General features: G+C 41.3%; 1 protein-coding gene and 1 pseudogene across 1 annotated transcript; one reads left to right on the top strand and one right to left on the bottom strand.

Moving 5' to 3' along the window:
- Positions 1 to 4,797: 4,797 nt before the first annotated feature.
- LOC116914911 lies at positions 4,798 to 5,341 on the bottom strand (annotated as a pseudogene).
- Positions 5,342 to 57,753: 52,412 nt separating this feature from the next.
- Positions 57,754 to 86,938, top strand: Aadat (aminoadipate aminotransferase). Its single transcript, XM_032918754.1, has 13 exons — positions 57,754 to 58,020; positions 58,793 to 58,961; positions 62,119 to 62,251; positions 65,213 to 65,287; positions 69,689 to 69,898; positions 72,576 to 72,641; positions 74,476 to 74,558; positions 75,653 to 75,749; positions 77,746 to 77,807; positions 78,897 to 78,961; positions 81,923 to 82,029; positions 85,335 to 85,436; positions 86,428 to 86,938. The coding sequence occupies exons 1-13, from the start codon at positions 57,954 to 57,956 to the stop codon at positions 86,467 to 86,469; spliced, it is 1,278 nt and encodes a 425-aa protein (XP_032774645.1). The 5' UTR covers positions 57,754 to 57,953; the 3' UTR covers positions 86,470 to 86,938.
- The last annotated feature ends 57,241 nt before the right edge of the window (positions 86,939 to 144,179 follow it).

Here is a 144,179-nt window from a genome sequence, read left to right as displayed (position 1 = left end):
ATATCACTATTTGCAGATGATATGATAGTATATTTAAGTGACGCCAAAAGTTCCACCAGAGAACTACTAAAGCTGATAAACAACTTCAGCAAAGTGGCTGGGTATAAAATTAACTCAAATAAATCAGTAGCCTTCCTCTACACAAAAGAGAAACAAGCCGAGAAAGAAATTAGGGAAACGACACTCTTCATAATAGACCCAAATAATATAAAATACCTCGGTGTGACTTTAACCAAGCAAGTAAAAAGATCTGTACAATAAGAACTTCAAGACACTGAAGAAAGAAATTGAAGAAGACCTCAGAAGGTGGAAAGATTTCCATGCTCATGGATTGGCAGGATTAATATAGTAAAATGGCCATTTTTACCAAAAGCGATCTACAGATTCAATGCAATCCCCATCAAAATACCAATCCAATTCTTCAAAGAGTTAGACAGAACAATTTGCAAATTCATCTGAATAACAAAAACCCAGGATAGCTAAAACTATCCTCAACAATAAAAGGACTTCAGGGGGAATCACTATCCCTGAACTCAAGCAGTATTACAGAGCAATAGTGATAAAAACTGCATGGTATTGGTACAGAGACAGACAGATAGACCAATGGAACAGAATTGAAGACCCAGAAATGAACCCACACACCTATGGTCACTTGATTTTTGACAAAGGAGCCAAATCCATCCAATGGAAAAAGATAGCATTTTCAGCAAATGGTGCTGGTTCAACTGGAGGTCAACATGTAAAGAATGCAGATCCATCCATGCTTATCACCCTGTACAAAGCTTAAGTCCAAGTGGATCAAGGACCTCCACATCAAACCAGACACACTCAAACTAATAGAAGAAAAAAACTAGGGAAGCATCTGGAACACATGGGCACTGGAAAAATTTCCTGAACAAAACACCAATGGCGATGCTCTAAGATCAAGAATCGACAAATGGGATCTCATAAAACTGCAAAGCTTCTGTAAGGCAAAGGACACTGTGGTTAGGACAAAACGGCAACCAACAGATTGGGAAAAGATCTTTACCAATCCTACAACAGATAGAGGCCTTATATCCAAAATATACAAAGAACTCAAAAAGTTAGACCATGAGGGAGACAAATAACCCTATTAAAAATGGGGTTCAGAGCTAAACAAAGAATTCACAGCTGAGGAATGCCGAATGGCTGAGAAACACCTAAAGAAATGTTCAACATCTTTAGTCATCAGGGAAATGCAAATCAAAACAACCCTGAGATTTCACCTCACACCAGTGAGAATGGCTAAGATCAAAAACTCAGGTGACAGCAAATGCTGGCGAGGATGTGGAGAAAGAGGAACACTCCTCCATTGTTGGTGGGATTGCAGACTGGTACAACCATTCTGGAAATCAGTCTGGAGGTTCCTCAGAAAATTGGACATTAAACTGCCTGAGGATCCAGCTATACCTCTCTTGGGCATATACCCAAAAGATGCCCCAACATATAAAAAAGACACGTGCTCCACTATGTTCATCGCAGCCTTATTTATAATAGCCAGAAGCTGGAAAGAACCCAGATGCCCTTCAACAGAGGAATGGATACAGAAAATGTGGTATATCTACACAATGGAATATTACTCAGCTATCAAAAACAACAAGTTTATGAAATTTGTAGGCAAATGGTTGGAACTGGAAAATATCATCCTGAGTGAGCTAACCCAATCACAGAAAGACATACATGGTATGCACTCATTGATAAGTGGCTATTAGCCCAAATGCCTGAATTACCCTAGATGTCTAGAACAAATGAAACTCAAGACGGAGGATCAAAATGTGAATGCTTCACTCCTTCTTTAAAAGGGGAACAAGAATACCCTTGGCAGGGAAGAGAGAGGCAAAGATTAAAACAGAGACTGAAGGAACATCCATTCAGAGCCTGCCCCACATGTGGCCCATATATATACAGCCACCCAATTAGACAAGATGGATGAAGCAAAGAAGTGCAGAAGTGTAGATCGCTCCTGAGAGACACAGCCAGAATACAGCAAATACAGAGGCGAATGTCAGCAGCAAACCTCTGAACTGAGAATAGGACCCCCGTTGAAGGAATCAGAGAAAGAACTGGAAGAGCTTGAAGGGGCTCGAGACCATATATGTACAACAATGACAAGCCACCAGAGCTTCCAGGGACTAAGCCACTACCTAAAGACTATACATGGACTGACCCTGGACTCTGACCTCATAGGTAGCAATGAATATCCTAGTAAGAGCACCAGTGGAAGGGGAAGCCCTGGGTCCTGCTAATACTGAACCCCCAGTGAACTAGACTGTTGGGGGGGGGCGGCAATGGGGGGAGGGTCGGGAGGGGAACACCCATAAGGAAGGGGAGGGGGAGGGGATGTTTGCCCGAAACCGGAAAGGGAATAATACTCAAATGTATATAAGAAATATTCAAGTTAATAAAAAAAAAAAAAAAAAATGTAGTTCGTTCACACGCTGGGGAAATGGTTCGGTTTTAAAAAAGACTCACCAATGAGGCACCTTTCTTAAATAACCAGTAGGTGGTTTATTCTGAGATCATTTCTAATTTTACTTTGGCTGAAGATTGGTCTTAGCAATTTGTCAGGACATGAGAGGAAAACTGATTTTTAAAATTTATATTAGGTGTATACTTTTTGATTACATGCCATATCTTTTTTTTCCAATGCCTTTGCTATAGAAGACGTTGACTATATATGTTTCAATCTAATTTAAGTGCATATGCATTTTTCGAATTTTCTATCCTTCAACCACTGAGAAGGAAGCAAGAAGGTTCATAACTCTACATCAACTTTAATCAGTTACAAGTCTTATTAGTAATTTTAATTTTTCTTTTAAAAATTATATCTAATTACATCAATCAACCAAAATGTCCTATTTATTCTTGCAATAATTTCCCATTTCTCTCTAGATCTTCCAGGGATCCCCCTTAAATAAGCTCTTGGATGAAGTGCTATGAACTGCTGCTCTCCTGCGCATGATGCAAATTCAAAGAGAGATACAGTAAGACTGCGATTCTGCTTCAAACTACACGAGCACCTTCTCCCTACACTGTAATCTCTCCCTTCCCCAGGCTGTTCTGACTTAGATACCTCATGAGGCCACCCAGCAAGAGACATTCTTACACACACACAGTTACGCTCGTACTCCCCAATTACCCACACTTCCTTTTATTCTCAGCACCATTTGCCCCTCTCACCTTTTTTCCTGCAATTCTTACCTGCTATTATCCAAATTACCAAGTAACGCTTTCTCATGTGTATTCAGCAGTGCCAGTAGTTGTCACAGTCTATGTCATTTCAAAGTGGATCCTTAGGGTCTGGACAATGGCTCAGTTGGTCAAGTAATCCATGAGGATCTGCGATGCATACACAACACCCATAAGGAAAGCGGACCTTGGCCTATGCTTGTCATTCTAAATGTTGGAAGTACAGAGGCGTAACTTTCTCAGGGACTTGCTGGGAAGCCAGCCTGGGCTAATCTGTGTGATCCCTAATAAGACTAATCTAATTGGCTCCCAATAAGAGATGGTGTTTAAAATAGCAAGGCAGACCTTTCCGGACCTGACCTCTGGCCTTCATGCTCATATGTATTCGCAACCCCTGCTCTTTCCACATCCTAGCATTCTCAAACCTTACCCTTTTAACTCCATTTCAGTCACCTTGCTTTGGAAGAAAGATATAATTGCCATGAAAAATACCTGCTGATCTCACCTGCTCCAGAACCACCATCTTAAACGAATGTTGCAATCCTTTCTGTACAGACAAAATTCAGGGGCAAACATCTATCTTTTTTGTTCCCCATTAATGGCTCCTGAGGGAGCCGGGCAACAAAAACAATAGTCTACTTCCCTTTCCCAAACTTTGTTTTTCAAATTGCAGAAATAAAACAAATATTATGATCATTTGTAGCTATTTGGCGTTTTTCCCCTCGATATCAGAGCTGGTGATTTATTTCCATCGCCCGGAGCATGACACCTATATTAGCAGGGTGGAATTTCTTGTTTGCCTTTTTCATTTTTCAGAGAACTTCCTACCTAAGCCTGTAACGTTCCCCAGAGAACAACATTCATTGTTATTTAATTTCTTCTTCCAACTTCCTATTGCTCTTTTTCAAAAAATAAAATAAAAACTTTCTCAATGTGATACAGCTATATTTTCCAAATGGTCAGTGTTTGCGTTCCTTTATATCTCATTCTTTAAAAAAGATGGGAATTTCGTTCTTCTGGTGAAAGATAAATACTAGGACCTGGGTAGAGAATCAAAAACAGTCTGACCTTTAAAGTCAGCCTTGCTGCGACTGTGAGCATGGTTGGTAAACCACTGTGGTGCACATACATATACACCAGTAAAACATTCATACACATAACACAAGATAAATTTAAAAGAAAGAGGCAATTTGCATGATGGTCGTAGTACTACACAAGTGTATTCACAACATTCTGGAGGCAGAGGTAGAAAGGACAGTGCAAAAGTCCATTCGCGTCTACATAACAAGTTCTGGGCCAGCCTAATCTACATAGTGTGATCCTGTCTTAAAACAAACTGAACAAAAGTTAAAGTGTGCCTTGCATGCAAATCGTCAGCACACTCGACAGAGAGTCAAGAGCTCAAACCTGAGTGAGTTCATGACAAGATCCTATCTCAAAAACTATAAATGTGTATCTGTTAAGGGCGTGATAGAGAATTGGTTTTCCTCAAGACTAACAAACAAAAATTTATTTTAAATCTGAGCTTTAAACATTCATTTTTTTTAACATCCAAAGCTTTTTTTTTATTAACAGTAAAAGCCAGGATTAGTTTTTGTAGACTCAGCTGGCCCTTCAACCTCTGGCATGCTCAAATTTCCTTGGAATGAACATAGGGTTTGGTGTGGCTGTGTGGAGTTCCTGGGACCTGGCCAAAGTGTCAGAACATCTCTCTACCGTTCCGAGGACCAGACAGGAGCTCGGTGCCTCGTCCCTTGGGAGACTCAAGGGCCAGCTGGTCGAAGGTGAGGACCTTACCCCAGCCTTGAGGATCCGACTTCCGGCCCAGCTGCTCACCCTCAGTGCACACACCTCCAGCCTGGACACTTCCAGAATCCGCACATCATCTGTGACCACCCCCACAACCACAGCAGTTTTGTTCTCCCGGCCAGGAAGCTTCATCTTTCAGATCATTCGGGACAGGGACAGAGGTGGCCGGTTAGTGCGGCTCATAAATAACCTTTTCAGCACCTGACTGAAGATGGAGTTGGTCCATCTGGCCAGAAACCTGTCCAGCTTGTATGTCGATGTCCTGGCTCTTGGGTTCCTTGAACAGAACCTTTAGGTCCTTGTGGCGAATGTCAACACCCATGATGGTGTCTCCTGCTTGCCCAGGTCCAGAAAAAGCAAACATTCTTATCTTAAAGCACGATCGTTTTTTAGTTAAAGAGCAGGAATCCCAGATTGCGTGTAATCTGGCATTGCACTGGGGCTTTCTGAAACTGATACATTAGTGAGATTTTACTTTTAATCATATTTTAGGAGCATTCAGATGCTTTTCATAAAGAATCCTAGTACTTGCATGTTTTTCCTCATACAAAATCTGTGTTCACATGCTTCCAAATATCTATTCCTCTTCAAATATGAACTGGCCCAGGTTTCTAAGTCTGAGCTAAAAACACAACCTTGTGATAGCTGTCAACATCGGATGACATCATATTTTTGTCCTTGAATCTGATTTTTCTGTTACCTTCCCTAGGCCCTGCATGTCCTTTGCCTGCTTGTCCCAGTGGGCAGCCATATGACAAGCATCGTTTGCTCTAGTCCCTTCCATTGGATCGCAGCTCCGTCGCTTTCCTGAGTTCAATATTCCCATCATCATTATTTGAAGACAGTGACAAGCAAACAACCACCGTGGAAGCTGGAGCTTGCTCAGTGTGGCACCCAAGAACACATTGTGAATCTCTGTTGTTTGGCTGCCATCTACAGAAGACCAGGCACACCGAACATTGACAGAGCTGAACACCTTCACTGCTTTCCTTTCTGCTGTGTCTTCAAAACACCATAAAGAAATGCGTTTAAAACACATGCTACAGAAAATGCGTAAATGCTGTGTGGTGTTTGTATTGATCCGTTTCCTCACAAAACTCTGTTACGTTTCTAAGGAGAAATGACACTGTTGGTGATAGCAATCTGCTTACTGTTAAATGTACATTATGGAGTCCTCGAGAAAATATTCATCAAGGTAATGTAAGTGTTACACTGCGCACTCGTAAGGCTATAATTAAGACAGAAAATTGGACCTGCTTGGTTCTCCAGATTGTTTATTAACTCCTGGCTTCTTCTTAAGACAGATTCTGAAAATGTCTGCGCTGTTCTTCTTGGACTAATACTGACAGACAACAAATTTCTCCAGCTTTATAAGTTTTGTAAAAGGTCCTTCAGGCGGCTTTATGAAGAAGTGGCTTCAGTTGCCTCTGCATTTTTTAACATTACTTTTCTATTGGAGTTTCTGTTTGTGTTTTATGGGCTTTGTTTTGGGGGTTTATGTCTGTCTGTCTGTCTGAATACATGTCTATGTTTAGGGGCCTTTTGTCTTTTTTCAATTTGCCTATTTGTTTTCTAAAGAAAGAGAGGAAGAAGGCATAGAGTTGGGTAAGGGGAAGTGAGAGACAGTGCTTTTGGAGGAGCTACGAGAGGAGAAAGTGTGAATGGAAAATATTTTTCAATGAAAAATTCTTTTTAAAAAAGCAGCTTTTTAAAAAATACTTGGATAAGTAGAGTATTTAAAAGTCAGTTTCTTGGGGTTGGGGATTTAGCTCAGTGGTAGAGCGCTTGCCTAGGAAGCGTAAGGCCCTGGGTTCGGTCCCCAGCTCCGAAAAAAAGAACCAAAAAAAAAAGTCAGTTTCTTTCAGAAAAGCAGAAGTATCTTCTGCGTATATACATTCAACGTTCATTTTCTTTTGCTTTCTGCTATGAAGACATTGATGGACCAGCCTTACTCCATCTTAAAGATGCAAGCCATTTTGTTACAAGGTCAAAACAAGTTTATTTCTGTTTCCTTCAAAGTTCAAGTTGACAATGCTTTAACCTGTTTGACATGCTTCCCATCCTGATGAGATGTTCTGCCAAATAATTTTGAAATGTCCGTCAAGCTCCTACAAAAATCACAATCCTCCTGGAAATCTCTCGGCCCTTGGAAACTCCCTAACCTTGTAGTTTTTTCTCCTCTCTTCTCCTGTGTTATATCCGATACTCACAAACCCATTTTAGAGAGATAGCTCTGTCTGATAGAAAATAGAGCTTGGTTAGTCTGACCAAGGAATTTGGATAATGGTCTTCCCTCTTGTACAATGGGATTAACGGACATCTGAGAAGTTTACAGAACTGAGTATCTTCACACTAACCTGGGTAATCAAGTGCTAAGGAATCAAGACTTGGGTTTGTTCAATGGTGCCATCATTTTCACTACAGTGCTCTGTTGTCTGGGGGTTTCTGATGATGACAGTGAGAGTGCTATTTTAAGGAAACTAGCCAAAAAGACATGTAATGGGATGAACACAGAGAAAGTCTGCCATCTAAGTCTTAAACTGAGACACAGAGGTGGGAAATATGGAGCAGGCAAGCATGTTCATGTGAACCAGTGGACTAATTTACACAGTGCAGCATACAGAATGCATCCCCATAAAGATGCTGATAGAAAAGGGGAGCCAAATGAGAGGAGGAAGGAGGGTCTTCAAGAACATGGGAGGAGCTTCCTGGCCAAAGAAAATGAATAATATGAATGTCCTATTCTTAATCTCCTCACCCAGAAGAGCTTAACCTATTTTTAGATATGATCTAAAGGCAGAATTATCAAAGCAGCATTCACTCTGAAATATTCTACTGAGGGATTACCTGTTACAATGAGTATCAGTATTCTCAAATGTTGATGTGCTGCCAACAGGGGTCAGTAAGTTTGTTCTTCTAAATCCAGAGGGTTCCTATTTTTGACTTTCTGGAAAATGTGGTCACAAGTATTCAATTGTCACTGCAGTTTGAAAACTGTCGCAGCCAAACTTCCACGGCTGTGTACTGACAAAACTCTCTTTGTAGTAATGATGCGTGCCTACAAACCCAGGTCTCAGGAGGCCGAGGCAGGATGACTATGGGTTTCAGACTAGCCTGAATTACATAAAGAAAGAGAGAAAACATGTTTTTTTAATAAACATAATTTTGCTACTATTTAGACTATTAAAAAGCTAAACTGGGAAATAATATGCAGGCGATGAGTACCAGGGGTGCTGTGAGATCAGGGAAATGGAGAATGAGGGGGAAAAAAGTTTCATTTAGACAGAGGTATACACTTGTCATCTCTAGTCAATGTGGCCATTGTTAATAATAGTGTATTATATACATGAAAATTCAGAGAGAAGATTATAGATGCCCTTACCCAATACCAAGTATAATAATATAGGAAATAATAAACATGGTAATTATCTTAGTTTGTTTCACAAGCTATACATATATAAAAAGCAGATTACAAGTTTTATAAAAATCTATGTAATTATAATTTTTCACTTGTCAAGTATAGCTTCATGAAATGTGTGAAGCAGAAAGAAAGAAAGAAAGAAAGAAAGAGAGAAAGAAAGAAAAAAGAAAAGAAAAGAAAAGAAAAAAATGACTTTTATCATACATAGCCTAAATGGTTGTATGGTTGTCAAATGAATACTTAGACCAAGAAGTCTAAATATTATCAAAGGATGGCTCAGCAGTTAAGAGTACATACTGGAGAAGAGACTGCTCTCTACACACATTGCTGATTCCAGAGGAAAACACCGGAGGCCATCTGGAACCCTGGTGCACGGAGGCTCCCGGAAGAGGCGGCGCAGATCTTCCTGGTCGCTGCCACCGCGGAGAGCCCGTGGGCAGCACCCCGCGAGCAAACTCGAGCCTCGGGACCACAGGTAAGACTAACTTATCTGCTGCAAGTGACTTGCCGGGTGGAATCGGGACAACAGAGGCAGAATCCCTCTAGGACCAGGCACGTCCTGTGTTTACCGGAAGTCCCACACCCGCGGATCCCGGCCCGCAGCAGCTCTCTGCTCCCAGAACCCGTGGGAGAGATACCTTACCGCCTGGTCAGGTGGACACTCCTGAGGCTGCAGAGCAGAAGAGACCACCAACACTGCCCACCCCTGCCCACATCCCTGGCCCAAGAGGAAACTGTATAAGGCCTCTGGGCTCCCGTGGGAGAGGGCCCAGGTGAGGCAGGAGCCCTGCCTGAGACACCGCCGGAACCTGAAGGAAACAGACCGGATAAATAGTTCTCTGCACCCAAATCCCGTGGGAGGGAGAGCTAAACCTTCAGAGAGGCAGACACGCCTGCGAAACCAGAAGAGACTGCTCTCTACACACATTGCTGATACCAGAGGAAAACACCGGAGGCCATCTGGAACTCTGGTGCACGGAGGCTCCCGGAAGAGGCGGCGCAGATCTTCCCGGTTGCTGCCACCGCGGAGAGCCCGTGGGCAGCACCCCGCGAGCGAACTTGAGCCTCGGGACCACAGGTAAGACCAACTTTTCTGCTGCAAGTGACCTGCCTGGTGAACTCAAGACACAGGCCCACAGGAACAGCTGAAGACCTGTAGAGGGACAAAACTACACACACGAAAGCAGAACACTCTGTCCCCATAACTGGCTGAAAGAAAACAGTAAAACAGGTCTACAGCACTCCTGACACACAGGCTTATAGGACAGTCTAGCCACTGTCAGAATTAGCAGAACAAAGTAACACTAGAGATAATCTGATGGCGAGAGGCAAGCTCAGGAACACAAGCAACAGAAACCAAGACTACATGGCATCATCGGAGCCCAATTCTCCCACCAAAACAAACATGGAATATCCAAACACACCAGAAAAGCAAGATCTAGTTTCAAAATCAGATTTGATCATGATGCTGGAGGACTTCAAGAAAGACGGAAGAACTCCCTTAGAGAACAAGTAGAAGCCTACAGAGAGGAATCGAAAAATCCCTGAAAGAATTCCAGGAAAACACAATCAAACAGTTGAAGGAATTAAAAATGGAAATAGAAGCAATCAAGAAAGAACACATGGAAATAACCCTGGATATAGAAAACCAAAAAGAAGAGACAAGGAGCTGTAGATACAAGCTTCACCAACAGAATACAAGAGATGGAAGAGAAATCTCAGGAGCAGAAGATTCCATAGAAATCATTGACTCAACTGTCAAAGATAATGTAAAAGCGGAAAAAAGCTACTGGTCCAAAACATACAGGAAATCCAGGACTCAATGAGAAGATCAAACCTAAGGATAATAGGTATAGAAGAGAGTGAAGACTCCCAGCTCAAAGGACCAGTAAATATCTTCAACAAAATCAAAGAAGAAAACTTCCCTAACCTAAAAAAAGAGATACCCATAGGCATACAAGAAGCCTACAGAACTCCAAATAGATTGGACCAGAAAAGAAACACCTCCCGTCACATAATAGTCAAAACACTAAACGCACAAAATAAAGAAAGAATATTAAAAGCAGTAAGGGAAAAAGGTCAAGTAACATATAAAGGCAGACCTATCAGAATCACACCTGACTACTTTTGCCAGAAACTATGAAGGCCAGAAGATCCTGGACTGATGTCATACAGACCCTAAGAGAACACAAATGCCAGCCCAGGCTACTGTATCCTGCAAAACTCTCAATTAACATAGATGGAGAAACCAAGATATTCCATGACAAAACCAAATTTACACAATATCTTTCTACAAATCCAGCACTACAAAGGATAATAAATGGTAAAGCCCAACATAAGGAGGCAAGCTATACCCAAGAAGAGGCAAGAAACTAATCGCCTTGGCAACAAAACAAAGAGAAGAAAAGCACACAAACACAACCTCACATCCAAATATGAATATAACAGGAAGCAATAATCACTATTCCTTAATATCTCTCAACATCAATGGCATCAACTCCCCAATAAAAAGACATAGATTAACAAACTGGATACGCAACGAGGACCCTGCATTCTGCTGCCTACAGGAAACACACCTCAGAGACAAAGACAGACACTACCTCAGAGTGAAAGGCTGGGAAACAACTTTCCAAGCAAATGGTCAGAAGAAGCAAGCTGGAGTAGCCATTCTAATATCAAATAAAATCAATTTCCAACTAAAAGTCATCAAAAAAGATAAGGAAGGACACTTTATATTCATCAAAGGAAAAAAATCCACCAAGATGAACTCTCAATCCTAAATATCTATGCCCCAAATACAAGGGCACCTACATTTAAAAAAAAAACCTTACTAAAGCTCAAAACACACATTGCACCTCACACAATAATAGTAGGAGATTTCAACACCCCACTCTCATCAATGGACAGATCATGGAAACAGAAATTAAAAAACAGAGGCGTAGACAGACTAAGAGAAGTCATGAGCCAAATGGACTTAACGGATATTTATAGAACGTTCTACCCTAAAGCAAAAGGATATACCTTCTTCTCAGCTCCTCATGGTACTTTCTCCAAAATTGACCATATAATTGGTCAAAAAACAGGCCTCAACAGATACAGAAAGATAGAAATAATCCCATGCGTGCTATCGGACCACCACGGCCTAAAGCTGGTCTTCAATAACAATAAGGGAAGAATGCCCACATATACGTGGAAACTGAACAATGCTCTACTCAATGATAACCTGGTCAAGGAAGAAATAAAGAAAGAAATTAAAAACTTTTTAGAATTTAATGAAAATGAAGGTACAACATACCCAAACTTATGGGACACAATGAAAGCTGTGCTAAGAGGAAAACTCATAGCGCTGAGTGCCTGCAGAAAGAAACAGGAAAGAGCATATGTCAGCAGCTTGACAGCACACCTAAAAGCTCTAGAACAAAAAGAAGCAAATACACCCAGGAAGAGTAGAAGGCAGGAAATAATCAAACTCAGAGCTGAAATCAACCAAGTAGAAACAAAAAGGACCATAGAAAGAATCAACAGAACCAAAAGTTGGTTCTTTGAGAAAATCAACAAGATAGATAAACCCCTAGCCAGACTAACGAGAGGACACAGAGAGTGTGTCCAAATTAACAAAATCAGAAATGAAAAGGGAGACATAACTACAGATTCAGAGGAAATTCAAAAAATCATCAGATCTTACTATAAAAGCCTATATTCAATAAAACTTGAAAATCTACAGGAAATGGACAATTTCCTAGACAGATACCAGGTACCGAAGCTAAATCAGGAACAGATAAACCAGTTAAACAACCCCATAACTCCTAAGGAAATAGAAGCAGTCATTAAAGGTCTCCCAACCAAAAAGAGCCCAGGTCCAGACAGGTTTAGTGCAGAATTCTATCAGACCTTCATAGAAGACCTCACACCAATATTATCCAAACTATTCCACAAAATTGAAACAGATGGAGCACTACCGAATTCCTTCTATGAAGCCACAATTACTCTTATACCTAAACCACACAAAGACCCAACAAAGAAAGAGAACTTCAGACCAATTTCCCTTATGAACATTGGACGCAAAAATACTCAACAAAATTCTGGCAAACCGAATCCAAGAGCACATCAAAACAATCATCCACCATGATCAAGTAGGCTTCATCCCAGGCATGCAGGGGATGGTTTAATATACGGAAAACCATCAACGTGATCCATTATATAAAACAAACTGAAAGAACAAAACCACATGATCATTTCATTAGATGCTGAGAAAGCATTTGACAAAATTCAACACCCTTCATGATAAAAAGTCCTGGAAAGAATAGGAATACAAGGCCCATACCTAAACATAGTAAAAGCCATATACAGCAAACCAGTTGCTAACATTAAACTAAATGGAGAGAAACTTGAAGCAATCCCACTAAAATCAGGGACTAGACAAGGCTGCCCACTCTCTCCCTACTTATTCAATATAGTTCTTGAAGTTCTAGCCAGAGCAATCAGACAACAAAAGGAGATCAAGGGATACAGATCGAAAAGAAGAAGTCAAAATATCACTATTTGCAGATGATATGATAGTATATTTAAAGTGATGCCAAAAGTTCCACCAGAGAACTACTAAAGCTGATAAACAACTTCAGCAAAGTGGCTGGGTATAAAATTAACTCAAATAAATCAGTAGCCTTCCTCTACACAAAAGAGAAACAAGCCGAGAAAGAAATTAGGGAAACGACACTCTTCATAATAGACCCAAATAATATAAAATACCTCGGTGTGACTTTAACCAAGCAAGTAAAAGATCTGTACAATAAGAACTTCAAGACACTGAAGAAAGAAATTGAAGAAGACCTCAGAAGGTGGAAAGATTTCCCATGCTCATGGATTGGCAGGATTAATATAGTAAAAATGGCCATTTTACCAAAAAAGCGATCTACAGATTCAATGCAATCCCCATCAAAATACCAATCCAATTCTTCAAAGAGTTAGACAGAACAATTTGCAAATTCATCTGGAATAACAAAAACCCAGGATAGCTAAAACTATCCTCAACAATAAAAAGGACTTCAGGGGAATCAGTATCCCTGAACTCAAGCAGTATTACAGAGCAATAGTGATAAAAACTGCATGGTATTGGTACAGAGACAGACAGATAGACCAATGGAACAGAATTGAAGACCCAGAAATGAATCCACACCCTATGGTCACTTGATTTTTGACAAAGGAGCCAAATCCATCCAATGGAAAAAAAAAGATAGCATTTTCAGCAAATGGTGCTGGTTCAACTGGAGGTCAACATGTAGAAGAATGCAGATCGATCCATGCTTATCACCCTGTACAAAGCTTAAGTCCAAGTGGATCAAGGACCTCCACATCAAACCAGACACTCAAACTAATAGAAGAAAAACTAGGAAGCATCTGGAACACATGGGCACTGGAAAAAATTTCCTGAACAAAACACCAATGGCTTATGCTCTAAGATCAAGAATCGACAAATGGGATCTCATAAAACTGCAAAGCTTCTGTAAGGCAAAGGACACTGTGGTTAGGACAAAATGGCAACCAACAGATTGGGAAAAGATCTTTACCAATCCCCCAACAGATAGAGAGGCCTTATATCCAAAATATACAAAGAACTCAAAAAGTTAGACCAAGAGGGAGACAAATAACCCTATTAAAAAATGGGGTTCAGAGCTAAACAAAGAATTCACAGCTGAGGAATGCCGAATGGCTGAGAAACACCTAAAGAAATGTTCAACATCTTTAGTCATCAGGGAAATGCAAATCAAAACAACCCTGAGATTTCACCTCACACCAGTGAGAATGGCTAAGATCAAAAACTCAGGTGACAGCAAATGCTGGCGAGGATGTGGAGAAAGAGGAACACTCCTCCATTGTTGGTGGGATTGCAGACTGGTACAACCATTCTGGAAATCAGTCTGGAGGTTCCTCAGAAAATTGGACATTAAACTGCCTGAGGATCCAGCTATACCTCTCTTGGGCATATACCCAAAAGATGCCCCAACATATAAAAAAGACACGTGCTCCACTATGTTCATAGCAGCCTTATTTATAATAGCCAGAAGCTGGAAAGAACCCAGATGCCCTTCAACAGAGGAATGGATACAGAAAATGTGGTATATCTACACAATGGAATATTACTGAGCTATCAAAAACAACTAGTTTATGAAATTTGTAGGCAAATGGTTGAACTGGAAAATATCATCCTGAGTGAGCTAACCCAATCACAGAAAGACATACATGGTATGCACTCATTGATAAGTGGCTATTAGCCCAAATGCCTGAATTACCCTAGATGCCTAGAACAAATGAAACTCAAGACGGAGGATCAAAATGTGAATGCTTCACTCCTTCTTTAAAAGGGGAACAAGAATACCCTTGGCAGGGAAGAGAGAGGCAAAGATTAAAACAGAGACTGAAGGAACATCCATTCAGAGCCTGCCCCACATGTGGCCCATATATATACAGCCACCCAATTAGACAAGATGGATGAAGCAAAGAAGTGCAGAAGTGTAGATCGCTCCTGAGAGACACAGCCAGAATACAGCAAATACAGAGGCGAATGTCAGCAGCAAACCTCTGAACTGAGAATAGGACCCCCGTTGAAGGAATCAGAGAAAGAACTGGAAGAGCTTGAAGGGGCTCGAGACTCCATATGTACAACAATGCCAAGCAACCAGAGCTTCCAGGGACTAAGCCACTACCTAAAGACTATACATGGACTGACCCTGGACTCTGACCTCATAGGTAGCAATGAATATCCTAGTAAGAGCACCAGTGGAAGGGGAAGCCCTGGGTCCTGCTAATACTGAACCCCAGTGAACTAGACTGTTGCGGGAGGGCGGCAATGGGGGGGGGTCGGAGGAACACCCATAAGGAAGGGGGGAGGGGGGATGTTTGCCCGAAACCGGAAAGGAATAACACTCAAATGTATATAAGAAATATTCAAGTTAATAAAAAAAAAGGAAAAAAAAAAGAAATGTATATAAGAAGTGCTCAAGTTAATAAAAAAATAAATAAATAAAAAAAATTATGTGTTCTAAAAAAAATAAAATAAATAAAGAGTACATACTGTTCTTGCAGAAGACCCAGTTTTGTTCCCAGCACCCTACAGTGAGCGACTCAACCAACCCTTAACTCCAGACATGCAAAACAAAAAGTAACATCTTCTTCTGGTTTCTGCAGACATTGACACTCTTTAAACAGACATGCACAACTTAAAATAAATATATCTTAAACAGTATGTCCTATGTATATACTGTTGCCATTATCTCACCCCTGAGTTACATAAGCATCCAAGTGCACTGTCAATATGAAGTTGACCTTGTATTGCACAACTGATATTCTACACTAAACAATACCTATACAGAACTCTGCAGAAAGAGAGGTTTCCCACAAATCTAATCTAAATATAGATGTCTCCTGAGAGACGCAGCCAGAGCATGTCAAATACAGAGGTGAATGCTAACAGTAAACCACTGAACTGAGAACGGGACCCCTGTTGGAGGAATTAGAGTAAGGATTGAAAGAGCTGAAGGGGCTTTCAACTCCAAAGCAGTAAAAGAACTATACTCCACTGGGAATTTCCATACAACTATATTGTCCTCATATCCTCACAGCTGTTAGTTTATGGCACATAGGGCGACTCTCTGACCTCCACATACTGTGACATGTGCAGACCCACACTCATGCATATACCCATGTCTTCACAGCTGTATGTATTTCTTGTGCTTTATCTTTGTCTCTTATTTTTGTTTGCTTGTTTTATACTAATCTGGTTCATCTGTGGGTTTTTTTGTATTACTTTTTAGTTGCCTTCTTGTTTTCTATCTAGTAAGAGAAAGAAAGGGTGTTAGTTAGGATGGGTAGGGAGGCTGGGAGAATCAGTCAGCAGAGGAAAAAATCATGAACAGAATATATAATATGAAAAATCTATTTTCAACAACAACCCAAAAAATTACCTTAAGACAATACTGGATTCGTCTGGCCTTCAAATGCAGACCACTGTATCATTTGTGTCAGCGATGAGGCTGTTTTATTTCCCCTTCGCCCCTGTCTTGCTTCCTGGACCATTTTGTGTGTGTGTGAGCTCAAACAGTAGACATGATTCTTACAAGAACCTAGCTTTCAGCTTATCTCAGCTTTTAGTTTATCTTCTTCACTCCACCATTTATACTTTTGATTTAAAGTAACATGTGTGCCACTCTCCCCTTCATTTGAACACTTAGGAGGACTTATAAATTGTCCACTGGCTTGGGACTTGCCAAGTAAGATAGACCAGCAAGCCCTAGAGTTCCTCGCGTCTGCACTTGCCTAGTGCTGGTATTTCAAGTATATGCCACCGAACTCAGCTGTTTTCTCGTTTTGCTAATTTTGTTTGTCTGTCTGTCTGTCTGCTTTAGCCTGAGATCTGAGAAATCAAAATCAGGACCTTATACTTGCAAGGCAAGCATTTACCCACTAACTTGTCACCTCAGCCCTCCTCTTGTATGCTTGATAAGTAATATTTCACTAATGTCTTCTCCGAAAAGAAAGACTGTCTAATACGTTCCCTATTTCAAAGTGGGTTTTCTGATTGTATTATCTGTCATATAACCATCAAACACAACTGGAGAGAACAAGTGGAATTTGAAACTCTTAAGCTGTTTCTACCCTCCAAGTCACACAGCCTTTCTTATATTTTCCCAGCAGCGTTCAATATCAGGGCTTGCATGTTTTAACATACTGAGAATTCTCTCAGTCTGGCAAGCACATATGTATCTTTCAAGCTCTGTAACAAATGCCACTTCCTCTGTGAAAGCTTCCTTTTCTTCCTCCCATAGGTTGATACACTTTGTCTCTCATATATTCTTTACATATATCTCCTAGTGTGTCTGCCTTTACCACCAGTCTGGGTTTCTCTCACACTGTACCTTTAACCGCATGTATCTTGTGTTTCATAGCACCCCATTTTTAAGATAATCCAAACCTCTTCTTGAAGTACATTTTTTATGTTTATAGGCATACAGGAATTTATGGTGTCAGCAATAAGCAAAAGATTATCTTTGAAAATTCTTTCCTAAAACTAGGAAAGGAGAAAGAAAACTAGGGCACAGGGTACTATAAATTGACGGTGAATTATACACCCTACTGATTATTCTGAAATTATAAACTCTAGGATTCTCATGTTTGTTCCTGTAAGAATCCCAAGTATCACCTAGTCTTTAATTAGCTCTATATGACGTTGAAGGTGTCGTTTGCAATATCACACCAGGCATACCCAAGGCTCTGCTAGGTTAAACAGTTACTATCACATTTCTTAGAGCTGCTGCTATTGAAATGTGCTTTAAATGCCCAGGTTTTAAGATGGCTGAACATAAACACAGCCAAGTACAAGGCTGAAGCCTTTCGATAACTGTCAAGTTGCCATTGACACTGCTCAGAGATGGGAGGACACAGTCCATGTCCTCATTGTCAGCACAGGAGCAACTGCTTCCTCTTGACAGATCTGTATGGGTCCATAGATTCTCACTGTCCTCCGAACTCTTCGTCATGTTTTAAATCATGTTTTAAATCTGTTGAAGTGTGGGGGGAAAAAATCTAGTGCGCTTCACCAAACAGAACCATAAAAATGAAGTTGGCTGGAGCTGTTGATGTGAATGTTTGAATTATGCCTCAGACAAGTCAAATGAGAAACTACAAGTTAAGATGGGCATCAGAGCAGAAGCCCTAGATACAGTGGTACTTTAAGGGCAAGAAGATGTGGCTTAATTCACATGAGAGCAAAAAGTGTTGGGCCCGAAAATAAACAGGCTGGAAAACATAAGTGTGAGCCTTCAGAACCTTCTTCATGTCTTCACATTCAAGGTGCTGTCAGGTTAAAGTGTTGAATCCCTTCCAGTTCAACATCTTTTGTTGTGGTGACTAATACTAATGAAGAATGTAACCTTTCCTGTGTTCCCTCCAAATATGCAAAATCCTCTCCGCTGTGATTGCCATCTTACCTAATTTCCTCTCAAAGAAATGGAACTCCAGCTACTTGACTGGCTTTTCATTTCCAACCTTGAGAAATCAGAGCTGCTTCATGCACGTGCGGCACTCAAGGAAATGAAATTGCTCGCCCATGGCCGTGCTTGAAGTCTGGAGTCACAGTCTTTTCACTCTTAACAGAATTCATCACTGCATTCTATCTTATTTCCTCTAATCCTTGATGCAAAGTCCAGAATTTTTCTCCCTTTAACCTTAAAATCCTACAAACCATGAAAATACTTACTATATCAAAATCTAAAGACTAATAGCAACTTTATTTAAGGTGTATGTGTCTGTGTGTCTATGTGTCTGTGTCTCTGTGTGTGTGTATGCATGTGCATGTGCATGTGTGTGTGCATGCGTGTGTGCGTGCGTGTGTGTGTGTGTGTGTGTGTGTGTGTGTGTTCAAATGTATTCATGTGTTATCTTGGCTTTCAGTGTTGTTCAGTTTTAATGTTGACAGGTATTGTTTAGTTAGAAAGGAAGATTCTGAGGGGTGGATACAGATTGACATTATCTAGTAAACAATTCAATGAATATATTAGACAAAGATGTCTACCCTATAGAAGGGAAAGGTAAACTCCCTACAAGGACCTTATTCATCCACAGTTGTCTAGAAAGTTCAGAAAGACAGATACATCACATCAGTTTGTTGCTTCCTCATAAGAAGCATGAGGCTACCTTTAGTAGAACACTGAAAGAGAGAGGAGGCACACTGTCCTTACTGAAGAGAGCTGTCAGGAACAGTCCTGCCACAGCAAAGGATGCATCACTGGGACCTGTGCGGTGACAGTCTCCTGGTGAGTACAGACACATCTGCCCAAGCTCCAGTCCCAGCTCAGATCCATCTGTCACAGCATACTCATACCTCCAACACGGACAGAATTTAATCAGAATTTAATCTAGGGAAACAAGAGCAGCTTCAGAGATTCTGAAGTGCTAAACTGTGCAGAAACACGCCTCAGCATGGCTATCAGTTTTGTGAACTCTGTCACTTGAAAAGTGTGGCTTCAGAATTGAAGAAACATACCAGAAGGGAGAGTGATCACTGTGCATAATATTAAAGGAAGAGAGTTGGACTTTCTGTTTTACATCTTGAGATGCTTCATATGGGAAACTAAAAAAAAAAAAAAAAAAAAAAGCACGCTTCTCCATACACTCAGTGATCTTTCAAAATAACCTGTATAAGTAAGTTACTTAACTCACTGCTGTGACCAAATAACAGACAAGAAGTAACTTAATGGAGTAAGGATCTGTTTCATTCATGAAGTTTGAAAGGATGCAGTCCAGCATGATGGGGAAGTCATTGCAGCAGGAGGTGGGAAGCTTGAGGTCATTGTTGCCTCATATCTTGGCAGAACGGGAAACAGAAATCCTCCTGGATCCAAGGTTGAGATATAAACCTGAAAACCTGTGCCCCAGTGACTCACTTTCTCTAGCTGTGCTCCAGTTCACAAAGGTTCCCCAACTTCCCAAATCAATCACCAGCTCATGACCAAGTGTTCAAACACATGATCCTGAGGGGACATTTCACATTCTAAGGACATAACAGAACCTGACAAACACTCTGCTGATGAAGAAGAAATGAAGCATGGGCCAAAATCACATGACAGCAATATTGAGGTTATCAAACACACATTTCAAGAAAGAATCAAAAGGTGGGTCTTACTACTATAAACAAGAAAAATATAATTGGGTTCCTCCTAAAATCACAGTGGTTGCCAAACCCAGAAAGAGAAACTTAGGATTCAAATGTCTCAGGATAGATTTTTAAAAGGCAAGTCAATGACCATATCTTTGAAGGCTAACCCCTGCCAATGAAGTCATGGGAGTCGTAAATGAAAATTAGTAGGGGCCTGTTAAAAACAGAATGGTGATTTAGGGCAATTGAAATCTGCTTCAGTGAAAGAGAATCTGAATGTTCCCTTCACAAAAAATTATCATTATGATGAATCATCATTTAGAAACCCTAAAGGGTAGGGAATCCCAAATAGTACTATATCTTCTTCAGGGATCCTAGTACCACGTAAATACTATGATTTCAGAATAAAAGGAAGATTAGTCCTAAAATAAAATAATCTGTGGGAGATTACAAGTAATAACTATACTACATCTAGACAGCTCATCAAAATCATAGAAATGCAACCATCTCTTTGTTCTCACTTAACCAGATGTTTCACTGTACGTTGGTGACTTTCGTGGGTAAGCTGTTCACCTGTAATTCCAGCATGAAAGAGACAGAGGCCAAAGGTCACGACTTTGAGGGAAGCCTAGACTGTGCACCAACACCCTGTATCACAAACCAAAAAATATTCATAAAAATAATAACAGTAAAGGGAGGCTACATTTACATATAAAAAGTAAAATGAAAAGAAATTTAATCAACATGTGAAACTACAGTGACACTTTAATTCTAAGTAAATATGGAGGGAAAAACTCTTGAAAATGATAGCATCATTAAGAAGTCTGTAAGATGACAGTGAAATATGTCACTGTTTGCCTAAAAAGTGATCCAGCCTCAAAAAGATCCATAAAAGCTGGTGGGAAAGACTGTGGAACTCATTTCATCTCAAAGCCCCTACACTTGACATAAGGTTATTATCACCATTATTCAGGTGAGGAAAACAACTATCAGGGTGAGGAAGGCCTGTGTCTGAGAGGCCAAATCTTTTGGGTTCAGAATCCATCTTAGAGAACCTGATCTAAAGTTAACTTAACTATCAGGCTGGTACCTAGCACCGGTTTCCAGGCTATCCCCAACAAAACCTGTGTCTAGCACCAGTTTCCAGGTTATCCCCAACAAGACCTGTGTCTAGCACATTTCCAGGTTATTCTCCAACAAATCTGTACCCCTAGGTTACAAACCTGCCCCTGTCACTTCACTCCCTAACAACCACCAATTAGAAGGAAAGCAGAAGTTAAGTTTATGGTTTGGCTCCCAGCACCAACCAATTATGTCAAAAGCCATAGTAGTCCCCAATTAGATGTGTGCCAGGCTAGATACCCCTTTTTTGTCTCTATAAATGTTTGCCTGAAACTAAGCTTAGGGTTGCCCCCTCTCATTTTCCTGCATCAGAGACGGTGGTGTGACTCAAGCTCAAGTTTGAATAAAGAGACCCTAATATGATTGCATCGGATTCGGTCCCTTGGTGATATTTTGGGGATTCATGAATGTTTCCTGGCACGTGTCAATCACAGTTGTTTTCAAAACTGAATCAGTATAACAGCTAAGATTTAGGTAGAACTGAACACTATGATCTGTAGTCCTATTACACTGAGGGACAAGCACAATAACCAGTAACGCAAGATTTATGTTTTAATTTTTTTTAATTAAAGACAACACATCACTCTCCACCTTCCCATTCTGTCCTTGAACTCCTCCCATGTTTCCTCATCTTGCTCCCTCTGAAGTTTATGACTGCCATAAACACATAAACATCTTTTACATGTGTGTGTGTTTATAAACATATAAATACCACCTGCTTAATATATTTAATATTACTTGTGTGTATGAGATTTCATGGCTGACTACTTAGTATTGGATAATCAATAAGGAGATTTATACCTCAGAAAGACTATTTCTCCTAATTAATTACTTATGGTTCTTTGTCTAGAAGTGTAGCCCTGTGAGATTCCCTCTTTCTATATTAGCATGATGTGTTTGAGTCTTTTCACACAGTCCACATTGAGACAGCATGGATGAAGTGTTCTTGTACTTTCTAGGAGACACAGCAGATTTCCTGGTCCTCTGACTGTTAATCTTTCCACTCACTTTTCCACAAACCTCATGTTGGCACAACAATACTTTTAAGGGCCATTTTGGAAAACTCACAGTTAAAAACAAATAACAAAACCAAAACCAAACCAGGGTCCGTGCAGACTTCCTTCGACAGAGTGAGCATTCTGCCCTTGTGCTGACTGATTTGGGCTGTCTGCTTGGATCATGAGTCACCTAGGAGATTGTGAGTCATACTTCAGAATATGTCTGTGAAGGCAGACATAATCAGATCGTGATGGTCTTGAGTAGTGAATGGACTCATCTCTTGATGGATTCGTTCAAATGATGACATGATCCGTAAGTGTTGAAAAGGAAGAATTGGAGCCTAGTTGAAGGAAATAATTCACAGAGGTCATGTCTTGGGGACAATATTCTACCCTGGCTTCTTCCTACATGCTCTCCTCTAGGCTTCCTGTCTGCCATTAGCCAGCTTCTCCTTGCACATGCCTACCATCACGTTTTTCTGCTTCACAGTCTCCTCCTTACACATACCAATCACAGCATTGTTCTGCTTCACAATGGTCCCACAAAACAGAAGACTGGTGACTGGACTCTCAGATATCACAAATAAATAATTCCTCCCTGAATGTATCCCCTTAGATACTTTATCACATAAAAGAGAAAAGTAACTAGTGCAGCTCACACACCATGTCTGTTCTATCATGTAGTACTGGTATAGAGGCAAGAACATAAAGAATCAAGACTCCTGTTGTACCTCCGTATTTTGAGATCTGTGTTAAAACTATAAACACTGATTCCAAAGATATAGAAGGCTTTCAAACAATATTCCTCAAGAATTCCTGATCCTAACCCCAACATTTTGGGTATCCACCTTGCTCCACTGGAGACTACACAACAAGACAACATCTTTATCTGACCTGAATTTGAGAAGCAATTTCAGTAGAGAGTAGCCTATTGAAAGGCTAAGAGTAGAAATAGAAAATCTCAAGAATCTAATTTTATTCTTCCAAATCTGAGAATTTTTAATTTGGACAACATAGTTATACAAGTATATTTTATTAACTGTCTACTTAAATATATATATATATTCTCTTGATTATCCTTTATAAATTTCTTGTAGCATCTCTCCTCATAACTGCTTCCTACCTACATTGTGGTTTCCACTTGCTACCCAGACTTTAATATATTTCTTTTTTTCTTCCATTTTTTTAAGTTGGGTATTTCTTATTTGCATTTCAATGTTATTCCCTTTCCCGATTTCCAATCCATCAACCCCCTAACCCCTCTCCCTCCCCTTCTATATGGGTGTTCCCCTCCCCATCCACCCCCCATTACTGCCTCCCAACAATCCCATACACTGGAGGTCCAGCCTTGGCAAGACCAAGGGCTTCCCCTTCCACTGGTGCCCCTACAAGGCTATTCATTGCTACCTATGAATTTGAAGCCCAGGGTCAGTCCATGTATAGTCTTTGGGTAGTGGCTTAGTCCCTGGAAGCTCTGGTTGGTTGGCATTGTTGTTCTCAGACATTAATATATTTCAAGTTCTACATCTAAGAATCTACAGCTGACATGCTACTTTTAATTATGCACCTCACAGTATAGGTTTAAAATTAAATTTGGCAATCAAAATACTGAAAGAGTAGCACATCCTTAAATATACAGGTTAGTAGTGTTATATTATAATTATGCTAATTGTAAACCATAACTTTTCATTTTGTTATCAACCCTAGCTCCTTTAAACGAAGATGAATTTTATTTTCCCAAACTTCCCAATCCACTATTTTTCCCAGAATGTATTGTCCATAAACACCTAGTTGAAAATGGGACACTGACATCTTGATGAATCCTACTTTTTTTGCCCAGCAATTTGTGAATCCCATTCAGGTAGTAAAACATGCAGGACCTTTCTTATCAAAGATTTGTGGTGCAAAATAGTTGTTAAAATATCTGTCAAGGCAATAAACTGCCATTCCAAGAAATAACTAGGTGGTCTTGACCTTAGGATCTCGTGTGAGCTATAAATTCTAGGGAGAAGATGGTTTACAACCAACCATCAATCTGTAGATGTGTTTCCACATAAATTTTAGAAGTCTTGTGTTGGCTCACAAACTTCCTCATCAAATATGATTGACAAGGTTCTAAAATCCTAACTGGGCAGACATATCAGACAATATACACATTGGTGTTTTAGAAGTTAATGTGAAGTGGCTAGTACAATTAGTTAGCACTTACTAGCAGCTTACAGAGAAAAGACGGTGTGCAAAGATGATTACAGTGAAAGAGTTGCCCAGGAAAGATGTTGAGAACGCCATCTGAAGCAATGGAAATGGGTGACCATGGCAATGTAGGAAACCCCCAATCTTTGTGCCTTTCTGAAAGCTATTTCCTTTATGCTCAGTTCCCTGATATACACGACTACAGTCTCTCAAACCCTGCAAGTGGAGAGAGTTCTCCCATGGTGGGAATCACACTTCCTGTCATAGGGATGTATTATAGGATATTATAATTAATATCATAATATTTGTAATAAGTAATAATCTTTGCACTTCACTGATACTGAAATCCAGAACTTCCTTCTGATCTCGTTTCTCACTATATTTCCATTTGGAATTTTCTCTTCCTTCTTACTTATTCACTTTCAGAAGGACAGAGAAACTAAACATGAGATCATATTCAATTCTGCTAATAATCAACTTGACGCATAATAATTACAGGGAGACTTATAAAATATATATAATTATTTTTCAAATGGGAAACTACATTCTCACCAGCCACATGAAGCTGGTGAGCTGGGACATGCTAAACAAAGTGAAATTGACAAACATTTTAGCAAACATGTAAGATATGACTATGGAAAGATCCTACCTCCCCCTCAAAATACCCTGCCTTGTGACCTTTAATTCCGTTTGGGGAAAACTGAAAGCCAAAGGGAAAGACAAGCTCTGCTCATGGGTGTGTTCATTGCAATCTTGCTCATAGATAGGAAGACTGGAAGTGGCTTCAGAGATTACGTGTGTTGTCTCCTTCTGATATTACAGCAGCTGTGTCCTTTCTTCCTCAGCAGCAAATGCACCTCTAACTTAATACCCATTTAAGCCCTGGGAAGTAAAGAAAAAGTAAAAAGCTGAAGTGAAGTTGGTGCTTCCCTTTCAAAGTACATGTCAGCCTAAGGGTAATTGCTGTAGTTGAAGATGAGGCTGCATGATCAGAGAGATAATAATAGCAAGTTGTAGAGCCCACACCCCCACCTCCACACTGCTTCACCGACTGAGTGCTTAACCACCTCCCTCTCATGCCTCCCCGTTATTACCCCTTCAAATTGTTCCCTATTTAAAAACCATGACAGTTCAATGAGAAACAAGATGCCATTAGGAAATCCTGTGTGCTGCTCCAGAAGGGCCATGCAAATTTAAACTCTTCTATGGAAATTTTAATCTGGATCCATGTTATGTAAGACATGAATGTCATTTTTTAAAGTCATATTTGTGCTTTATCTTTGTTTTTAGTTTTTATTCTGACTTTGATTGGTTTTTCTTTTCTGTTGTTTGCTCCTTTGTTTGCTAGCGAGAGAAAGGAGGCATGAGTTGCCAATATCGGTCAGGAGGTGAAAAGGATCCAGGAGGAGATGGAGGAAACCATGATCAAAATATGTAGCATAAAATATTCTTTAATAAAAAATAAGTTATAGTTATACTATTTCCCTTTGCCTTCCCTAAAATTAAATAAATAAATTTTAAAATCCATGGTAAAATAACAGCTAATATGTGTGCCACTCTGGGCATAGCTTGAGCATAGTAGACCTCAAAACCTGCCTCCACAGTGACACATTTCCTCCAACAAGGCCACACCCACTCCAGTGAGACCACACCTCCTAATAGTGCCACTCGCTACGGACCAAATATTCAGACATATGAATCTATGGGGCCTTACCTATTCAAACCACCACACTTAGCATATGCAAAAATATGGACAGATTAGTGTTATTTTTTTCAAAGACCTACGAAATGAAATAAATGGAGCAAAGTCATGAGATTACAGTCAACCTACACATGCTGAACATACACTGCTTCTAGGTACCTGGAGACAAAAACGGTTTGATACGTACCAATAAAAAAAATTCATTAGGGTTGATGATCATTGACCTGACAAAATGTGGTAGAACTATTCTCAGCCCAAACTCTTTGTCCTGAGTGCTCATTCATATTCAGAGTTATGTCTGATGAAACATTGCCAAGAACTGGTAGATGGACACATCCGACCGCCATGTTACCAGAGAGATAGCCACAGAAGAATGGCTCCACGCGCATACTGGCTTCAGCACTACTGCTCAGACACCTGAATACTGGCTGAATGTCTGGATTTATCCTTGAATTTAAAACCAATGAAAAGGTCTTCCTCCCCAGTGATTCCCCGACCTTTGAACATGTGAACTCAGCTGAAACTTTTTTAAAGATTTCATCTCAAAAGAACAACCCGGGAAGAATATGGACATTAAAACCTTTCATTTGCTGAGTTCTCAACCATTTGTATTTTCCCCAAACAATTCAAACCTATTCTCCTTATGCTATGGTGCTTCCAAGTACTGCGATATGTTTAGTTAACATCCAAAAACCATGTGACATCATTGGAGATGTATACGAACATCCTTTTTAATTTTGTTGATCCATAATCTTATCATTTTGATACTTTTCTCAGGCAAATTGACCAAAAATATCCATGAGATGCCAGTGAGGAAGTGCAATAAGTAAAAACAAGTCTGAGGACCTGAGTTCGACCTCTGGAACCCACATAATCGTGGGATGAGAAAACTGACTCCACAGAGCTCTTCTCTGACCTTCACTCTCAAGTATTCAGACTCAATAATACCAATTTTAAATGTAAAAATACATTTATGATATTCATTGTTGATCATGCATACCTGATGTGTATGAGCCACAGTCTTTGGGGACTATCCCACTCCCCAAACTACAGATCTGTTCTTTCTCTCTTGCCCGTACTCCAGCCTCGTGTCCTGGTCGCCCTGCCTGCTCATTCTTCCGCTGGTGGAAGTACCGTCTTTGCGCCTAGGGACCATAGAGCCTGAAGCTAGACATTCTGAGAAAGCCCACAGGCACTCCACATGCGGGCACCAGTGGCTGCTGTCAATCCTCACAGCTTGAGGCTCTAACTCCCTGGCATGTTCCTTACTGTTGTACATCAGACATTAATACCACCACCACCACCATAGAAAAAGCATTCACAATCCAGTCTGTGAGTACCAAGGATTTTCTCAGACTCCCTTCTCAGGTAAGAGGGAAAAAAAGACCAAGAAGATCCCAGCAGAATTCACCACTGAGAATCCCTAGACTCCCCCATTGCTCTTCTGACACCCACAGCTCAGTGGCTGAGGATTTCTGAACACTCAGGGATGCTGACTTCAGCTAACTGAGCTATAAAGAGAGCGCGCCATGGCACCTGATTGCAGCCAGAACCATTGCACTCCATCACCAATGCCACCAAGATGAGAGTCTTTGCCACCAACAACAGCCAACAAAATCTCGAAAAGACCATTAATCGCAGGAAATGCACACACTTCAACACAAGACAAGAGCCACGCAAACTTAGCGTGGGACGCCAGCAGGGAAGTCTGTGTAGTAAAAAAAAAAGCTTAAAGACATAGACACCTACAAATTGATGCAAAAAGAAGTCAAAACATGTTTTTTTGTAGAAAATTTGGCAAGGCAGACTGTGGTGGTGCACACTTTTAATCTCAGCCCTCAGGAAGCAGAGACAGGCAGGGGGCCATCCTCATCTACATAGCAAGTTCCAGGCCAGCCAGGGCTACACACTGACACACTGTCTCTTTAATTAATTAAAACTGAGCAAAAATTTTAGAGCTGAGGAAAGAGATTGAATTAAAATTTTAAGCTTCAAGACAATCAAGAGTTGACTTGTTAAAGTAGAAGGAGGAGTCTGTGAAAATATTTACTGAAAGGAGAAAAAGGAGGAAAGGAATGAAAAGGAATTTTTAAGAAGCCTATGTAATCTACGCTTCCATAAAGTAAACTAACTTTCAGAGGAGAGGAGGGAAGCGAGAGGGATTGCGGCGTGTATAAACTGGTAATGGCCTCCTCACCCTGAGGGGAGATATATGTGTGCAGGGGCTGAGGGGCAGTGATGTCCTAGACTTGACTACATCGACATCACACTGTGCTGTTCATTTTTTAAAACGGCGTTTTTTTACTTATTCTTTGAACGTTTCATATAACATATCTTGATAATTTCCATTCCCCACTCTCTCCCACTTTCCCTAAACCCCAACATATCTCCATCATGTCCTTTCTTTTCTATATAACCCACCGAGTACATTTAGACAGTGTGAAGCTTTTATTAGTCAATTATTCTTCAATAAAACTTTTTAAAGTATACTATCTATAGGCATTTTAGTCGCTGTTTTATAAAAATCCTTGTTAATATCTGACTTCAAGAAAGTGTCCATTTGTCTCTATTCTCGGGAGCTACTGTCTACTAGAGCGTATTACAACTCTGTGAACTTGGAAAGAGTAGAACCTTAGCTCACCTAATTGCTGCTGTCCTTTAAATTACTTCATGCATTTATAACACAGAGAGCAAAAATACAGAGCCTCACCAACTTTGGATGATTTGATGTCAGATTTTTCAGAGTTAAGATGTTGCAAACAGGAGATGCTTTCAGTAGAAATCACACCTCAGATTTTACATTGTCGTCTTTTTATGCTGGTGATAAGCAATATAATACTTCTCTACAATGCTATACGGTGAAAAGCTAGAGTCCCAGCCAACCGCATGATGACAAAGGTAAACAATTATACTGGATTATGCAGCTACTGCAGGCGAACTGCATTCCTAATGCTAATACTCAGCATACATTGGCTTATATTGATTTCAATTTATGGTGCATTATTAAACTATACAACTCCATCATAAGCCCATCAATATTTGAATAGGATTTTTTTTACCATGAATCCTTCGTCTTATTCTCATTCTGCAAGGGATGTTTTCAAATTCTATCCTGAGTTTTCAAACTATAAAATTTTTGTATAAGAAAAGCAGAGAGAACAAAACTAAGTCTCTAACTCCGGTTAGTCACTGAAATAAAAATGAGACTTCTGGAATAAATATCTTCCTTAGTCACTTCATGTGAGTTACAATAAGAAAAATTCTGAACTAGTAACTGAGTGAGAAATGCAGAGTAAAGTCTATTTCCCAATGCCCAGCATCTTTAGAAATAAAATTAATGAACACCTGCCACATGGAGGAGCTGGATATTGAAGTTCATGCAGCAAGAAACTACTGTACAATATCAATTTCAAATGGCAGCCTGGAGTCTTGTGCAGCTGCATTCATCTCTGTATTTGTCAGAAGTCATTTCATTTCCTATGATTCATTTCATTTGTACTATAATGTATTAGTTGGATACTTTATTGATCCTCGTTCCATCCAATTTGGGCTTTCAGAGACAGACAAAAATTCAGTTTGAAAGATAACTATTGTAATCTGCACGCCAGTAGCAGTAAGGGCATTAACAGAAAGAAAACATGGCTGGGTAAACTGCTACACTGAGATGCCATTGAAGATAATGCTGGCTTCAGAATGAACAGTAGTCAGCTAGGTTTTAGATACTCGTTTCCCTTGAGTCATGGGCAAATAGATAATTAGGGCATTGTGCAAATTGTTCCACAAATCTGGATAAAAGTATAGTCAGATCTTTATTTTCCTGATCAATTAATAGCTTGAACATCATTTGTAGCATGAGAAGAAAGTTAATCAATAAATATTGAGTGATTGAATGAGTCACTTTTCTGAATCACAGTTTAAACTTCAGTTGGCTTGAGAGCTACTGGTCCTATCTTTAGAGGGAACTCAATCCCCCCATTAACTTAGAATCTAAATATCTGTCTAGAAGGCCAAACTCTAATTCTGAGAAAGAGGAAATCTGTTTATCCAACAATTTCACTCTGGTCTTTGCTTGCTTGGGATACACAGTTAAAACACCTGCTAATAATATGGCGGCTGATGCTGAGTGCTAATGTTTGTTAGCTGAGCTAATGATCATTCAGTCCCCACCTAAAAACTAAACAAATCTTAAATTAAGGCTAACCTAATTTGACCTGAACAAATCTCCCAACTGAGCTTCCTATGACCCATTATTAGTTTGCCCTACCAGGGAAGCCACAGTGATCAGGCAGGAGTTCGCTTTCTGTCTGTGAAACCCGGTGACTCTGACTGCACATGGTCTTAGAGGGATACTGTGCAATGCCCAAAAGGCATTATGTCATCATCATACGTTCATTCATTCCTCCTTTCTGTCACACTTGGATCAGCCACTGTTCTTAGCTCCTACTGCCTGCAAAAAGAACCTTTGTTGAGGAAAGTACTTCATATCTATGAAGTATTCACATCTATAAAGGAAAGCAAGTTACTTTCTGACACTTCTCTCCCTAGAATACAAGGGAAAGGCCATTATAGGACCTTCCATTGAACATCCCTTATAAGAATGAGTTAAGTGTAAAACAAAGAAAAGGAGGAAACAGTTTAACAGTTTAATGACAATGGAAACTAATATGAATTCCTTTCCCAAAGGTAATTTTTATGAATAAAGATGAGCTTTAAAAATTATGTTAGTGTTTGTAACTAGTCATGTAACCAGAAATTGTATGTTAACAACTTAAAAGTTAAAAACTGAAAAACACAAATCAACAAGTGGTAAAGGATTAAATCACAAAAAATTTACAGTTCACTGAAAGTCTATGGGAAATGCTCCGCATTCTTAGCCGTAAAGAAAATGCAAACAAAACTTCTCTTAGGTTTCATCCACCCTAGTTAGATGGGCTATCATTAGGAAAACAAATGAGGCCAGGCATGGTGCCAGGGCCTCTAATTCCAACACTCAAGAGGCAAAGTTAGATCGATTTCTGGGAGTATCAGGACAGCCTGGTCTACATAACGATTTTCAGGTCAGCTAGGGTTACATATTGAGGCTCTATCTCAGAACAGAACAAAGGAAGGAAGAAAGGAAGGAAAGAAGAAAGGAAGGAAGAAAGGAAGGAAGAAAGGAAGGAAGGAAGGAAGGAAGGAAGGAAGGAGGGAAAGAGGGAGGGAGAAAAAAGGGAAGGAAAAGGGAATGAGAAAAGGAAGGAGGGAGGGAAGAAGAGAGGGAAGGAGGAAGGAAGGAAGGAAGTCAGGCAGGCAAGCCAACCAACGATAGCAAAGATGGGTGTGTTGGGGAGGAACCCTTATACATTATTGGTGGAAAAGTCACCTAGCACAGGCACTACAGAAGTCAGTGTTCCTCAAACATTTAAACATAGAACCACCATGTGGTTTTACTACACCACTCTTAAGTCTACACCCAAAGAATCAAACACAACAGGGATGCGGCACACAGGTATTCATGGGGAAGCTTTGACATCGCCCTAGCTGTGGAACCAGTGAAAGAGAGTATACCACACACAGACTTGCAGGAATAAATAAATGGTGGCCCTGGGATCCCACACGGTAAATAAATCAGACAAGTGTATTGTAGTTGTTTTTTTTTTCTTATGCGGAATGTAAATTTTAGAAAACTAAAATGGGACAGGGGAAGTGAGGTTATCTGGAGAAATGAGAAGCAGCCAAGGTTGGAAAGGTCTGCCCTGAGCTATGGTTAATATACCCAGTGACACTTCATTGAAGAAAACTGAGGCAAAACTCCTGTTTCAAACATTTTCGAAAGAAAATACTTTTCCCAATGTATTTCATTTCTGACTTTAACATCAACCCACAACATTCATTCTTCCCTGTAAGTAGAAATCAGACTACCAGTATGGGGATACCGGCCATAGTCTCAGCCCAATGAGGGTGTTAGCAGGAGGATCTTGAGTTCGAGACCAGACTGAGTTATCTTGCTCTAAAAAGAAAGGCATGTAAGAAGGGAGCGGGAGGAAGAGAACAAAGTGTCAGCCATGTTTCTTCGTGATGCCTCTACCACAGCTTCATCTGAAATACAGTGGCACTTCTTGCCTTTCCAAGGTCACAGTGCTCTGGCCAAAACACCTCCTGCCAATGCCCCTCCTACTACATGTCCAGGGGTCTCTCGAGCACGCTATTTCCCAATAGTATTGCCAAGCAAACGAAGTCAACTTGTGTCAGCTCCAAGTGTAAGCAGAGTGACTTTGCTAATAGTATTCAGTCAACATATTAGTTGATGTTAACAGCTGAGAGTTTTAAATGATGAGCACCTATGTCTCCATTTGATGACGGTAATGACTGCTCATCTAGGATATCTGGCTTGGCTGGGGCGTCCCTGGGCCACAGGGAGACCAATCTCTATCCATCAGAGGTATGGATGAGGGGTAGTTCAGCCAAGCTTGCCCACCTACTTCTCATTTGCCCTTCTCAACCTTTCATTAGCTCTCACCCTCTCTGCTTCTCCTTACAGTGAACACCACGGTGTCCCTCCCCAGAGTATCAGCAACCTTGGACACAATTATGAGTTTTGTTAGATAGAGAACACATGCTTTTTAGAAAAACTCTTTATACTACACACTATTGGGAAAAGAAGGACTAGAGAAATTTCAATTTAATCCGAAGAGTTCTTCTACATGAAATGGAGGCCAAACCTTGAGTTTTCACATCAAAATGCGAGCCCTTTTGGCACACAAAACAGAAATGTAACTAGCAACCTTTTGTTCGGCAAATAAATCAGCGATTCGCCACAATGGCTGTAAGGTACTCTGAGTAGAACTGTAAATGAGATACAGTACGCTGTGAGAGGATTCGCAGAAAAGCAGAGCGAACACCCTTGGGGTTCACAAAGCAGTGAAGAGGAGAGATCCAAGGAGTCTGTTCTTAATAAAGCAGAGATCCCAGGAAAGAGAATGAGGCTTAGGAAAAGAGTGAGGATTACCAGAAGCCAGCGAGAGGAGAATGAGTGAGCGCCTGGGAAACAGTCAATCAAGTGCCGGCCTAAGCCAGAAACGCCATCCCTGACTCCCGAGACTGAAAACCAGTCCGAGAGAGACACCTAGTGTTCAAGAGTATAAACGCATCTTCCCTCCTATCAAAGAAGTTACAGCCGGCACAGATGGCTAGAATCCACTCAATCTCGTGACACACCCAGTGGTTTTAGATATAAGGAAACCGATTTTAAAAGGGAAAGGTTGATAGGCAAACGGCAGTACAAGAATAGATGCAGGAGTAGAACCCCGAAGGTCAGCTTTCTTTCTCTATAAACTTTTCCCTCTTGGACAGCTCACTTCAAATCCATGTGGTCTTTTCAAACTGTTCGCTCGCATTCAGGAGATAGGTAACAATGCCCTATGCTATTGTCATTGAAGTTAAGACGAAGTGTCAGCCCAGGATGGGGATACAGGCCCTTAATCCTAGCTTTGATCATAGCTCTGGGTGTTCAAGGCTAGCCTGGTCTACAAAGTAAATTCCATGACAGGACTGCAAAGTGAGTCTCCATTTCAGACAACAACCACAGCAATACGGGATTCTTAAAGCAAGAAGCATGGTCCAGGCTGACTTAGTCCTTCAAAACTAAGAAAAATGCTACTAATTCCTGAATCTCTGTGTATATGGTATTGTGTACACATTCATGTGTGCACAAGTGCATGTGCGTTTGAATACACATGTGTGCCTGTTTATGAGGACCAGGAGTCATGTTTCCTCAGTGACTCTCCACTTTATGCTTTAAGCAGGGTCCCTCACTGAACCTCACTGAGCTCATTAATCCGGTTAGACTTGTTAATGAGATCCAGAAGCAACTTGTCTCCAACCTTTCAATGCCGGGATAACAGATGCACTGCTCAAAGAGATTACATTTTATGTGAGGTCTACAGCTCCAGACTCGGGACTCCACAACCGCACAGCAAGCACTTCACCAGTGATGCCATCTCCCTGCCCCCCATTAATGAATTTCTTGCACGTACTGGACTGATGATGTTAGAAGTATTATCTCTAATCCTTGCAGAAGGCCAGCCAAACAGGAACAAAAGAATTCTACATAGAACTTGAAATTCAGAGAATGAGGGTGGAAGTTTCAATAAGAATATCCACCACATGCTGGGTTATTTGAATGCTTGGTCATCAAAATGGCGCTATTTGAAAAGGAATGGGAGGTGTGTGTCCTTGTTGGAGTGAGTGTGGTCTTGTTGGAATAGGTGTGGCCTTGGAGTAGGTGTGGCCTTGTTGGAGTAGGTGTGGCCTTGTTGGAGTAGATGTGGCCTTGTTGGAGTGGGTGTGGCCTTGTTGGAGTGGGTGTGGCCTTGTTGGAGTAGGTGTAGCCTTGTTGGAGTAGGTGTAGCCTTGTTGGAGTAGGTGTAGCCTTGTTGGAGGAAATGTGTCACTTTCAGAGAGCAGTGCTTCAAGGTTTCAAAAGCCCAAGCCAGATCCAGTGTCTCTCTTTCTGCTGCTGTAAATCAGGATGTGGAACTCTCAACAACTTCTCCAGCAATATGTCTGCCTGCCTGACACCATGCTCCCCTCCATGATAACCAGCTAAACCTCTGAAAGTAGAAGCAAGTCCCAGTTAAATGCTCTCCTTTATAAGAGATCCCATGGCCACGGTGTCTCTTCACAGCAACAGCACAATAACTAAATCAATGAGCAACTTATCACATGCCTGGCCCGAAAGAGATCCTGAATGTCGCACGTAATCAAATCATGGTAATAAAATTCTTTAGCCCAGGAAAACTGTGAAGCACCAGAGCACAGTCACACCTGGTCATTCCGATCTAGTGCTTAGGTTTCTGCAGATTCTCAAGCCCAGGAAGCAAAGAAATAACCTCAGAGGAAAACACCTGGGGTGTTTGGTTTGGGTTTTTGTTTGTTTGTTTGTTTGTTTGCTTGTTTGTTTTCTTGTGACAATTCCTTCTTTTGAATTGAAAGAAAATTAGTTAAAATAGAATTGTATCACTTCCTCTTTTCCTGTCCTCCCTCCAACTCCTCCCATATCTCCCTCTCACTCTCTCAAGTAGATGGCCTCTTTTGAGTAATAGATACATTATATTATATTATATTATATTATATTATATTATATTATATTATATTATATTATATCATATTATGTTTTCTATACATAAATATAAAAATACAGGCTTCTGAGCCCATTTAGTGTAGACTGTTTGTATATGATTTCAGGGATGACCACTTCGTATCAGATAATCAGTTGGCTAATTCTCTCTCTCAGCAGTCAATAGTTCCCTGTAGTTCTTTCTCGAGGGGTGGGACTCTGTGAGAGTTCTCCTCCTCTGTTGGCATGTCTACTAACGTAAACATCGTGCTGGTCTTATTTAGGCAGCCACATTATTGATGTTTCGAGGTTGAGGCTTCCTTGTCATTCCTAGAAATCACGATCATACTCCTGTTCCTCTGGTTCTTATCTTTCTGCCCTGTCTCTTCTTCAGTATTCTTGAACATTAGGTGAAGGAATTGTGTTGTAAATTTATCCATCAGGGCTGGGATCCCCATGATTCTAATCTCTGAATTATGTGCTACCGTGGTTTCCTGTAATAGTCACTATAAAGAGAAGCTTTTACTATGAGGGGTTGAAAGTTACACTTATCTGTTTGTAAAAGGCTAAGTTTTAGAATGTGGTCTGATAAAGTGTCAGTGTTTTATCTTCTAAACTCCATGATCTCACTATCGCTGGGTAGTTGGTTAGGTTTCCAATAGCAGTCATAATGTCCCTCGTGCTGAGTGGGCCTTATCATATAGCTGTTGGTTACCACCAAGACATGAGTCAATATTTCACCTTTATAGGTATCTCGCCATGCTGGTCATTGTCATAGTCCAAAGGTGTCACAGCTGAATCACACTGTTGATTTCTTTCCTGCTTGGCAGCATACATGGTACTTTCTGGTCCAATGAAAGCAAGACCACAGGAAGGAGGTTGTAGGTCAGATCCAGTTCTAATTTTCTGAGTCCTGTTTTGAAGTTGTGACATTTTCCAATAAGGACTTACCTTCAATCTCTGATGAGTCAGTAACAATAGGCAGCAGCAATAGCCTACAGTATTTAAGGAGTCACTTGGACTACCTTAATCAACAACTCAACTAGCAATGTCAGGCAGAAATTTAAGATTAGATAGATAGATAGATAGATACATACATACATACATACATACATACATACATACATACATAGGTACATAGATACATACATACATACATAGATAATATAGATGATTGATTGATATATAGATATATATATAGATAATAGGAAGATAGATATAGTTAGATGATAGATGATAGATAGATGATAGATATAATCAAAAGATAGAAGATATAGATGATTGATAGATAAGTAGATAGAGATACAAATATAAGTTAAGTAAATATAAAATGTAATTCCTTGAAGCTTTATCAAGCATCTTTCATGATATTTGTCCCCTCTCTCCTTGTGCATGGATCTCCCTCCTCCAGCCCCTATGAGAGCCTAGGACATACCCTGAGAAAATGCTATTGATCCTAGAGGCAGAAGAATAAAACTTCATGCTCTTATTATTTATTCAAAATCCTCTGCCATGAAGCAAATTTCCCAGCCAGCCTAGAGTTCATGAGATCATATCTCAAAAGGACAAGGAAAAAGATGTGCACCAGATAAAAATTGGAAATGGTAAATTCCCATGAAAAGCCTTTCATAAAAAGGCTAACTGAGGTAAGTGAACTTTGAGATCAGTTACTATGAAAGAACCCTTTGTTACAATGAGTCACTTTTCTGGATTGCTTTCAGACACATGCCTCTTTTCCATCTCATGTAATCATCTATGCCTCCCTCTAATTCACCCTAGCCTACCTAGTCATGGGCAACCAACTGCCTCCATTATACTGCAGGGTTTAATGGCGTTCCCCACAGGTCCTGTCTCAGTCATGCACTCTGTGCTGTTGAAAGTTGTGTGGCTTCTATAAGGGCTCTAACACTGTATAGCCTTCCCAGTACCACAGCACAGAATCCAACTGAGCTAAAACTGAAAGCCTCATCCATCTCAAGATAAGCCCCACACAGAGTCACCCCTCAAGGTGAACTTTGCCATTTGTGAGAGGAACAGCAGGAGATCCAGTCTCCCCTGCAAGTACTTTGCATTCTTTTCTGAATAGAATGTGCACAGACCAGAGTACAGTATGAGAAAAAGAGTAACTTGGAAAGGAATGGAACACTCCACACCCTTCCAGTCAAACCTGGAAACCAAACCAATGAGTTGGGGAAGCCATTTCTCACATTGCCCACACAGCCAACAGCTGTCCCATCGGACCCAAAATAGCTTATTCAAGGAAGATAACTTCTGATGGTTATTTGCACTGCAATTTGAATTCAATCTACTCACATAGATGAATGCTTCATTCTCGATTACGATTTCTACATTTGACTCCACACAAAGTGACTGAGGAGATGTGAAAAAAACAGGAAGTGCCTGTTTTATTAATTTTCAGTAATAAAATGTACAATGCATATTCTGTCTACAACGTTAAAAGCATCTTTTTTTAAAACAACAGCATATTCCACTGTTTTATATCTTGTCCTATTTTAACTAAGCAAACTTCTCCAAAACAGAATAAAAATACCTCTGTTAAATACTGCCAGTCAACAAGACTAGGTCAGATGATAACACCATAAATTATTCTTCCCAGTGCATTGCAAAGCTCTCCTCATCAGCACATTATGTTATCTTTGGTTAAAGCAAGGTAAACTGAATGACATAAATACCTTCTGAGCAGTTGTTGTGGACACAGGACTCCTCTTGCTTATTCCAGTTGACTATAATCATTGTTTTCCATAATCTCCTTCCTCATGAGAGCATCTACAAAGAAATCCGTTTTCTAGGCTGAAATCCATGCTATTCCAACACTACTCCAGAGTTGTTTAAACCAGCCCTTGTTCCCTTATACCAGGGCCATGTGACAGACATGACTCTCCTCTGGTTCAACGTCACCCAGCCCTACTCCACCCCCATGAAAGTGCTGTGGGCTAATGATCAGACTCAAGGCTACACCAATAAATTATGGTTGTTAGTAGAAAGACATAGGTGGCAGATGGTTTTCTTAGACTTTTCCTAAAATATAAGACTTTGAAAATTGTGAGTTCAATATAATCTTAGTAGAGCCTTTCTTACTCCACTTCAAGATAAAAATGAAAGACAAAAAAAAATTTAAAAATTAAATAAACAAATCAACAAAAAGCCCAACCTTCTGGTTCACTTTTCCCTTTCTGTCATAACACTAGATTGGCATATGCATGGCTCTGTGGTCTGTTTCCTTTTTAACCTGCTGTTCAACATTAACCCTATTATCTGTAATGTTTTAGTAGATCACTTATATTTGTAGACTTTTTAATCCTCTACTACCAGCAGTGTTTTTTCTGTTTGGTACAGTTAGGTTAGTTTTGCATTGAGTTATTTTTATTCAAATAGTCCTCCTAGGTAGATTTATGAGGAGACAGAGCCAAACTAGTGTTGCTTACAACAGTAAGCAGAAAAAAATCTTTTTGCTAGTAATTACAGTGACTCTCTGCTCCTCAAGGTACTAAAGAAAAGTAACTGCTGAGTGCTCAGCTCTAAGTAGGGCATTTATATCACACAAACACACACACACACACACACACACACACACACTTACACTCCCATATATACACACATACACACTCACACATATACAAACACAATGTCTCTCTCATACACATACAAACATACACTCACACACATACACACACTCACACACACGTACACACACACATTTACACTCACACATACACACACATTCTCTACACATACACACACACACACACACACACACACACAGTCTACACTTGGAAAAATATGGAGAGTGAAAGAAAATAAGGCAAAAGCTAGAGATACAAGCATCACCAACAGAATACGAGAGATAGAAGAGAGAATCTCAGGAGCAGAAGATTCTATAGAAATCATCAACACAACAGTCAAAGATAATGTAAAACGGAAAAATCTACTGGTCCAAAACATACAGACATCCAGGACTCAATGAGAAGATCAAACCTAAGGATAATAGGTACAGAAGAGAGTGAAGACTCCCAGCTCAAAGGACCAGTAAATATCTTCAAGAAAATCATAGAAGAAAACTTCCCTAACCTAAAGAAAGAGATGCCCGTAAACATACAAGAAGCCTACAGAACTCCAAATAGATTGAACCAGAAAAGAAACTCCTCCCATCACATAATAGTCAAAACACCAAATGCACAAAACAAAGAAAGAATGCTAAAAGCAGTAAGGGAAGAAGATCAAGTAACATGTGAAGGCAGACCTATCAGAATCACACCAGAATTCTGACCAGAGACTATGAAAGTCAGAAGATCCTGGACAGATGTCATACAGACCCTAAGAAAACACAAATGCCAGCCCAGGTTACTGTATCCAGCAAAACTCTCAATTAACATAGATAGAGAAACCAAGATATTCTATGAAAAAAACCAAATTTACACAATATCTTTCCACAAATCCAGCCCTACAAAGGATAATAAATGGTAAAGCCCATTATAAGGAGGCAAGCTACACCCTAGAAAAAGCAAGAAACTAATCGTCTTGGCAACAAAACAAAGAGAAGAAAAGCACACAAACATAACCTCATATCCAAATATGAATATAACAGGAAGCAATAATCACTATTCCTTAATATCTCTCAACATCAATGGCCTCAACTCCCCAATAAAAAGACATAGATTAACAAACTGGATACGCAACAAGGACCCTGCATTCTGCTGCCTACAGGAAACATACCTCAGAGACAAAGACAGACACTACCTCAGAGTGAAAGGCTGGAAAACAACTTTCCAAGCAAATGGTCCGAAGAAGCAAGCTGGAATAGCCATTCTAATATCAAATAAAATAGATTTTCAACCAAAAGTCATCAAAAAAAATAAGGAAAGACACTTCATATTCATCAAAGGAAAAATCCACCAAGATGAACTCTCAATCCTAAATATCTATGCTCCAAATACAAGGGCACCTACATACATAAAAGAAACCTTACTAAAGCTCAAGGCACACACTGCACCTCACATAATAATAGTAGGAGATTTCAACACCCCACTCTCATCAATGGACAGATCATGGAAACAGAAATTAAACAGAGACATAGACAGACTAAGAGAAGTCATGAACCAAATGGACTTAACAGATATTTATAGAACATTCTATCCTAAAACAAAAGGATATACCTTCTTCTCACCACCTCATGGTACTTTCTCCAAAATTGACCATATAATTTATCATAAAACAGGCCTCAATAGATACAGAAAGGTAGGAATAATACCATGTATCCTATCAGACCACCACGGCTAAAGCTGGTCTTCAATAACAACAAGGGAAGAATGCCCACATAAACATGGAAACTGAACAATGCTCTACTCAATGATAACCTGGTCAAGGAAGAAATAAAGAAAGAAATTAAAGACTTCTTAGAATTTAATAATGAAGGTACAACACACTCAAACTTATGGGACACAATGAAAGCTGTGCTAAGAGGAAAACTCATAGCTCTGAGTGCCTGCAGAAAGAAACAGGAGATAGCATATGTCAGCAGCTTCACAGCACACCTAAAAGCTCTAGAACAAAAAGAAGAAAATACACCTAGGAGGAGTAGAAGGCAGGAAATAATCAAACTCAGAGCTGAAATCAACCAAGTAGAAACAAAAAGGACCATAGAAAGAATCAACAGAACCAAAAGTTGGTTCTTTGAGAAAATCAACAAGATAGATAAACCCTTAGCCAGACTAAGGGGAGGACACAGAAAGTGTGTACAAATTAACAAAATCAGAAATGAAAAGGGAGACATAACTACAGAATCAGAGAAAATTCAAAAAATCATCAGATTCTACTACAAATGCCTATATTCAACAAAACTTGAAAATCTGCAGGAAATGGACAATTGCCTAGACAGATACCAGGTACTGAAGTTAAATCAGGAACAGATAAACCATTTTAAACAACCCCATAACTCCTAAAGAAATAGAAGCAGTCATTAAAGGTCTCCCAATCAAAAGGAGCCCAGGTACAGATGCGCTCAGTGTAGAATTCTATCAGACCTTCGTAGAAGACCTCATACTAATACTATCCAAACTATTCCACAAATTGAAACAGATGGAGCACTACCGAACTCCTTCTATGAAGCCACAATTACTCTTATACCTAAACCACACAAAGACCCAACAAAGAAAGAGAACTTCAGACCAATTTCCCTTATGAATATCGACACAAAAATACTCAATAAAATTCTGGCAAACCGAATCCAAGAGCACATCAAACCAATCATCCATCATGATCAAGAAGGCTTCATCTCAGGCATGCAGGGATGGTTTAATATACGGAAAACCATCAACGTGATCCATTATATAAACAAACTGAAAGAACAAAACCACATGATCATTTCATTAGATGCTGAGAAAGCACTTGACAAAATTCAACACCCCTTCATGATAAAAGTCCTGGAAAAAATAGGAATTCAAGGCCCATACCTAAACATAGTAAAAGCCATATACAGCAAACCAGTTGCTAACATTAAACTAAATGGAGAGAAACTTGAAGCAATCCCACTAAAATCAGACAAGGCTGCCCATTCTCTCCCTACTTATTCAATATAGTTCTTGAAGTTCTAGCCAGGTCAATCAGACAAAAAAAAAAAGGAGATCAAAGGGATACAGATTGGAAAAGTAGAAGTCAAAATATCACTATTTCCAGATGATATGATAGTATATTTAAGTGATCCCAAAAGTTCCACCAGAGAACTACTAAAGCTAATAAACACCTTCAGCAAAGTGGCTGGGTATAAAATTAACTCAAATAAATCAGTAGCCTTCCTATACACAAAAAAGAAACAAGCCGAGAAAGAAATTAGGGAAACGTCACCCTTCATAATAGTCCCAAATAGTATAAAAAATCTCGGTGTGACTTTAACCAAGCAAGTAAAAGATCTGTATGATAAGAACTTCAAGCCTCTGAAGAAAGAAATTGAAAAAGACCTCAGAAGATGGAAAGATCTCCCATGCTCATGGACTGGCAGGATTAATATAGTAAAAATGGCCATTTTACCAAAAGCGATCTACAGATTCAATGAAATCCCCATCAAAATAGCAATCCAATTCTTCAGAGAGTTAGACAGAACAATTTGCAAATTCATCTGGAATAACAAAAGCCCAGGATAGTTAAAACTATCCTCAACAATAAAAGGACTTCAGGGGAAATCCCCTGAACTCAAGCAGTATTACAGAGCAATAAGTGATAAAAACTGCATGGTATTGGTACAGAGACAGACAGATAGACCAATGGAACAGAATTGAAGACCCAGAAATGAACCCACACACCTATGGGCACTTGATTTTTAACAAGGGCTCCAAAACCATCCAATGGAAAAAAGATATCATTTTCAGCAAATGGTGCTGGTTCAACTGGAGGTCAGCATGTAGAAGAATGCAGATCTATCCATGCTCATCACCCTGTACAAAGCTTAAGTCCAAGTGGATCAAGGACCTCCACATCAAACCAGATACACTCAAACTAATAGAAGAAAAACTAGGGCAGCATCTCGAACACATGGGCACTGGAGAACTTCCTGAACAAAACACCAACGGCTTATGCTCTAAGATCAAGAATAGACAAATGGGACCTCATAAAACTGCAAAGCTTCTGTAAGGCAAAGGACACTGTGGTTAGGACAAAATGGCAACCAACAGATTGGGAAAATATCTTTACCAATCCTACAACAGATAGAGGCTTATATCCAAAATATACAAAGAACTCAAGAAGTTAGACCACAGGGAGACAAATAACCCTATTAAAAAGTGGGGTTCAGAGCTAAACAAAGAATTCACAGCTGAGGAATGCTGAATGGCTGAGAAACACCTAAAGAAATGGTCAACATCTTTAGTCATAAGGGAAATGTAAATCAAAACAACCCTGAGATTTCACCTCACACCAGTGAGAATGGCTAAGATCAAAAACTCAGGTGACAGCAAATGCTGTCAAAGGTGTGGAGGAAGAGGAACACTCCTCCATTGTTGGTGGGATTGCAGACTGGTACAACCATTCTGGAAATCAGTCTGGAGGTTCCTCAGAAAATTGGACATTGAACTACCTGAGGACCCAGCTATACCTCTCTTGGGCATATACCCAAAAGATGCCCCAACATATAACAAAGACACATGCTCCACTATGTTCATAGCAGCCTTATTTATAATAGCCAGAATCTGGAAAGAATCCAGATGCCCTTCCACAGAGGAATGGATACAGAAAATGTGGTACATTTAAACAATGGAGTACTACTCAGTTATCAAAATCAATGGCTTTGTGAAATTTGCAGGCAAATGGAACTAGAAAATATCATCCTGAGTGGGGTAACCCAATCTCACACACACACACACACATGAACATGGCAAAAAAAAAAAAAAACTATAGGCAACCAAAAAAAAGCTAAGAACAGAAAATGTGGTCTTTTACAGGGACGAAGACTCCAAATGGTAATCTAATACTGTCTTAGTCAGTGTTATGCTGCTCTGAAGAGACACAATTAATTAGGAAAACAATCGGGGCTGGCTTACAGTTTCAAAAGTTTAGTCCAGTGTCATCATAGTGGGAATTATGGCTGTACACAAGCAGACGTGGTGCTGAAGAAGTAGTTTGGCCGTTCTGCACAGGATCTTTGGACACCAGGAACAGAGAGACATTGGGCCTGGCTTGAGCATCTGAAACCCCAAAGCCCCCCCATAGTGACACACTTCCTCCCACAAGGACACACCTACTCCAACAAGGCTACACCTGGTAATCTCTGTTAATAGCACTCTCCATTGATCAAGCATTTAAATATATGGGCCTATGTGAACTTTCCTACAAACCACCACATATACCACAGCATCAGCTCTGAAAACATCCATACAAATAACAGTATACTACTGAATGAGCAGGATATATAAGCATGTATATATGTATGTACATGTATATGTATGTGATGTGCGTATATATTTATATGCAATGGCAGTTGATGATAAAAGGGGTCATGAATTTTAAAAAGCATGGAGAGAGGTATATGGGAGGGAAGGAGAGGAAGAAATGCTGTAATTATATTATAATCTCAAAAATAAAATGAAACGAATTAAGCTGACTGCATTGCTGGGCAGTGCCCAGGCCAGGCACAGAGAATAGGAAGCGCACTGTCAGTGTGAGGTTCAGTGAGAAAGTCTACAGAGCCTCTTCCTGGGAAGCCAGAAAGGAAGAGTGACGGGAGTGGAAACCCCCAGGTTCCTCATCTAAGATGTCAAAGACACAGGGAAAGCAACTGCCATGGAGTAAGAGGTAAAGAAATTCAGCTGCAGTGCACTCTAAGGAAAACTTAAATGAGATTTATTTTATCTTACACACATGAGTATTTCACCCGCATGTACATGTGTGCACCAAATGCATGCCTGGTGCCCACCGAGGTCAGAGGAGGGTGTTGGATCTCCTGAAATAGGAGTTATGAAGAGTGGGACGCTGCCGTGTAGATATTAGGAGCTGAACCCGGGTCTTCTGCAAGACCAACAAATGCTCTTCTCCTCTGAGCCATCTCTCCAGCCCCAAATATCTACCTCTAAAGTCAAATAATACGGCAACCATATGAATGAATCATGAATATGGAAAAGACCCATCACTTCTCCAGAAATAGAAATAAACGCTGTCTCCAGAATTTTTAGCACAGGAAAAATGAAGTGAACAATTAGAAATGATTGAATAGGAAATTAATAATTTAAAAATAGAACTGTAGGCTCTACCAGATGCAATGTGGTAAGATAAATAAAAGAAATACGAGATGTGTTAAAAGACGCGAGTAATAAATTGAGAAGCTTCAGAATACATAAAACATAAAAAGTCATGCTGTGTGCAATATGTTTAATTCAAATGCAGGATGAGCCGCAAAAGCACTCCATCATCGACTCCCTGTCTGCCATGTGTCTGTAATATGAGTCAGTGGACCCTATAGTGTCAACCGGCTCAGGCTTGCCTTGCTACTGAAGTCTACTCAAGAGCTAACTTCACTAGTTGAGGCTTTGCTAACAAGGCTAGCACCATTGTAGCTATGGACCTCCTACCTCCATTACCTGTGTGGACCATGCATTAGGAGCCAAAGCCAACCTCTTTGTTTTACCCAGCTGTCAATAGTTTGTCAGGGTAGCGAGAAACTACTAATAGAGATGAGGAGTGGTCCCACTTTGACCTTTGTCCATTTTTAAATCCATTGTTAATATCATGGCGCCACTTCAACCAATTGTTCTCATGAATTTAGGGATAGTGCTGCAGACTGAACCCAGGGCTTCATGTATGCTACGTAAGTACCCTATCACTAAGCTATACCCTAGTACTACCTATGCTAAGTAAGTACCCTATCACTAAATTATACCCGCCAGTATACCTGTGCTAAGTGAGTGCTCCAACACTGAGTTATACCTCTATGTAGGTCAATCACTTAGCTCTCACCCCTCATGTTGGTGCTATTGAGAGGAAGCAGAGCCTTGAGGTGGTAGAGCTTCATCCGATGTCTTTACATCTTTGGAGTCAGGACTAGAAGTGACTAGTTGATCCCTATGCTCTTCTCTCTGCTCTCCTCCCTGAATATAAAGTGAGTGGTTTCCCTCAGCTCCACACTCCTGCCATGGTATCTGCATTATCTAAAACAAAGAAGTGAATCTATCATGAACTAAAACCTAAACTGAGCCAAACTAAACCTTTTCCATAAGATGATTATCTCAAGTATTTGTTAGGTAGGATAGCAAAAAGCAGATTAGCATATGTGCCAATCATAATTTATAAACAGAGCTGTTTCAGTTGGTGTCCATCTTTATTGGGATGGTCCAAGAACAAAGGCAGAGTTGAATGGTTGAGAGTCAATGAGTGCTTAAGATCATTGAATAGCTTTCTTCTGGAAGTTACCTGGTTCTTTTCTTTTACCAGACTAGGTCTCCATATACTTCCTATAGGTCCCTTTTGCTCCTGTCAAGGATGTATCTGAATGAGAGAGAGAGAGAGAGAGAGAGAGAGAGAGAGAGAGAGAACGAGGAAAGAAAGAAAAAGGAAGGAAACAAAGAAAGACTCTAATAATGTTGCACTCAAATGGGATTTCCTACTTATCATTTTACATTGCATAACTAAGAAACCCACACATGGGCTGCAGGGGGGTGGGGGGTTCCCATTTGATGTGAAGATCTGTTCTTTGCTTGTTTTCCCAACTCTGCCCAAGACCACAGGGCTTATCACTTGTCCTCAACAACCTCCCTTGCACTGGTGAATACATTCAGTGGTGAGTCCCTGGAAAAGGGTTAGTTGTCTAGTCCTTACATTTCCTCTGCTGGCAGTTCAACTCTAGGTGACAACCCCTGCCAAGCAGTTCTTTCTACACACCCCCTTCTCATTTCAGTAGGTCTACTGGGGTGCAATGGAGTACTGAGTATCTCTGTGATTCCTCCATGCTCAAGCCATGCTTCTGTGAATACGGATGCTATTTGATTGTTTCATCTGCTTCCTCCCAGAATCCTATCTGATAGAACAAAGATCTTCTATCTGCAAAAATGAGTGTCTGTTGCAGTTATTACACAGATGTAATAACCTGTAACTGGGTCCAAGAAGGGCACAAAGAGAAAAAGACTATCCAGAGAATGGTAAGCCCCAGTCAGCCGTGGCTATTTCCTTATTTGAACCAGGTTTATAGTCTCTGCAGGATAAAGGCTCGCCGTAAGCCCTGGTAACTGCTTGGCATTAGTGCCAGGTTTATGATGGATTCTTCTCTTATTAGAAAGGAATAAAGGAGGGTTGATGAAATCAGCACTTGACCAGACTTCAGCAGCTGAGAAAGCACAGTGAGGGCTGCTGTCACCAGCATCACCAACTCATATTGCAGGCAGGTATGATGGGTGGGGATTGTTGCTATGTACCGAAAAATGCTTTGTAGCGTAATTCATTCTCTTTTGTTTTGTTTTTTCTTCTTATACCACATGATTTAATACTACAAGTAGATGGTACAGGCAGCAATTGACATCATAAGCAACAAAAACAGTTTATGGCCTACTCCAGAATCTATTGCTTTTCTTTCTTTCTTTCTTTCTTTCTTTCTTTCTTTCTTTCTTTCTTTCTTTCTTTCTTTCTTCTTGCTTTAATCTGATGCTCATATCTTTCCTGACACCTTGGCCCATGCACCTGAACCATTTCCCCTGTTACATAGTCAGAAAGGATGTGCCAACATGTCATTAAAGGTAGCTGCCAAGTCCTCAGGTGGGTATAGGTGTGTGGTCTGGTCGAGTTCTAAGCATTTTGACAGAGCCATAATACAAAGTAATTTGCATTTAATTAATTGTATTCCCTTATATGTACGTGTCACCATCTACTCAGAGGTATTTTCAAAACCAAAAGACATGAATTCTGTTGGGGTCCAGGAACAGCCTCACAAACCACTCAGACACTGTTCTCAGTCAGCTATCCATGATTTATTGAATGCACACTCCAAGACTGATTGATCAGGGACACAGCCAAGAGTTGAGATCCAAAACTTTTGACAGGAAGTCCTCAGGACTGGTTTTTATATGGGGTAAACAACAAATAGGTGCAGTTGCAACATTTATGACATCTGAAGGAAGCAGTGTGCCCGACCTTTAAGCAGATGGGGCTCAGTCTAAAGGTGAGAAGACTAGGGAATGTCCAAAGTCCAGGAGGCTCCATGACAAAATACAAGTTGTTTTTTGTCAGAGCAAGGAACAATAGGTCACGATTATGTGCTACAAAGTGAAGTTTGGGGGACTATGTCAGAACTATTGTCAAATTTTAATTTTTAACAAATTTCTATCCTACTGTAGGACTTTTCTGGAGATGTGAATGAACATTTGAATATTTATCTCAGATAGTACACCTATAACAGATCAAAGAAATTATCCTACCCAAGTCTAGCTTAAAGAGCCAATGGCTTTATTGAGATTACATGCAGGGACATAGGTGAACGTTACTCTCAGAGGCATGGAAGGCTCAAACGCAGCTGCTTAACAAGACTGAAGCATCTGAGCATACATAATGAATCACAAAAGCTGCATCCCTGGAACTCCTGTCTTCCAGCACCCTTTATTTCCTGAATAACCTTTATGAGCCTTACTACTTTCTGAGCTTCGTGGTCCTTTTGTGTATCCTTATCTTCCTGAGTCTCCTGAGCTTCCTTCCTCCCTTCTAGAAAGAAGGTTTCAATGCCCAGGAAATATAGGGTACATACCAAATGTTAAAGAAACTAAGAAACAGTGTTCTTAGAGACTAAATCATATCTATGAGGAACAACATGAAGGATTTCCATAGCATAAAAGGAAATATCCGTGGCATGGAGGAGTGTGTTTGTGCATAAAAAGTATAGGATGAGCCCTTCCTTCAAGTATGAGATCATCCTACACCAGCATTGTATGGTGGGTGTCTTCTATGCTGACCACTGAATCCTCAGAGTTCCTCACAGTAGGTTATCTGCCATGAATATTTATATAACACTTGATGTTACTGATAGAGACCATTTCCACTTTGACTTTGTTTTCTGTGCTAGGTCTGTGCTAGGTCGAAATGAATGCAGCCATGCACCAAGGAGCTCACCGACCAGTTTTTAAATTGGAGTAGACTTTTGCCTGGATCTAACTCTAGAGTGGACTGAGCATGAAACTGTTCACGTTTTCATGTTCATCCAGTAGACTGAGATTTTCAGACTCTATAATTTATATTATATATTCTATATTAGATATGTTATATATAGTACATCATATAATATATATAATATTATATATGTATATATATGATCTATGGCCTGCGTCAAAATATTTTATTTCTCTAAACCTAAGCTTCTTCATCTATAATAGTGTATACATCATGAAATCAAACATAAAGCACTGAACACACTGCCTGTTACATATTAAAAACTCCATAAATATCAGCCTTCACTGGCATCACACTAAAATGTGTATCAAGAACCATACACATAGGGATACAATGGTCACGCCTATGGCTTTTGCATTTTAAATGCTCTATAAAACAAGAAGGACCTTGGAAGATTTCCCCTACCCTTTAAACTTCTCCCAGAATAAGTGGGGATTGTAATATGAACTTTATAGATTCTTCTACAAAATTCTCTAGAAAGGCAGCACAGTTCATCTGCTGCAGTAGAGTTGAATATGATTGTATTGTTGAGTATGACTGTACTTTACAGTTGTATTGATTATGTTGCATGGGGCAATAATGGATATAATAAAAATAACAGGAAAAGCCAGAACCCAGAGAAATAGTTCTTAGCAAGAATTTTCCCTTAGGTGGGAACAGTAAAAAGTACACATTGCAAAAGCCATCTACAAAAGTCTTACTTTCTAGGACAAAGGGGATGATACTCTCAATAGTGGGCTTTCCTTACTGTCAGATAGATGATTCAGGGTGTCACACTTTGGTGGCATGCTTGTTTTAAAGCTGTATAGCAGGTAATCCCTTCCACAGAGTGACTTTCCAATGGTTCACATCCTGTATGCCCTTCTGTGGTGTAACCTCACATTACCCCACCAAAAGAGCTTTATTTTTCTACCTTACTGAATCTCAGCTTTTTCCCTGAGATTCCTTCAATTAGCTGAATGCCAGAAATGTAATCTAAGCCAACATCAGATGTAACCATTAAGTGGCCTGACGGCATTAAAATGCCAAAGCCCAAAAGAAAAGCCAACTGTTAGCCCTCCGTCCCACAGCTACAGTGGGGTTCTCAGTGCACAGCTGCCAGTCAGGCACGGTGACTCTGGGTAGCCACCAAGTCAAGCGTTCAGTTCACTCAACGCCTCACCTCCACCTGGTAACAGGCCAGACATTCCTCAGAGACAGGCACACCTTGAGAGCAGTCAACCCATAAAACTAGGGGATAACAAACTGGTTAAAACTCTGTGAGCTGCTTTCTTAAAAATTAATATGTAGCCAGAAGGTCACTCAATTCAACACAATTTACTCCCCTCTATCTAACTGCTAAGAAAGCTAGATGCTTTTTTAAAACTGCTTTCTTCTATACGTGGTTGAAAACAACTTACTTAAGATAAACTACATGAATGTATTTAGCCAATGATGTTTAACGTTAACATCATTAAGAAACATAGCAGAAACCCAACTTTAAAACTTTAATTTGAAGACCAGTGAGACAGGAAACTGGAAAAGGAAATACCATTTGAAATGTAAATAAATAATTGTATCTAATAAAAAAAAGATGGTATGAGGGCCAGTGAGTCAGCACAGCAGTAGAAGTGCTTGCCCATAAGCCTGATGACTTGAGTTTGGTCATTGGTCTCAGGAGGTCATAGGAAAGAACTGATTCCACCAAGTTGCCCTCCAATTGCCACATTTACTCCACGGCATGATTATGCTAGCTCACACTGGAAAACACACACATTTATTTTATAGTTGAGACTTTGATGTGATTGAAATTTCCCAACACTGATAGATTGGATTAACAATAATAGCTCAATAAGCAAATAATTCTTATCCATATCCATTGAAGTAAAGAGCCAACCTAACAAAATACTCAAAACTCTTTTAGCTATTGCTGGACTTAATAACATGCAAAAACTCAATTAAAGAAAAAGAGGCCATAAATTTAAGAGAGAACTTGGGGAGGGGTACATAGGGAGGGAAGATAATGGGAAACCCAACAAATGTTTGCAAACTATTTGTAATAGTAACATAGAGGCACACAAAAAAAAAATAATTACAAGGAAGAAAAAGGACTTTGTCATGGTTGATCTTCCTTATGAACTTGATTGATTTAGCATCCCCCAAGAAGATGTATCTCAGTGTCTATGATGGGGCTTCCAGAAATATTTAACTGAGCATTGAAGAGCCGCCCTGGGTATAGGTGGCACCATTCTTTGTCCTGGGGTAGCAGACAAACCAAAAAGAAGAAAGCAAGCTGACTTTGTATGCCATGTGATCAGTCATCCCACACTCTTGCAGCCATGATTCCTCACCAAGGTGGACCCAAGTCTGGTCAACCTTGTGACACTGCATCATGATATTTTCACCTATAAAATGTGTATGCAAAAATCACAGTAGAATATATAATCCATATAATGAGATTAATGCCAACATCTCATTTTGGGTGCAAATTAAAAAAAAAAAAGCCTATCAATGATTGGGTTTTCCCCATATGAATGTAATGTGAGATCTATTGACCAAGAAAAGTGTGAATATTGGAAATACGAGTTGATACTGCACCCGCGAATCATAGAGAACCGATGTGAGGCAGCAGCTGGTAGAGAAAGTATGGGGTCCCATAGCCTAGATGTGCCTGGAAGTTGGGGGACACACACACACACACACACACACACACACACACACACACACACACACACACACACACACACACACCAGTGAGGCTCAGAGCTGCAAGTAAGGAAGCTAGAGAGATGGAAACTGTGAGCAGATACTATATGCTTGGGCTGGAATGTTAAAGAGATGGGGGACTCCCGAGTGATACTAAATTTCAAGATAAAGTGGAGCATGGGAAAATTCAGGACAGAGCCAAACAAGACAAAGGCGACTGTAATGGGCATTGAACGGAAGGGTACTAGAGAAGCTATAGATGTTACGTGGTGAGGGATCCCAGCTTCACATCCCAATAGTAGTGTGAGGTGGGATGGGCTTTGGAAGATGAGAAGTCTTCATTTATGATGGTTAAGATGCAATAAAATCACAAGCCTCCATATCTATGAAGGCAGTAATGCAGTTCCCGAGAGAGTGAGCTAGTTGCATGGTTCTCCCCTCCACTCCTTTCCACATTCCCCCACCTCTCCTACACACATTCTGACGTTCTACACCATCTGTCATGTCTTCCACCGTGAGGCCCTCAACTAAACCAAGAAGTGAGGAGTGCCTTGCTCTTAGCTGCCATGCCTCTCCCAGAGCTGTGCTCAAGAATAAACATCTCTCACCCTGTAAAGTGGTCTCAGATATTCTGTTATAACAACAGAAAACAGACTAAGACAACATGACTTTACGTTCTTTCTCTTTTTTTGTATGTCATATCTCATTACATTAATTTTTTCCACCTTACTACCAGTGCCTCTGCTTCATTCACTAGCCTTTTCTACTCTATATGAGCCTTATAATTTTGGAGTTCTCAAGTGTGTGTGTGTGTGTGTGTGTGTGTGTGTGTGTGCATTTCAGCTAATTCTATCACTACTATTAAATTCAGGCATTCTGTAAAATTTAATGAATACTCTGTGTGGGTCAACTCTACTTGTTTCCAAACAGGGGTATACAACTTTATGATTTTAAAGGACATCTTTTTCTTATCATGTCCAAAGTAGCATTCAAATATTAACAAGACAATGTGGTGCCTAGCCACATGGATTTTGCTATATTTTGCACAAGTACGAATAAACAATTTCTAAAATAAATTTAAAAAGAAAAGCTAGAGGGTTCAATAAAGTTCACTCTGAGGAAATGACATTAAAACTGAGTCATGGGGGCTGGAGAGATGGCTCAGCGGTTAAGAGCACCGACTGTTCTTCCAGAGGTCTTGAGTTCAAATCCCAGCAACCACATGGTGGCTCACAACCATCTATAATGAGATCTGATGACTTCCTCTGGTGTGTCTGAAGATAATTAGACAGATAATTAATAAATAAATAAATCTTTAAAAAAAAAAATAAAAAAAAAATAAAACTGAGTCATGAAACCTTGACTGGGATGAATATCAGCGATGGAGAAGAATGCATTTTCCAGGGAGAAAGGGTCGTGAGCATTGGAAAGAGAAAAGGAGGAGTGTGAGATATTCCAAGATCTGGGGGAAAAAGGGGGGAAAATGGGGGAGAGGTGTGAGAGTAGGCCAGAGAGGGGTTCATGTAGGCACATGGGGAATCTAGGGGCCTCTAAGCACTTTATTTTTGACCTTATGATTTTACTCAGGATTCCCAGAGGAAAAAAACCGAAAGGACCTGTCCGTGAGAAAGTACTAGTAGGCCTCCTCCTTTAGGTCCTGACTCAGAAGAAAGCAGGTTATCTATGTCCCATGAACATTGGTGCAGCCCCTCAGAGAGAAACATGGGAAAGCATAAAGCCTCCCTACCAATGACTGACAAGAGGCTCTAGGCTGATAACCATGTGTTACTGATAAAATTGACATACCAAAAAATAAAAAATAGATATGCTATAATCCTAACTTGTGTTACCTCTGAATACAATCTTACCTGAAGATAGGGTTTTCTATACAGGCCACAAGTCAAACAACATTGAAGTAAGCCAGAACCCAGCACAGCTAGTGTCTGAGTAAGGAGAGGAGTCTCTAGCACAGAGTTACAGTCAAACACGTGTCAACAAAAGCAAAAGTGTGAAAGGAAAACACAAGGACATAGAAGAACAGATATTCTCCATGTTTGTTTGTTTTTTTCAGAGACCCAACCTGTTGACCTTTATCTTCTACTTTTAAATGTCCAAAATGATGAAACAATAAGAATGTGCTACCCTCTCTGGGCTACTTTGTTACAACCCCTGTAGACTCTGGTATCACTTGAAGGAGCCACTCTTCCAACAGCAACTCTTCCAAGCCCACTCAGACATTCTAGTGAGGCAACCCCATATCAGTATCTTAACAACCACTTCATGAGATGAACTACAACAGAGCCACCATCTAAAAAGTTTCTCTCCCAAGATAATTATGAGATTAAGCATTTGATGTGTGGGCCAAAGCTGAAGAGTTATTCATATTCATAGTCCAGATTGGACACTATTATGAGCCCCATTTGTACCAAATGAAGGAAGCATGAGGGGAGGTTTTATTCATACGGGAAGGGGACCATTCTTATAAACTGCTTAGATACAAATTAGATCTTGGAGACTTAGATACAAATTAGATGGTCTTGGAGACTTGGAATAAGTAAGCTGGTACCAGTTCATTAGTTACCATCCCTCATTTCATATGCCCCGACTATTTTCTTCTATATTGATTCAGTCTTAAGACAACTAAAAAAAATGTGCACAGGCCACACAGACGGGGAAGCATTTTCTCATGCATTTTGTAGAAAGCCTTGGAGACAGAACTTATAACACACAAGCATATATGGGTTCCCCTTTATAACTTCCGGACCCTGACACAGTTTCATCTTGGTATTAACAATAACTCTAAAGCCCTGGCCCTCACTCTGCGTTTGTGATAGGGATTTTAAAGAGGTATACTAATGTTAAATGAGATCCTAAGAGTAGGTCTGGTTTGATATAACTAGTATCCCTAAGAAAGGAGAAAAAGACACCAGGCACACAGCTATCGCCCAAAGAAATTACTATATGAGTACACAGAGAGAAGAAAGAAATCCACACAGTGAAGAGAACGCTCTATGAAGAAACCAAGTCAGTCAACACCTTGACCTTGGCCTGACAGCCTCACTCCTGTGAGAAAATTGATTTCCACTGGGTAAGCGTCTTGGGAATATTTTACTATTAAACCCCTAGTAGACTCATTCCATTGGGTTTGGAGGCTATCCTCCCTATAAATAGGCCAATTTTTCATTTCACCAGCCAAATCTATCTCCACAACTTAGCCTCAATGTATGCAAATTCATACACAATTAAAAAATTCATACATGATAAAAACTCATCTGAACACGACTGTGTTTGCTTCTTTTTATTCTGTTTTTTTCTCTGCTCTGTGGTGCTGAGAGCTGATCCTAGGGTTCTGTACACTGTGGGTGAGTGCTCTGTCACTAAGCTCGCTCTCTGGTCCTGAAGGTGGTGTTTAAAAGCATGGTTATCTCTGCTTGTGGAACAAGACTCTGGTAAGTAAAAAACAAGTCTTTCTTTGTCCTCTGAGTTCTAAGAGAAGGGCTTGGGGATTTAACTCGGTGGTAGAGCGCTTGCCTAGCAAGTGCAAGGCCCAGGGTTAAGTCCTCAGTTCCATTACTGGCGGGGTGTAGTGTTGGGGGGGAGGGGTTGGGGGGAGGGGACAAGACACAAAATAACAAAAGCTTTTTGAAAAATGATGACTAGGCTGTGTGTGGATTAGGCTGTGTGTGATCTCATTTGGTTAAACTGCAACCATGACAAAGATCACAAAAGAATAAAAGTTTCCAATCTAGCTGTGAATGTCTCTCTATTAAAACTAAACACCCCTCACCTAGCTCCCTGCCTCCCTTCTTGAGCTTGTATCCACCTTGCAGGCAAGACACTGCCTTGTATGAAATCACTCGCCATTTCTGCTCTTTGAGAGCAGTGAATGGTCTCCACCACCCTTTAAAATTCATGACGATCCTTTGCAGAGAATAAGGATTCAATAAATGTTTGAATAAAGGATCTCTCAGCCCTTGGGTTTTATCCTCTGGCAATCCTAAGCCAAGACTCACCAGTAAGACCTGAGCTTTGCCTTTCACCTTGCTCCCTGGAGACAACTGCTCCTGCACTCTGCAAAGCCAGAGTCCTCCGTCTTGGACAATCTGTTTTAACTTGTGACTCCAGATTGACTGCTGAGCTCTTCTCCACTTAACTCTTGACAGTCTGTGGTGGTTTGAGTGTGAAGTCTCTCCTATAAGATCACCTGTTTGAAAACTCAGTGAGGCTATTTAGGAAAGCCCTAAAACCTTTAGACAAGGAACCTCACTGGAGGAAGTGGTTTACTAGGGGCAGGCCTTGGGGTTTCACAGTCTGGTCCCAACTCTCTCTTAACCTGCTGCATTCCAACGGTAGATGTCAGGTAGACACTTCATTCTCTTGTCTCTGAGCTTCTCCGCCAATATGACATTATCTCCCTGAACTGTAATCCAGGGTTGCCCTCTGGTCGTTTAAGCTGCTTCTTCACAAGTATTTGGTTACAGCAACAAGAAAAAACAACTAATGTACAGCCCCTTCCCATGGATTGTGGCTATATTCTGTGGCGCGTTTCTAGAACCACGACCCCCAGCACCCCCACATCCTTTCACCTTCTCTGATGAGCCATTTTGCTTCCCGACCTGGCCTGAATCATCATCAGCGTCTCAGGTATTTTGCCTGTCTAATTCCAAAATGTGGTAGTTTGAGTGGGAAAGTTCTTCATAAACTAATACATTTGAACACTTTATCCCCAGTTGGTAAGACTGTTTGGGACTTTGGAGAGGCAGGGCCTTGTTGGAGGAGGTGTATGCCTTGGAGCAAGCTACCCAAACCCGTATCTTTCCCAGGGAGCTCTCCCTGCCTCTTGCCTGAGAATCAAATTGCAAACTCTCAGCTACAGCTTCAGGGCCCTGCCTCCATGTCTGCCTGCTGCCGCTGATGGGCTAACCCTATAGAACGGTGAACCCTGAATCAAATGCTTTCTAAGTTGCCTTGGTCATGGCGTTTTATCCAGACAATATTTAAACTTAACTAAAACACAGAAAAGTTTGCATAGAAAATGCAGCAAGCTTTTTTTTAAAACTCTATATTTCATGATTTGATGGTCTAAGAGTCTATGCTTTGTGTCGTGTCTTCAGAGTGTACGAGTGCAGTAAGAGGGTGACCTTCAATGCTGAGAAGTCAGGCGAATTGTGGCGTATTTCTTTTAGCCTCATAATGGTTATAACTCCCGAAGCACCTCTCGCCAGTCTGAGGACCGTCCTCTTGAGCGGAAAGTCCCCTACCACCATGACTGTTTTAAGCCACCATGGTCAAATAAAGCTGACACCTCAAGAGTCATGAGATCTCCCGTTTCCCGGGACAAGCTTTAACCCTGTGTTTTCAGCTGTTCTTTAATAATTTTGGAACTCAATCACTATATGGCGCGGGCACCTCGACTGCAGAAAGGACTCCCTGAGCCCTTCACTGTGCACTCCTTTAAATAACTAAACTTAAGACAGTTTCTCTTTGTATGGTCATCGACCAGGTAATTTCGAATTTGATAATCGCTTTATCTGCACCATATCCAGCACACTTTCAACCGAGCTCTTACACAGTGAAAGTTCTGCAATTCAGTGAGAGAAGAGGCTGAAAATTGAGGAGACTGAAGACTAAGTTTTCAAATTTGGGAGGGTGGGTTAACTCTCCCCACTCACTGTACCAGGCTTCTGTTTTGAAGAGTTACCTGAATTCATCTGGGTCCCCTTGAAGATTTAGGGGTAGGGATGAGAGAGGGAACGAGAGAGAGAGAGAGAGAGAGAGAGAGAGAGAGAGAGAGAGAGAGAGAGAGAGAGAGAGAGAGAGAGGAGAGAGAGAGAAACCTCGATACTGAGAACACCTCTTGGTACCCGTTGCAATGGAACAAAACTACCACCAGAGGGTACTGAAGGACAAGGATCTTGAGACCTGAGATCTGTCCAGTTCCGGGGACTCATTTCAACGATCTGTCGGGGAGGGCCGGAGTGGGGGCGTGGCCAATAGCAACGCTGTACTGCAAGACTGAGCAGCAAGGTCCAGAATCCATCCTGCTTTTAAGTGAATTCGGGCACCGATCCGATTGCTATTGTGCATCACAGCAGGGCCTCTCGCCAGGCCCATCCCTGACGGATGACTTAGGTTGCCTGCGGTCAGCTGCCATAGGCCAGGACGCGGGGTGGGAGGGGGCGTGGCCGACTGCGGTCCACTCGGGTCAGATACTGCCACTCGGTGGATGAACTTTGTCCCTTCTGCCGCCTGACCCGGGCCTATTTAGATCTCAGACACTGACAGCGGCTGTTAGCCAGGCAGATTGGGTGGCACTCCGCAGCACTACCCGGAGACAGCTAACAGTGCAGCCCGAGTGATCTGGGAAGCCGTTCTCAGTGACCGACTTTTCTAGTCCTGTTCCACGCGACCAGCACAGGATGAATTACTCAAGGTTCCTCACTGCAACGAGCCTGGCCAGAAAGACATCCCCTATCAGAGCTACAGGTGAAAAACAAAGCCGGAGCCCGCTCCGCTCTGCAAGAGTTGGGTTTTCTTAGCTGAAGCTCTGTGCGGTGCCCTGTTTTGGTGATCACCGCTAGGTCGCGCCCATTCATTCAAGTGTGAAGACAGTCTGTGAGCGTTAGTGAAGGAGGAGTTATTTAACTTTTGTTCACTAAGAGCTTGGGCCAGAGGCAAAGCAAAGCAGTAACTACTTTTGCAGGAGTATTTAGAGATGAGCCTGGGAACCAAACATGGGGTACACCTTGCAAGAAAGGCTCTACAGGGAAGACAGGACTGGGGAATGGGAACCAGAGGTGGAGCAGGTAGGTATTGGGCAACAGGGAGAAAGGCCTTCTGCTACTGCGGAGAGCCCTTTGTCTTGGCCATCCGCATTCTTGGATTCCTCACGCAGTGAGGAAGCCTAGAAGTTATTTTGTACTTATTTTAGACTAGCATGGAGTCTTAGCCCAGTATGCTGCTATGTCAGACTAGAGGAGCAGTAATTCAATAAACAGCAAGAATATTCTCTCGGTTGCGGAGGCCACCATGGCCCACATCAGGTACCCGGTGAGGGCAAATCCAAATAGACGATGCTTCTCGCTGCAGCTCGGCCTCTTTAGAAAGAAATTTCGTTTCTGAAGGCAGAGTTATCGTGATCTAATCCCATCTTTAATATATCATATCGAGTACTAGATTCTAGTATAAGACTTGGTCAGAGACATAACGTTCAGACCACGGGACAGTGGACGAATTTTTTTTTCCGTGTTTATCATAGTGGAGATAATAAGTAAAGCACCCAAAGACATCATCTCCCTGGCTCCTGGATCTCCGAACCCGAAAGTGTTCCCCTTTAAGTCAGCTGTCTTCACTGTGGAGAACGGAAGCACCATCCGGTTTGAAGGAGAGATGTTTCAAAGGGCCCTCCAATACTCTTCAAGCTATGGGTAAGTGTTCAATAGATGGTAGGCTCATATTGGTTCATTTTCAAATGCCATTGATAAAGTGACTGAATTCTTTTGTTGATGGGGTGTACAATGATTGGGGAAGTTGGGAGAAGAAATTTTAAAATACAAAAACCAAAATCAGTACTAAATGCTTCACACACCCCAGGGACTAGCTTTCAACTTTAAATGACTGGGAAAGCCAGAGAAACATCTAGAAGAAAGTCCCATTTGAGCTGAGTATGATACTGAAAAGAACGCTAGGTGAAGCATCATAGTGGGAAGAGAGAGGAAATGTATGGAACAGTCCTTGAACAATAATGATCTTTCCTATTTTAAAAGAACTAAGTGTGGATGTATTGTTTTTATAGAAAATAGACTCTCTTCTCATATATTTTATCATGAAATATGCTTTCCTCTCCAGTCCTCCGTTCCTCCCTACCTCCTCTCCCCTCTAGATTCATTCCCTTTCTGTCTCTCATTAGAAAAGAACAGGCTTCTAACTCGACATGACAAAATTTAAAATATAAGATGGGGCAAAAACTGTCACATTGAAGTGGGACACGGCAACCCAACAGGAAGAAAAGAATCCCAAGATCAGGCAAAAGAGCCAGGGACACACTCACTCTCACAGTCAAGAGTCCCATAAAAACACTAAGCCAATAGCGGTAATGTATGCCGAGGACCTGTTGTAGACCCTGGTAGGGCCTGTGCTTGCTGTTTCGGTCTCCGTGAGCTAGTATGCACCTTTCTTAGTTCATTCAGAGAACCATGTTCTCCTGGTATCCTCTATTTCCTCTGACTCTGACCTCTGCCTCAACATTCCGTGAGCCCTGAGGGAAGGGATTTGATGGAAAACTCCAATTTACACTCTCTCTACATAATGCCTGCCTATGGGTCTCTGCATCTGTTCCCATCCACTGCCTCTCTGGTGATGCTGGATGCGGCGTTCCTCTCTGACTATGCCAGAGTATCATTAGAAACCATTTTGTTTTGGTTTGGTTTTTGTTTTTACCGGTTGCGTTTGATTTTACTGTAGGTCTTTGAGCTATCTCGTCTTGGGTTTCTAGTTTACCAAGCATTGTTGGGGATGGGCTCCTGCCTATGGCGTGGGCCAGAAGTCAAATCAGACATTGGTTGGCCACTCCCACGAGTTCTGTGCGACCATTGCGTCACAGATTGTAGGTCAAAGATTTAGTGGCTGGGTTGGTGTCCACGTTCCTTTTTTGGTACTCTAAAGAGTACCTTCCCATACCAGAGAAACTGAAGGCACTGCGTAGACACCAGCTGGACTGCCATTTCACTGAGTTGTGTGGGTGTTGTCCTCAGCAATGGGACCCCCTTGGCCAACAACTCAATTGAATGCAACCCAGTCTTGCCTCTGGAAGCCTCACCTGGCAACAATAGATAACCTGTTGAAACTCCTTTTCTGCCATTCCTAGAAGTCATCATCCCTCCCTGTCTTTCCCTGTGGACTGTTTCGCTTTCCATAACCTTTCCAAGTCTATGGGTTGTATCTTGTTTATTGATTGCTTAGCTAACATCCACTTATAAGTGAATATATCCTACATGCCATATTTGTCTTTCTGAATCTGGGTTACCTCACTTGATTTTTTTTCTAATTCTATCCATTTGTCTGCAGCTTTCATGATGTCAATAATTTTAACAGTTGAGTAATTCTCTAGTGTATAAATGTGCCACATTCCCTTTAGCCAGTCCTCTGCATCAGGCCATCTAGGTTGTTTCCAGTTTCTGGCTATTAAGAATAAAGCCACAGTAAACATTGTTGAGCTAGTGTCTGGGATAGGATGGAGCATCTTTTGGGTATATGCCCAAGAGTGGTATAGCTGGGTCTTGAGTTAGATCAATTTTCTGAGGAACTGTAATATTGATTTCCATAGTGGCTGTGATTCCTCTATTGAGACTTCTCTGTTTAGATCTGTATTTCCATTTTGAATTGCTTCGTTTGTTTTTCTGAGATCTATTATTGAGTTCCTTATATACTTTGGATATTAGTCCTCTACCAAATATGGAGTTAGTAAAAACTTTTCCCACTCTGTAGACTGCCATTTCATCCGATTATTAGTATTCTTTGCTTTTCAGTTTCATGAGGTCTCATTTATTAAATATTGATCTTAGTGCCTGTACAATCTGTGTTCTGTTCAGGAAGTCTTCTCCTGTGTCAATGTGTTCATTGAATTCTAGAGCACGATAGCTGTGTGTGGCCTGTTTTACTGGCCTACTCGCCTGTATGTCCTCACAGAATGCCTGCTGGTGCTGATGGCTGGGAGGCAGTGATGAGTGAGGGAAATGACAGAAGGATATGGTCTGTAGAATCCACAGGACACTCAGGCAGCGGAGGGGAGCTGCAGTAGTGATCTGTTGCAGCGCTAAGGAGAAGACTGAGGGATTGAGTGTGGGGGGAAGCAGAGAGAGCTGAGAGAGTCTGGCAGCTGCCTACTAGGTTCTCTGACAGGTGTCACGATGCTCCCTTTTAAACAAATACATGGCTTCTATAAATTCTAATTGCTGAACAACAAACTCAACTATACACCAAGACTTCCTTTAGCTAGTCTTCTTCCAAAAATAAAGGCTAATTTATTCATTCTTTATATAATATTTTATTAAATGTATTTGTGGCCAGGTACAGTGGGATAGACTAGGCTGTGTGTGTGTGTGTGTGTGTGTGTGTGTGTGTGTGTGTGTGTGCATGTGTGTGTGTATTATAGTCAAAATAAAAAAACGAAACATATTCTGTTTATTGAAAGCATACTGTTAAATCAGTGCACATGAATTGGGTAAACATCTAGTTTATAGTAATCTTCCTAAGGTAACAAAAACTCTACTATGTAAAGAATGTCCTAGGGGGAATTTGAAGCCTTCAGGCTTCAAATTAAATAGGATGTAGAGTCAGGCTTGGCTCGTGGATTAAATGGCTGGCTTTATGTGACTTTCTGGGTGATTGAATTTATGTGAATCTCTTAACATATAACTCCATTGCCTCATTTTTTAAGTGAGAATACTGATGCTGCTGAAAGGCATTTGAGGGATTTTTAGATCAAATGTATAATGAGTTTGATATTAAGCCACTATTTCTTCCCTGCCTACTGTTTCTATGATTATTATGACCATAAATTTTAAAGTGCATTGTATGCCTTAGAATTCCAGAACTTCTGTCCTGGCTAAAACAGTTGCAAATAAAATTGCATAATCCTCCGACTGTCAACTACCCACCCAACCAAGGACAGATGGACCTCTGCATCACATCTGGCTGTCAAGACGGTCTCTGTAAGGTAAGAAGGGAGGGAAAATAAAAGCTGTGTGTAGAGTCAAGCACACTCCACAATGTGATCCTCTCCCACAAGCTACAAGGGAGATAGTTTTGTGTGCTACTAGTGGCTTTTTGTTTGTTTTGTTCTGTTTTTGTCTTCGCCTAGGATAATAAACAGGAAACTCTAAGTCAAAGGATAGGACAGGAGGGGTGAAGGCGAGGGTTGACTGCACCCACAAGCCAGGTACACATGCTTTGGGTTAATAATTGATATTAGAACTCAAAATAACCTCTCCTTTTGTATTTAGAATAGAGGAATGAATTAGCTACTATGTAGGTTATTGCTAGAAGAGAAACATTTGTGATTCTATGGATCCATACTTAGAAATCCTCTCGAAGATATGACTTTCTTTGAAAAGGCAGACAGTGACCTTTCCTTGTGGAAAGAGACAGAAAACAGTTTCTCCATTACCTGTTATAATTTCAGTCAGATCAAAGAATGAAGTCAGTTTATGTGACTTTATTACAGAGCCCATGGCAATAATCTGATTTAATATTTGATAATCTTATTTAATATTATTTGTTCCATGTGTTCCGTGGAAGCTAATTATATTTCCTATCAATTTTTATTTAGGTAAATTAACCTCATTTATACCTGGCTGTGTCAACAATAGATTTATTTTCATTTCTCTTTCATCTATTTTACTTTTTAATTTATTCCTGGAGAAATTTCATGAATACAAGGATATGTGATCATATCCCACCAATTCTCTTGAACCTACACATACATCTTCCTCCCAAATTCACATTCTCCTCTTTTTTTCTTTTAATAACTGGCTAAGTCCCACTAATATTCACCTATGTGTGCATGGGAGCAGAGCCATCTACTGGAGCATTGGAAACTACCCATGAACAAATACACTAGGAAAATGATTCTCTCTCCCCCAGCAGCTGTCAGCTGCCACTAGCTCCTCCACTATGAGTGACCTCTCTTGAGAGCTCACCCCCCTTCTAATCTCTACCCTCTATTTAGTGGCACAGGTGAGGTACATCTTCCCCTTTCAATTGGGACACTTGGTTTTGTATTGGGACACCCCCCACCAATAACTGTGGAAAATGTATATGAAGAACTGCTCCTGTTACTTGCTGTTAGGACATGTGTCAGTCCCTCAGCTGATTCCTTTGGTGACAGGATGTCTTGTAAAGGTGGGGTCCACTAGGAACTTTTGCGAGGAGTATGTATTCTATAAGAGGTCAAAAGTTCGGAAAGAAAAATAAATAAAGCATCAGGCCGAGTTAGAGAATAGCAGTCAATTCTTCTAGCTCAATTAAAATAGCCCTAATTTTTAGTTACTATTCAATAGCTTATGACATATAGGCTATTAAACTGGAAGAGAGACCCAAAGCAGGGACTGTGATCTAGCAGGCAGTAAGATGGATTATTCTGTGACTTGTATACTTTTGAGTCATAGTAGACCCTACATTTGGAATGCAGAAATGTCTACCTGTGATGAACATCAGGGTTCTTCACAATCGACACCCCCAAGCCTTGCTAAATAAACACTGTTTAGTAGTTCTGACTACTTCATGCTTTCTTACACTCCAACTCTCTCAGTGTATGGCTCTCCTGTCTCAGACTTGTGTGGTCTCTTTTAAATATCATCCTCGGCTTAGCTCAGATGTCTTGAGTGGATCTGCAGGCTACATCTGGGTGCCTTCGCTCAAGCACATCCCCACCCCTTCCATGCTCTTTCCAAATGCATCTGACCACTCTTCCGTGTAGCAGGATGTTTAAAGGAAGAAAAAAAAAAAAGAAAGCACCTAAATGACTCATCCACTCGCTCAAATATGGGCAACATTTTGGCCCTCTGTTTAAGTGATTGATACTAAAGTCTTCAGCTCCTCTTCCTCACGCCTTTGTAGCCCATGAGCATGCCCATGGTTTTCCTTTCCTAAACACCTCACAGGCCTTCCCTACAGTTCCACCTCTGCACCTGTGTCTATCCCTAGGACCGTATCAGTCACCTCCCAAATCCTCCAAACTGTACATATAGTTCCCCCTCTCATTAGTTTATGCTGCAGTCAGAATAATCTTCCTAACAGTGTGGTCCCTTTCTCTCCTTTCTTAAAGTCCTTATGTCCTTAAAGTCCTCCCATGGCCTGAATACTTACATGATGTAGTCTCTGTCCAAACTGCCCCCTCTTCCTCCCTCCCTCCTTCCTTCTGTCCCTCCCTCCCTCTCCCTCTTCTTCCTCCCTCTTCTTCCTCCCCCTCCTCCTCTTCACAGTCCACCTCAAGACCCAGAAGTCTTCCAGTTTACTAAAAAGTGCCATTTGTCACTTGTTCCTATGCCCACCTGAACATCACTTTCTCACAGAAGCTTTGCCTGGGTTCTCTGAATGCCCAAGTCCTACAGTGAGATGCTCACATTGGGCACCTGACCCAACAGCACTTGCTACTGGTCTTACCTTCTCTATTTAGATAATTATCTGATTAGCATCTAGCTCTCAGAGGATCAGCAACATCAGGAGAGTAAGAACCCTGTCACTTTGCCAAGGATTTTTATTTTCAATACTCTTCCCTGGTCTGACTCATAGTCGATAACCAACACATTTTTCAAGAAGCAGTAAAAGGAACCGATGAATTTTAGAAGCCAAACCAGTTATGTTCTTCTTTGTTTTTCCATTTTACCCTAATGGAGATTAACCAACTGGTCCACAGCAAAATCCAGACTGTTAGCTAAGTTGGTAAATAAAGTTTTATTGGCACTCACATTTATTTACACATTGCTTGTGACTGCTCTCTCACAATAGAGGCAGAGATGAGCAGCTGCAACAGAAATACTATGGCTCACAAAGAAGGTGTTGCCTGGCCCTTGTAGAAAAATGTCCAATGCCTCCCTAGGTCCTGGAAGTACAAAAGAAAAGATATTCTAAGAGGGAGAGCCATTCTGTGTGAGCTAACCTGTGCTTCTTTTGTTAGGTGTTTGAAATGCTCATCAATCCTGGAGACACTGTTCTGGTCAATGAACCACTGTATTCAGGAGCCCTTTTTGCAGTAAGTACACATTTTTACAAAACAGCAAGTTCTTGGCAACTCTTTAGACAATCACCTCAAAGACCTGTTTTAAAAAAGATTCCTTCCTTTGCAATAAAGCTCGATAGTGTCTTGTGTTTAAAACTTGAGTAGTTTATTACCATATCAACAAGCTATTTTGTCTTTGATCTATCATAGTAAAGTCACTTTCATTAGAATTTATCATCGTGCTTGACTTTGTGTGACAGCTGAGTTCTGAGTGTGTGCTGTATCATTAATCACATTAACATCGAAACACTAAGGTCAAAGGTGCTGGGGTTTTTTTCTTTAAAAAAGTGCTCTTTTAGGGGACTGGGAAGATGACCTGGTGATTTAAATGTTGATTCATGCAAAGAGAGGAGCAGAGCTCAGATGGCCAGGATCCAAGGAAATTCTGGTGGGGGTGAAGCATACCTACAGTTCCAGACCAGGAGGTGGGGCCAGGGAATCCCCAGAGCTGGCTATCAAGACTACGTGTGAGAACTCTGGGTTTGATTAAGACACCCTGCCTTCATGAATAAGGGGGAGGATCATTCCCTAACATCAACCTTGGACATACACATGCACACATGTATGTGCATTCACATACAGATGTGCACCCCACACATGCCACACACACACACAGACATAGATGGCAGAGAGGTAGAACAAGGAAAATGTATAATCTATATGAAGTTGCTTTTAGAGAGTCTTTGGTTTCCTGCAGTTCAGTGAAGTTATCCGGAAGCCTGTTCATATTTTTGACAACTTATTCTCAGCAGCAATGAATTGCTACTACCACACAGTCATAAGTTTAAGGAGTGGACGGAGACTGTGTTCCCATTCCTTAGCACCAAGCAGAAATGATCAATTTGCGTTGCAGGAAATACACTTACATCTATAGCTCCACGATATGCTCTGAAACATTCAGGACAGAAGTTGTGGAGAAGGCAAAAAGAGGTTGAAGGATAGGTAAAAAGTTTAAATTAGAAAGCTTAGGTAAATGGGATTATATTGATTAAATATGTTTAATGTGATCCAGGTAATTTTGGATCACATATTGTTGAGTTACGTTGTGGTCGAGTTTCAGGTAAAAGTGTTGATGATTATGTCTGAGCGCTCTGCGAATCACTTGCCGTGTGTGCTTTGTGGAACTTGGTGACTTCGAATCCTACATGTTCATAAGAGAGATGTTATCCTCCTATCTATGTTTATGGTATAATTCGATATTTGAAATGCTATATACTATACGGTGCACTTACATTTCCAAAGAGGATTGGAGTTTATGCCGTTTTGCTTCAAATTCACAGCAAAATGAAGATATAAACAAAACAAAACATGGTATCTGCCCAAAACAAACTAAAATATAATATTTTCATCTGTAAGCCAGAGGCTCTTAAAAGGTGAGACACACCAAACATGCCCTAGTTCATACATAGGATAAAATTTAAGAGTGGCATCTTTTTTTTCGAACTCAGCTTACTCCCAAACAATTGAGTTAGAGACTATAAATTTATTCAAAAGGCTTTTCTCACAATAATTGAGCAGATATCCCTAACCCTCTATGCTATCTTAGCTATTTCTCAGCAACACATCCTAGGTTTCTTGCATTTAGTCTATCCTTGGCTTGCTCTTCTTGTTCTCATGCCTGACCTCAGGGTGACTTCCTCCTCCTCCTCCTCCTCCCACTCCTCCCTCCCTCCTCCTCCCACTCCTCCCTCCTCCCCCCCTTCTCCCCTACCCCTCTTCCCCCTTTTCCACACCTACCTTGTGGTGAACTCCTTCCCCTTGGTGGATCAGAAGTCCAGCCTTCCTATTTCTTCTGCACATGCATTGGCTGTTCAGCTTTTTGTTAACCAATCAGAGATAATTGCTGAGCATTCCTTACGCTGCATAAATACAGGAGATTCTTCAAAATTCATGAGTATGCCTCTGTCCAGACTGTAACTAGATCTCAGGGCACAGAAATCAGGACCTGAATACATAGTGTGCAATACCCACCTACAACCTCCTATTTCTTCTTTAAAAAGGAAAGGACATGTTTAAAAGGGAATATTTCTCCTATTTCTACACTCCTCCCCCATTTTTTCTTTAAAAAGGAAAGAAATTTTTGCTAAAATTACACTATATAAAATCCACATCTAGTTTCTTCATATTTCACATCAAATGTGACTTAATTTACAAAAAAAAAAGAAAAAAAACAAACTTGTTTTTTCATTGCCAAATAGGAAAGTACAACCATGTTATATGTCAAGTTATTATAGCTCTAAATCAATATGCTGTGCTGGGCATTTCTACTCCAATGTTAAGGTGGTGGAACTGCACCGTACAGGAGATGGGGGGTTACTTGCCTCACCACTGACTATCAGGGTGGGCATTCCATTTTAGGAGGGCTATGTCCGCAGACGTGAGCGCCAGCAGGGAAGCACAGCTGGGATTAATAGATAATCCAAAACTGTCCAGTGATACAATGAATGGTTGTGGGAACTGTTGCAGTTTTCCCCCTCAAAGAAGCATAGGAATTGTCCTCATCATATAGAATAATTACATCGACTTGTCCATGTTGTTAGGGTGGTAAAGCTGGACGAAACTGTTGCTTCTTATTGAAAATAGATTTTAAAAATAGCTTTCATTATATACTCTACCCTGATTATAGCTTCCCTTTTCTCTGCTCCTCCCAGTTCCTCCCCACCTCCCCTCCTCTCCAGATCCACTCCTTTTCTGTCGCTATAAAAAAAATAACCAAAAAAAAAAAAAAAAACCCAACAGGCTTCTGAAAGATAACAACCAAATAATGCAAGATAAAACATAATAAAATGAAACAAAAATTTAATATGGACGTTGAACACAGTTCAATAGGAGGAAAAAAGTCCCAAGAGCAGGCGAAAGAGTCTGAGATTTACTCTTTCTCACAAGAGTTCCAAAACGAAACAAAACCAGTAAGCCGATAAGCGATACAATAGCTGTACAATAGGTACACAATAGCTATACAATAGCGATACAATAGCTATACAATAGCTATACAATAGCTATACCGTAGCTATACAATAGGTACACAATAGCTATACAATAGGTACACAATAACTATACAGTAGCTATACAGTAGCTATAATGTGTATGCAGACCACCTGGTGTACACCAGGCCAGCCCTGTGCCGGCTGCTTCAGTCCCTGAGCTCATATGTGCCTTGCTTAGTTGATTCAGAGAACCATGATCTCCTGGGGTTCTCTCTCCCCTCTGACAATCTTTCTGCCTCCTTTTCCAAAGGATTCTCTGACCTTTTAGGGGAGGAATCTGATGGAGACCTCAAATTTAATATTAAAAATAATATTTAACTGTAGGTCTTTGCATCTGTGAAGAAAACCATTTCAACTCATATTAAGAGCTACCTAACCATTAATCTTACCAATCTGCCTGGAGGAACATGTCTGATGTTGATTTTCAGCCTGATTAGCTTAACAATTACTTCTCTTCTCTTTCTCTTTCTCTTCCTCTTCTCTTCTCTTCTTTTCTCTTTCTCTTTCTCCCCCCCTCTCTCTCTCTCTCTCTCTCTCTCTCTCTCTCCTTCCCTCCCTCCTACCTTCCCTCCTCTTTCCTTCCTCCCTTTTCCTCTCTCCCTCTATCTCTTCTTCCTTCTTCCCATTCCTTACACCTCCCTTCCTCCCTCTCCCTCTTCCTCTCTCTCCCCCTATTCCTTACCTCTACCTCCCCCCCTTTCTCTTTTCCTGACCACCATGAATAGAAATATCTTTACCATGAATGACCATATATAAATCTTCCCTTCCTTAACTAGTTTTGTTCAGGTGCTTTGTCACAGCACTGCAAACCACATATGATGTTGCTCCAAATTGCCCATAAATGCTGGTGAAACAGCTTGATTTCTTGTAAAATAATTCAGGCAGTAGGGGCAAGTCTCAAGCACTAGCAGCTACCAAGCCTTATTTCTCTCATACCACACACCCAGCACAAGGCTACTGCAGCTCGCTCTGTGGCATCATTCTTCCAAGCCCCAGGCTCACAGAAGCACCGTGTGTTTGGAACATTGCCAGACAACCAAGAGCTGGTATTTTAAGGATTCTGCTTTGGCTGAAAAGAGCACATCATTGCTGCTCACCTTTTGTGAACCAAAATAAGACATGCATGACCAAGTTTAACATAAATGAGACAGGGAAATACAAGCCTCCTCGTGGGAAGAGACGGGGAGCTATTGCTGATCTCAGAGGAATAAGAGCATTATAATATACAGCTCAACCTCCTGAAACACATGTTTACAAGGCCATGAATAGTACAGTTCTTCATTATATATATTTTCATTATATATATATATATATTTTTTTTTTAAAGAAACTGGGCTTGCATTTTATAATCATGTTACATTCTTGGGCTTTCTTTTATTCTCCACAGATGAAACCACTGGGCTGCAATTTTATTAGTGTCCCCAGTGATGACTGTGGGATTATTCCAGAGGGTCTCAAAAAAGTACTTTCCCAGTGGAAACCAGAAGATTCCAAGGATCCCACAAAAAGAACTCCAAAATTTCTGTATACTATCCCGAATGGCAACAACCCTACAGGCAACTCATTGACTGGTGACCGCAAGAAGGAAATCTATGAGGTAATTACAAGACGGTGACTAGAATGCATTCTGGTTTCTTGATTACCTTTTGAAAAGTCTTAAATTCAAGTTGCTTTTCTTACTACCCACTTTAATTTCAGGGAAGATACCTTTTAATAAAAAGGACTCATTCATCTATGTCAGGGTTCCTACTAAAGTGATACACAAGAAATTGCCACATCTTTTGTCTCTGACACCTATTTTTCCTTAATCTGTACTTCAGTACATGAAAAATGGCATTCTTGGGCACCTGGTATGCGTACACAGTTGGTTTTCATTATTGAATGTTTGTGTTTGCACTGAACTTTAGACCTGCTTGGTCTGTCTGCTACTCATTGTCAGTTCAGGCACCAAAGAATCTTTTAGAAAACAATTTCCAAGATCTCTGTAGGTACCTACACTGTCTCATATTTTTGCCAATTTTAATATAAAGCATATGTGGAGCTATACATAAATCTGGAGAAAAAGAGTATAAGAAATATGCCTTCTGTAAAATCTTGCTGCTGGACCTAAGTGAGTGCCTAACCTTTCCCTGCAAACTGTTTTTAAAGTAAGTGTTAAGCCCCCATTTAACTACCTGGAAACCTAATTGTGTGCATTGAAATCACAGCCAGATTTCAAGCAGTTTCCTCTGCTTGGAAAATATGAGTGTTCCAGATATTGCTTTGATATTTATATACTCTTTTATAGTCCCTGGTGTACAGTGGCGTGTGAAGCAGCAGGAGGGATGCCTAGTACAAAAGGGAGTTTATTTGGGGGAAGGGGAGGAGACATGAAGAAGGGCTAAAGGCAGAGAAAGGGGGACAGAGAAAGAGGAAGAGAGGAAGAGGCCAGCCAGAGAAAAGTGGGGAGAGAGAGAGAGAGAGAGAGAGAGAGAGAGAGAGAGAAGAAGGAGGAGGGAGGGTGAGGGAGAGAGAAGTGATGAAGAGAGAGGGAAGGAGAGAAAGAGGGGGAGAGCCAGTGGGAGAAGGAGAGGGAGAGAGGAGGGAGGGGAGAGGGGGGAGGGGAGAAGAGAGAGGGAGGGAGGGAGGAAAGAAGGAAGGAAGGAAGAGAGAGAGAAAGAAAAATGATTCCTTCTTATAAGCTAGGTTGGTTAGCACCTTGTTCTTTGTTTGGTGGATAGGTGGAGCCTACAGGAATTGCTCACACCCAGAGTTCAGTCTTGATTTCTATGTACTATCTACATATTCCCCTAAGATAGCATTATCCAATGCCATCATTATAAATTTCATTTTCCATAAGATGATTTCTGCCTTGGTCAGCTCCATCTCTTCCCTGAACTCCAACTTGTGAAACATTGTGCTAGCTCCATAGATGTCCAATAGCATTTCAAACTTAACCTGGCCCAAATAAAACTCCTGGCTTTTCCCTAGCCTCAGCCCTAAAACTCTCATGTACAAGCAAAACCTCCATGCTCTCCAGCCTCATAAATGAGGTTCATGAACAATTACTTTCTTTTTTCTTGTTCTATTCTCTCTTCTCCCTGTTACATCCAGTCCATCCTGTGGACTCCACAGTTAAGATTTTCTAGTCAGTCCTTCTGTTCCACCATTTCCCCCAGCCCCACTTCCTGTTCCACTGTCTGTCCACACTGTGTGATAGCATGACATCATCACTTGCATCATCACTCACCCTGTTGCATTTGGCTCAGAGTGTCTAACTGGCCACTGAGTTTGCACTCTCAGTTGTAGCCCCTGCTGTTTGGAAAATGAAAAGGCAGCCTTGTGGCTTTCCAAATTCTGTATGATGCCATCACTTGCTCTGTCTCTCTTTCTTTCTATCTCCCCCTCCCCCTCCCCCTCCCCTTCCTTCCTCCTCCCACACCTGCATCCCATATGCCAAAGTCATATTGTACTCTTCTGTCTCTTAGCCATCCCAAGTTTTTGTTCACCCCCCCCAATCTCTGCTTTCATTCATCCCTTGGTCTATAGTTCTCCTCCTTAGTATTTGTGCAGCTAGTTTATTCTGATCATTTTGAGTTCTAATCTTATCTTGTTGGGAAGAGCTCCACAGAGGTTTGGTTTGAGTAACTATCTGCCTTAGCTAGGGTTTCTATTGCTGATGGATCGCCAGGACCAAAGCAACTTGGGGAGGAAAGGGTTTATTTGGCTTAAGCCTGGTCACAGTCCATCATCAAAGGAAGTCAAGACAGGAAATCAAGCAGGGCAGGAACCCAGAGGCCATGAGAAGTGCTGCTTACGGCTTGCTCCCTGTGGCTTTCTCAGCCTACTCTCTTATACAACCCAAGACCACCAGCCCAGGGATATAACCACTCACCATAGACTGGGCTCTTCCATGTCATCCACTAACTTAAGAAGGGCCTTACAGCTGGATCTTATGGGAGCATTTCTCAATTGAGGTTCTCTCCTTTCAGATAACTCTAGCTTGTGTCAAGGAGACATAAGACTAGCCAACAAGTGATCTTGTCACTGCCTTCAGATGTGACCATTACTTAAATGGACAGTTTTTAATTACCCAACTGACTTGTTCACATCTGTCTTCCATGAGAAAAAGAGCTTTAGTAACTCGTTCATCTCCATCCTCCATGTTTGGGATAACAGGAACTCACCAGCTTATGAATGAATAAATGAATGAATGAGAATACAGAACTGTGATTCCAGATAATCTTTATTTTAGACAGCTCTGAGGAAATATATATATTGCTTTAACCTTTCAGCTTGCAAGAAAATATGACTTCCTCATAATAGAAGACGATCCTTACTATTTTCTCCAGTTCACCAAGGTATGTGATGCTATGGGCTTACATCACTGTCAATTGTTGTAAGTTATTAACTGCATTGGACGTTAACCTGACTTTAGTCAAAGCTATCAGCTCTCACAGTGAGCTTGCGTAGTCAGTGAGTTCTCTATAGCTTTTCAGTCTTCCCAGTCTTCCCGTTTTCCCAAAAATTTTATTGTATTAATACTTATTCTAGAAATTACTTTTAGGCTAGTACCTAGTTCCCTGAAACATGCATTTAGACAAGCAGAACCAATCAGGCTGGTAGCACTGAACTCTAAACCCTATGTCATGTTACCTCAGACATCAAATGGGGACATGGCATGGGTTTCGGCTTGTATTTCAGTTTCAGTCTAGTAATGGTAATTGGCTGGAATGATGGCCAGTGGTGACCAGCACGCAGGCTCAAGGAGAAGTAGGACTATGCTCACTCAGTGCTCTGCAGAGAGAAGGCACTGCAGCCACAGAATTACATCCTTGGCACATGCTCTGAACGTTCTCTGGAGGAGTGTGGGTTTCTAAGTTGTCCTTGCTATATGTGGAGGCTACATTTCATGATAACAGTTTTCTAACAGGCAATAGTACTAGTACATGCCCTTGGGACTACAGACATCCATCCTTAATTGGATTTAGTTCCTCCCTTTACATCTACTGAGAAGACACAAAACGTGCTGCTTTGCTGCATAGTTTTGCAGAGCATGATTGGACCTGCCCTCCCACCCTAAGTGTGACTATGAACCCCTTTTCCACTTGACCTTACTTTTGGCAGAAATTCTTTTTTTTAATGTTTTTTTTTCTGTTTTGTTTTGTTTTTGTTTGTTTGGTTTGGTGTTTGTTTGTTTGTTTGTTTTGTTTTGTTTTGTTTTGTTTTTTTGGAGCTGAGGACCGAACCCAGGGCCTCGCGCTTCTGCCACTGAGCTAAATCCCCAACCTTAGCAGAAATTCTTAGTGTCCATGTACAACATTAACTAAGCTTCTCAGCTGCATTCACATCAGTTTTTATCTTTCTAGTCAGTTCCAAGGATCAACCCCAAATGGTGCTGGTCATCTTGAAAGAACTTTTCATCTTATCTGAAGTCATTTCTGCTGTGTAGGGGGTTGGCCTAGTGCTGCTTGTATTTAAATGCTAAATACTATCTCCCAAGATCTGGTTCCCATTCCATCCCACCAGCAGATCCTCACATACACTAAGTGATGTCATGTAAACCTTGCTTCTCAATTTAACTCACCAATAAAAGTCTAGAGCCTGTGACTGGGCAGAAGAGGGAGAAAGGTGAGACGTGAAGATCAACAGAGCGGTCTCAGGAAAGACCAAAGGGAGAACAACAGACACAGAGAGTGGAGGAGGCCACCATGAGAGGAGATGGGCCATGAACAGGTGACCAGAAAAACTAGAAAGTAACAAGAGACATTATGTCTGGGAAATAAGTTAGAATAGCTTCAAACCTGCATAATCCAGGCTTTGGGCTTATAAATAAAACACTTGGATTGTGTCTTTATGTGGGCTATCTAGAATTTATAATTTCTTTATACTCCTGAGTCCTTCATTTGAATCTAATAATGTTAAATTTCAATTCCAGGGAGGCAAAGAGGGTCTGTTTGAAGTTTCTCCAAATTCATAGTAATGTCATTTTGAACAAATAAGGAAACCTTTGTGAGCATATTTAGCAAAGAAACTCTGAGCTCAGGCAAACACTAGGTCTTAGAGCCTAGAGAATGGTAGGATGTAGCTGCTATGTGTGCCAGTCTGTGCCTGTTTTCTCTCATCCACGCTATGCAAAGTAATCTTACAGTGATCGGAGTTTGCAAACCAACAGTGGCTTTCTTCCTCTTTCAGCCTTGGGAACCAACCTTTCTCTCCATGGATGTTGATGGGAGAGTTATCAGAGCTGACTCCCTTTCAAAAGTTATCTCCTCAGGGTAAGGCTCATATCTCTAACTCAAAGCCTTTAGTTCAAGAAACTCTCCTCATGTAAAAGGCTTGTACTCCACTTGCCTGGAAACCCACTTGATCGTTAATAGGCATGTGGGAATTTTACTGTCTTCATTATTTTCCAGTGTTCAAAGATGCTTGGCTATTAGCCTAAGCTGTCGGAGGAGATCAACGTTCTGGAAATGTATATTAGAATACCATGTTTAGAAATTCTTAATAATATTTGCATTGCTTCTGATCATATACACTTACGTTTAAATGTTTTCTAAGTAAAAGTACTTTGGTTAGAATATATAAACATCAAGACATCTTTGTCTCCAAGTCATTTCTCTTTTAGTGAAGTCAGCAAAGCAATTCACATCAGGTGTTTATGTAGGATCAGAATAACATTTTTTTCTCTGTCTGCATAGGCTGAGAGTGGGGTTTCTTTAACTGGCCCCAAGTCCTTGATACAGAGATTATTCTCCACACAAAATCTCATCACTGCATCCCTGTGCTTTATCACAGGTAAGCACAATTTAATATATATATATATACTATATGTGTGTGTGTGTGTGTGTGTGTGTGTGTGTGTGTGTGTGTGTGTAATCAGAATCACTAGACAAATAAGATTAGCTTAAGCTGACAGGCAGGGAAGAAAATCATATGCTCAATCTCCATTTTTTCCAGATCTCTAACTCAAAGCCTTTAGTTCAAGAAACTCTCCTCATGTAAAAGGCTTGTACTCCACTTGCCTGGAAACCCACTTGATCGTTAATAGGCATGTGGGAATTTTACTGTCTTCATTATTTTCCAGTGTTCAAAGATGCTTGGCTATTAGCCTAAGCTGTCGGAGGAGATCAACGTTCTGGAAATGTATATTAGAATACCATGTTTAGAAATTCTTAATAATATTTGCATTGCTTCTGATCATATACACTTACGTTTAAATGTTTTCTAAGTAAGAAGTACTTTGGTTAGAATATATAAGCATCAAGACATCTTTGTCTCCAAGTCATTTCTCTTTTAGTGAAGTCAGCAAAGCAATTCACATCAGGTGTTTATGTAGGATCAGAATAACATTTTTTCTCTGTCTGCATAGGCTGAGAGTGGGGTTTATAACTGGCCCCAAGTCCTTGATACAGAGGATTGTTCTCCACACACAAATCTCATCACTGCATCCCTGTACTTTATCACAGGTAAGCACAATTTAATATATATATATATACTATATGTGTGTGTGTGTGTGTGTGTGTGTGTGTGTGTGTGTGTGTGTGTGTAATCAGAATCACTAGACAAATAAGATTAGCTTAAGCTGACAGGCAGGGAAGAAAAATCATATGCTCAATCTCCATTTCCTAGATAGAATTAGTAGATCAGCATGTGCAGAGGCTTAATCTAAGCAACAAATGAGAAATCATTTAAGCTGGTGTCTTGATATTGCCTGTCCAGAGTCCTTATGAAGCAGGGTATATCCTCTGTGTCTTGGTGAGAATGCTAAAGGTCAGTCAATTAATAAACTTTTTTTTTTAATTGTAGATTAAACAAAATAGAACTGAATTTGATGAAGTAGCTCAAACTTTATTGGGTTGGAATTTGTAATGATAGGAAGAAATCAGACTCTTTAGTGCCTTCCTACCCCACCCCCCACCCACCCCGTTCCTCAGTTCCTCAGCTGCTCCCAACGCCATTCATCAGTAAGCATTTTAATCAAAATAGAGTTAAGTATGGAGGCTGAATAAATTTCCTCAGAAGCTTTAGAAAGTACTGGACTTGGAAATGATTGTGATCTTAGGATTCGGATACTGTGTGCATGCTTGCATGTGCTCATGCATATGTGTGCATGAGTGGATATGTGCACATGTGTGTACAGATCAGGTTGGCATCACATATCTTCCTTATTGCTCTCCATGCTATTTTGGGGGACTACGTCTCTCCCTGAACCTGGAGCTCTGGGGACTACGTCTCTCCCTGGAGCTTGCCTATTTGGCTACTCTGGCTGGCCAGTGAACCCCGAGGGTCCTCCAATGTCCATCTCCCCAGTGCTGGCATTGAAGGTTCCTGCTGCCATGCCTGGCTTCGAAACTGAATAACCTGAATTGGATTCTTCCATTGGCAAAGCAAGCTCTACCCTTGAACCACATCATATCTGAGCCATCGGAATGAAAAGTTTATACTCAAGGATGCTCGTTTTGCATACACATTCTGTAAAGTGTGAATGTCTGCTATGGAACCAAATAAGAAAATGTTCCCATAGTTTTTTTAGATCTCACCAGCAAAATTTTGTTACATCATTTAGAGCTCCAGCATGTTAAATAGAAAACCTCTCCATATTTAATATGGGATCTACCTGCCGTAAACATCAGGAGAACTAGGGCTGTAACTCAGAGTTTCAGGTCATGCTTAGCAGTCATTTGGTCTTTGGTTTGACCCCTCACACCAACAAAAAGGAAAGAAAAACAGAATATTATATATGTTTTAAAGTTCACAGAGGCATTATACTCCAGTAATCAATACAAGATCTGGAGCTGAAAAATCTGTCTTGGAATCCAAACTCTATGGTCAGTTCTTTGACAGAAAGAAAATTAACCTTTGAGCTTCCATTTCCTTATTAGCAGAGCAGAACTAACATTCCCTAAGTATTATGAAGGTTGAAATACTCAGAGCTGTTAATATATTATAGTAGAACCTAGCATATAAGAAAGCTTTGTATTTAAGGGGGCTGTGTGTGTGTGTGTGTGTGTGTGTGTGTGTGTGTGTGTGTGTGTGTGTGTGTGTGTGTGTGTGTACACATTTTTGTATGCATGAGGCCAAAGGTCAGCATCAGGTGTTTTGTTTGTTGTAAGACAAGATCTTTCACTAAACCTGCAGCCTGCTTGCTAACAAGCTCAGGAATTCCTATGCCCTGATCTCCGTCACTGAAGTTCTAAGTGCACAGTGTTGCAAAGATGCCTGGGTGTGAACTCAGGCCCTCATGCTTTCCCAGTAAGCACTCGAGCACCCGAGCCTGCCTCTGTTATCATCCTGGTTTTTAATTAAAGCTTATTGAAGTCACTGATAGGACCCACCCAGACTCCTTGTTGTATCTTTCTGTGTGTTTACGCATGAGCAGAAGCAAATGGCTTTTGTGTTTACAAAGTACAAACTCCGTTTTGAGCATGAACCATGACATTACTATTATTCCCTCTCTTTCAGCTCATGATATCGGAGCTTCTATACCAGTGGGGAGAAGAGGGTTTCCTGGCCCATGTTGACAGGTATTGAGTCAGTTGTTAACACTTTTGTGGGCAAAAAATCAAAACGGTCCAGAATACTGATGTATTATTCTTCCTTCTTTTTTAAAGATTTATTTTAAGCTTGCGCGTATGGGCAATTGCCTGTACATAGATCTGTGTACCACATGCCTGGTGCTGGTAGAGGCCAGAACGGGACATGGGTTCCCTGGAACTAGAGTTAACAGACTGTGGTGAACTAGCTAGGATGTGATTCTAAGCTGTTATGTTTGTGCTAAAAAAAAAAAAAAAAAAAAAAAAACCAACCCTGGTCCTCTGCAAGAGTAACAACTGGTCTTAGCCCCCGAGCCATCTCCGCATCTTTCCTCAGTGTCTGAAAATCACATGAGTGAAACAGGCATTTTGTTTTAGTTGCTTTTCTTATATAGAGCCTTCTCAGCATCAGTCAAGCTACGACCTGAACGCTTCCCCCCACCCCCTTCCCCACACACACCACAGTGAACCAAGTCCCCTGGGTTAGATTTCATTGTTTTAGCTGGAAAACTATGCACACACTTAAACATGTTATTTGATAAGCAGCTAAGGACACCGGGGTGGGGGTGGGGTGAACTGGTTCAAGTGTGAATGATGGAAAGCTCCCTTTGTCAGTATAATGAGACCAGTCAAGAATTATTTTTGTTATGTAAATGTGGTGTTTCCTGGGGCAGGATAGGGTCACCTCTTTCCCAGACCAGTGACTCAGCACTTCGATACAGTTCCCTTTCATCTCAAGTGTTCTCCTACCCTAGAAAGGACAATTCCTTAAGTCAACTAAACACAGGGGTCTGTCAGGCAATTTCTGCTACAACGACATTCCATATTTTATGCAGAAATGAATTCTGCTCTGTTCATTATTATACTTTAATTTCTGCATACTAAAGGGGGAAAGACTTTTGGGGTTTGTTTTTGTTTTCTAAGTCTTTCTGCGCCCACCTCAAAGCAAGGCAGTGTTCTCTTAGGAAGCAGTTAAAGCAGAAAACAAATTCTTACAGGCTGGAGTCCAGAGCTTGTCTTGTGTCTGTGGTCAGTGTTCTGGACGCAGGGATCCTGATCCTTGTTGTTGTCTTCTTCTAGAACTATTGATTTCTACAAGAACCAGAGGGACTTTATATTGGCAGCTGCAGACAAGTGGTTACGAGGTGAGTGGGGAGCATCTGGTGTTACTATAAACAATGGCATCTCTAGAGCTGGTGACAGACAGCATGTGGCAGTCCTGGTGTGGAGAGACTGTAGTGTAAGCACTTTCTTGCCAAGGAAAGGTTGCCCTATCGATAATCGATAATCGTTGTTGTCAACTCTTGAGTTCGCTCATCTCCACCATCTGCAACAATTCTCTTTTTAAGACAGGGTCTCCCGTAGCCCAGGCTGGCCTTGAACTTCTGATCATCCTGCCCCCATTTGCTAAGCACTGAAATTGCAGATGTAAGCTACCACATCCAGTTTAGAGTAACCTGGGTCCCAGGAATTCAAAGCAAATAGTCTACCGACTGAACTACAGTGTCAACCCTGGATTTTGTGTTCCTAAGAAAAAAACAAAAACAACCAACCAACAAACAATCTCAGTTGAAAAATTAACCAGCGATATTACCTGAATAAAACCCATCTGGAGAGATGGCTCAGTGATTAAGAGCACTGACTGCTCCTCCAGAGGTCCTGAGTTCAATTCCCAGCAACCACATGGTGGCTCATAACTTCCTATAATATGATCTGATGCCCTCTTCTGGTGTGACTGAAGGCAGGTACAGTGTACTCATACATAAAATAAACAAATTTTTTTAAAATTCTTCAAAAACTTTCACCAATTATTAGTGTTATAAAATCTAATACAGACACCATGCCAAGGCACCCCCTGAGTAATCATGCCATCGGGTAACAAATCTGGTATAAAGGAGGTTTATTTAGGGAAAGGGAGGGAGAATGACGGCCTGAATAAGGGGTAGAAGCAGAGCAAAAAAAGGGGAGACAGAGAAGGACAGAAATGGGGAGAGAAACACCGGCCGGGAGCACAGAAGAAAAGGGAAAGAGAAAAAGAGTGAGAACTGGAGTATCCAGCAATCCTTTTATATGTCACATTTGGCAGCGGCAGGTAATGGCTGCAGATGATGATGTCCACCATTACTAGGTCCCTGGGAATGGTCCAGCCAAATTGCCTATAAGCGAACAGCAGTTGTTCCAAAATTTTGCCCCCAAAATAGTCTGTTTATTACTAAAAATAAATTTAAACAAGTAGTATAGTATTGTAATCATTGAAGAAAGACCACAGACTCAGATAGTATGCAAAAACAAAGAGAGATTTTCTTCAGAAACATCCTGCATGCAGGGGTCAACCATTCTCCAAAGTGGTGACCCCAGACAAAGGCACACAGGCCTTCTTATAAGGAACTGGAGGAACTCTCTAGAAGGATTAAGTAATCTAAAATTTCATTGATGGATACTAGGGGGTCACAGGTGATCAATGGTCTACATTCCTATGTCATGAACTTCAATCATGTGTGATCAGTGGTCTGCATTCCTGTGTCATGAATGTTCAACCATGTGATGAAATGGGGCTGCCCAGTGCAGATGGCCCATTCTGAGATAAGATATTTCCCCATTTTTGTGGTTATTCCAAGGCTGTTCTTTTGGAGAGGGTTTTGTTATCATGTTCTGGATTTTATGGTCTATTCCCGAAGCTGGTGCCTTATGGCCTTTTTTTGAAATCAGACCTTTTTTTTTCTTTTAAATTAGAGGCAAGTGGGATCCTTACATGGAGACAAATGGGGATTATATTGTCTTTTCAGTATAATTTAAGATTCTTAAATTCATTAAAATCTTTCGCCTTCTATTCATTAGCCACAAGTATTTGTTTGATATATTTCTATTGTTATTTTTAATTTAGGATGCTTTCTATTATAAAATGAAGTTGGATGAACTGCCCAGCTTTAAGTATATTGTTAAAAGTGCATTTACTGCGAAGACTAATTAGTCAAAAATATCAATGTCCTGTGTCTGTCATATATCATTCTCTGTAAAGTCTTTATTAAAAATAGAATTGTTATCAGTCTGATAAGAGTGATTTTCTACCACTCTGTATAGGAGTGATGACAAAAAATATTAATGGCATATTTTTTAAGCAATTTAATCAAAACACTTGTCCTTTTTCCTTAGTTTTGTTTTGTTGTTTGTTTTTGTTTGTTTGTTTATCAAAATATACACAAAACTTGAAGATGAATCAGCACTTTTGGGATTAAAGTACTTTTATCCTAAATAAATTTCTGTAGAAATTCATCTGGGCATGCAAACTATTGCATAAACAATAGGATTTATGAAACCCAAGGAGACACCATAAAGAATGGAAGAAGTAAGGTTAAAATTTTAACAGCCCTTTGTCTTACTTGTGAGTCTAACTGTGAAAGAGGCACTGAATTTCTTGCTCTCTAAAGGCTGACAGCTCTCTGATTGCACACAAGAGCAAACAGTCTCCCTTACCTTCAGCCTCTTATCACAACTATTGCCAGACTTTCTTGGCTCCTGCTTGAGGTTTAGTAATCAAGACATGAATAATATCTACAGGCTGCTTGTTGACCTCTTGCTAGGGCAGCCTCTCAGCTAGCCTCTCACTTAACCCACTTCTCCACCATTAAAGGGACCTTCTCCACGCAGTTTTCAGTGCCTCCTTCCCATCTCCAACCATCCTGCTTCTATCTTCCTTCCACCTCTGCTTCTCTCTGTCAGTCTCTCTGCCTGTGGGGACATTTTATTTTTTTATTTCTTTATTATGCAAAAAGCCACATTCCTTACTAACCAGTTAGCTTTAGGGGCTACTTGTCAATGGGACCTTGCATTTCTTTCAAGGCCGGGGAGGAAGTGGCACTTACATATCTTGCTAGACTGGCACTGGCTCAAATGAACAATTCAAAACACTGAAAACAATATTTGTGGGTTGTCCCAAAACCCAACGCTGAGATCATCAGTTTGGGGGGGGGTCTTGTCAAATCATATTTTCGAGATGTTTCCACTGAAACAAACTGTTGGGGTGATTGTTCATAACCACTGTGTCTGGGTTGTGGAACTGTAAATCATCAGAGACATGCCTAGAGTGTGCTGTCTTCTCTTTCTAGATTTGGCCGAGTGGCATGCTCCCAAAGCTGGCATGTTTCTATGGATTAAAGTTAACGGAATCTCTGATGCAAAAAAACTAATTGAAGAAAAGGCTATTGAAAGAGAGGTAAAAGTGGGAAGTGGGTGGGAGAGATGGCCAAAAGAAGATTCACACTATTTCTTTGAATAAAGTGAAGAGATATTTTTGCGGCCTAGCCACTTGTGTTGTTGAAATATGTTGGGTATATTGTCTCCGCATTAAAATTATAATAAATTTTGAAGTTACAATTCAGATGGGCTAAATTGATGGAAATACAGTCATTCACATCAGTGACTGTCGGTCCCCCCAGTTCAGACATCCACCTTGGGTTTGACTTCATAGTCACTCTTTACCACATATGTAGCTCTGGGTCTCTTACCCACTCCTGTGATTTATTGATCAATAAAGACAGCAAAAACCCTTTCCTGGGCCAGTAAGAGAGCCTAGCAGGAAAGTATGTGCTGTGCTGAGCCTGGTGTAAATTCTGTCTTGAAATTCATAAGAAGGTACAGGAGCGGAACGATTCCACAGACTTGTCTGGGCACCACAATATGCACAGTGTAATGTGAGCACACACATTCATTCACTTATGCACAAACTGTAAGAATCCCACCCCATCCAATTGCCATGATGACCTAATGACATGTGCAAACTCCTGGTCCTTCGATGTGTGTACAGTAAGTGCTTAGGGGGCACTCACCCTTTGTACTTGATATAGAAATACTATATGTTGTTATTTACAAAAATAACAAAATGAAGTCCCCCATCATTTTATTACCCAGAGTTTATGAACTAACGTTTGTGCTATGTTTTCTAGAAGAGCTTACACGTATTCTAGCTTTTTGACTAATTATTTTACTTATTGGCTAAAATTACAAAGAATGTTCAGGTCTTTTTTTTTTTAGTAAAATTAAGTTTTATAGGTTCTCTCTCCCTCTCTCTCTCTCACACACACACACACACACACACACACACACACACACACACACACTGAAATCATAAGTTTTCTTAGTGTTGTGTTTTATTAAAAGGAGCCAAGGATATATTTGATGGAGCCAGGTACGGTTAGGTGGGTAGGTGGGGAGGGTCCCTTGGTGGGTCCATGCTGAGGCATCCCTCACCCCAAGCTACCGTCCATACAAGTGGTATAGTATAGAATAGATTTTATTTAGGGCATGAGAAGGGTAACTAAGAAGGGATGAGAGCGAGAAGAGAGAGAGAGAGAGAGAGAGAGAGAGAGAGAGAGAGAGAGAATAGGAGAGGCTGGCCAGAAGCATGTAGAGAGAGAAGAAGGGGAGGACGGAGAAGTAAAGAGAGGGAGAAAGGGGTCAGGGAGAGAAGAGAGTCAGAGAGAAAAGGGACAGAGAGAGCGAGGAGGCCCCAAACAGTCCCTTTTATAGCAAGCCAGGACTACCTGGCTATTGCCAAGTAACTGTTGGGTAGAGCCTAGAAGGAATGCTACCACTTAGCCTTCCACTTGCAGGCACAGAGTAAAGTCAAAACTCTAAATGAAATTTCCTGTGTAGCTTTTCAGTTGACAGACTGAACCGTTCCTTCTCCCCATTAATTCCCTTATTATGTTCATGAGGTCTTTCTTTAAAACCTGAGATCTGTTTCCAGAATCACTGTTGTCTAGATAGTAACTCTGAAAGAACAAATTGGGTTGAACGTGGCAAGATACAATGCAGGTACACTAGAAACACTTCCTTCCATGGTTAGATCTAGAGAAAGACTGCCCAGGCAAGGATTGTCTATCCTCTGACCATCTCACAAGAGGGCAGGACTCATGTCCTGCTCATTCTATTTATCCTAATGTCTGCACAAAATAGGTACTTAATCCATATGTGCATATAGCTTATTACAAATGAATTCATTTTAATATAATCTTCAGTTTGATTTTTTTCCGTCAATGACATTATTATTGATAACTTTTGGTAACTGTTTGAATGCATCTATGAACCATATGATAAGAATGGAAACAGACATAGTGTCCACTTTTTTCCCCAAATTCTTCATCTACTATGTGTTAGTATGTATATATGTATATATATATGTATATATATACATATATATATATATGCATGCATTTGGATCCTAGCGTAAGTTTCTTAACCTATTCTAAATAGTCCCCAGTTACATCAACAATGCCTTAGCCCAGATTTTGACAACATCCTCCCTCTCTTACAAGTCCTTGCTTCTAGTCCAACTCAAAACATTTACTCTACATTGGGAGAAATGATGGCTTTCACATTTCAGGATAATGAAACCTATCCTCTGCTTGAAATCTTCTATGTAGAATACCCCATATCATTCCAGTCTAAACTCATCTTCTTTTAGCGAGGAGTACCCAGATTTATAAACTGTAACAACAGCCAATTACTTAATATTTCTGGAGATCCATGGCAATTGCAATATGAAATATAAACTCTAAACTTAAAATTTAAAACAGTATAATTTATTTCTGACTGGCCTAAAAATTAAAACTTTGGGTTTTTAATCATCTTTGGCCTCCAGTCTTAATGAGTACTTTAAAATTGCTACAAAATGGAAGGAGCTTATTATACCCATTGGTTAAAATTTACTAATGTGGCCCATATAACTATAAGAAGGCTAGTGGTGCCAGGAGGGCAGAGCGCATGCTTAGAAAGTGTGATGTCCTGAGTCAACCCCAGTGTGTACATAAGGGCGGGAAGAGGGGACGGAGAGAGGGAAAGGAGGAAGAGAGAGGAAACAGGATGGAGATCAAGTGGCAGAGAAGGGAGTAAAGTATATGTCTCTGTGAAGTGAGTGTCTGGTCACTCAGCTGATACTACCATCATGGTCATAAAACGAGCCGTTTGCTGTTCTCAACACCGCCTCTTAACACAATTAATAACTTCTGCTTTATGTATTAAACATTTGTATCCTTTCAGTTTCTTCCTATCCCAGGGCCTATACATTTTAAGGTTTCTCCTTAAAATACTGGTCCCTAGCCTTTGTTAGGCTAGGATCTAATTGTTGTTAGAAATATCAATGTTTGTATTCATAGTACTTTTGTAACTAAGTTAGCCACTTATTCGTATTTTACTATTTGTCTCTAACCTATATTTTTTACATTTAAGCTTAAAGTTTGGTCTTTTCTTCTCATTTTTTTGCATTCTTTATATGTGGAGAAGAAATAGCATTGATCATATTGATGGTAAATATTGTTCCTAATTCTGTGTACTGGGTTTGTCTATTGCATGCCATGTGTATTTTTATATGATTTTTTTTTGTTTTCTGTGGTGACTTCTTAATTGATTAATAGCTTTTAAGCCTGAAATATTCCTCCCCCAGGAATACTAGATATTCCTAAATTTCCTTTTAGCTTTTCTTCAGTACTATAATGACTTATTTTCGACAACCTTTCACAGATCTTGTTCGTTCCTGGAAATAGTTTCTTCGTCGATAATTCAGCCCCCTCCTCCTTCTTCAGAGCATCCTTCTCTCAGGTTACTCCAGCGCAGATGGACTTAGTGAGTATCCTCCTCCAAGCCACACAGCCCGTCAGTTCTGACGTCGGATGTGTGGGTTCACCCTCTAAGTTAGAGATGACTTGGTTTCTTCTTACGCTTCTAAAAGCCAGCCTTTGGTGTGCCAGTTCCGAACTTAATAAACTTCCTTTTGCTTTCTTGCTTGGCAATTATGGGCAAATGAGACTAAACTGCTGTTAAAGTTTGTCATCTTGGTGAGTGACTGGTCAGAACTTACTGAACTCTGGAGGGCTCCCAGCAGGTTCTGGGGCAATACTTTCTCTTTCCTTCATGGACTCACATAAACGAATAGTAAGATCATCAGCCATTGGTCCATTTCCCTGAAGAAAAATGCAGTAACAAGGCTTAAAAATATTCTAAGAATTGTGCACAGAGAAATCCAAAAGAAAGCTACTGACCAATCACTGCCTTCGACCTTCAGACATGTGTGGATATGTGCTAGGCACAGGCTCACTAAATATCCTTTCTTTACTTCATGAGTGAGTGTGTGTGTGTGTGTGTGTGTGTGTGTGTGTGTGTGTGTGTGTGTGCGCGCGCGTGCGTGTGCACGTGCTGGAGACAGACTCCTTGTGTGTCTTTTCTTCATTTGTTTCTCATTGCTACTAATAAGCTGTCCACACGTACACTCTGCTTTTATGTGAACAGATTTAAGCAGTCCAAACTGAATAAGTTATGTTTGCAGATGAGAGAATATATAAAATCACAAATATTTGTACTGTGGACAAAATAGAAAATTGTGCATGAAAGTGCTGGCTGATAACAGCAGACTCTGGAGATGTATAAGCTTGGTGTGCACTATCTCTATCTCGATGACTCCTGAGGGCGTTCTGCCGAGTGAAAGCTGTTGTCAAACTTACTATTTACTGAGTCATCCCAGTTTCAGGTAGACATTCTATTTAAATCTCCAGACTTACAATAGAGATTTTGAAAATAGCATCCTAATACATCAATTCTTATCTCTTTTCTGTTTTAGGCCTTCCAGAGATTGGCCCAACTCATAAAAGACGTTTCATAAAGAAATCAAACTCAGCATTGAACTTATAATTTTAAAATAAATTATCCTATACTTTGCTGAAGAAATGGCTGACAGGATGGATCCAGCTTGTGAAATATCTGTGGCAATTTCACTGAACAACTTTGAAGTCCCTTTAAATCCACCGCATTGCCAAAATAACTTTCTGATCTACTTTTGCCCTTTGATTAATTATGAACTAACAAAACATCAAATTTCATTGTTATAGCCCTCTGTATCTGCTTTATAATGTCCAATAAATTTTTTTGAACCTAACATAGACTAACATAGTAAATTGCAAGGAAATTAGTTAAAATGGCCTATAATGTGCAGGGTTTTTCTACTTTAAGAAATTTCATGAGCATTTACTGCAAAAATTGTTGTAATTTGACAATTATAAATTACTTTGTAACCTTACATGTTGTCACAGAGTCTCTTTGAAATTAAAACTCTGAAGCTATGCATTCCAAAAGAATTGTACATATTAATTCCAAGTAAGGAGAAAGAAATTGTGATCTTAGAAATCATTACTTAGTGCTACATGACTCACAATATCACAGTCTACAGACACTTCGTAGCTCACTCTTCTTGCAGCCTTTCAGGTTTTATACTCTTTACCACTCTGGTTGTGGGGCCTGGGATAATGGAGCCAAAAATAACGCAGACCAAAGTCTGCGTGCTGCCAACTTTATTCAGAGCCTCAGACAACCTGTTCTCTGAGGGTTAGGAAGACTCACATGAGTCAAGGCCAAGCTGCACATGACAGGCAAGCCATACAGGGCAAAAACATGTTTTCCCGTAAATACATATAAACAAATAACAATAGCCAGTTGTAATGAATAATCTGGAGTAAACTCACTCTGTCTGCTATATCTGGGAGGGGTGCAAAAATACACTCCAAGAACTATTCTGTGTTTTATTGTTGTTGTTGTTGTTGTTGTTGTTGTTGTTGTTGTTTAGAAACTGAGGTCAAAGACTCTTGTCTTGTTATCTTGGCTTTTTCTCATAATTACTCTGAATTCTCCTCATATGATCCCATCCTCGGACCTTGTTCTGAACTCTCCTTCCTTTTTCATTTGTAGTAGCAGGATATTCGGAGATTTGATTTGAGGTAGTGCAGATAAATCTAATTGTCATTTGATGCATGTCTATCCTATAAACAAGTAAATTGTAAGTGTAAATGAATAATATCAGAACAGTGAAGCCATTGTGAAAGCATTCTGCCATCAAGAACAAGGACCCAAACCATGTCTAGTACTATTTGGTTACATTACCGGAATGATCAAGGCTGCAAGAAGAGAATAGCTTGAAGAAAGAACCATATGACTAAGTAGTTCATAAACCCGTATGAACACAAATGTAATGCCCCCCTATGCAAATGGGAAATGATTCAAATTCCAAAGAAAAATCAAACTCAGACCCTTCTTCAGATGAATGGATGAGTCTACTGTGGCCCCAAGGTCCATCATAAACACAGAGTCATTTGTAATGATAACAGGTTCTGGATTCGTCTAATCTACAAGCTGAAGTAAAGAAGGATGGGGAACATAAGAGCAACACACATGTTCAGAGGCACTCACCACAGATGCACAGATCACAGCAGCTAGCTTCGCCAGAGAAAACATTCTCGGGTTACCTAGGGCTCTCTGTGCTCCACAGAATAACTTGCCCCTCAGTGCATAGGACTGTAACTTGGCCCCAGGTGGGCAGAAAACTTCTGATGATACGGTTGATATCTTCTTTTGCCCTTTAGCTGAAGATTGCTATCTTTCTGATGAAGTCCACTGTCTTCTCATGCTCTGCCCTTGTCCTTGATGATCCAGGGCTGAAGAGGCCAAAGAGGAATCCATAATGTTTTGATGGATCCATCTGAAACTCCAGATGCATATTCCCTCTCAATTTTCTTCTGGGAAAGTAAAAATGGAGCAGGTTAATGCATTGGCTTGCATTAACCAGGGAGGTCAGAGTGTGCATCCATATGAGCAATAAATAAGGGATGTGTGTGGGTTTAGCCAAGTGTTATATTTAAGTGTTTATGAATTAGCCATAATAAATAAATCAAAACAGCCCATTCCACCCATTGGGCTAAAGGGAAAAGAAGTATTAGTAGATTGGAGAATATCTGGACCATGAATCCCTTCGGTACCCTTAGAAGAGCCTTCCTCTTGCAATATAATACCTGTAGGAGACACTTTTGTGGGTAAAGTCAATAAGTTTAAAGGCAGCAAAGGATCCACAAGATCCACAAATGCTTCTTTTAGTCATCTCGATTCAAACAGTGGAAGCTCTTTCCTTGCCTCTCAAGATAATATGTGAGGACTGTCTAATGCTGTCTTTCTTTCTAAGGTTGTAAATAGATTAGTGCATTGCAAACACCACCGTGTGTAGCCCACGAGGCCAGGGAAGAACTGGGAAATAAATTCCTCTTTTGTACCTTGCTTAGGTTGCAAAGTTAGGTTTTTATTTTTTTTTTTATAGGCTCTCAAAAGTTCACACCAAAGAATAGAGAGAATTCAAGATTAGATTGATTATCAAATCCCTCTACTCATGCTTCAAGGTCATTTCCAGACAATGGAGGATGCATACCTAAAGGAGGCTCCAACAATAGATCTGAGACAGCAGCATAGTTATCGGTGGTGCTGATTTCACTTTCAATTTTGCTTGAAAGGGGAAAAAATCACTTCTTTGCCTGTTTCACCAATTTTAAGGTTTGATCATCAGATCAGCTAATATTCATTCAAGGAATTAGCTCTCTCTTCCTCATGATTATTAGTCTCCTTTCTCCTCAATTATTTTGGTAACAGCTCAAATAAGTGCCCATTTGACCCAAAATTAAACAGAGATCTTTCCCCCTTGTTTATATGTCTTTCCAATATTCTTTCAGTATTCTGTCTCATACATCTTCATCTGAAGTTCCCTTTTCTGGAAACCAGCAATTACAATCATATACAACTTGGAAGCAATCTAGTTGTAGTGGTTTTAATATTTGTGCTTCCCCTTTCATTAAAAGTGATGTACCAGCTCAACATAAGCAAAGACTTTCCTGGTCCCATTACTCTCACTGCCACCATCTTTAAGGGCCCCCACCCTCTTATTTCATAGCTGACTTCAGGTCCCAGTAGGGCACCATTTGTTCGCTGCTTTAGTTGTTGGTAGGACCTGGGAGAAAGAAGTTGATAAGAAGATGGGCTAACGTCCTGGCCAACTTTATTCGGAGCATCAGACACTACGTTCTCTGGGGGTTACACAAAGTCATAAGTGAAGTGTAGTCACAAGGATGAGTCGCACACTCCCTAGAGGCATATAAACAGAAACAGTAGCTAGTTGTAATGAGTGATTTGAAGTAAACTCATTCCTATCCACTATGCTGGGGGGGGGGGCAGAAGTATAATCCAAGAACAACTCTGTGGCTTTGAAGATCCCGAAGTCACAAGACTCTTGTCTTGTTTTCTTGGAGGTTTATTACAGTCAGAATTCTCCTCACACAATTCCACTCTTGGACCGTGTGTCAGCATTACATCATTTTTTCAATGATTTTCTTCACTTGCAATATATTTTCCCATCAAGTGGGTCATATATTATCATCTTAAATTTACAAGATTTCCAGAAAGGTATAAGATGAAGCCCATTCACTGCCTCGGTATCTGCAGCTACTCAGTGTCCTGTGACTGCAATTACCAGAACCTTCCTCTTTCCTCCGTGCATACCCATGAACAGCTAAGATTATAGGAGCCTCCTGAGGCATAAGTACTCTGTACTCGTTTTCAAATACATTCACTACTGAACTACTTAACCCAGAGTTTTAAGACAGCAAAAACTTTAAAGGCTGAAACAAAAATTAAAGACACTAGAAGGTGGAAATATTTCCCATGCTTGTGAATCAGTAGAGTTAATGTGTGAAGATGACTATTCTTTGGAGAGTAATGCACAAATTTAACACAATCTCCATTTTGGTGATGTTTTTGTAGAACTTAGAGAAATAACAACTCACATGAGGCAGAAAAGATTGCAAGAGGCCAAAGCAATCCTGGCACAGCACAAACCTGACCTCTGGCTATACTGTATAGCTATATTACTAATACATTGTGACCTCTGGCTATACTGGACAGCTATATTACTAATACATTGTGACCTCTGGCTATACTGTACAGCTGTATTACTAATACATTGTGACCTCTGGCTATACTGTATAGCTATATTACTAATATATTGTGGTACTGGCACAAAAACAGACACATAAATTGATGTCATAGAATTGAGTACTCATAGACAAACCCAGACCTACTCGCTTCCTGATAGTTGACAAGGTATCAAAGAATACATTGAAAAAGAGCAGCCGCTTCAACGCTTCAACATGGTGCCAGGAGGACTGGGTACTCACATGTACTGTATAGAGGGACACTAGGTCCATATCTCTCACTCGGCACGAAAGACAAAATGGATAAAGAGCCTTAATTTAAGAGCAAAAACTCTGAGGTTGCTAAAAGAAAACATGATCAAAAACATTTTAAGATACAGGAGTAGCCTAGGACTTTCTGATGGGCTCCAGGCAGATATCTCAGGTCATTCTAAATCCTACCACGTTGACAATCAGCATTAACCATGACTCAGGATTATCCTACAGACCATCACACAAACCAACAGGAACCACTACTATCCCTAATCACAATGCTCACCATCACTGGGTAGGGGTAGTAGAACGACATGGCTAAGTTATAGCATTGTAGATGGACATTAGAAAGACAAAGAAGGGCACGTTCTGTTAGTCTACTTGGTGAAAACGGTTGTTTGACTGGAATTTAGTACTTCCCACAGCATATGAGATCTGCAAATAAAATTGATTTCCTAGAATCAGCTGCTACTCCTGTTTTGAAAACATTGAGGACCTACCTGAGCAACTGAAGCCAATTCCTAGCTATTCTTCCTCACATGTTCTACATCTGCATACTTCACATTCATGAGCAAACAAGACAGAAAGTTTAGTAATTTGACATTCCTCAGGTTGATAGCAGTTTGTAAGGCCAGTTTAGGATAGTTTAGATTACAACTATCTTTCCAAATCAGAGGCCCAGGAAGTTCATTTTTAGTGAATTCATATAACTTGAAGATCTATGATCTGCAGAACGTTCTTTGACTCCTAGAAAACCTCTTGTCATTTGGTTGTAGGCCAAAGAAAGCTGAATACTTTTTAATCCTCTCAGTAGTCAGTTTATGTTCTAAGTAGTGAAACAGTTTCCCTAAAGACTGAATTTTTCCATTGAAAACTGTGACGTTTATATAAGGCAAATTTCTAAAATACTGCTGAACATTGAGTCCATCTCACAGTAGTCTTAAGTACGAGGGAATGATGTTAGATAGTCCATGGGTTGAATGAGAGTAGAATTGTAAAGAAACTTCAGGGTTGTGAGGGCCTGGCCGATGCCTCCAGGGAGCCCTAAGGTGCTGTAGTGCAGGTGCACTGCTGACTTTTCCAAGTGCAAGCAAAGAGCCATGACTCTTCCTCAATAGGACAATTGATGAAGACTGAGCAAATGTCTATAACAACACCATCTGGTGTCTTGATTTTATGGGGTTTTCTTTGTTTGCTTACTGTTTCTGCTTTATTAATGGTTGCTAGTTTATGTCAACATATTTGGTACAGACAAGCTTTCACTTCCTTTCGTTTGTTCTGAGATTATACATCTCCCTTCCCTTTCTTCCCGCCAAACCTTCCCATATATCTCTCTCCCTGATCTTCTTCAAATTAAGACTTTTTTTTACCAATTGCTGTTATACAAATATTTATTTGTATATACATATGTATTCCAAATATAACCTTGTTGAGTCCATACAGTTTCCTGCATAGGTTATCAGGGCTAACCTTTGGCACTAGAAAACCAATTGCTGTGCTCTCTCCTGGGCAGGACCACCTATCCCACTCCAAGCATTATTCATAACCTAGCTAGCTCTTTGTGTAGGTTGGGGCTTTGTGAGCTCTTTTTTGTCTAGTTTGGCATGTCCATTGTTGTCATTCTTGTTTAGCTTATAGTTGGTGAGACTTCACGGATGTAGCTTCTGATGTTGCTAGAGGCCACGATCTCAGCAAAATCCCCGATCCTCTGGTTCTTATAATCTTTCCTCCTCTTCTACAATGTTCCCTGAGCCTTAGAAGTAGGAGTATTTTGTAAATATATCCACTGGAACTGGTTTGTACAACTCTGCACATTGATTAGTTTCAGTTTTCTGTAGTGGTCTCCATCTTCTGTTGCAAAGAGAAGTTTCTTGATGAAGGGTGAAGACTACATTTATCTATGGATATAAGGATACATGTTTATAGATTGTTGGTAAGTATAATTACTCGGATTAGCTAGCTAGGTTTCTGGTACCCGGCTTAGTATTCCTCTTGTTGAATGGGCTTGGCCAATAGAGGCAAAACATACAAGCAAAAATACAAGCCTTTGCTTATGTTTACTAATTTTTAAATTTTTTATTATTTCAAACATTTTAAGCATATTTTGTTCATATTCTTCCCCTCCTCCAAATTCTTCTAGATTCTCTTCCCCTCCCTACCCTTCAATACAACAACAAAACCCACAAAAAGAAAAAAGAAAAACAAGAAAAAGATAATAAAACAACACACAAAAGAAAAACACACCAAACTGTAACTAAAGAAAAGCATATTTAAAAAACAAAACCTATGGAATCTATGGTATGTTGCAATACTGAATATAAGGCCTTCCCTGGAGTAGTTGATATATCTCGTGGCATTCTGTTAGAGACAACTGATTCTTCCTTTCCTAGCAGCTATAAATGACAGTTCAGTTGTTAACCTTTACCGTAATGGATAGGTTTTCATTCTTTCACTCATTTTTTGTAAATGTCAAAATAAAATATAATAAAATCAAACAAAAAATGTCACAATCAAAGTTGTTGAACAAGACAAACCAACAAAAAGAGAAGAGGCCAGGAGAAGGCACCAGAATCAGAGACCCACTTGTTGATATACTCAGGAATTCCATAAAAACACTAAAATGGAAATCATAATACATACACAGAGGACCTGGTACAGACCCACGCAGTCCCTGTGCACGCTTCTACAGAGTCAGTAGTTCAAATGAGCTTTATTCATGTTGGTTTAGGGGACCTTGCTTTCCTAGTGTCCTCCATCCTCCCTGACTCTCAGACTCTTTCTACCTCCTCTTCCTCAGGAATCACTGACCCCTGATGGGAAGGATTTGATGAAGACATACCATGTAGGACTAAGTGTTCCAAGGTCTCCCACATTCAGCGTTATTACTATCTGGCTGTGATCCTCTATTTGTTCCCATCTGCTGCAGGAGGAAGCTTCTCTGATGGTGGCTAAATAACTCTCTGATCAATGAGTATAGCAGAATATCATTAGGAGCCATTTATTACTACATTTTTTTTCTTTTCTAGACCAGTATAATCTGACTTTTCCCCATATCCCTGGGCTATCTACTATTAGGTTCCTGGTCACCAAAGCAATGACAGATATGTGTTCCATCTCATGGAGTAAGCCTTAAGTTAGATTAATTATTGGTTGGTTACTCGGACAAGGCTTGTGCCACCATTGCCTAGCATATTTTACAGGTAGTACCATTGTAGAATAAAAGGCTTGTTCCTGGCTTGGTGTTTCTTTTTGTTTTTCTTTTTTCTTTTTTGTAGAAACAGGGTACCTTCTTTACCAGAGATGGAACACAGAGTTAAAGGCTCAATGTAGGCACTGGTTGACATGTCCTTGTTCAATTATTTGTATAGGTGTTATTTACACCAAGGAGGACTTGCTTTGTGTTGAGAATAACCCATAGCTTTGGCAACAGCCTGTGTTGTTTGGGGATTCACATAGAGTCTATTTGGCCCTCAATTGTAACCTAATCCCAGTACTAGAAGCTTTGATGGCTAATAAGAGATATCTCGCTGGGGCTCTGTTTTCCCCCATTATTTGTAGGTCTAATTTAAATCACCTTCCTATGCTAATAAACTAAGAAGCTTCTACTGTATTAGGTTTCCATACTACTCCTCAAAAGGACCCTAATTTTAGCTATCTCCCTCTACAGTGTCTCCCTTATCCCACTCTCTCCTGCGGGTATCCTTTTATTGTTTGTATGTAGGAGGGCTAATGATTTCCATTAGTTATCTTTGTATACATCTACTTTGATCAAAGTGTTGATCAGCTGTAGACATTTCCTGGTGGACTTTTTTTGGTTAGCATATATTTTCATGTCATCTATAAATATCATATCAAATATGTATAATATTATATGATTTGTTTGGTTATTGATTTCTTTCTTTCCAATTTGTGTCCCTTAGATCTCCTTCAGTTGTCTTACTGCTCTGGACAGAACTTCAAGCACTATTAGACTAGATGGGGAGAAAGTAAACAACATTATCTTGTTTCTGCTTTTAGTAGAATTTAGCTTTGAGTTTCTCTCCATTTAAGTTGATGCTGGCTCTAGAATTGCTATAAACTACCTTTATTATGTTGATATATGTTCTTTGTATCCTTAATCTTTTTTTTTTTTTTTGAGGAATTGAGACTTGATTTTGAGAGACGTCACTGACCAATGATTATTGCTTCCTGTTAGTTTGCTGCTGCTGTTGCTGCTGCTGCTGCTGGTGGTGGTAATGGTAGTAGTGGTAATGGAGTGTGTGTGTGTGTGTGTGTGTGTGTGTGTGTGTGTGTGCGCGCGCGCGCGCATGCACTTCCCTTCTTTTGACTTTGCTAGCCTAAGATTATTTCCTTTGACAGAGGTATCCATTTCTTCTATTGTGTCTTCCATGCCTGAAATTCTGTCTTCCATCTTTTGTATTCTGTCGGTGAAGCTTTCTCTCTATGGTTCCTGTTCAACTTACTAAATTTTCCATTTCCAGATTTCCCTCTGTTTGGGTTTTCTTCATGGATTCTATTTCTACTTTCCGATCTTGAATTATTTTGTTCATTTCCTTCCACTGTTTTGATTGCTTTCATTGGTTTCTTTAATGGATTTCTTTCTTTCCTCTCTAAGACCTCTATAATATCCACAAAGGCTGTTTTAACATCTTTTTCTTGTGCTCCAGCTATGTTAGACTACTCAAGACCTGCTGTGGTAGAGATACTGGCTTCTAGTGGAGATATATTATTTTTGGCTGTTATTCATCAGCATCTAGGCACTTGGGATTGAGAAGATTATCATTCTAGGTACTGATATTTGGTTTTGTCTTTGTTGGACGGCTGTGTTGCTCCTTTGTTTCTGTTTTTTCTCTGTTTCTTAGGAAAGTGTGATAATTGTGTGTTGCCTGGTAGGAATAAAAGCCTTCTGTGGTCCTAATATGTGTGGCTGCGAGTGACTCCAGGTAAAATGTTTCTGTACATTGTGTCTGCTGAGACTTAGGAATAGGAGTGTTTGGGGGGCAGTTAAGTAGCTTCACAAGAGGAATGAAAGCAGATTATCCATCGGGATGAGTTTAGTTGATCCCCTGGTAATGGAGGCAGTGGGGAGAAGCCACAGTAGAAAGTCTGCTATAGAACTGGGCACGAGACTTGGTGGGATGGAGAGAGAGCTGAAGCCTGCATTCAATTGAGCCAACACCTTCAATTCTTAAGAGAACTAGTAGAACATCAATTATATTACTATATAAGTTTCAATAACTTAATTCCACATTATGAGATAAAGAGCATTATTTAGATAAAGCTGGTTTATAAAATTGATATTCCAGGACTTCATAGATGGTTCAGGAGGTAAAGTACTTACCACTTACATGTTAGGGCCTAGTTTAGATTCTCAGAATCCATGCAAAATTCCTGTTTGCATATCAGCCTGCCTGCAACCTCAGTGCACAGGAGATAAGTCACTGAATCCCCAGAGAAAGCTGGCAAGCTCGACTATGGGAACAGGGAATCCCCTGGATTCAACAAGAGAACGTGCTTCAATATTCAAGGTGGAGAGTGAGTCAGGAAGACATTGGGCTTCCACACAGAATCCTATGCACACACGTACTTAACATGCATGCAAGGCTGCATGCACACTTGTAGCAGACACACACACACACACAAAGGAAAAAATAATTAATTTAATTATATTACATAGAGATTTGAAGTGCTTTGTCATTATGGCTTACAAATACTCCAGTGACTGCTGCCCCAGTACTATCGAACACCTCTGTGATCAACATGCAACTTCTATGCCTTTTAGAACCTATAAACCCATTCTCATTTTTGCTGCTACATCAATTGCTTAGTGATCTATATTTGATGCCAAGCACTGGACAAAGACCTTAGAAGTTTCAGTGTTTGTGAACTAAACTTTCCCCTTTTCTTTCTTTCTAAAAGGAAAAAATGCTTTATCTTGACAAGGGCTGGCATTCTGCTTTCAAATACAGTGTAAGTCACGCTGCCCTAGAGCTACAGAGACAGAAAAAGCAGCACACCTCAGCTCATCTCTAATGCTGCTCTGGGTTTGCTCTTTGAGTGCACCTATCTGTGCATACGCGCATGCATGTGAATATGTGTTCAAATAATCTTCCCGGATGGTTGAGGGTAGAGAAAGAAGCAATGAAAGACAATAGACAGGCTGCAGGATTTTGAGAGGAGAGGAGCTGCTCTCCTGAGCTCTGGGCTACTCCAGTTGCAGCCTAACAGGTAATCCTTTCTATTCTTTACTGTAAACAAGGACGCACCATGAGTTAACTGACATAAGCCCACTCTGTATTGCCAGATGACCAGGCACCGTGCCTTTCTGTCTCCCCTCTCCTGGAAAACTTTTGTCCTGGTACTGGCTGTCTTTGTGGCCACTGCCCAGGCTGTGGGTGTCATGAAGTGATTGCCTACCCTTTCTCCATGATTTGTTCCTTTCAGAAGCATTGTAGTTTTGTTTGTGTGTTCAGTTTTGAATCTGGGTGCCTGTCAGACGACATGACATTAGGATTTGGAGCTGTGGGGAAACAGCCTTAACAATATCATCAATGGCTCTAAGCTCTTGAACAAATCCACAGAGTCATCTGTTTGCCTCGCAGCTGGCATGAAGAGAGGGTGACAAGCCCCGGTGCATGGCGTGATAATCCGTTTAATTGTAGTCCTCCACATTGAGGAAAGTCATTGAAGGCTTCAAGCTTCAGTGCCTATTGGGGTCACTTAAACAAGATTTCACAACGACCTATTGGAATTTTTATCATCCTCACACTTTTAACCCTTCCGATATAGGGAAGAGACCTACAAACAACCATATTTCAGGACGATAGACCGGGAGCATACAGGCATGGGTTTTGATCTTATCAATTTCTGCCTATAGAGCACATAACAGTTGGGTATATCAAGAAATCCCAAGACTACTTCTGATTCTAAAGAAAATTAAAAAAAAAATTAGCCTAGATAAGACCACTCACACTAGCAAGGTTCTGAAGCAGATTAGTGAAAAGCTTTGTTTGCTGAAAATGGTTCTGAGAGATAGAGTTTTAAACTAGCTCAAAACTCAGCAACAGGATCTGACTCAGGAAGACAGATGGTTAAAAATGCAGGAGGACTGATGCAGACTCACTGACCCTCCGGATGTCACCAGACGTGAGTAAATGAGTAACGGGTTCTGTTCTGCCCCTGTGATGTTTGTTCAAGCCCCCATTGTGCCCTACAGATAATGTTCCAGCCATCGTGTCCTGCAGATAGTATTCCAGGAAACCGGGGCTGAAGCCTAACCAGATGTATATCAGACACAGATGCTTCGTCAACTCTGACAAACATTTACCCTAAAGGACAGGAATCAAGATCTGTTCTCAGGAGAATGAGGGCTTGACCTTTGCCCTGATTTAAACCCTAGAGTCTTAAGAACAATTCTGTGACTTTGAGAGTTTCCCCTTGTGACATTTTTGGTATTTCCTTTTGACATCCCCTCATCTCCTGGGGCTTGTGACTTCTTCCTTTAAAAAGCCCTTCTCCCAGCCACTCAGGGTCGACTCCTCTGTCTCCTGCATGGGATACATGTTGACCCGGAGATCTCCGTAATAAACCTTGCCCCTGCTCATTGCATCAAGATTGGTCTCTCGTGTGTCTGGGGTCCGCGACTTCCCGAGACTTGAGTGAGGGTCTCCCTTCAGGTGAGACCTCAGTTCCAAGACCAACTGGACAAAATAAAGGGAACTTTGAGAATCAAACCCCTCAGTACAGAAACGCTATGTTTAGTCTGAAGGATGTCTTATTAAAGCGTTCCGAAGGCAACCCTGCCAAGCTACTGCACACAGGAACCATTTGATTCTCTGTTGATAATCTTTTCAAGTTTGTGTCTCTGAGTCCCTGAGACCACCTGAGAATCTGGCGGTTACTGGCTCACAGGCTCGCTCTAGTGGACCTACGGTTGGGCCGCAGGGAGAGAGTGATTGCCCTGACTGTTCTCCAGGAAGATAGATGCTCTGGAATGATGAATTTCTTGTTCGAAGACTTCTTAGGTATGGTTTCAGGAAAGGTGAGATGTTCTGTTTGCTCTTGCTCCTGTGGCTTGCAATTGGAGGTATAAAAGCTTTTGGGTTTTCTCTTGCTAGCCTTTTCTTAAAATTCTCACTAGGGGCTGACGAATCCTTTCTGTTTTCTAACTAGGCTAATAAAATTACTCCATTTTCAAATACAACAGGAAACGCTCTTCAGCTTCTATAGCAAATACTCTGTATGTACAAAATCTAGATTGGTTTTACGTATTTTGTTCTCAGGGCTGGAGAGATGACTCAGTGGTTAAAAACACTGTATGCTCTACCAGAAGGTTGGCCTATCTGTAAGTCCAGTTCCAGAGGATCTGACATCCTCTTCTGACTAGGCATGCATCAGGTATGTACCAGGCATATGTGCAGATAAAGCTTTTATGTACATAAAATAAATAGACAAATATTTTTTAAAACAACAAAACAAATATTTTTCTCAAACTCTGTAATCTGACAACCCCTACAAACCTAGCAATCATGAATTCTGCAGATGTCCAGCTTGCCTAGTCTGAGATTTCCTATTTCTTTTAAACCAATAAAATTGTCTTACAGCTTTAAAAAAACAAAAGCAAACAAACAAACAAAAATCTAAACCCTGTAAGCAGTTAATCTGCGGGTTTAGTTGCTACTGATGGTGATGGTTTGTTTTACTTTTCAAATTACACAATTAACAAATTGTTTTAAATGTATCTTTTTATAGATACACCTTGAGGAATCTAAACTTTCGAACGCCCATCCCCACCCCCTTTTTTTGACTAGTTTAAGGAAGGGGCTTGGGATAAGATGAGAAATGCTTTAAATCTTCCTAGATTTTTCCATTTTACTGTTGTCATCCAGGTGACTGTCTTGCCAGTAAGTACAGAAACATTGTATACATTGAAACTTCTCTGTAAGCCGCCATGAGGATTCCAGAGTCTTTGATAGTTTTAGCTCTTCTAACAATGGTAGCAGTTTAAAGAGTCAAACTTCTCCGGCTACACCTGCTACTTAGGGGTATCAGGTGCACCTGCCTGATACTTACTATGCCACTTAAGGTGCCATTTTTCTAAGTCCTGGCTTCTTAGCAACAGCATGAGATGGCAGTTGAACAATCGTGGAGTCAGTATATAAGTTAAAATGGAAGAGTAGGGGTCACTTTAGTCAGCTTTTCCTCTTCGTTCTATGAAAATTTTAGATAAGCTACTTTAACCCATCAATCCTACACGTCTCTCCACACCAATTACAAATTCATCCCATCAGTTTTGTGTGTATGTGTGTGGGGGGTGCTCTCAAAATCTCTTTTCTAGTTCATTCTGCAAGTAAATAAGTTTATGTACGTTTGACCTTTTCCCATGTGTTAGACATTTCATCTTAACACAGTAAAGACAGCCCGTTCTAACACTTCACTTCTTACACATAAGATAGCTGGAGACCAAGAGAGGGAAACTCAGATTCCTTGGGTTGGAACAAACCAGAAGGGTACCTACTTGAAGCTGACTGGGCATCATCAGTTACAGGATTCAATCTAACCCTAACTCAATCCAGCTTAAGGACTGTTCCTATAAACTTAAGTATTCAAAATATGAAGTCCTGTAACTCAGATCCCTTAGAATTTCTAGTCACTCCGAGGGTTGATGGGCACAGCCAGCCTTGGTAGGGGCCTTGGAGCACCCCATGGAGCTCTACACTGTACACCAATCTTATAAAAGAAGATCATCAGACAAGTTAAACACAGTACAGTTTGGCTGCGTTGTTGTGGGCGTGGGGCACAGATTAAGAGAGTTCTGCCTTCCACCATGGCCAAGTAATACTTATGGCCTGGAATTGGAAGTGTCGTCCAGGAAGGGAAGGTCAGTCTGCCCTTGGTTTTGCCAGATTGCAGCTTGTGACTGGCCTAGACTTAGCCATTTTGAGTGGTCAAAGTTCAAGTTTGCTTATGAGAACATACACTTTGTAGATGGGTAGGGATCACATGGGTGCATGTGTGTGCATGTAGATTCATTTACACACATGTGTGTGTGTGTGTGTGTGTACACCAGGAAGACTTGTGGGAGTTTGTTTTTTCTTCCACTATGTAAGTAGGTCAAGGGGACTGAATTAAGGTCATCAGGCTCACATAGAGGCCAAAGGTCAACCTCAGATGCCATCCCTGAGGAGCCTTCCAGCTTGTTTTTAGAGACCATGTCTTTCCTTGGCCTAGAATTCATAAGAATACTGTCTTGACTAGCCAGCAAGCTCCACGGATCTGTCTATATTTGCTTTGCAAGTGCTGGGATCATAGGTGTATGCTGCCTGGCCAGCTTTTCCTTTTAAGTGAACACAGGTATGCAGCAACTGAGCTTCTCTCTCTGTGTGTGTCTTACAAGAAAGAACATTACTTAAGAACATTACTTAAGAACATTACTTAAGTTGGCGGATACAGGTTGGCTGGCTAGTTGGAGAAGTGAGGTCTCGCTATTTTGCTCAGGCTGGCGTTGAAGCAGTAGACTCCTCCTGCCTCAGCCTCCTCATAGGTGAAAATTTACTTGCATACTAAGTCATCTTACAGCTTGCTAAAGAGGTATCGTAGTTCAAACTTCTATTAGCACCTTTTATGGCAATATGTTGTGACTGTGCATTGTCTCACTGTTGGGGCCTCTCGGTCCCTTCTGTAAAGTCTGTTAAGGGAAGTACACCTCTAGCAGCAGAGATTGTTGAGGCTCTGTTTTTCACTTGGCAGAGTCAAAATAGGAGAAAGAGAGTCATTTTTTTTTTATGAATCATAATTAAGACTATGATTTTATAGCAATCAATTCTTTGGTTTGGTAGCCTTCTGGTTCTGACAAAAGTAGTATAGTTCTTGTGTATAGATGGTTATTAGATGCCCTACCTACTTTTTCAGTTAGTGCAACAGTTTTAGAAACATGGTAATAAACATTCGTTCCTTAAGCCAACAAGAGTCGGCTACTCTATCTGCACCTGAAGCCCAACCTATGTGATCAAGTGTGTCAGTCAGACATTTCCGAAACTAACCTCAGGGATGGTAATTCACCAAAAGGACTCAGATGACCCGAAAGGCTGTCCTTGAAGTTACTGCTGGTGATAGAAATGGACAGAGTAACTCAAAGAGAAGAGGTCAAACAGTACGAGAACCAGATCTACACTTCCTTCCAAGACACCACCACCCCAGCCTTCAGTTTTGTAAATATTCTGGAATATAGCCCTTTGGTTCATTCTACAATTTGATAATAAACTTATTTTTAATAACGGAAGAAAGCCAGTGGCAGAGGGGTTTTGTTGTTTTGTTGTTAGGTAAATAGAGATTTGTTGCTGCTTGTATTACAAATATTAATTATATTCCCCAAAACTCTGCTTACACAAGAACATCTGCACACAGCTTCTGGAAACCTGCTCCCAGTTGGTTCTGATTGGTAAATAAAGACGCCAGCAGCCAATAGCTGGAGAGGACAGACAAAGGTGGGATTTTAGGATTTTCCAGGCTTGGGACCTGAGGAAGGAAGGGGATCCACCATGCTTTAGGAGTGTGGGCTGAGGAGAGAAACAGAGTCTGCCATGGAGTAGAAAAGCGCCACTGGCTCGGGGCCAAGAAAACATGGCCCAGTCGGAGTTCAGAGTAGCCAAGATGGGACATAGGAATTAGTAAGTAGTAACTCGGGATTAGCAGCGGGAGGTAGATTCTAGCAGCACAAAGGCTGAGCAGTCATCACCCAGCTATCGTGCTGCTTAAGGCATATTCAAATATAAAGGCTGTGTGTGTCTTTCATTTGAGAACCTAGACCACTGAGTCAGCAAGCACACCCTGCACCTGGATTTATTAAATAAATATTAATTAATTCAACAGAAGTTCCTAAAGTCAATGGTAAAAGTAGAAATAATGAAATAGAATCTATGGGGTAGCAATGGGAAAACCATCATGAAATAGAAAAACTCAAACTGGACATCATATCCCAGTTAGTGTGGATCTGAAACTTAAACAAAGCTTAGACATTGCAGGTTAACTTCCTGAGCTAGCTCTCGTGGCTTCCATCGGAAACCATTACCTCTTCATCTGCAATGAGCTTGTATGTCTGGAGGCAGTTTACGGGGTGGCTAATATCAATTTAATGAATTGTGTTATTCAGTGTGGAAATTTCATGCTGGTGTAAAAAGGAGTCATTAATCCCGCTAATTAATCTCCTTCAATGGTTTTCAGTAAAAGTCACTTCATTCTGATGAGCTCACAAAACATGAAGAAGCTGGATTAAGGTAGCCACTCAGACATCTGCTCAGCCTACACACCTCAGTGAGTGTCTATACAGTTAGGGTAGCCATTCTGAAGTCAAGGAGTCTCCATTCCAGTTTTACACTTTCACTACTGATCATATATTTTATGTATTTATCCACCACAAGGTATGGAGAGAGGGGGTAGAGTGAATGGCAAAATTGAAACCAGATAAAAATACCTTTCTATCCCATTTCTCAGTTTCTGTGTCTTTTGACCTAAATTCTCTCCTTCCCCATCAATTAATATTACTCTTTTTTGGTCTCATTTTTGAAAGCTATACTGTGCCCACACTTAGAGCTCTTTACATTATACATTTATATACATGTGGGCTAGAATCTGCATTTGAGGGAGACCTGTTGGTTTTTCTTTCTGAGACTGGTTAACATCCTAAATCCATACATTTTCCTGCAAATCTCATTTTTAGAGTTGACGTTTTTATTGCCCATTAGTTTATTGAAGGACTTCTAGGTTGGTTCTATTTCCTTGCTAAGTTGTAAAGAACAGTAATAAACGTGAATGTGTCAGTATCTCAGTGGCAGCGTGTGGACTCCTCTGGGTATATGCTTGGGAGTGCAATAACCGATGCGTCTAGTAGGTCTATTTTTAATTCTTTCATGAACTCCAACCTGAGTTCACAATGGTTGTTCTTAGCTTGAATTCCCACCACCAGTGAATAAAGGTTTCTATTTCCCTACATCCTCTCCAACAACTGTTATCGTAGTTGTTAATGATACCATTTGGACTAGGCCGAGCTGATGAATTAAAACTACTCAAAAGTAGTTTTAATTTGCATTTTCATGATTCCTAGAGATGTTGAACTCTTTTAAAAATAGTTATTTATGTCTCTTCTTTTTAAGAAATTTCTGTTCAATGCATTACTCCGTTTCCTGACTGGCAGTTTTATTTCCTTCTTTAATTTCTATAGTTCTTTGCATTCGGGATATCCGCCCCCTGTGTGAGGCACAGCTGGAAAAGACGCCCCCCCCCCATTCTGTGGGCTTGAATATTTATCTTTTTTCACTTTAAGTTCTTCCCTCTCTCGTGGAAGAAAGTCATTAAATGCTTGTTACATCGTGATTTACCTTCCAGTACCAATTAGGTCTTTGTGGGTAATAAATATTGTCTTTTTTTTTAAAGACTCAATTTGAAATTTTGAGTATAACTTAATCTTAATGAAAGTTAAATATTGACAAAACACTTGATTTTAACTATTGATGTTAGTTCCTCGTGGTCAAAAATAATAGCTTTCACCCTGAAACGGTAGCTAAGCATCCTCTCAAACTTACTCTGGGATAGGGATACCAATCCAGCCACCAAACCTTCAGCCCACAGTTTTTCCTGCCTATAAGAGATGCAGAGATGAAGAGGGAGCAGAAAGTGAGGGGACTGCCAACCAATGACTGACCCAGCTTGAGTCCCATGCCATCCAGAGAGCCCACCCTTGACATTATTAATATCATTCTGCTGTACTTGCAGACAAGAGGCTAGCCTAGCAATCATCTGATGGCTTCACCTAGCAGAGGATGGAAACAGATGTTGAGATCCACAACTAAACATTAGGCAGAGCTTGGGGAATCCTGTGGAAAAGGGGAAGAAGGATTGAAAAAGCCAGAGAGGTCAAGAACACTACAAGAAACCCTACTGAATTAAGTAACCTATGCGCGTAGGGCCTCACAAACACTAAACCACCAACCAGAGAGCTTGATAGGATGGACCTAGTCCCCCTACACATATGTAACAGATATATAGCTTGGTCCTCACGTGAGACCTCTAACAGCAGGAGCAGGGAGCTGGCTTGTTATGTACAGAGATGGAGGGACATTGTGAAGGCACACACCCAAAGGAAGTCATTCAGGGATGACGCTGTTAATGTTGCACCTAGTCCCCAGTCCACTCCTCTCTGTGTGCTCCTGTGCTTCCCCCTGCCATGAGGTGAGTAGCCTCTTGCACATATTCCCACCACCATGATACTCCAGCTCTCCCCCAGGCTTAGAATCACCAACGCTGAGGACTGTGGGCTGAAACCAACAAACTATGAGTAAACCCCCTCCCCCACCCCATCCCCCCCAAAATCCTTCCTTTCTTAGGATTTCAGCTCAAGTATTTGATCATGGAGATGAAAAGCTGACCAACACACTAATTATGACCGCATTCTTTCTAGCTTCAGATCTAGGCTGACAGGAAGGGCTGGGAGACAATGGTAGGAGACTGTAAAGCAAACAGAGTGGTCATCAGTGTCAAGTGCTGAAAACTGACAGTTGACCCTCTGGGTCACACTGGGAGTTTATGGTACCTGCATAAAGCCAGTTTGTAGGTAGAGGGGAATTGCCAGGCTGACTACAGGGGCTGGCTAGATGGATCAGCATTTAAGAGCTAGTCTTCCAGAGGTCTAGAGTTCAATCCTCAAAAACTGGAAAGGAATCTGATGCTCTCTTCTGGCATGCAGGTGCACATGCTGACAGAGCGCTCATACTTAAAATAATTAAATACATTTTAGTCCATTTATGTATTCATTTACTAACCAGTATCAGCCCTTCCTCTCCTCCCAGAACCCCCTCATGAAAGTCCTCCCCCATTCCACCTTCCCCTTTACCTTTGAGAAGAAGAAACCCTCCCTCTGGGTGTCACCCCTCACTAACATCCCCTTGAGTCCTTGTTTGTAATGGCTGGGTAGTATCCCACTGTGTAAATGAACCACATTTTCTTTATCCATTCTTCAGTTGAGGAACATCTAGGTCATTTCCGGTTTCTGGCTATTCTGAATAAAACTGCTATGAACACAGTTGAGCAAGTGTCCTAGAGGGATGATGGAACATCTTTTGGGTTTATGCCCAGGAGTGGTATAGCTGGGTCTTGAGGTAGAAGTATTCCCAATCTTCTAAGGAACTGCTGAATCGACTTCCAGAGTGACTGTACAAGTTTCCACTCCCACCAGCAGTGGGAAAGTGGTTCCTTTTGCTCTACAATCTTGACAGCATGCACTGTCCTTTGAGGTTTTGATCTTAGTCATTCTGATAAGTGTAAGGTAGAATCATTTTGATTTGTATTCCCTGACAACTGAAGACATGAAGCCTTTCTTCGGGTGCTTCTCTGCTGTTCAAGATTCCTCAGTTGAGGATTCTCTATTTGGCTCTATGCCCCATTTTTAAATTGGGTTATTTGGATTGTTGGTGTGTAACATCTTGAGTTTTTCATATATGTTGACTATTAGCTCTCTGCCATATGTGGGGTTAGTGAAGATCTTTTCCTAACCCATAGGCTGTCATTTTGTCCTAATGACAGTGACCTTTGCCTTACAGATTTTCAGTTTCACAAGGTCCAATTTATTATTTCTTGACCTTAGTGCCTGAGCCATTGGTGTTCTGTTCAGGAAGCTGTCTCCTGTACCAACAAGTTCAAGACTATCCCTCACTTTCTGTTCTATTAGACTAAGTGTGTCTGGTTTTACGTTGAGGTATTTGATCCATTTGGGTTTGAGTTTTGTGCAGGGTGATAAATATGGATCTGTTTGCATTCTTGTCCAAGCAAACATCCAGTTAGACCATTTGTTGAAGATACTCTCCCTTGTCCATTGTATACTTTTGGCTTCTTTGTCAAAACTCAAGTGCCTGTGTGTGAGTTTCAGGGTCTTTGATTTGATTCCTTTGACCCAACTGTGTTTCTATATCAATACCATGCAGTTTTTATTACTATTGTTCTGCAGTACAACTTGAAGTCAGGGATCCTGATACCTCTAGAAGTTCTTTCATTGTTCAGGATCATTTTAACTATCCTGGGGTTTTTGGGTTTTCATATGAAGTAGAGAATTGTTCTTTCAATATATATAAAGATTTGTGTTGGAATTTTGATGGGGGTTACATTGAGTCTGTAATTTTTGATAAGATTGCCATTTTCACTATGTTATTCCTACCAATCCATCATAAGAGATTGCTCCATTTTCTGATAACTTCTTCAATTGTTTTTTTTTTTTCAGAGACTTGAAGTTCTTGTCATATAGATCTTTCACTCGCTTGGTTAGAGTCACACCAAGGAATTTTATATTATTTGTGACTGGAGATTGTGAAGGAAACTGTCTCCCTAACTTCTTTCTCAGCCCAATTATTGCTTGTGTAGAAGAGAGCTAATGATTTCTTTGAGTTAATTTTGAGTCCAACCACTTTGCTGGAGGTCTCTATTAGCTGAGGGAGTTCTCTGGTAAAATTTTTGGAGTCATGGTTCCAACTGCTTATGTAGCAAACAATGGCCTTGCTGGGCACCCATGGAAAGAAAAACCCTTGGTCCTGCCAAGGTTGGACCCCCCCCAGTGTAGGAGATTGTTGGGGGTGGTGGTAAAGGGGGTGGATGGGGAGGGGAACACCCTTATAGAAGGGGAGGGAGAGGATTAGGGGACTTATGGACAGGAAACCGGGAAAGGGAATAACATTTGAAATGTAAATAAGAAATACCCAATAAAAAAAAAGAAAAAATTTTAGAGTCATATATACTATCATATCATCTGCAAGCTCTTTTAAAACTTTTAATAGCTTTTTAAGAACTTTTTTCTAGCAGCTATCCAGAGAGAACTGCTTGGAGAATGAACACAACTCTTATTTTTTTGTTATTTTTTTTTTTTTTTTTTTTTTTTTTTTTTGTTTTTTTTTTTTTTTTTTTTTTTTTTTTTTTTTTTTTAAAGCATGTATATAAGTACTACTCAGACACACCAGAAGAGGGCACCAGATCTCATTACAGATGGTTGTGAGCCACCATGTGGTTGCTGGGATTTGAACTCAGGACCTCTGGAAGAGCAGTCAGTGCTCTTAACCACTGAGCCATCTCTCCAGCGATTTTTTTTTTTCTAAAAATACCCAAGAATGTTTTTATAGAAGCTTTTCTGACTTTGGTCAGAAAATTCATGAACTATCCAGAGAGTTTTTAGAATTCTTTTCTAGCAAGAGAGAGAGCTATCTCAAGAGAGAGCTGTCTCAAGCAGAAAGCTATTTTGAGCAGACTACAGAGTCAAGAGCAATCTACAGAGAGCTGTCTAGGGAGCCATCTCAAGAAGACTACAAGGCTGTCAGCTTGTACCTTAGATCTGATTTTGAGTTGTTCTTTTTGCTACTCGCAAATACCCTTTCCTCAGTACCCCTGACCATGCTGAGGCTGGTCCTTGGCACAGTTTTAATCTATGGTAATCTGATAAGATGCAAGGGGTTATTTCAGTCTTCTTGAATCCTTTGGGGCTTGCTTTATATGGTCAATTTTGGAGAACATACCAAGAAGTGCTGAGAAGGTATATTCTTTTGTGTTGGGGTAAAATGTTCTATAGGTATCTGTTAGGTTCATTTAAATCATAACCTCTGTTAGTTTCATTATTTCTGTTTAGTTTCTGTCTTGATGACCTGTGCATTGATAAGAATGGGGTGTTAAGGTCTCCCACTATTAATGTGTGGGTTTTGGTATGTGATTTAAGCTTCAGTAATGTTTTGTTTACAAGTGTGGGTGCCCTTGCATTTGAGGGATAGATATTCAGGATTGAGATGTCATCTTGGTGGATTTTTTCTTTGATGAGCATGAAGTGTCCTTCGCCTACTCCCTGACCACACAAATATTGTGTCCTTGGCCTGTGTAAATGTTTCCTACTTCCCCTTCCCTCTGTTACCCATGTTATGGTATAAATTCAGCCTTGGGGAAAAATAAAATTGTCACCTTGATCAGACTCTTGTCTTGGCGTCCTTCTTCGAGTCTCTTGTCCCCCATTCTCTTCCAGGTACTCTCAGATGCCTTTGCTTACAAATGGCGCCCAACGTGGGGCATTTTGACCACAGGAGCAGGAACTGACTGCTGCAGGAATAGGATCAGAGGCACTCTCTATGTCAATGATGACTAACAAGGAAGGTGACTTAACACTGGAGACCAACTCTTCTCTTGGAATAGGGCCAGCAGATAAGGCAGGCTCCCTGGCAGAAAACAATTTCTCTCAAGCAAATTATTTCCAAGTTAAGCACCAAGAGGACCAAGTAAAACTCGTTGACAAACAAAACAAACAGTTCCATGATTTCAAACACAGTCGTCAGTCCATGATCTCAAACACAGTCATCAGTCCAAGTCCAAAAACGAAACAAAAGCCAAAAAGATACTCAACAATACCACAGAAAACAAACTAGACAAACAAGACCAAGACAAGGCATCCTATAACCAATTTCCACAGATGCTTGATACCTTCAATACCTGGCCCAAACTGCAGCTTAACCTTAACTGCTTCTGGGATGAGGCAGACTGTCTGATCCCACCTCTCAATGGGATACCAGAGTGTCCTCTAGATTACTTTCTCCTCCTAGAGCATCCTTTATGGCCTGTCACCTGTGACAACTAGCACATCTGCCTGTCACAGCCGTAAGCCCCTCACAGGACTCACAGCAACTACCACGGGGACTCTAGACCCTCTCCAGGGGGGACTCAAACCCTTCAGACAGCAGATGCAGACAACACAAGACAACATGAAACAAAGACAAGACAACGTGACACAGAGACAAAACAGAAAGTTGCACAGAACACAAAACACAGATTTGCTCGAGCTTACCTCTGATCTCCTCACCAATTGTGGTCTGTGGGGAGCGCAGTTCCTGGCAGGTGCACCAAAATGTTGTAAGACCCCATAGTGGCCTTACCTCAGGAGCACCACCCACAGAGCACAGATTGACAAAGTGACCACTGCAATAGCATGAGGGTATAAGGTTTTTAATCCACATACGTGGGGTTGCTCATCCATGCAGGGAGAGGCAACCTCAAACCCAAAAAGCACAAAACTTTTATTCATTACAGAGGGCAGACTTCAGCAGCAAGGTTAGCCAATTCATTAAACAATCACTGACTCTGTACTATCTTTTGTATCAATTGTTCCCTCCTGGGGGAACTATGGACAAATATTTCTACAAAATCTAAGAATTTTTTAAATTTTTTTAATCTTATTCTTCACGTCCTGGGTGACTCCCTGAGTCCTGTCACAAAAGGTGACTGTAGAATGCTTGTCCCATCAATCAACACTGAGATCTGCGTCATCCAGGGAGAAACACACACCAAGCCTCTGAACCAAGGTCAGGCAGTCCATGGTTGCCAATTGTTGACTCCTGCCTCAGGAATGGCAGCAGAAAGAGTCCTTATAGCCAGTTATCTCTAACTATAGCTTACTCTCTGATACCTGAGGCTTCAATTGGATCACACCCCCCTGGGCAAACCTAACTTCAATACTCAAATGCTATTTTCTCCTGGTCTTTTGGTTTAAGGTTCCCAGGCATGTCTGACGTCTGGAAGAAACTTCCCCCCTAAAGTGAACAAACCATACAATTCTTTTATCAGCCACTTGGCATCTAGCACCTAGGTCCTAACCATCTCTCCACCCTTTTGTTATTAATTCTTACTGGAAGCCTAGTGTCCTTTGGAGACTGGGTCTCCTGAGAGGCAGAGCCACCAAGCTGACACTGAAGGGAGGTACTCCTTAAGCAAAATCTAAGTCCAGAGAGACAGCCGGTAACAAACCAGCTGCCCCTCTGCTCGCCTTTCTGTTTCACAGGCACAAACCTTGCGCTCATTTTTGCAATGGCCTTTTCATCCCAGGAAAGCTTCCTCGTTTAGCTGTGTGACTGAATGCTATTTGTCACCTGATGTGGTTGTTCCACCAGCTCTCACCAGGCCACCCCCTAGCTTTCTTGTCTGGCCCCTTTCCTCTGTTCTTAAGAATTTTATCACCTAATACACTGTGTTGTTTGACTTATAATACATCCCCCCCGTCCTGCTAATAATGTGCATGTCCCAGATTCCCATTGTGAAGTTCTAATTCTAAAACAAGGGGATAGTGTACCCCCCTAAATATTAAATTTACCTCTGTGGGTTGAACCAGGATTGGACACATGGATATACTTGGGGTCTTAGAATGTTTCAATCAGGTGCTGATACAGGGATTATATTTACCAAAAAATTGTTAAAAGAACCTGGACATTCCTACTCCCCTGCTTCTGGGCACTCATCCGAAGAAGGAGCCCAGGGAGGCACTGAACACGGCACAGAGCACACACGACTTCATCTACAGCCTGCACTCCACCGAGAGGAGCTGTTTGCTCAAAGAACTGCACCGCTTCGAGTCCATTGCCATCACATAAGAGGAATTGGAAGCTCTACCACCCACTCCAGGACAGCTGAGATATGTGTTCTTCCACAATGAGATACCTTTCATAGGATTTGGCTTTTTGGATAATGCAATTATGATTGTTGCAGGAACCCAAATTGAATTGTCTATTTGATTTATTTTGAGAATTTCAAAAATGTCAATCAACATGTTATTTTTCCTTCTATGTATTAACATATTATTTAACTTTCAGTTATTGATACTGTACTGTACTGAGTTGGGGTTTGTTTATTTCTGACATAACATGCATGGGATAACTACTAATGTCTTTATTTTTTTCCTGATGGCTATAAGTCAATGCTGAGGTTTCTCCAAATTATTTAAGATGTTTAATATCAGTTAAAATTGTAATTCCCTGCCTGGTGGCATCCCTTCTGTGATATTTCACCGTAAACATTTATAATCATATATATTCATTCAATTGTTAAGCTTCCACATCAAATATGAAGCAGTGTTTTAAGTATATCTGACTATTTTAATTTTGACCCACACTGTCTTTAATAGTCAGAGGTTAATCAAAAAACAATTGTCTGGTCCCCCTTTTATGTAAGCTGTATATACTAACAAGTGTACTTCTTTCTGATTGGCTTTTTTTTTTTTTTTCGGAGCTGGGGACCGAACCCAGGGCCTTTCGCTTCCTAGGCAAGCGCTCTACCACTGAGCTAAATCCCCAACCCCTGATTGGCTTTTTACCTTTAATTTCCCAACTTTGAACAATCACAGTGAATTCTGGTTTGTAAGAGAAAGGCAGTGCTTGGATACTTCCTGTGTCTTAGAATATGGTTAAAGAGAGCATTAAAAAAAAAGTCAGAGAAGGCTTGGAAAAGAGAAAACAAGAAAGAGAAAAAGCTGAGAACTGGTATCAAAACTGGTTCTCCACCTCCCCTTGGTTGTCCACCCTGCTTCCCTCCCTGTTGGGTCTCCTAGTAGGCCTTCTTTTGCTTATATCTTTTGGTACTTGGATATTTAATCGTTTAACCAGCTTTATTAAAACAACAGGTAGATAATATAGCAGCAAAACCTATTCAGGTATATTATCATAGGCTAGCTATGGAGGATGCTTTGATGATGGCCAAGCTCACCTACACATCTCCTCCCAGCCCAGGCAAGGACATTCAGCCAAATGAGGCCAACATTCTTTTCTGCCTGCTGTCCTGATGTCTTTGCTGAAACATCAATGAATCGTCACCCCTGCATGTTGAGCTGGACAGTCAATGACGGGTAAGAGAGTGATATATTCACGAATAAAGGGCCTAAGACAGGAGGGCTGCCATTAGCTGCTGCCTTATCCCATGATAGACCCTGGCCATAAGATTCTCTTGGCCATGTGACAAATATCACTCCAACCTAAGACAGACGCAGTTCCCAAGGGGCTCATTCCAGGACAGCACAGCCATTGGTCACCTTTTCATTTGACTATAAGGAAGGGGGAGATGTTGGGAGCAATGCCCTTGAAGCCCTCCATTGTTAATATTATTATTATGGTTAGAATTAAGTATGACTGGGTTCATGGAAAATCCCCAGCCAGCTGCAGAAGACTAATACAAATATGATGCATCAAGATACCCAATGCGATGAGCTGTAACCTTTCTGAAAAACCAACATCTTGCTGACTAATAGATATGACAAATCTGTGACCTTTCTGACAACCTGTCAACATCAGCCTATTCCCTGACCACACGAATACTGTGTCCTTGGCCTGCGTAAATGTTTCTTACTTCCCCCTTCCCTCTGTTACCCATGTTATGGTATAAATTCAGCCTTGGGGAAAAATAAAATTGTCGCCTTGATCAGACTCTTGTCTTGGCGTCCTTCTTCGCATCACTTGTCCCCCATTCTCTTCCAGGTACCCTCAGATGCCTTTGCTTACAGAAGTGGAAATTTCTGGTTGTATCATGTGATAAAGATTCATGTGATGTTTTGTTGAAACATATCCATGAGATGACATGTGATGGGAAGAGTATAAATAGGACCCAACAGACAGTGATGGGGCACTTGCATTGCTAGCCATGCAAGGCTTCATTGGTCTTGCATCTTTGCTGATCTTCGTTTCATTGAGAACTTCTCCTGGCTTGCTGGCTGACTTGTGTCAATCTAGCAGAAGCCTGAATTGTGTCATTGGTGCTGATTCCTGTTTGGTGAATTAGACTGTTGATCTGTTCTATTTTCCTGACACTACTGAACTGGACTGTTTTTATCCTGAAACTACTGAACTGTACTGATGGTATTCCGACAACAGAGATTGAAATTGTCCCAGAGAACTACTTCTAAATAGGTTCATATGCCCTTGTTCTATTCCCCATCTTTTCTCCCTAACTTTTGGGCAGTGAGTTAGAAGAGAGGGTGGAAGAATTTGAGAATCCTTATTAAAGTAGATTTTGAAAACTCTAAGCCAAGAGAAATTATTTATTTCTTGTGTTTTCTTGGGTGTAGATAGCTTTACTGAAATGGAGTTTCCTTTCTAGTATCCTCTGTAGGGCTGGGATAGAGGAAAGATATTGTTTGATTTGATTTTGTCATGGAATATCTTGGTTTCTCCATCGATGGTGATTGAATGTCTTGCTGGGTGTAGTAGTCTGGGTTGACATCTGTGGTCTCTTAGGGTCTACAACATGTCTTCCCAGGCCCTTCTAGATTTTAGAGTCTCAGATGAGATCAGGTATAATTATGATAGGTCTGCCTTTCTATGTTACTTAGCCTTTTTCCCTGCTGCTTTTAAAAGTCTTATTTTTTCTATATGTTTAGTGTTTTGATTATTATGTGGCAGGAGGATTTTCTTTTCTGGTCCTAACTGTTTGGTGTTGTGTAAGCTTCTTGCACCTTTATAGGCATCTCTTTCTTTAGGATAGGGAAATGTTCTTCTGTGATTTGGCTGAAGATGTTTTCTGGTCCTTTGAGCTGAAACACTTCTCCTTCCTTCATTCCTAATGTTCTTAGCTTTGGTCTTTTCATCATGTCCCAAATGTCCTGGATGTTTTGTGTCACGAACCTTTTAGATTTTGTTTTCTTTGACTGATATATTGGTTTCTTCTATTGTATCTTCTACACTTGAGAGTTTAGCCTCGATCTCTTCTATTCTGTTGTTGATGCTTATGGCTATAGTTCCTGTTCTCCTTTCTAAGTTTTCCATCTCAAGGATTGCCACATTTTCTTTGTTTTTTATTGCTTCCATATCCCTTTTCAGGTCTTGGACAGTTTTATTCATATCCTTCATCCTCATGATTGTATTTTCCTATATTTCTTTATACTCATTTGCTTCCTGTTTTATTGTCTCTACCTTTTTAATGTATTTTCCTGATTGGTTCATATCATTTAAAAAGGGCTCTATTGTCTTTAAAAGGCTAGATTTAAGGTTCTCTTCTTGTGTTTGGTTTCATTAGGATGTCTAGGTTTTGTTGTAGCAGGATAGCTGGGCTCAGGTAATACCATATTACCCTGGGTCTTGTTGACTGTGTTCTTATGCTGTCTGTTAGGCATGTAGATTTCTCTGATGTTGGCTGTGATGATCCTGATGGAAGCAGGACTTCTCTGGAAGGGGGGATGTGGAACCAGGGACCATACAATGGAAGTCAGGGTACCTGACTCTGTTGACTGTGACTCAGATAGACCCTACCCTGTAGGCTGTGTCCAAGTCAGATCCAACTGGGATGTCAGGAGGATCCAGCTAGGATGGGATTAGTTGGGCAGGGTTCCAAGTTGGTAAGTTTTCAGCCCTCAAAGGTTTTCACAGGGAAGCTGGATGTTCCTGGGGTCCTGCAAGGCTCTTCCAGACCAAAGAGCAAGTCAAGGGCAAAACAATGGGAATTTTTTTAAGAAAGTATAGTATCAAGGAGGTATTTGTGTACCTCAAAGGACCAATCAGGAGCCAAACTGATGCAATCACACCAGGGTGTTTATTCAGACGCTCTAACTTGGGCTTAATTCACCACAAACCCACAGGATAGCTCAGGTGGAGAAAAGTCCGGAACACTCATCAGGACAAGGTTTTATAGAAATAACAAATAACAATAACAAATGAGGAGGCATCTCATTGGGGGCTGCTACTGTGGCCTTCAGCATAATGGGCTAGTGCTGGGGGCCAAACCATAAACTTAATTTCTACTAATTGGTGGTTATTAGGCATGGCACACTTGTAACTTGGAGGTGCAGATTCATTGGGGAATTACCTGGAAACTGGTGCTGAATGCTGGATTTGTTGGGGGGAAATAACCTAGAAACTGAAGCTAGGCTCAAGTTTTGTTGAGGGATAACTTGGAAAGTGAAGCCAGGTACTGGCCTGTTAATTTAATTGAGTTGAAACATAGAACAAGTTTTCTAAGATAGTCCAAACATTTGACCTCTTATTGCCTCCATTTCTCTGGTGACCAGAAGGCCCAATCATGGGATCTCCTGAAGCTCACAGACTTCGGTTATGGAAGGACTGGTAGTTACTTTTCATCACCATAAGCTGAATAGTCCCAAGTTCTTTCATAAACTGAACTAATTTGTTTAGAATGCAGGGGCTAAACATAAGGAGCAGAAATAAAATGAGCAGAAGACCCAGTAAGATGGATATCAGAGTGGTCAACCATGGGGAACTTTTGGTCCATGATTCAAATGAGCCTTGTACCTGTTCTCTTTCTGCTTTTCTTTTGGCCAGTCCTTCTCTAACTTTGGCCATTAACTATTTTTTTTTAAACTTTATTAACTTGAGTATTTCTTATTTACATTTCGATTGTTATTCCCCTTCCCAGTTTCTGGGCCAACATCCACATAACCCCTTCCTCTCCCCTTCTCTGTGGGTGTTCCCCTCCCCATCCTTCCCCCATTACCGCCCTCCCCCCAACAATCACGTTCACTGGGGGTTCAGGCCTGGCAGGACCAAGGGCTTCCCCTTCCACTGGTGCTCTTACTAGGCTATTCATTTCTATCTATGAGGTTGGAGCCCAGGTTCAGTCCATGTATAGTCTTTGGGTAGTGGCTTAGTCCCTGGAAACTCTGGTTGCTTGGCATTGTTGTTCACACGGAGTCTCGAGCCCCTTCAAGCTCTTCCAGTCCTTTCTCTGATTCCTTCAACGGGAATCCCATTCTCAGTTCAGTGTTTTGCTGCTGTCATTCGACTATGTATTTGCTGTATTCTGGGTGTGTCTCTCAGGAAAGATCTACATCCAGTTCCTGTTGGCCTGCACTTCTTCGCTTCATCCATCTTATCTAATTGGGTGGCTGTATAAGTATGGGCCACATGTGGGGCAGGCTCTGAATGGGTGTTCCTTCTGCCTCTGTTTTAAACTTTGCCTCCCTATTCCCTGCCAAGGGTATTCTTGTTCCCCTTTTAAAGAAGGAGTGAAGCATTCGCATTTTGGTCATCCCTCTTGAGTTTCATGTGTTCTGTGCATGTAGGGCAATTCAAGCATTTGGGTTAATGGCCACTTATCAATGAGTGCATACCATGTGTGTTTTTCTGTGATTGGGTTACCTCACTCAGGATGATATTTTCCAGTTCCATCCATTTGCCTATGAATTTCATAAAGTCATTGTTTTTGATAGCTGAGTAACATTCCATTGTGTAGATGTACCACATTTTCTGTATCCATTCCTCTGTTGAAGGGCATCTGGTTTCTTTCCAGCATCTGGCTATTATAAATAAGGCTGCTATGAACATAGTGGAGCATGTGTCTTTGTTATATGTTGGGGCATCTTTTGGGTCTATGCCCAAGAGAGGCATAGCTGGGTCCTCAGGTAGTTCAATGTCCAATTTTCTGAGAAACCTCCAGACTGATTTCCAGAATGGTTGTACCAGTCTACAATCCCACAAACAATGGAGGAGTGTTCCTCTTTCTCCACATCCTTGTCAGCATTTGCTGTCACCTGAGTTTTTGATCTTAGCCATTCTCACTGGTGTGAGGTGAAATCTCAGGGTTGTTTTGATTTGCATTTCCCTGATGACTAAAGATGTTGAACATTTCTTTAGGTGTTTCTCAGCCATTCGGCATTCCTCAGCTGTGAATTCTTTGTTTAGCTCTGATCCCATTTTTTAATAGGGTTATTTGTCTCCCTGCGGTCTAACTTCTTGAGTTCTTTCTGTATTTTAGATATAAGCCCTCTATCTGTTGTAGGATTGGTAAAGATCTTTCCCCAATCTGTTGGTTGTTGTTTTGTCCTAACAACAGTGTCCTTTGCCTTACATAAGCTTTGCAGTTTTATGAGTTCCCATTTGTCGATTCTTGATCTTAGAGCCATTGGTGTTTTTATTCAGTAAATGTTCTCCAGTGCCCATTTGTTTGAGATGCTTCCCCACTTTTTCTTCTATTAGTTTGAGTGCATCTGGTTTGATGTGGAGGTCCTTGATCCACGTGGACTTAAGCTTTGTACAGGGTGATAAGCATGGATCGATATGCATTGTTCTACATGCTGACCTCCAGGTAAACCAGCACCATTTGCTGAAAATGCTGTCTTTTTTCCATTGGCTCCTTTGTCAAAAATCAAGTGCCCATAGGTGTGTGGGTTCATTTCTGGGTCTTCAATTCTATTCCACTGGTCTATCTGTCTGTGTACCAATATCATGCAGTTTTTATCACTATTGCTCTGGAATACTGCTTGAGTTCAGGGATAGTGATTCCCCCAGAAGTTCTTTTATTGTTGAGGATAGTTTTAGCTATTCTGGGTTTTTTGTTATTCCAGATGAATTTGGAAATTGTTCTGTCTAACTCTATGAAGAATTGGATTGGTATTTTGATGGGGATTGCATTGAATCTGTAGATCGCTTTTGGTAAAATGGTCATTTTTACTATATTAATCCTGCCAATCCATGAACATGGGAGATCTTTCCATCTTCTGAGGTCTTCTTCAATTTCTTTCTTCAGAGGCTTGAAGTTCTTATTGTACAGATCTTTTATTTGCTTGGTTAAAGTCACACTGAGGTATTTTATATTATTTGGGACTATTATGAAGGGTGTCATTTCCCTAATTTCTTTCTCGGCTTGTTTCTCTTTTGTGTAGAGGAAGGCTACTGATTTATTTGAGTTAATTTTATACCCAGCCACTTTGATGAAGGTGTTTATCAGCTTTAGTAGTTCTCTGGTGGAACTTTTGGGATCACTTAAATATACTATCATATCATCTGCAAATAGTGATATTTTGACTTCTTCTTTTCCAATCTGTATCCCCTTGATCTCCTTTTGCTGTCTGATTGCTCTGGCTAGAACTTCAAGAACTATATTGAATAAGTAGGGAGAGAGTGGGCAGCCTTGTCTAGTCCCTGATTTTAGTGGGATTGCTTCAAGTTTCTCTCCATTTAGTTTAATGTTAGCTACTGGTTTGTTGTATATGGCTTTTACTATGTTTAGGTGTGGGCCTTGAATTCCTATTCTTTCCAGGACTTTTATCATGAAGGGGTGTTGAATTTTGTCAAATGCTTTCTCAGCATCTAATGAAATTATCATGTGGTTTTTATCTTTCAGTTTGTTTATATAATGGATTACATTGATGGTTTTCTGTATATTAAACCATCCCTGCATGCCTGGGATGAAGCCTACTTCATCATGGTGAATGATTGTTTTGATGTGCTCTTGGATTCGGTTTGCCAGAATTTTATTGAGTATTTTTACGTAGATATTCATAAGGGAAATTGGTCTGAGGTTCTCTTTCTTTGTTGGGTCTTTGTGTGGTTTAGGTATAAGAGTAATTGTGGCTTCATAGAAGGAATTTGGTAGTGCTCCATCTGTTTAAATTTTGTGGAATAGTTTAGATAGTATTGGTATGAGGTCTTCTATGAAGGTCTGATAGAATTCTGCACTAAACTCGCCTGGACCTGGGCTCTTTTTGGTTGGGAGACCTTTAATGACTGCTTCTATTTCCTTAGGAGTTATGGGGTTGTTTAAATGGTTTATCTGTTCCTGCTTTAACTTCGATACCTGGTATCTGTCTAGGAAATTGTCCATTTCCTTCATATTTTCAAGTTTTGTTGAATATAGGCTTTTGTAGTAGGATCTGATGATTTTTTGAATTTCCTCTGATTCTGTAGTTATGTCTCTCTTTTCATTTCTGATTTTGTTAATTTGGACACACTCTCTGTGTCCTCTCGTTAGTCTGGCTAAGGCCATTAACTCTTAATCCACTTTGGAGTCGTCAGCATAAAAGCAGCATTCTTCTTTGAGGGTTGCACACAGCCCTCCCTGTTGCATAAACAGGAGATCCAGCCCCCTCCTATTTTGGAGTAGTACCTCTGCCAGGGAGTCCAGAGAATCTTGGAGAAAGAGCCTTTTCTGTAATCTCTCTATATTAATGTCTATGGCCTCTCTTGGACAGTTATAATGTTTGCTTTTTAACACCAAGGAAGCCACCCCTGTTCATGTGCCCACCACACCCAATCCTATGAGAACCACCAGAGTTACAGCCAAAACCAGTTCACTTGACTCTTGTGGAGACTAGACCCAAAGTTTCATCTAAGAAATCTAGGACTTGATCATCAGTGTGATAGATAATCCTAAGTAACAACTAAACAAGTATACAAAATTCTTTGTCCTGCTGTAGTATAACCCCATGTTTACAAAGGTGGCTATAGGCACTAGGGACTGTCTCTATACAAGTGGGCTGACTTTCTTTGGCCTGTTAGATCAGCCTAGCCTCACCTTGTTGCCATCTGCACTCATTGGGATTCTCAGTTTCAGCAAAGTTTCCAATCATGGCTATGCCTTCAAAGTAGGGTGTCCTTATCTCATAACACAGCCACCATGGTTTAGTTAACTCAAGTCTGAAGGCATTGATGACCTGAAAAGATAGGACCATCATATTCCAGAGAGGGTCAGGGCTCTCATTTCTCAATCTTTGTGTTGTTCTGGTGGCATGGGTTGGAGCCTTACTCAGGGAAGATGGTCAAAGGCCCTGGGATAGGATTGGTGTCTGGGCCCACAGAGGTGGTATAGGTGAGGGTTTAACCAGGACATTGGGGCCAAGAAAAGTTGGCGGTGTCTGAACATAGAGTCGGATGATAAACAGTACTCCAGGATCCATATCAGTAACAGAAAGTCTCAATCCCCAAGTCTTACCAGTAGCCCATTTAGCTTTCCTGTCATCATCTGTGTGTCTAATAATAACAAATTGTATTTCTTCCCACAGCCCTGGGTCTTGAGCCTAGCCATGGTGATGAGGTCCTTATGGGGAGTGGATTTGCATCCCCAGGCTGCACAGAAGAGGACCTCGGGTCCTCTGCTTTTGTTGAACTGGTTATGGCTCTGGGAAGCTTGGTGTTTAGTCTCCCAATGCATCACATGTGTGTTTTGGCCATAAGCTGGCAGGTACTCTTGTGATGTTGCTCTAGATGGGGATGTCGGGGGGGGGGTACCATTCTTTACCTATGAGATCACATAGGTTGACATGGAGATTAGAGAACCAGATACGCAGAGGCTTAACCTAGGAAGTGGAATTGACAATCCTTCCTGTGGCCATATTGATGAGGGCCCAGGAAAGATTATGGGGTGTGTAGTGGTTGGGTTCTTCAGTACATGCAGTGAGGAGGCTCATCAGGATTGCTGTAACTTGAGCTTGAGAGGATTAGAAGGGTGCTTGATAGCCTTCCATTTCTTTTGTTGCTGGTCTGGTTTCCTCAAATGGATCTGCAATTTGAGCACGAATATAGTGAATCCACATTGCAATTATAGCAACCTTCAGGACAGTAGGCGTGGTCAGAAGAATGACATAGAGGTCCTTCCAGCAAGGCTCTAGTGAGCCCTGGTAGTGTCTTTTGACTAGGACCCAATTTCTGGGATGGAATTGGTGGGACTCCAGAGGTGGAACTGTTTCCTTGAGAGTGCAAAGTTTAGGCCAGATATGTTTGTGTATCTATTGGACACCCTTGAGATTGACCAATAACTGGCAATCGTCTGCTTCTGCAGTAACTTCTGCCTGTAGGTTGGGGATAATGGAGGGAGGTGAACACAGTGTCAAAAGGGGTGAGTCACATCTGGTATGGGGAGTTTGGTTCTCTGTAAAGAGTGAAGGGGGGAGTCACCCAGTTACTGCCAGTCTTTAAGGTTAATTTAGTTAAGGTCTCTTTTAGGGTTCTATTCATCCTCTCTACCCGTCTTGAACTCTGGGGTCTGTAAGCACAATGAAGTTTCCAGTCAATCCCCAGAATATTAGCTGATCCCTAACTTATCTGGGAAAAAAATGTAGGTCCATTGTCTGACCCTGTAAGCCTAGGAAAACCATACCTTGGAAGAGTCTCTTCTAGTAGTTTCTTTGTTACCATCTGTGCAGTCTCGTGCTTAGTGGGGAAAGCCTCAGTCCATCCTGAAAAGATAGCTATGAACACCAGTAAATATCTGTATCCAAATTTTTCTGCTTTATCTCCATGAAGTCGGTTTTCCAATAGGCTCTTGCCCCTGTGTCCAGTACCAGGGTTCTTCTCACATTGGTCAGTTGACAGGCCTTACAGTTCTTAACAATTTCAGTTATTTTCAAATTGGCATCTCTAATTCTGATGTGGGCCCGGCTGACTAAGTCCTACATTCTTCAGGCTCTTCATGTGTGAAGAATGATGATTTTTTTTCAGTATTTGTAGACCCATTTTCTGGTACAATTAGTTTGCAGTCTGCTGTCCTCCACCATCCTTTATGACACTGAGATGTGGGCAGGTTTCTGGCCCAGAATATGTCTTCTGTAGGTGGATCAGGAGATGTGGTCCAGGGCAAATAACGACATGAGGGGCCCAATTTCTAGGGCCACCCACTGAGCTGTTTTATCTGCTTTGTTGTTGCCTTCTGAGACTGTGTCTTTTCCTTTCTGGTGTCCCAAGCCATGTTTGATGGCCAGCTTTTTAGGGCCCCCTGGAACCCTTAGTAGAGAGAGGACTTCCTCTTTATTTTTGATAGTCTTTCCTTCTGCCATCAGAAGGGCTCTCCCTATAAATAGCCCCATGGTCATGAGCAGTAGCAAAGGCACACTGGCTATCTACGTCTCTTGTCTTTCCTCAGCATTAATGCCTTGGTTGGAGCTACCAATTTAGCCTTCTGGGTTGGCATTCCTGTCGGGAGTAGCTCCTCCCATATGGTCTCAGTGTTTGAGAACATTGCTGCCCCACCAAACCTCTGTTCATCCCGAATGAAGCTGTTGCCAATGATGAACCATGTTACCCCTGCATCCATCAAGGGGGTTTCCTAAAGATCTGGGCTGGTCTCACGGATATGGGCCAAATTATCGGAAGTCATGCAATGGCTGGTCAAGGTCTGAATCAAGCAGCAGGGTAGCTGGGCTTGGGGCAGCTGGGGCCTGAAAAGTTATCCTGGGGACATTTAAGAGAAGAGACTGAATGAGCCATTCTGGAATCATCCATAACCAGGAGATCAGTGCTGCAATGATGTGTAGAGGATGCCAGCTTCTGGCAACTGGATCTGATTTCTTTGACAGGTAGGCCAGGGGCTGGTGTCAAGGCCCAGAGTCCGAGTGTGCATCCCCCAGATCTAGGGAGATAACCTGTGGTTGGCAGAGTAGGGCCATCTTAGCTGAGGCTTGATAATCTAAATTTCCCAGGGCCTCCAAGGGATCCTGGGTCTCTTTTAGACATTTTTGTTTTATTTCTGCTGCCAGGAGGAGGGCATTTATAACCTGTTGAAAGGACCTTATCTTCAAGTTTCAGCAAGACAGGATGTTGAGCTCTATTAATTATCAACAAGGAAGCTGGTGGGTTTCTCCTCCATTTTTAGGGTTACTCTGGACTTGGGAAGGTGATCTGAATCCCATCCCCTCTATTCTTTATCTTCTAAGGCCAGGGTGTGAATAGGCTTCTTCTTTGGGGGACATTCCCTGACCCAGTGTCCCCCTGGTCCTCCTTACAATAAGTGCATTTGGTTCTTTCTTAAGTGGGGGCATTCTCCCTCCTTAGGACCCCCCCCCTTAACTCTTCCTTCAGAAGCCATCTGGTTTAGGCATCTCCTTTGGTCATGGTTTGGCCATGGCTGCCAATTGGATCTTTGCCAGGTTGGGTGTCTGTTGCCTCTGTCCTCTCATCTGCTTCTCTTCTGCCATTTGACTACCACTATGTCATCCACTAGATTCTTCTCCTAACTTCTCTCCCTGCCCAATGTCATACACTTTGGCCAGATTCAATGGCTCTGAGACCAACCTGCAGGGCCTGACAGTAAACCAAGAGCCTTCTCTTACCTTCAGTGGTGTTAAAGTCCCGTCTGAGTGAGTAGGGAAAGCATGCACTAATAGCTGCTTGGTTGTTGTTGGGGAGGGGCAGGGGGTGCTCCCTAAGGGGGAACCAGGTTCCTGACCTCTGCCTGACTTCTCTCCCTCTCTTCTGTGGTGCAAGGAGCCTGAAAACATTGTTGACAGTAAAGGTCACTAATGGCAAAGAGGGAGTACTGATAAGTTGGTTCCCCTGGTCATTCACCAGCCCAGTGGCACTCAAGGACAGGAACACAGATTCTGGCTCAGGAGGCAGCCCCCCATCAGCTGCAGGTCCCGGCAGCAGGTCCCCTTCCTCCTGCCTGCAGTGGGACTGCCTGTGGCAGCTGCTATCCCACCTGAGGGGTAGAATAAGTTGTAGGTGGAAAGAGCATCCTCTTCCATTCCTCCATGGAGGACAGGGTGAGAGGGGTGGTGCAGAAGGAGATGGATGGTCCGGTATCTCCTCCTTTGTACCCTTGGGGTTTGGAGTAGCAAGGCAAGATCTTCTGCCTATTGTCTGGGGAGAAAAGGTTTAAGCCAAGAGGTTCTCTAGGAGGTCTTGCCAAACCACATTTGATATTTGGTCTGGGTGATCAAATTTGGGTTTGAAAATTACCTTCTTGATCTGTTGGTGACGTGTTTATAAAAAGATAAAGAGCAGGGGATTATGTTCTATGGAAGTGTGGTGAAGTGTGGGGGAAGGGGGTGCCTCAGTGGGCCAATGCTGAGGCATCCCTCTCCCCCCGCCCCTCGAGAGACCAGCCACACAACTGTTTAGTATAGAACAGAGTTTATTCAAGGCTCGAGGAGGAGAGTTAAGAGGGCAGTAAGGGCAGAGAAAAGCAGAGGTGGGTGGAGGGGGGGAAGGAAGAGAGGGAGGAGAGAGGGAGGGGGAGGGGGAGAGGGGGGGGGAGAGGGAGAGGGAGAGGGGGAGGGGGAGAGGGAGAGGGAGAGGGAGGGGAGGGGAGAGGAGAGGAGAAATAGGAGGCCAGCCATGAGCACGTGGAGAGAGGGGAGGAAGGGAATGGGGAGAGAAGGAACAAAGGGGAAAGAAGGTCAGAGCAAGAGAGCACAAGAGAGCAAGAGAGTGCGGAGGGGGCAAGCAGCCCCTTTTATAATGTCAGGCATACCTAGCTGTTGCCACGTAACTGCTAACAGTTGGACCAATCTCAGGTCAAAGTATTCTTCTGTAGGTCAGTCAGTGTTAAAGTGGGCCATTCTGGCCTGCAGAATGTGGCCAATTTATCTTTCTTAATAATGACCAAGAGATTCTCCTCAGTAGCTTTAACATCCTTAAAATTGCTAAGGAGCAATTCTAATGGTGTTGAAGTTAATAAGTCTGTCAAAGTCACCTCGCAATGAGAAACACAAGTATAACACACAAAACCACAAATTCAACCTTTCCTATCAGGCAGAAACAAGAAACAACCAGAAAGTGGCACTCATACAGAAAAAAGAAACTCACCCCTTCCTTCTTGTCAGAAAGAGACAAAGGCAATCAGATTGGTGCTGTGCCCATGTCTCTTCAAGCTCACGCCCACTACTAGACAGATTGTGGCTCAGAATATCTCCTGGCCCTATGTGGCCACTGACACCTGATATGTTTATCTTAACTGCATCCCAGACAAGAATACAGATTCAAGGTCTTTTTTTAAGAACAGAATTATAGATGTGGCACCACTCAGAGTTTATGAACAAAGAGTGGCATAGACAGGCACTTGCAGAACCAAACTGCAGACTGTATGTGTCGCGCGCCCAACGTCTCGCCAGCAAGAACGACTCGCGGACACCAGGATCCTTCTGCAGCAAAGGGTTTATTGCATCTTGAAGAGGAAAGACAGGCCCCAAAGCACGTTTATCATAATGTGGCGTGTCCACGCCCTGATTGGTTGCACCCACACACACACACACACACACACACACACTCTTGCACACACAGAAAGAAGAGAGAGAGAGAGAGAGCCAGCGCCATCTTGAATGAGAGAGCTATCCCAGCTTTCCGGTGGGGCGCAGTGGAAGCCAGCGCCATCTTGTGGTGGCGAATGTTATTGCGGCCCTCTACATGTATGGACAGATTTAGTGTGTGGACAGACAGGACGTTTATCATAGCACTACACACACACACACACACACACACACACACACAGATCTAGACTGAATTTGCTGGCATCAAGACACTTCAGATTGGCAGTCCTGAAGGTCATGGGGAACTTCCTGGCTAATGCACCAAAATGTAGTGCCAAGGAAGTGTTCATGTGTGGGATGATGTCACAGGTGAGGCGGGTACAAGATAGAATAAGGCCTGTCATTGGATGAGAAGGAAGGATGGGCAGCAGAAAAGTTTGAAGGAAAAAGAGGAGATGGGAACGGAAGAGGAAAAGAGAGAGAGTGTCTGGGAACAATATGGCAGCTGACGTTAAGATTCCATGCTGTACCTTTACAGGTTGTTATAAGTGTTCTTAAGGAATGGATGTGTACAGGGCTTTGTATGTTTAGGTGGGCAATTATATCTCATCAATTGGATCAAAGGTTATTGTGTTGTGTGTTCTTTCATGTGTAGATTTAACTGTAAAGGAGTGTGGTGCGGCTAGTCTGGGCCACCATGGAGTTGGGATGTGTGCTTCTGGCATGGAAACCTGCCTTGGGAAATAGATATAGGTAGAGAGATTGCTGCCAGGATCAGAGAGAGGCCTTTGGCAGTGTGATATGGGATGGAGCAAAGCGGGTGAGAGGCTTTGCTGACTGAGAATTAAGATACCTAGCAGATATCTTGGGGCACTGCGGTGCCATACCTAGTGGGGGATAAAAGACAGCATTTTATTTTTTAATTTTACAACATTCCTGAACCCCTGAAAGAACCAACTGATGCAATCACACCAGGGTCTTTATTCAGAAGCTCGAGCTTGTGCTTAACTCACTGCCAACCCACAGAACCGTTCCAGTGGAACAATCATAGGGACAAAGTTTTATAGAAAGTGATAAGCAAGGAGTGAGTGTTTCTAGCCTAGCAAGCATCTAATGGGGAGGGGGGTAGCTACAGTAGCCTTTAGCATAATTGGCTGGTGCTGGGAGATAAACCATAAACTTAACTTCTGCTTTCCTCCTGATTGGTGGTTGTTAGGCAGGGGTGGGCTTGTAACTTGAAGGTGCAGATTTGTTGGGGAATAACCTGAAAACTGGTGCTAGATGCTGGATTTGTTGGGAGGAGGGTAACTTGGAAAGTGAAGCCAGGTATCAGCCTGTTAGTTTACTTGAGTTTAAACCTAGGTCACGTTTTCTGAGATGGAGTCTGAACCTGAAAAATTTTGGTCTCCCAAAAGCACTGTTTAAAAAAACATAAAGAAAAGCTGACCACAGAGGGTTTAGCATAGAAGGAGGAAAGGAACTGTGCAGAGTTATATTCAAAGCAAAAACATCTGGTGCTGTCCATGAACAGGTGGACAAGTAGTATCAATGAGGCATGGATACCAACACCTTCTATTCTCTGTATCTTTTTACTGATTAACTGATTGATTAGAACACACAGTCCTTTTATGACAAACAGAAACTCAAGGTCCTTATAAGCATTCCTTCCTAAATCCTTCATCCCCTACCTGCCCTGACCTGAGGTTGATGCTGGAGTTCCAGGTAGGCCTCAGAAACAGGCAGCACAGACTGGAGTGCGGAGGTGCCAGTTTCCACTCCATGGCAACGTTCTACCTTCTTTGTATTCCGAGTACTGTATTGTGTGCACCCCATCTAATGTCTCCAAATCCAGACACCAAATGTGCTGAAGTTAAATGTCACCCTGACAACTTGGAAATCTTTGCCAGTCACTGAAGCAAGTGTTTATGGGACACTTTCCAAGAAACAAGGATTTGATCAACACTGCCTTCAAAAAGATGAACGCTCACCATGAACACCTAATTCAATTCACACAGCGGGCACTGTTTGTTCTGGGTAACCAGGAGACCCATCCAGCAGCTGTATTTGTTCAAATCTCTTAGGGATACAGGCAAATAAGAGGAATCTCAAGCCCTAGAAGCTGAGAAGAGCAAGAATGGGAAACAAAACAAAACAAAAACTGGAAAAATCCAGTCATAATATGATCTAGTACCTAAAATGTTGCCTCACTGGGGGAATCAGCAGAGATTATTGTCTTTCAAGGTGGGGGCTCTTTTCCCTGATCATGTTTTCCAGCACCTCTCACAGTAGAGTTGAATCATGTCATTGAACTAATTGCCTCGCTTGCTCTTGCCCATGCAACTGTCTTCATCATTAACCTTTCTTTCTAACAAATACACAGTTAGGCTTAATAAACGAAGGCTAGGGTGCAGACCAACAAACCTAAAGGAACTTTAATGACTCTGGGAGGCATCTCTCCAGGTACCCATCATGATCTTAGTGATGTACAGGTTCAAGAAACTTCAAATTCTGTCTACCAGTGAAGGGATACTTTCAAGTAAGGGAGGGGAGTGATTACATATAACACATGGATTTGTCACCATAGATAAGAGGGAAGACCATTGTCTTATCTTGGTCAATGTTCTAGTGACTGGTGATAGAGTTTTGTATCGGTACCATATCTGGCCCTCAGATGCCAATAACAAAGTTAACAGTTTTCATGCATATATTGAAATCTAATTTAAACCTCAAGACACCTGGAAATCGTTAGCCCTATCACAACAGAATTATTAGCCCTGTTGCAGACAAGGAAAGAGGAGATTGCTGTAAAGCAGACTTGCAAACTCACATGGAAAACAGTCCCTGTAGTCACGGTGCAAAGTTGTGTCACTTTATGAAGATCTCAGTGAGGGACATTCGCCGGGCTGCCACTGCCAGCCAGGGGAGTAAGACAGCCTCTTGTGGCAGTCCTAGCAGAGCACAAAGCTACAATCCCAGTATGTTAGAAAGTTTGTGCTTAGAAACTAACTTCAAAGATTCATATATTCAACAATGCTCTCACCTACAGTCCTATATTTATTTCACAATAATTCAAAAGAAGTGAGCCTGAGTCACAACTGGCCTGCCTTTTGAAAACGCAGAGGTATCTACTCAGAGTTTGTTATTAACAGCCAGCAGGAAAGAATACACAGGAAGCCTTGTAGAAACTATGACTGTTGGGACTTCTAAGTTTCAGCCATTTGTGACAACCTAGGAAACCTCAAAGCCTGGGTGTGTTTCAAATTGCAATGCATTCTGTGTACATTGAGTAAAATATGCAATTGTTTTCCATTTAAAGTAACAAACCTTTACCAGCAGGTGGCAGCCTTGCAGAAAAGATCAGTTTGGAAATTCTGATATTAAAAAAAAAAAAAAAAAAATCAGGTTTTAGAAAGAATTATGCATCCAGTATGAGTGAATCGTACTATCTAGCCTGAAGTTTTATGAACAATGCCAACTAAACTTGTCCATTCAATTAACTTCAAAATTACAAGCCACTGAATGCAGGCATTAAGTGATTCCATCAACAGGGTGTCCTGGTACATACTAGATAAAGATACAAGGTTGAAACAATTTTAATGAATGGTGAGGAACAGAATCAGTTTAAATATTAATTTTTACAATTAACACACTTAATATAATCTGTTGTCTTATGTAAGACTAGCAGAATATTACATATCCTTGAAGTCTTGTTTTTATGGCTTTTTAAAAAGACTATCTTTATATATATTTTTTTTCCTTAGGAAGGTAAACATACACTTGTTATAATTCTTCAAATTGCATTCAGCATATTCAAAGTTAAAATGGCAAATTCTACTTGGTAGTCATGGCAAATGAATATTTACTCTCCAAATATTTGCTGGGTCACTTACAGGAAACCACACTTCCAGAAAGTGAACTGGGTCCTATATTTATTTGTTCTTATAGCAAATTCCTAATTCCCAATATCTCGGAATCCGATCTTACTTGGAAATTAGAATTGCAGCACGGGTTAGGATTATATCATACTCGGATGTGTGGTGCTCTGTTACAACAGCGCTAGCCAACTAGCACGGTACACTGCCTTTATCGCAATTTCTTATATACATACATTCATAAATGCAGGGAAATCTGCCATAACTGTTCACACATACGTTAGAAAAGCCACTTGAGTGGTTGGGGATTTAGCTCAGTGGTAAAGCGCTTGCCTGGCAAGCACAAGGCCCTGGGTTCGGTCCTCAGCTCCAAAAAATAAATAAATAAATAAATAATAAATAAAAAAAAAAGGGGGTAGGGGATTTAGCTCAGTGGTAGAGCGCTTGTCTAGCAAGTGCAAGGCCCTGGGTTCGGTCCTCAGCTCCAAAAAAAAAAAAAGCCACTTGAAGAAAAAAACTATCTTATGAGGAAGCTGTATAAATTCAAAGATTCTGGGCAAAGTTTTTGCCAATTTAAAATTAACTGTGACTGCCCGAAGATGGATGGAAACAAAGGCAATGGGCTCTGAGGAGGCTCCAGTGCTCCGTCACTGGGGAGGCTCACAGGGCATTACCTCAGGAACAGCTAGCATTGCTGCACGTTGGGCTGTCCTGTTGGCTTTTCTTAGTCCCTTTTATCTTTCTTGGTCAAAGAGGGCGTTGTCTGACACTGTACCCTTCGTGTGACAGAGCTGACCTTTCAGTTCTGAATGCCAACCCAAAAAGATGCTCCAGAATCGTCCTAACCTTGGTCCTCGAACTTGGGGCTTTCCTTCTTCAGTGTAAACACTGTGCTGATTCTAAAAATGAAATACAACAACGACGATGACGACGACGACGACGACGACGACGACGACGACGACAACAACAACAACAGCAAAGGTTTCCCTATCTCCATGCTCATTTGCTTCACTTATTTAATTGACAGCTCCTCTTTCGTCAGGCGATTGGGGTGCAAGGCAGAAAAATGCTGCCCACCATGTTCATTGTGAAATGTGTGCTCTGAAAGAACCAGATCACCTTTTATAGCATTATAAAATCTACTCAGTTACTAAATGGCAATGTGTGCTTTATCCACGCTGTCAGCAGGCTGGGCTTTTGAAAGCAAACTATTGCCAGGTCAGCCATATTACCCTTTCCATGGAGCAAATAATCAAAGCAAACTTGTCCAGCTCGATAACCCTGATTGTTCAAGAATCCACGATGTCCACAGAATCCAAGCTGTTCGTTATTCAGGCTGCATACCGTAGCATGGTAAGTGTAAGTGTCCGCTTGACCTCCAAAAAACCAATTAGAGCTGAAAACCTCTGTAGAATGGCCAGAAATGCATCCTTCTGCTGAGTTAAGCCTTCATAGTCATTATTGAAAGCTGAACTCAATTCTGCATTCGTGGCATCTAAAGAATCACGTTTAATCACAATGAAGTTCTCATAAGCCTTGGCATCCCGGCTCTTTATCAGCATTAACAAGAGGTCCTGGTACTTAAACTAGTAAAGATGTTGTCAAAAGAAAGGCTTGAGTGAGTACCATGCAGCCATACCTATAGAATAGAAGCCTTTGTACAAAATGTGTGTATGTGTACCCATGTGTACATGTGTGCAAGGTGCACATGCATGTGTGTGTGCGTATAGAAGCCAGAGGGGATGGTAACTGTTTTCTTGAATGAGATTTCATTGATTCAGCTAAGCTACCTGGCCGCCTATCTCCACAAATACCCCAGTTTTAGGTTCATAGATACCCTTCTCCCACCCAGTGCTAGACTTATGTGCTGCTAGGCCCAGATTTTACATAAATACAGGAAGTCTGAACTCGGATCCTCATACTTTATAAACTATGCCATCTCTCCAGCTCCCAGAAACACTCAAGACACATAATCAACTTTAGACTGACCCTCAGGTTTCACACGTATTTGCTTAGAATGGTAATACAGTGGTGCACTAGTGCGGTATACCTCATACAGTGGTGCACTAGTGCGGTATACCTCATATAATATCTCTTTTGAAAACCTTAGGATGGCCAAACAGAGTCTTCCTAAAGCCTGGAGCAGAGTAAAACCAGATATTAAGTGTAAGTGATGTGTGAGTTTTACTGCCGCACTGTGGCACATCATGTGCACATTATGACCTGAGGGCAATAAACAAAAGAGCGAGAGTTCCAGAAGCAATGCTTTAGCATTGTTTTCTTCTGGGCTGGAAGGAACTGGGGACCTTGGTGATGATAGGCAAGCACTCTTCCACTGAGCTACTGTTCCAGTCTACCAAAGTCCTCATGCTTTTTTCAGGCTCACTTCTGGATGGCAAGAACGAAGATCGAGGACAACTCTGGAACAATGAAACTCGATTAGAAAAGACCTTTCCTTTCCTATCACAGGGAACTGACTAAGGGATAGTAAGCTGAGAAAAAAAATATAGTTCATGACCAGCCTGTGTTATAAGACGCTGTGACTAGCCTGTGCTAGCAAGACATTGTCTCAAAAGAAAACAAAAAACAACAGACAAGAACTAGTATTAGGAACATACATGTAAATAGTATGTTAAATTTTGTGGTCACCTTAAGGAATCTTCCACATTTGTTTTTACTATTTACTAACTATGGAACCTATTCCCACCTGAGAAATCTCTCCCCAAATACTCGACTGCTAATAACCAAATAATCATAGTCTCTTTTTTCAAATGAGTAACTATTCAAAATGAAGTCATTGGCTTGCTTTCATATGCTAAATTTCCCAATATAGACCATTTTAACAGAAAGCTACACAAATCAATAACAGATTAATATTCTCATTAACAGACACTTAGCAATCTGCCTTAGAAGCAGGACCCAACCTGGTTGCCAAGACTGTAAAATCAGATATTACTTCTGTTTCAAGGGGTTTTAACCCTAAGTGGTAAAGAACAATACACACTAAATGTGGTTTGTACAATCAAACAAGTTCTATGTTGTATCAGAAAAATAAAATCACATAACTTGTTATTTAACAAAATTATGCAGACTGATTAAAATGTAAAATTTATTTTATTTTATGATTGCTGATATTTTCCTTGTTGTAATCCAGTCATTGAAATTGCATTTATGGTGCTTAATATTTTTATTAATCTTCTAGCCCTCCTGCCATAATTAAATCATGGGATGAGAGTCACTCTCTAATTAGCTTTATGGCTTTCAAAAAAGATACCCTGGTTCTATTTTAAATGAATTGTCACTATAAATTATGCACTGTCCCTAAATCATTAGACAAATATGACACATGTATTTTATAATAGATTAAAAGGTATGCATCAGACTTAATTTTCCCACTTACTCCCAATATTGGTTTCACTTCTCCAACATATTGCATCTGGTCCATTCCAAAGCCTCATGAATTATATGGTGAATTTCATGTGATGGCATCAACAGAGAACCATACAGAAGCTTACCTATCATGGCTAATCTGGCAGCTACCCATGGGCATTCTAATGTCACTTTAACAATCAGTATAACAAGAGAAAAATGTTCTCTCCACAATTGTTGTGTTCTTCCACAGCCCCGCCCCCCGGGCCACTTTTAAATGGCTGCCTAGCAGAATAGGCCATTCCAGAAGGGAATGTAGCTCAGAGCTGGGTGAGAATGAAGGACACTTGGCATCTTAGTCAGGGTTTCTTTTTTTCTTTTTCTTTTGTTGGATATTTTATTTTTTTACATTTCAAATGTTATCCCCTTTCCTGATCTCCCCTCCAGAAAGCCCCTATCCCATCCCCCACCCCCCTGCCTCTATGAGGGTGCTCCCCCACCCACACATCCACTCCCTCCCAACCTCCACCCTGGCATTGCCCTACACTGGGACATCAAGCCTTCACAGGACCAAGGGCCTCTCCTCCCATCAATGCCAGATAAGGCCATCCTCTGCTACATATGCAGCTGGAGCCATGGGTCCCTCCATGTGTACTCTTTGGTTGGTGATTTAGTCCCTGAGAGCTCTGGGGTGTCTGGTTGGTTGATATTGTTGTTCTTCCTATGGGGTTGCAAACCCCTTCGGCTCCTTTAGTCCTTTCTCTCACTCCTCCATTGGGGTCCCCATGCTCAGTCTGATGGTTGGCTGGGAGCCTCCTCACCTGTATCAGTGAGGCTCTGCCAGAGCCTCTCAGGAGACATCCATATCAGGCTCCAGTCAGCAAGCACTTCTTGGCATCAGCAATAGTGACTGGGTTTGGTGGCTGCATGTGGGATACACAGATGGGGCAGTCTCTGGATGGCCTTTCCTTCAGTCTCTGCTCCATTCTTTGTCCCTGTAGTTCCTCCCATGAGTATTTTGTTCCTCCTTCTAGGAAGGTCCGAAGCACCCACACTTTGATCTTCCTTCTTCTTAAGCTTCATGTGATCTGTGAATTGTATCTTAGGTATTCAGAGAGCTTTTGGGCTAATACCAAAATATCAATGAGTCCACACCATGTGTGCTCTTTTGTGATTGGGTTATCTCACTCAAGATGATATTTTCTAGTTCCATCCATTTGCCTATGAATTTCATGAAGTCATTGTTTTCTCTTCCTGCACAAAACATCGTGACCAAGAAGCAAGTTGGGGAGGAAAGGGATTATTCAGCTTATGCTTCCACATTGCTGTTCATCAGCAAAGGAAGTCAGAACAGGAACTCACACAGGGGAGGAACTTGGAGGCAGGAGCTAAAACAGAGTTCCTGGAAGACTGCTGCTTACTGGTTTGCTTCCCTTGACTTGCTAAGCTTGCTTTCTTATAGAACCCAAGACCACCAGCCACACTGGGCCCTTCCATATTGATCCAATTGAGAAAATGCCTTACAGCTGGATCTCATAGAGCCATTTTCTCAGGGGAGGCTCCTTTCTCTGTGATAATTCCAACATGTGTTGACACACAGAACCGGCCAGTCCACTTGGGGAATCCTCAGAGAGACCAAGATGGAGGCAGGCACAACAGCAGTCCAGCTGAAAGGCAGCAGAGCATCCGAGCAGGTTCCGGGAAGCAGGGCATTTACGAGCAGGAGAGGAGTTCCTTCAGCCACAGCTCCAGGCTTCTGCCTCTGAAGCCATCAGGAGCATCTGGGAGGTCGTAGATCATTAAAGGCATGGCCAAATGACCACGACATTCCTTTCCACCCTGATGGCAGAGGATAGGGTCAAAGGAGCAGCTGGGGTGTTTAGGAAACTTGTACCCAGAAGCAGTCTTGAGCATCTAGAAGTGTCCATGAGCCTGTGCTTTAAGTCCCTCCATCCCACAGGGCATGGCCTTTAGATAGGGACAATTAGATATGGCCTTTTCCTAGAGGACATGAGTCCCTGCTGAAGCTAGGGCAGAACACCGAGGGGGATGCAGGAAACAGCATAAGGAGACAACGACCCGATAGTGGCTTTGAAGCTGGCAATGCTGTCTCCTTAAAATGATTTCCTCACAGTTCAGTGCATCCTATAAACAGGTTTCACAGAAAGGAATGGGAAGACGACTCCATCAGTAAGCACTTGCCTGGAAAAAAAACGAGTGAGTGACTGAGTTCAGATCCACAGACCCCATGTCAAAAGCTGGCTTATGCCTGCACCTTCAGGGCTGAGGTGGGAGTGGGGTTCTTTGGGGCTCCATGGACTTCTGTCTTTTTCTTTTGTAAAGACACATATAGCACACAAAAACAAAGGAAAGGAGAAAGGAAGGAGGAAGGGAGGACGAGGGAGGTAGGGAGGAAGGAAGCTAAGGGAAAGGAATGGGAAAAGGAGAAAAGGAAGGAAGGGAGGGTGGGAGGGAGGGAAGGAGGGGTCAGGGAGGGAGGGAGGGAGGGAGGGAGGGAGAAAAGAGTCCACAGACCCCTGAATTCTACAATGTATGTGTTCTTTTTTTACTCATCATAGTTTCAATCTTAACTTAGACAACAACTGTCTAAAGGAAGTTTTCATCTGAACTGGTACCTTAGAAAACAAACGTAGCCACTTCAGCACGTGGACTTGGAACACCAACCCAGGTATTCAGCCATAGGAGAGCTACTTCGGGCAGAGCGGATGCTGGTTTGGATCTGAGAAGTATTTCCCATTCTTCTCTGAATGAATGCAATTCCTCACGCCTCTATGCAGATTCTCCATAATACTCTGAAAGGAAATCCAATGACACAGCCAAGGAAAACAAATAGCAGAAGAAGAAACAAAGCAAGAAGCTGACACAATCAGCCTGAGGTCGTTAGGCCTCCTAACACCAAGAACCAAGGAGAGCACAGAAAAATGCAAACCACACCAAGCTGTCAGGTACATATAGGGCAAAGCAGAGCACTGTGTTTTACTCTGTGGGTGGCTGTTTTGATGTTCTGCAATACCTTCAGAGCTATTTTTGAGTCTCTGGAGATTCTGTTGTTCCCCGAATGGAGGTCCAGCTCCCGGTGAATTATGTTTGGGTAAGTAAACGGCTAGGAGATGAGAGGCAGTTTGACTCAGAATGAACTCATTCCTGACTGTGTCTTCCTCAAGCAATGAGCAATAGTGGGCTTTTAATGTAATTAAATGTGATATTCAAGGAGCAGTGAAAGATTCTTGAAGATGGCTGGTCCATTTTCAGTAATTAAGAGTCACAGGCCAAAGCTTATGCATGGCACTTGAAATCACTGTTGTCAGTCACAGTGAGAGAGACCTACAGAGTTCCCGGACCTTCCGTTTTCCCCCTCACAGTGCCAGCCCATGTCATCTTGCTTATTGGTTAATTCTCAGAAACATCTTTTACCCTACGTCCTATACACGTGAGAAGGAAGCTGTAATTTCTACGCAGCTTGAGAAAATAGCCTCATTTCATTCCTTGAATACAATTACCACGTTCCTCTGGTTTTGGAAGTGGCTAACTTAAAAATGTCTTTAAAATTGAAGCAATTTGGAAGGCTCATTAACATGAATAACCGAGTCTGGTGGCATAGCTCAGTGGTAGAGCATAAGGCCCTGAGTTCAATCCCCGGTACTGCAATAATAACAGTAATAACAGAAAGGCTAACCTAGCACAACAATAAGCCTATAGATTATAGATTATAATTACAACAAGAAGCCTATAGATTATCATAGCTAACCTATTACAATAAGAAGCCTATAGATTATCACACCGAAAGAAAAAGCTGCTAAGTATTCCTTGGCTGGCTTGGGTATTACTTGCGTTATTCACATATCTGCTTATACACTCATCATCCCCGGCTTGTGAGTAGCCTAGGTTTTTATCTACTAACCCGGGACAAAGAGAAACGTGTGCATAACAGACCCACAACACTTTCAACAAAGAGAAAACCAGAGTCAGTGAAGTCTGAATGGCATTTCAGACCCACCAAGGGAGCAGAGGTTCTCTTCCTATAACACGTAGGTAATAACACAAAAACCACAGCTCTCATCTCGAAGAGACTAAAAAGTAGTTTATTCTGGAACCAAGTAAGCGGAACCGTGGTCCGAGAACTCAGATGTAGTTTTCCTCCAAATGCTATGTTCCAACAATTTAACAGTTAGGTGTTTATGGCATCGAAACAAACAAACAAACAAAAAAACAACATAGATCAAGACACTTTTAAAATACAATGGTGGAGATGTCCTATCTTGTCATGTTCTAGCAAACCAGAGAAAGCTCTGCTATCAGCCTCAAATGCCACCTGATGGCATTGTCATCTCTTGGATTGGTGTCCATTCATACATTCCAAAAGGATTTACCTAAAACCACAAGGATGCCGCTTCAGACACAGGTGTAGGTAATAAGTGGTTGTCTTAACTCAAGGTAATTTGCCCCTGGATCTGCAATACTTTATAATTCCCACAACCGCTGGCCTTCTAACCCATCAACCAGATTTGAAGAATGGCTAATACATGCACAGCTTCTTCCTGGGAACGACAGTCAACACAGCTCAACAGAACTTACTGGAATCTACATTGTGCAAGAAACTGTGTGAGATTAGATCAGAAAGAAGCCTAAAGAGAAGCTGCATTTGCTATCTGTCTGGAAAATCACCTGTGGTCTGCAGCCCAATAATTGTAATTATTATACAGTCCCCACGTGATCCCTAGATTTTAAAGAAAAAGTCTGCTATTCATAAGAAAACGTATCTTCGACAAAAACCAATCGAGCCAAACAGTCCTGTAACTACAAGTGGGAGAGAAAGTGGGCCCCGTCCTGAAGGTTACCATTTGGATTCTGCTGTTTACTGTGAGAAGGAACAGACTTTTCTATTTATTGAGAAACTTCATTCCCAGGATCGGATCAAGTTGGAATAGTGACTTTATCCAAAGTAAAAGTAAGTGTCAAACCATCTTTCGCATTCTGACAACTAATGCATTCCCTGGGTCTTGGAGCTCCCCAAATAGAGGCGCTAAGGTAGGACTAGGCTTTGGCCACCTGACTTCCAGATATGTCCATACTTTACTTAGTTGGTCCCCAGAAAAGGAGCCAGACATCCACTAAGTTACCCTGTATTCTTAGTGCCACCTATAAGAACAGATGTCACTAGCTCTTTACATGTTTCCCATCCTTATCACTGCAAGTCCCTGGGATTCCCAGAGGACCTTATGCACCCTCAGGGCTTCTCATCTTTCTCCCCATGGGAGTTCTGTGCCCACTCCAAAAATTTGGTGTTATATCTACTCAAAGGATAAAGTATAGAATTCTCTTCCCTTTCCTCTTAGTTTTAATAAGCAACTACATCAGTGAGTAAGGCTTGAAAATCCCGCAGAAAGGAAAAGAATGGTGAGAATTGCTACATTTACTTTTGGATTTCATGTTAGGCAGGCACAAAGCCATAGCTGCTCCCACAGAGGTCTCCGTAAAGAGGCCAGACTTCTGGGCATGAGAGACCCTTTGTTCTGAGCAACATTCTGAAATGAACAGTGTGGCCTCCCTGTCAAGTCTGAGGACAAAGAAGCCAGCTTGTGGGCCATACTCCTGAAGAATGTCTTTGTCTGATTTGGTTTGTTTGATGTGGGTAACAAAACTCCCAACTATATACAAGACAAAACTCTCCCAGAATCCAAGCTAAAACACCTACAAAGTCAAAATTGTTGCCAAGGGGTCTCATTGAGAGTGTAGCCATCTCCCTGGTGGCTTCTAACCATCCCATTTAAACATCTACCCAGCTTTCAGGAAACCCGCCTGTAGGAGGCAGAATCCTGAGTGCATTCTTTTCTTTTCTCCCTGCCAATAATCTGATCCTAAGTAAACGAAGCCTTGGGAGAGATTTAGAATAAGGAGTGATCATTTGTAATGCCTATTCGTATCATAGGCTGGCAAACCTTCCAGGAGGGAAAGGCTTTGGTGTTGGGTGGAAGGAGGTCCGGAAAGGTGTGGTTTCAGCTGGGCCCTCTCCCTCCTTTCAGTTTCAAGCCACTTGATATCTAGATTATTCCAGCTGGATAACTGGTTAGACCACACACATGCTCACACACCTCCAAAGGCTCAGCCACCTCAGCGTGCAGGCTCGACTCGAAGGAGGAAGAGAATATTTTCCTAACACCGATTCAGACTTCCAAGTGGCTTCACTCTCCTCAGCGACCAAGACTTCAGAGAAACCCTTGTTTCCTTTCACTCCCCCCACACACATCCCACCGTCCCAAGCATGCTGTTTCAAATTCCCAGGAACAAAGAGAAGCCTAAATTAGAATTGCGTATTATAGCCAGACTTTTGTCTATTACGTTGTGGGTTCTTTTTTCTTCCACTCTTTCAACTGCCCAACACTAGATAGGAGAAAAAAATAGAGAGAGGGGGAAAGGCAGTGTTATCGTTAGACTACTTACTGCTGATTGTGGCTGTAGCTGTCAGGGTATCTAATTTCTTGTTGTTTCTTCTTTGCACATGACTACTTAACAAACCTAGACCAAAAGCAAATGAACAACCAACAAACCCTTGGGGCTCTGGCATTTATATACCCCTGAAAAGTCCCCAGACTTCCAAAAGTCCCACAATCACTGAAACTACCTGCAGCTGGCAAAATCTCACCCCTGCTAGAGCACAAGGCAAATCATAGTCAGTTGCTGTGGACAGTCTGAAGCAGCCCTGCATCCCACATCGGGGATTAAAATGAAAGCACATTCTTATAATATTCCTGTCTTTTAGAATAAAAGATAAAAGTTTTAAAGTTGCCCCCCTAGACACAAAGTTTAGAACAGAAAGAAAAAAAAAAAAAAAAAACAGGTTAGGCCCCAAAATTGTATGTTCCAAGAAGCCTCTCCTAGGGCTATAGAATAGATAATTACATTAGCCAGCTCAACAGCTTTCTCCCAGAAACTAGCTGACCATAAATCTTAGAGCTGTCAATCTTGAGAAGCAGGAAACAACTTCTCCTAGGAACTAGTGGACCATGAAGTTGAACAATCTGAGAAGTAGGAGACAGCTTCTCCTAGGAAACAATCTTGGGGGACAGAGAGTTCTTCCTTGTGCTTTTTCACTGTTATTCTACACACTTTCCAATGACGCCATCCCTGCCCCCTCGGGTTGTGGTTTCTCCCTTTAAATACCTCTTCTCCCAGCCTCTATCGAACTCCACTGCCCCTCGTGGGATCAGTCTCGACCCCAGTGCACTGGTTGCTATCGATAAACCTCATGTGATTACAACAAGGACGGTCTTGTGTGAGTTCTTGGGGGGTCGCGTCATCCCGAGACTTGAGTGAGGGTCTCCCCACTCTGGGGGTCTTTCAAGAAGAAACCAAACTTCTCAGTAAAATATATAGATGTAGAAATGTATGTAGTATATTAATAATAACGTAGCCTCTTACTGCTCCCTCTTTGAAGAGTATAAAGTCGAAACATCTACTGCTCTAATCCCACTCTGAGGAGGCAGAAGTTAGGAAAGATGGTGATGGAGAATGACATCTGTCCCTCGTCAGTCACCAAGCACAAGACCTGTATGACTTAACCACGACGAAAACAAGCTAGCTCCTTATGTAGATTGCTCTTCCCCATTCTCCAGACTCTCTGATATGGCTTGGGCTATTGAATGAACATAAACATGCAGAACACTTTTAAAATTAACTGATGGTCCCCTTATCCATGTGAACCTACCCCACAAAAAAGGGAGCCAATTAAAGTTTGGCACTAATGTCTTCTTAATCTTGTTTGGATGTTTTTTCCTTTCTTTTCTTTTCACCTCTTTAGTTTAAAGAAAACAAGTTTATTTACCATACTGCAAGGCAAGAGAAACCACAGGTCTATTACCTTTCCCCTCTTACCCACAAGGGTGAGAACTGTTTTTCCAATATACTGTGCAGAATCTCCTAGAGGAATTGTTAAAGGCTTTGAATGATCTTTCCAGGAGAGACACTGATGAAAAATTAACTTAGGAGCAAAGGCTGTAGCAGGCCTGAGCATGATAACCATGGCACCCACAGGTTTTGTCCTTTACCCTTCTTTCCCTTGCTAAATTGTTGGACTACATTCCTAAAGCTCGCCCTCGAGGTCTATTCCCTTATTTGGATGCTGACTCATTCCGGAGACTGGTCACCAAGGCCCACTTATCAAGACATCAAGGTCCAGCAATCAAAATCCATTGCTTTGACTATCCTAACACCCAGTCAGAATTTACCAACATACTCTAGCTCATTCTAACACGGGTCTCTCACTTTTCCCTCTTAAAACCAACACCTACAAAGCTCTCTGCTTCTGTTTTTGTCCAATTCAGATTCAGTGACTTTGTCTATTTGCCTTGTTCAATAAAGGATCTCTTTGAATTTGGTCTGTGCTTGGAAACTAGTATTTAGGTGTGGTCTGTGAGTAATCTGGGGTCCAGAGAGGAGCACCATGCAGTATTCAGGTGCCTTTGAGGGGAGGGAAATGTTGGTTTGGCGTCCAGGCTACTGTACATCAATGAGGGAGGCCAAAGCAAGATGAACTCAAGGCAGAGGTATGAAGGCACTTACTACAGCATTGACCACAGAGGAACCTTGTTTCCTGGCTTGCTCTCCAGAGTTTGATTGTCTTGCTTTCTTGTACAAAACAGGAGCATCTTCAGAGGAATAGGGATGCCTACAGTGGGCTGGGCCCTCGCACATCAATCACTAATCAAGAAAATGCCCCACACATGCACCTACAGGCCAATCTGATGGAGGTAGTTCTTGTGTGAAGACTGAAGTCTGTATCAAGTTGACACAAACTAACACCATCAAACTTCCCCCAGTTGATTCAGAAGCAGGCGGCTGTCCCTACACCCGGGATGTAGTTCTAGGTATCTATCAGTGGACACTGGAAGTTGAGAGAAGTATTAAAATCATATTAATTCCCAAACGGTTAGTTTGCCTGTCTGGGGCACCATGCTTTAAACAGGAAAAAGAAAATCTACTCTAGATTAAATAACGACCTTCAGACAGTGAGAGGGTTGTAAGTACACTGCCAGAAGAAAGCAGGGTAATGAAAAACAATGGAGTTTGTGGATTAATTAGTAATGCTGTGCTATTTCGTGCCAGTGAAAGAAGGGCACCAGATGGCTCACAAAGCATTCCTGACTTCCGAAGGTGAAGAATATCCCCGGGTGGGGTGTAAGGAGGCCAGACCTGAGATCTCACTTAGGTTCTTCTGGCTGCACTGGGTGTGGCTTTGCTCTGACATCCATTTGCAATCTGTGAAAACACCGAGAGAAGATTTTTTTTTTTTAAAAAAAGAAACAAACTTTCAATATCATATCAATACATCCATCTATCATTCATCCATCAGATAGTTTGTGTTGATACTAGAGACATACATGGTTGAGATGCAGCTCTGGCATCAACTTCCCCAAAGTGCAGTGAAGACAAGGAAAAGACAGTGCAAGGTCAGATGTCAAAAACGGAGACAGGAGACAAGGCACAGGTGACGTATCCAAGCGGAAGTCAGAGGAAGGCCAGAGTGTGCTCAGTCTGAACTCGCTCTTGAATGCTTAATATTTGGCCGGTGAATTAAGGTGACAGAGGAACGAAAGAAGTGACAAACAGTGCTTACTATTTGGCCAGTGAATTAAGATTAAAAAGAAGTGACAAGCATATGACAGTGTCGGTTTGCACAACGGGTCCTTTGAATTGGCTAGGATACTGCATGCTAGGGAACACCGACTGCAAACTTACCTCAGGGATGAGGCTTACACGTACTGTAACATAATTTGCTGAGAAAGAAAACCCAAGGAGGCACAGAGGAGGGTGTGTTGAGGGTATAGAGGGGACTATGCTTAAGGATGTCTACTGATGAGGAGGAGGGCTGACAAGAGCAGGATAGGTAGGGACACAAGGGAAGGAGCTATGCAGAGATCCCTACAGGCAGGTGGATAGTGTCCGTGGCCAGAAGGATGGCAGAAGAAAGCTGGGGGTAGGGGTGGGATGGGGTGAGTGGGGGACTAGATCTAGAAATCTCCAGATCTGTGCTCTGTTTGTGACACTCAAGTCTGCGGAGATCCAAGCAAGATCCAGTGCAGTGTTCTAGACCTAAGCAATATCAGATTCTAGAAACCCACGGGGTGAATTAAAATGGCCCCAGATTCAAAGAAGCACAGAAGCATATTCCCAAGGAGATAAAGTTCCACTAGACATGGTGACCCCAACCACACTGAACCACACTGAGCTCGTTCCTGTCTTCCTTCACCTCTCGCAACCCCCAACCCCGTCCCTTTAGACCTCTATACCTCTCCCTTCCTTCTTGCTGAGTTTACTCATTTAAATCTGCACTCCCTCTTCTTGTAGCCTTTCCCACTTGAGTCTTTGATCACTGAGGTTTAAACAAACCCCCTCTCACACACAAGAACGCTGCACCGAGTATTTCTAAGATAGAACGGGAGTATTCTGCAGGTTCTGTGACAGACCAAAAAGGAGTGGAGAGAAAAAGAAATAGAGCCAAAGTGAATTCCAAAATACTTTACAAGAATACACACGACTAACTTGAACAAAGGGAGGCAGATTCCATGTGGTTCTCAGCTACATTTGTACAGAATGCTTAGTGAATTACTTGAAAGGATTAGTTTTTTTGAAAGAGGCAGGGAGGTCCTTTGAGCTAAGATGCTATGGAAACTAATGTTCAAGTATGATTTCAGTTTTTCAGCCTTTTAGGGAAGGACTTGGTTTTGATACGCTCAGACTGCATGAATCCATTGGCACATAAGACTCTCAGCACCCGCGGTCTTCCCACATGCCCATGCTAATAATGCTTGCTGTAAGCCCAGCTCCCTCTGGTCTCTTGAGCCCTGATGTCTTGATGCTCTTCAACCTTGGGCAGCCAGATGCCAAAGGCAACCACGTGCAGCTGTCTGGCACTGTCCGGAGCATGCTCAGTTACCTGAAGCCACTTCTGCGATCCAGGCTCAGGGCTTGGGGTCACAGGCAACACTTTGCCTCTGGGTTTGTCAGTCACAGAGAAGCGGGTGGATTGCTATCGCGTAAATAGCTTCCGGTCTTCTGGACAGCTGTCCCTGATTCAGAGTGGAATACACCGGGTCTGACAGCCCGAGCCACTTTAGAAGCGTTAATTTGCTCAATCCAACTCTCCGTGTTTTTCCAGCAGCCTATGACCAACACGAGGGGGGGGCGGAGCTACTGGAGTTTAAAAAAAAAAAGAAAGAAACCACGGTGTGGGGCGTGGCCGAAGTGGGGGAGGATCAGGATAGAAGCGCCCAGGAGGAGGAGCCTGACACTGTCCCAGAAAAGATCAAGATCTCTCCAAAATAAATGATAGATAGATGGATTGATTGATAGATGAGAGAGGGGGGGTAGACAGATAGATGATAGATTAGATAGAAAGATGGTAGAAAATGATAGAAAGAGATAATATTTAAATGAATGTGGGACGGTGGGGGAGAAATCCACTAATATTGCAGGACTGTTCACTATAAACTTAGTAGGTGTTAAAAATATTTTTAGAATACTTATTTTTCCCATCAAAACAACTTATTAGCGA

Source organism: Rattus rattus, chromosome 13 (assembly GCF_011064425.1).
Source record: "Rattus rattus isolate New Zealand chromosome 13, Rrattus_CSIRO_v1, whole genome shotgun sequence".
Taxonomy (NCBI): Eukaryota; Metazoa; Chordata; class Mammalia; order Rodentia; family Muridae; genus Rattus; species Rattus rattus.
This window is presented reverse-complemented; position numbering and strand designations above follow the sequence as displayed.

Excerpts from the sequence above, each read along its gene's own strand:
- Aadat (XM_032918754.1), top strand. The coding sequence starts at position 57,954 with ATGAATTACTCAAGGTTCCTCACTGCAACGAGCCTGGCCAGAAAGACA. Across the intron at positions 69,899-72,575 it reads GCAAGAAGGAAATCTATGAG|CTTGCAAGAAAATATGACTT; the intron begins GTAATTACAAGA and ends TTAACCTTTCAG. Across the intron at positions 72,642-74,475 it reads ATTTTCTCCAGTTCACCAAG|CCTTGGGAACCAACCTTTCT; the intron begins GTATGTGATGCT and ends TTCCTCTTTCAG.